The following is a 132,397-nucleotide window of genomic DNA, read 5'->3' as shown; positions in this document are numbered from 1 at the left end:
CAAAAACATGAAAGTCAGAGAAATTGTCACAGCAAAAGGAACCTAAGGAGACACAACTACTGGGTGCAATAGAGTATCCTGGCTGGGTCCTAACACCGAAAATGATGTTACCCAAAAACTAAGGAAATCCAAATAAACTACAGACTTTGGCTACTACTAACGTATCAATATGGGCTCATTGATTGTTAACAAATATACCTACTACTGCAGAATGTTAATGAGGAGAAACTGAACTTGAGGCAGGGTGAGGGGAGGATATATAGGTATATATATTCCATACTGTTTCCTTTTTTTGTGGATCTAAAACTGTTCTAAAAAATGAAATCTACTAATAAAAACAAAGACTTCCATATATTAACTCCTGTTAGGCATACTAACTCCCATAAAGACTTAAATAGGTACTATGATGAGTCCTATCTTATAGACACGAGAGTACACTAAGTTTAGGGGCACCTGGGTGGCTCAGTTGTTTGAGTGTCCAACTTCGGTTCAGGTCACGATCTCACAGTTCATGAGTTCGAGCCCTGCATTGGGCTCGCTGCTGTTAGTGGAGAGCCCGCTTCTGATTCTCCGTTCCCCCTCTCTCTCTCTGCCCCCCCCCAATAAAACTTAAAAAAAGTACACTAAGTTCGGTTTCCCTGACACCTTGAGGCTTAAGCCATATGTTTCTTCTGGATCAAAATTTATTTGATGTAGTCGTTTAAATAATGCACATTGATTAATGTATGTCATCCAGGGACCAAGCTTAGGTAATGCTATGAAAAGAGTCAAAACTGGGAAGGCAGAAAGGGCTTTGGATCTGCCTACTGAAATTCCAAGGGCGCAGCTAAGCATTGTAAAGAATGTACAATTCTAAAATGTGTTAGATTTACATGCTGACAGCACATACACTCCTCCAACAGCTAGAAACAACTGAGCTTGATGTCTAATTATCAAGAATATTATTTAATATGAAGCCACCAGATGGCACAGATTGTCAAGAACACATAAATCATACACTGTAAGTTACAAAGCTGATTTGAGAGTGGATTTGTGTCCCAAGTACTGAATAGCTAGGACTCTATCTCTGAGGCAACCCTGGCCTGCACAGAAAGAACACCTCAAATGAGAAAAGGCTCTGTGCCATTGCATTTCTTTCTAAAGATTCATTATAAACTTCTTTAACTGCTACTTTGGCTAGCAGAACCTTATCATTTCATTACCGGCCACTCTACTGACCAAAACGAAGATTGGGGCTGGTCAGATTGAAATTCCTGGCCAATGCAGTTTGACCATGAAATGTTATCAGTGCTGACTGTGATAATGAGGTACAGCCAGACAGACCTAAGCTTTATTGACACATTTGTTTACAAAGGGTTTTCCCAATGGGACTTGACTTCCTTACTCAGAACAGTAATATAAGTTGAGTCCGATTTAAATTTCCACCTGAAACAACACCCAAGGGACTACTTTGCATCTGTGATCTTATTGCTTCCCATGGTTCCTTGGGTCTCCTCACTCTGTTTATCCAGAAACAAGTCCAGCTGAGACATTAGCTCCTTCACAAAGTCTTTCTTAACCTGCTCAGTGCAGGCCATTTTCCATATATTTCCACTGCACCTTGTGGTGGTCTCAGTCAGCGGATTTATCAGAGTTCAGTACAATTCAACAAGTATTCAATGGATGCCTCTGAGGCACCGTTCTGGGCACTTGGGAACCACAGTGAACAAATCAAAGATGCCTGCCCTTGTGAGAAATCTAGCAAGCAACCAACCATAATCAATGAGTCCATTTTATAGCATGTTACGCTGCTAAGTGCTGTGGAAAAAGAAAATGTGGAGTGTGTTCAAGAGGGTGGGGCAGCCCGGACTGCAGTATTAATTCACGTGGTCAAGGGAGGCTTGCTTCAGTGAGCACACGAGCAAAGACCCGAAGGAGGTGAGGGAGTTAAGTCTGCAGATCCTGGAGGCGGTTTTCTGGAAGAGGGAAGAGATAGGGCAAAGACGCTTAGGCAGGAGCATGTCTGGTGAGATTAAGAAACAGCCAGGAGGCTAGTGAGTCTGGAGGAAGTGCCCAGAAGGGAGTAGGAGGGGAAGAGAGGGGTGAAGTGGTGAGCATCCATTGTGCAGGGCCAGGGGAGGAGGGGAACACTGCAAAGACTTCGGCTTTCACTCTGAGTGAGAGCCACAGCTACTGCTGGGTTTCAGGTAGAGGAGGGACGGAGAGCTGCCTTAGCCTTGCAAGATTTGTTCAGGCCACTGTGCTGACGACAGAACTGTAGTAGGGCCAAGACAAAAGCAGAAAAACCTGTTGGGGGTGATTATAGGTGAAAGATGATGATGCCTTAGGCTAGAGAAGCAGCAGTGGAGGAAGACAGATGGGAGCCAGGTTCTGGATTTAGAGTCTTGGTGGGGTTGGAGGGGTGTAACAAACAGAGGAGAGCCAAAAGTGACTCCAGGGATTGTGTTCTGAGCGACTCTTACAATGGGGAAGACCATGGAAGCAGCAGGTTAGGATGTGACATGCAGGAATTCAGGAAAGAATGTGAATTTGGTTGTCGCCTGAGAATGCCCTCTGGACTCTTTCTGGAAAGACAAAGCAAGTGCAAGGAGGGTCCGTGCCAGTGGTTGGTGAGAAAATCTGGGATTTGGCAGATGAGACGTTTTAGGAATGCTGCATTTCTCATTTCCAACACTTGATATCACAGAAAACATTGCGAGAAAAAAACACGGAAATCAACGTCTCTGAGTCAAAAAGTGATTTCAACGAACTAGACTCTGAACATGCGAGAGTTCCTCTTTATATGTGGCCTGAGAATGGAACATGGTTTTTAAAATCTGTCCAAATAAGTCTAAAATCTTTCGATATGTAGAAAATAATTTTGACGGTAAGAAATTATCATGTAACAGTTTAATCGGCAGTTTTTTAATTCGAGACACAAAACTACCCTTTATCTGGATGCAATGAATATGATGGTAAGAATATCTAATACTAATCACTCCCAATGGGTCAGGGACCCAGCGCTAAGGGAGATCCATGGATCTTCTCGTTCTTCCTCATAACAACCCAGGGATGTAGTTACCATCCTCAACCCTGCCCTTTGTAGAGAAAGCTCGAAATCGTGAAGAAAACTAGTATGTTTCCTGTATACCCCAAACAGTCTTTGTACTTTGCCATTTTTTTCTTGGAAAAAATCCTCGGCCTCTTATTTAATAAATCCTCACCTTTAAGAATTTTAAGAACACAATCTTTAGCACAAATCTTCCATGCCTCCCTCTCTATTCCACTCAGCTCTCTGATTCTAGTCTCTTGTGTTCTTTGTTTCCGGTGTTGAGTTTGGTTCACTCTGCTCAGGTCAATAACCAGGCACAGAAGGAGGTGCTGGACGAGAGCAATGAGTAAGACTCTGTCCCCAGCCTGGAGGCACTTAGAGTCTATCTGGTTGGGCAGATTACTGCCTGAATGGGTGATACACTTCCTACCACAAGAGGTACCACTTCACTTTCTGACAGTGAAGCCACAACTAGGACAAGCCCTCATGGAAAGAAAGAGAGGGTGTTTTTTAAGTTCCTTTGGCTTCATGCTGTGCTATGGGTAATTCCAGTAAACATTCCCGGACTGCAGCAAGCCGCTTAAGGAGTGTTTTGATCATAAGTCTTTTCACACTTTGCATCACGAAGGCCACAAGAGCAAACGCTGTCTAATCTTGGACTGACAATGACAGAGTAGGTCATATAAAAGCGAAACTAATAGTATGTCAATTACAGCTCAATTAAAAACAAAACAAAAAAAGTCCTGAAAATGATTCAGTTCTGCCTTCCTGGAACAAGTATGAGAAACTCTGACACACAAATAGAAAAGCATTCTACTGGTTCATCTCAAAACCACAGTTACAAAAACGATTTAGCAACTGTGCCATAGAATAGAAATGAGTAACATTTACAGGGTGTTAGAGAGTAACATATTAGATGATAACACCTGCAGATTCATTAGATGAAGCTACACAAGGTAATTGTACTGGGAGGCAGGGGGGTGTTGTCCATCCTGGAAGAAAATCAGTCTAGATAGGAAAACTCCATGAACCTAGAATGAGAAGCCATCCTGTCAAGAGCCAGGGCTTAGAGCACACCAAGTTCAATTCCATTTCACTGATGTTTATAACCCTCATTTGTAGTTTGAGAATAGATCACTAAGGGACTTCTCATTTTATTATTATTTTTAAATTTATTTTTGAGAGAGAGAGCACGCACAGGGGAGGAGCAGGGGGGGACGGAGGGTCCAAAGTAGGCTCACGCTGTCAGCACAGAGCCCGACTTGGGGCTCGAACCCATAAACTGTGAGATCATGGCCTGAGCAGAAATCAGATGCTTAACCAACTGAGTCACTCAGGCGCCCCTAAGGGACCTCCTAGTTTAAGAGGATCTCAGAACTGTGAAGATATTCATTCCAACCGACGGATTAGGACGAAACAAAGTTGTTTTTCTGACCTGCAAATGCACAACGCTAATGATATAAAATCCGCTTGTGCACGTGTGTCCTCCTCAAAGTTCTGTTGGCAAGAAGATATTTCCTAAAAGAAGCAACACTGTGGTTGATGCAGTGTGCAGAAACATACACTAAATCATCATTGACAAGTCCCTAAAAAAAAAAAAAAAATATGTCAAATACTGAAATATAAGAATTTAGCTGACAAGACCAGATTCCTTGCTAAGTCTGCACAGAGCAGGGACACTAGCAATCATGACATTGAAATTTTTAAGGGTTCTTATTCTCATTTGCTGCCTGGAGATGTGTATGGGTTAAAAGATTTATTCCCTCCTTCTCTATCACCCTTGCACACTCAAATAAAAATACTCTTTAAATTCCTTGTAAAAGGGGGGAGAGTGGGGAGGGATTTCAAACGTGGGTGGGAGGAGCTTTTGAAAATGGACAGCACCCCTTCCCCCCGGTATCATCTTTGGATGCTATTGGTAGAAATGTGTTGTGTGAGAAAAAGAAACTTGAGAGCCCCTCACTAAACACCAGACCACAAAGGTCAAATACCTCGATATGGTTAGTTTTAGGAGAACCACTGACTCCTCTCTCAGAAGCTAACCAGGTTTTGACAGCCTTTCACTGTGCAGAGATGCGATGCCCCTCGGGGCATGGTTTAAACCTCTATATCCTCTACCTGAGTGTAGGTAGTAACAATTCCTGTTTGGACATGAGTCGGCTGTGTTGTTTTCCAGTGTCACCAAGACAACATCCATGACTAACCCACAACTGACAGAGCCCAGAAGTGTTTTATCAAGACACATGTGAACTTCAGCGTTAAAATCGACAGAATTACTGACCACTTCATCATTTTCGCTCATATATTGAAAAGAAATGTCACTATTCTGGAGAAGAGATGTGCTCTGGTATTTCTGAGGTGCATCCTATGATAAATTGTATTTTACTTAATCACAGGGAAGCATCAAGTTTTTGAAGCCCCCAAAGACAGTTAGTATGGACGTTTTCTTTGTTTCCTGTGAATAGGCACCCGTAGCGTGAGCATAAAGCCCGAAGGAAAGAAGCAAGAACCTAACGAACTAGTTAAAAAGGCAAGAGAATCCCCATCTTTTTATATTAGTGCTAATATCTAAGGTATTTGACTGTTAACATGAGAGCAGCGCAGACAAAATGCAGAATTTGGATAGGACTGCATAAAGTAAGCTTGTTATCCTTAGAAAGTCAAATGTCTTCACCTCGGGCCTGCTGATGCTGTTTTCCCACGGTTTCTTGGAAAACACAACTGTTTTCTTTGGGTTCTTTCCAGGTGCTTTACTGAGGGGCCAAGATGGATGAGAAGGAGGTTGTCGCAAATAAGTTGTCACAGAAGAACAGGGAGAGCTGACCTCAATATGCTTCTGTTCTTTCTACATAAAATTCTCTGAGTATAATGTGGAGGGGGCAGGACAGTCAGAAGTATAGCATGGTCATTTGCTGATTGTCCTAGGGCAGCATTTCTAAATATTTTCATCCTAGAGCTTTACTTTTATCCCCTCAATCAGTGTTTCTAACACTGTGGTGAAGGACCAAATTTTCTGAATTTCCAATCCAATGCAGGTGTTTGTAAAAGAGGGTAGGAATGATTTACTAGAAGAAATTTAAAAACCAAGAATATAAGACATAACCTCCACATTTTGCATTATTGATTTCAATAGACATACACTACTCTGTTGAGTTGCTAATGTTAAAGTATTTTTTTAAGTTTATTTATGTATTTTGAGAGAGAGAAAGAGAGGGAAAGTGGGAGGGGCAGGGAGAGAGGGAGGGAGAGAGAGAATCCCAACCAGGCTCCACACTGTCGGCACAGAGCCCGTCGCGGGGCTCAATCCCACAAACTGTGAGATCACGACCTCAGCTGAAATCAAGAGTCAGTCACTCAAATTGACTGAGCCACCCAGGTGCCCTGCTAGTAACGTTTATAATAGCTTACTCTTAATTTCTTTTCTGACCTTGTGGCAGACAGGTTAACAAAAATTCCCAACTACAGTTTGAGAGGAAGCGCCCAATCCCACACAACACAAACACAGGATGCGTGCACATCAGAGGCACAAACACACAAGACACGGTTGAGGTAAACTATCCACTTAACAAGTAATTTAAATTTGTATTCCAAAAATTTCACACGAGAAAGTTTTCGAAACATTACAATTTTTCAAAGAGACTGCTTACCTCACCGCTCTGTCTTCTCGTGCCCACCCAGAGAGGCCGGCATCTAGCTGTCAAACCTGTCACAAAGCTACCAGTGCCAGTTTCCAACCCCCTCCCTCCCCCAACCTGACCTTCTGCCTGAAGCTCTCTTCCTCCTTCTCACAGATGCTGTCCTGGTATTCCCTTTGCCTCTCTCCACTGCAGGGGTTTCCTTTCGGATAGATTTTATCACCATTCAAAATATCTGCTAATCCTGCCCTGGGGTGAATTATACTTCCTTACCCCCTTGATGGCCTAGGCCTTGACTTGTGACGTTCCTCTCTATGGAAGGACTGTACATCTCCGCCATGTTAAACTCAGAAGTGACCATGTGACTTACTTTGGCCAATGGCATGTGTCGCTCCAAGGTGGAAGTGTAAGATCTACTACCTCTTTCTCTCTTTTCCGTCTGCCGCAAGACTAGCCATAATGTCCCAGATAGAGGACTCCATCAGCCTCCGCCCCACTAAGGTGACAACAGAACTACCTGATGAACACAATGGGTGAGTACAAGTTCAACTTTGTTGGAGACTTTTCCTGTTGGTTGTGACTGCGTCATAACCTAAGCTGACAGATACTCACTTGTTTCCCGGATCTTCTTTATTGGTTTACATTTGGATGATGCATATTTTCTAATAGTTTCCTAAGAAAGTGTGAAAACCTGACAAGTCTAAAAACACAATACTGTATTTGAAATACTTTTCCCTCAAGATTAGGAAAAGCATTGATACATTGTCTTCGAGCTTCCGATGATGCTGTTGAGAAGGCTGGTGCCATTCTCATTTCTAGTCCTCTGTAGGAAACTTCAGTCCCTCCCGGAGGCTTTTACTATCTCTTTTGTTTTTATAAACCGGCATTCTAAAATTGTATGGTTGCGGCGCCTGGGTGGCTCAGTCGGTTAGGCGTCCGACTTCGGCCCAGGTCGTGATCTCACAGTTCATGGTTTCCAGTCCTGAGTTTGAGCCCCATGACAGGCTCTGTGCTGACAGCTCGGAGCCTGGAGCCTGCTTCGGATTCTGTGTCTCCCTCTCTCTCTGCCCCTCCCCCACTCACACTCTGTCTCACTCTCTCAAAAATAAATAAAAACTGTTAAAGCTTTTAAAAATTGTATGGTCATGTGCTCAGACGTGGCCTTTTTGCATCTCTTTCAATCTTCATGCTCATGTTTTTCAAATTCAGGAAAGCATCTTTGATAATTTTTCCCCTTAAGATCATCTTTTACTTCTCCCCCCCCCCTTTTTTTTTTTTGAATCTAGTTTTATTGGGCGCCTGATGACTTAGTTGGTTAAGCATCTGACTCTTGATTTCGGCTCAGGTCATGATCTCACGGTTTGTGAGATTGAGCCCCACATCAGCTTGGGCTCGCACTGACACGCGGAGCCTACTTGGGATTTTCTTTCTCTCTGCCCCTCCCCTGCTAGCACTCTCTCTCTCTCTCAAAATAAATATACTTAAAAAAGAAAAAAAGAATCTAGCCTTATCAAAGCTATACATGTTCATAGTTTGAATAGTTCACAGCCTTCTCACTGAATATTTACCCTTCCCTAGAGATAGTCACTGTGAATTTTTTTAGCTAATTCTTTGGAATTGACCTCCATATCTCTACACACACACACACACACACACACACACACACACACACACACACACATTTAATTTTAGAGAGAGAGACAGAGTGCAAGCAGGGGAAAGGGGCAAAGGGAGAGAGAGAATCTTAAGCAGGTTCCACACTCAGCCTGGAGCCCAATGCGGGGCTCAAACACACAACCCTGTGATCATGACCTGAGTTGAAATCAGGAGTCAAGACACTCAACCAACTGACCCACCCCGGCGCCCCCTACACATATTTCAATTGTGGTAACTTGGTATTTCTGCTTTAGGCATTATTCACTTTGCATTATGGAAATGAGGGTTTATTTTTCTCCCTCTCTGCATGGCCACTACATACATGCTCTTTCATTATATATAACTTTAATTAGATTAATAATTAGTGGTTATATTTTTAGAGCCTTGTATTCCAGTTCTATTTGAGCTGTATAATAGGCTATAATTAATTTTCCTCCTCTTCCCAACTTTTTGTCTTTCCTGGAGTTAATAATTGCATTGTTCTTGTCACTTAGTGGTTGTCTTAAGCACATTATCACTCATTCAAAACTCTCCATCACTTTAACTCTCAGCTCAATATATCAGACATAGCAGGTTTTCTGTTTGGTTGGTTAGTTGGCTGAGTAGTTTGTTGGTTCCTCTGTTTCATGCTGAACAATTTCTTTAAATTCACTGGTGTGCCCCCAAATGGAGGTCCCTTTTCTGCATTTCTCAAGATAGGACAGAATATACTTTAGATAGTGGTTTGTTAGCTGGACTTATAACTTAAAATATTTAGCCAAATGTTCTGTAGGCCTTCCTTTGTACTCTTTTCCTGGGCTCTGTAAATGGGATGTATTAGGTATGACCTCTAATCCCTGAAACCTTCTGGATTTCTATAGGACAAATTACTTCCTTCTTATTGATATCCCCCCTGCCCCCCCCCCGCCCCCCCCCCCCATTGCGGGCACTCAGATGTCAGCTTCCATCTTCCATCTGTTACTTTTCTTCCATCTATCCCATCTTCTAAACATGTGTGGATTCTCTCAACTCCTATGGTTTCCTTTCTTGTTCTTTTCTGTCCTTAGGGAGCAGAATTAATTTAGTATTGCCAATATAACAAATCACCGCAAACTTAAGGCTCAAAACGCAACTGTATTATCTTACAGTTCTGAAGGTCTGAAGTCTAAAAGCAGTCTTAGTGGGCTAAAATCAAGGTGGTGGCAAGGCTCCGTTCCTTCTGAACACTATAGGGAAGGATCTGTTTCTTTGCCTTTTCTATCTCCTAGAGGTTTCCGTATTCCTTGGCTTGTGACCTCACCATCTATCTTCAAAACAGAACCTCTTTAAATTTTTTTTTCTCTCTCTCTGACTCAAACTCTCCCACCTTCCTTTTGCCCTTATAAGGATCTTTGTGATTACACCCATATAATCCAAACTAATCTTCCCCTTCTCAAAATCTTTTAACTTTATTACATCTGCAAAGTCTCTCTTGCCATGTAAGCTACTATATTCACAGGTTTCAGGAAGAAAGACATGAGTGTCTGGGGGTGGGGTGGCATTATTCTGTTTATACCACAAGGGTTCATACTTTTCTTATTCTGGTCCTGTGGAGTGTCAGGGAAGAGCAGAGCACAAAGCATGTGTTTAATCATCTTATTTGATCAGGAGCCCAGATAGTATGTGTCCTGGTTCAAATCTCTCAAACTTCTCTCATATCTCTGAAATAGATATAAGTAACGAGAACATAACAATAGAAATAACCAAATATCACTAAAGCCGTCAATGCATATATAAGATTAGGATAGGCTTGAGAATGTTTTCATAAACCCCGAGTGCCACTGTCTGGGAGAGAAGCTAGCAGAGTGGAAATGGAAAGGAAATGAGTAAAATGTAAAAAACAGAACCAAGGGGAGGGGAGAAAAGGTTCGTGGAGGAGGTACGTATGATAAGATTATGGAATATGGCTGTCACTCAATAATGTGGGTGCTACCTAGGGCCTAGTAGACACAGATCAGAGATGGGAATAGGAAGACAACATTATATATGAAAAAAAGAAAGCTACAGTTATAATTGGAAGCCCTAGGGGCACCTGGGTGGCTCAGTGGTTGAGCATCCAACTTGGGCTCAGGCCCTGATCTCAGGGTTGGTGAGTTCAAGCCCCGCATCAGGTGCTGTGCTGACAGCTCAGAGCCTGGAGCCTGCTTCGGATTCTGTGTCTCCCTCTCTCTCTGCCCCTACCCTGTTAGCTCTCTCTCTTTCTCTCTCTCTCAAAAATAAACATTAAGGGGCGCCTGGGTGGCGCAGTCGGTTAAGCGTCCGACTTCAGCCAGGTCACGATCTCGCGGTCTGTGAGTTCGAGCCCCACGTCAGGCTCTGGGCTGATGGCTCAGAGCCTGGAGCCTGTTTCCGATTCTGTGTCTCCCTCTCTCTCTGCCCCTCCCCCGTTCATGCTCTGTCTCTCTCTGTCCCCAAAATAAAAAAACGTTGAAAAAAAAAATAAAAAAATAAAAAAATAAATAAACATTAAAAAAAAATTAGAATTGGAAGCTCTAAATCCAAACTCCATCTTCAAATTTACAGTTTTATCTTGTTCAAGTAAACCAGCTATCTTGGATATATAGGTGAGGAAACTGAAACTCAGGGAAGTTATCTCAGCTTAAATTAGTATACCTATGTGAAAGACCCTAGTGAGACATCACATAGCAGTTGAATGATAGTTGAATCTGAGTCAGAAAGAAACACCAACTGGAAACTAGCATTATGGCATAGACAAAGATAGCATGAAAACCCAAAAGCTAAAAGGCAGATGAAAAGAAAATTATCTTTGCCATCTCAGGCTAGATGAACTTGCTTCGCCATAAGAAAACTCACCTTGATGCATGGATATAGTATTCTATATTCATTTTTATTCATTCAGCACAATTTTACTGAACCCCTCCAATGTGAAAAACATCATGCTAGGCATATTGCAATGAATAAGGCAGATGTAATCTCTACCCTCATAGAGATTATAGTGCAGCAAGGAACTAGACAATTCAATCATGACAAGTAAGTGTGATAGGCACTTTGATGGAAACAAAACCAGAGGCGCTTAAACCAGACCGGGGTGTTGGTATGGTGGGGAGAACGGTTAGGACGAACTCGCCGCTAATGATATACCCTTCCCAGCTCAGCTAAAGAGTAGGAGCCAATGAAGCAAAGAGAGAAGGGAGTGGTTTGGCAGAGTGTTTCAGGGAGCTTACTCTTTGCCTAGGAAGCATGATATCTTAGAAGCTAGTTGGCCTGATTCTTGTGGCATGGATGAAAGTCGCAATAGGCTGATGTCGGCGGCGGGGGGGGGGGGGGGGGGGCGGGAAGTGTTTGGGTTACGATGGTACTTTCAGAATGGTAAAATTACAATGAAGAAACCATAATGACTTTGCATTCCTTCCAATGCAGAGTCTCTCCCCACTGTTCCCTCTACAACCAGGCAGTGGAGCGCAGTGGTTAAGAGCAAAGCTCTCAAGCCAGACTGTCTGGGTTCACGTTCTGACCTTGCCACTTACTAGCTCTAAGACCTCAGAGACATTTCTTCACCCTTCTGTGCTTCAGCTCGCTCATCTATAAAATGTTCCTAATGTTAATATTCTCCTCATTGGGTTATTGTGAGGATTAAATTAATTCATACAGCCAAAGTGTATAGAACAGCCCTTGGCACAAAGTAAGCACTCAATAAATCTTCACTTGTTACCACTACTGACCTCAAATGCCAACCACCGGCCCTCTGGCAATTTCTAGGAGGAGAAGAGGCCATTGACTTTGTTTACATGGTATTGTGTTCAGTCACAGGAAGCTGAGAATGCAGCAGTACTGGAAGCTTACCATTTAGTCCTCAAAATAGAAATTAAAAGTAACCAGAATCTTGCTGGCCAGATCCCCCGTTCTGACTCTGGGACATGAAAAATCAGAAAGCTTCAAAGAGGTCCTCATCTCTTTCAGGTTATATAGAACCAAGACAGAGATGGCAGAGAGGGTGGCCGTGCTGAAATCAAGCCCCACAAGAAGGCAGTACCTTGGGGAACCATCATGGTTCCGGCTGCAATACGGAAACTCAATTATCTTTAGACGCATCCAGAGGTGATCAGGCCGAAGGGGATCTGTTTTGCCAACCAACGCCAGGAGATTAGTATTAGATCCTGAATTTCAACAGCACTCAGTCAAATATTTGAACACCAGCTGTATATAAGACACCGTTCTGGACGCTAAGGACACAGCAGTGAAAAAAGAGACAAAAGCCCCTGCCCCAGAGGGGTTAGATGGACAATAAACACAATCAGTGAGTTAAGTAGACAGCACACCAGAAAGTGGTAGGTGCCATGGAGAAAAATTAAGTGGCAAAGGGAGATTAGGACAGCAAAAGAAGAGAGGCGGGGTGTAGGGTAAACAATTTTTATCAGGGTTGTAAGGGAAGGCTTCACAGAAATGGGGACATGTGAGCAAAGACCTGAGGAGATAAGAAAGACGTGGAAATGTCTGGAAGGAGCATTCCAAGCAATTGCACAGTCCCTGAGGAGAGAGTGTATCCAAGATATTTGAGGAACGGCAAGGTGGCCAACATGACCAAACAGAAAAGTAAGGGGAAGAATATCAGAGAGCGAGGGCAGGGAGGTAATGGGGCTTGTAGGCTAATTGTAAGAATCATGGCTTCCACTCTGAGTGAGATGGGGACCTGTGGGAGAATTTTGGACAGTGATGGCATGGTCTGCTTCACGTTTTAAAAGGATGGCTCTGACTGCTATGTTGAGAATCGAATGAAATTAAGGATGACTGATACAAAATCATAGTCAAAGCTGACAGTGGTGGCATCAGAGAAGATGGGAAGAGGGGCCATATATTTTGAAGAAAGGGTAACAGGATTTAATGACAGGATTTGGACACGGGGTGTAAAAGTCGCTGAGTCAGCCTCTGCGATGGGAATGATGGTGTTGCCGTTAACTGAGATGGAGAAGGTTGTAGGGAGAGGTTTTTGAGGGGAGAGGAGATCTGGAGTTCAGTTTTGATATAACAGAATGGAGAGGTCCATCGAACATCCAAGTAGAGATGCTGAGGTACTTGGTTATACAAGTCTGGGTCTGAAACTAGGGAGTTGTGAGCTTACTTGTATCTAATGCAATAAGATTGAAGGAGATCACCAAGGGAGAGAGTACAAGAACAAAAGAAGTTCAAGGACAGAGTCCTGAGGCATTCCAACACTAAGAGGTCAGTGAGCAAAGGAAACTGAGAACAGTGACCAGTAGTGTAGGACAAAAACCAGAAGAACATAGTGTCCTGGAAGCCAAGTGAAGAAAGTATTACAGGGAGGGGGGAGACGGATCACCTGTGCTGAAGGCTGCTGACAGATCAAGAGAGACCAAGACTTAAAAACAGGTCACTGGATTAAGTAACATGGAGAGCAGTCGGGTGGAATGCTGGGGGGCAAGAGCTAGATGGAGTGGATTTAACAGAAAATAAGAGAAAGGAAACTGGGACAGTGAACATAGAACCCTTTCAAGGGTATTTACGGTAGAGAGAGAGGAAAAAAAGAGAAGAAAAGGAAAGAAAAAAGTGCAACAGTAGCTGGAGGAGGAAGTGAAGTTACGAGTTGTTTTGTTGTTGTTGTTGTTGTTCTTTAAGATTAATTATAGGGGCACCTCAGTCAGTTACATGTCCAACTTTGGCTCAGGTCATGAGCTCACCACTCATGAGTGTGAACCCCGCGTCGGGCTTTGTGCTGACAGCTCAGAGCCTGGAGCCTGCTTCAGATTCTCTCTCTGCCCCTCCCCGCCCTCAAAAATATATACACATTCACTTTTTTTTAAAAAAAAGATTAATTTTAAGAAGCAATGTATTAATTTACATGGAGAACTATAACTGGTAAACAGACCAGGAATAGTTGTAACAGTTCAGCACTTCCTCTTCTTTGTCGGAAAACTATCTGGAAAGTATGATGAAAATCACAAGATGACTTCGTGAGCATTGATAACTTGCACTGACTCCAACTATGAAGAGCCTCAGCATCCCTCTACACTGCAGGGGAAGAACTCGGTAGATCATAAGCCTGCATTGACTGGGCAAGGAACCTCTCCCACTTCAAGTCCCACTTCAGGTGAACATGAACCCTGCTTTGTGTAAAACATGAGCCCCACTTTGGGTGAGCCCCACTTCTCTCTCTCTCTCTCTCCCTCCTTCCCCCTCCCTGTGCCTCTCCTCAGATGTCTCTCTCTCTCTCTCTCTCTCTTTCTGCCCCTTGCTCAGTTGCGCCCTCTCTCTCTCTAAAAAAAAAAAAAAAAAAAGAAAGAAAGGAAGAAAAAAAAAGAGGTACATGTACATTTAAGGGACAAAAAAATGAATTAAATAATTAACTATTTGGTAGTGGAGATATTTGGGCCGTTCAATTTTTTTCTTTTTGCTGTTATAAAGAGGGATGTTAATGATTCCAGTTGCTTCTTGAACTAGAAATATTTGTTGATATCTATTACATTAAGATTATGAGAAAATTACCAAATAAGAAAACCTTTTATATACCTCCTCATTTAAGTGCAAAAGCAACCAAGAAAATAAATCTGAAGTGTATGAGCCATCTAATACCAACAACAGGCAAGTTGGAAATTCATTCAACAAATATATACTGAGCACCTAATTATATGTCAGGGCAGGGTTCCAGTATTTGAGATACATCGGTGAACAAAACAAAGATACTGCTTCTGAAAACTTGTATTTTAGCAGGGGAGTCAGTCAGCAATAAACATGAAAAGTAGTAAAATAGTGTACTTGAAGGCAATAAGTGCCACAGAAAAAAAGTATTAACAGGGCATGGGGATTCCAGAAAAGTGGGGTGGGAATGGGGAGTGGTTGAGGTGGGTGTCAATTTGCGATTTTAAACAGTATGGTCAAAAAAAACCACCCCAAAATGAGGTCCATATTTTATTGTATGGATATGCCCATAAATAAACAATCGGAGTAAAGGTGGACTGAGGTGGGACATACAAAGGAGTGTAAATTGCTCTTGTCCTTCTAAATAGCAACTTGACAGCCAAGGACTTGGGAATGCTTCATTATCTTTGCTCCAGTAATTTTCCATCCAGCATGAGGAAGTAACTCTATGTAAAACCTCAAGAATAAAGGCAAAAAAATAGATAGATGATAGATCGATCGATCGATCGATCATGGCTTTAGTGAGAAAGTGACATGTCAGCAGACTTGAAGGAAGTGAGGGAGTGAGCTCTCTCCATATTTGGAAAAAGAACATTTTACGCACTGGAACAGCCCAAGGCGCTAAGGCAGCAGCGTGGCTGGTGTATGGCAAGGTAAGAAGGGAACTTCTCTAGAAGCGATTGCAGTCATCCAGACAAGAGATGAGCTCTTGTAGACTTGGCTCACTTGCAGTGGAGGTAGTAAGCAGGCAGGTTTGGGATACATTTTGAAGGGACAGACAATAAATTTTCCTAAAGGAATAGATGTGGGGTATGAGAGAAAGGAAAGCACTAAGAATCTTGCCAAGATTTTTAATCTTGGCTACAAGGATAGGAAAGGCTGTCAGATATAGATGTGAGGGGGAAAATCAGTTCAGATTTGGATACATTGAGTTTGAGGTGTCTGTTAGATGTCTATAGCATCTCAGATCCCTTTGGTCTCCTTGCCTGTGGAGCCTTTGGCCTTTTTCTGTCCCCACTGCCATGGCCAACATACCTCAGGCCGTAACCACCTGACAGTGCTTTGTTTCACGTTCGGGCCCATACAAAATGGAAGTATCTGTGTTTTGGGGAGGACGGTAGCATTATCATTGCGTTGACAGAATCTTGACCAATTCCCCTGACACACTTTTTTTCCCTACTCTTTTCCCAGGAATTATATTCCCAAATAAAATAATAGCACAGAGCTTATGCCTCAGGTCTGCTTTCTAGGGGTACCCAGGCTAAGTCAACAACCAAGTGGAAGTGTGAGTAAGTACTTGTTTAGATGAGCCTGGAGTTTGGGGGAGTGATTTGGAGAGAAGGTATGATTTTGAAAGTTGTAGCATAGACCTAGTATTTGCAACCATGAGACTGGCTGGGAGCACAAAGGAGTGGACAAAAAGAAATGTCCAAAAGACGAGAGGATGAAAATTTTAGTACCTTTGAGACAGAAGCAATGTTTTGTTCAGTACTATAGCCCCAGTTTCTAAACATGACACAAAGCAGGTATTTAACAGATACTTTTAGAATAAATGCAATGGATCACCATGGCCTTGGAGTTATGTAGGAAAGCAAATTAAGTCATGAGAGGTGTTGAATTAGAATAGGCAAGGTTCATTGAACTTGAGTTTGTAGAGAAAGTGAAAATTAGGTTCAACAGTATAAATAATAGAGAAAAATAACAGGAAAAGGAAGCCGTGGTTAGAGAAAAGCTCTCAGATATAACTTTCTCCTTGAAGACTTTTATAATCATCTCATGAGACCTTCCCCTTTTCTGATCTCTATGAGGGCACTTATATGTCTTATCTATATTACATTAAGTCAAGTTATATCTATGTGCTCTTCTCTACTTTCCCCAATATAGATACTTTCCAGAGGTACAACTGAGTCGAAAATAAGGGTAGCTTCTAAGTCCCAGAGACAGAAAATGGATGCTGAAAGTTTGACATTCCTAGTTCATTTTTATGGTTCATGGAGATGGTAGGGAAGAACAGATTAAATCGCGAGACTCGATTTCAAATCTGGAGTGGATCCGAAGGTTTAGTAAAATAACTTGCACTTGGATGAATGGAGGACTGAATGTACAAAGTTAGGTGAGTACAGAGGCCAAGAGAGCAGAACTCAAGAATACACGGTTTGAGGCCTGTGGGTCTGAAGGCAGGGCACAGGCAAGGAAGGGAAGTGGGCCTTCAGTCAGAAGGCACCTACGAAGTTAGCAAAGTACGATATGAAGAGAGAGAGCCTACATGAAGGTCAGTGTGACCAGACAGGAAGAATATGCGGAAATTTCTACAAATTATAAAAAATGACCATTTTGCTGGGTGATAAAAATAGGCCATGAGGCAATAATTCCAAGAATTTGGCGTTAGGTACAGGGTAAGAAGAGCAAGAAGAGCTCAATTTTGAAAATGTATTTGACACAAGGCTGAGATCTGCAAGGAAAAGCTACTAATAGGCAACATTTTAATCAATGCTTGCTACCTGCCAAACATTGTTCCAAGTGCACATTCCCGGCAATGGGTCTCATTTAATTATCACAACACTAGGATGATGTACATGTTATGATCGTCTTTATTTTACAGATGGGAAAACTGAGGCACAAGAATGAACAATTAATTGCCCAATGTCACATAGCTAGTAAGTGGCTGAGCAAGGATCTGAACACCAAAATATTAAAAAAAAACTTTGCCCAGGACCACTCATATTCATTCTTTATTCAATAAGTATTTAACAAGCACCGCTACATTCTAGAAATGGCGCTGGTGCTAGGAGTGGGAAGGGAGGGAAAAAGCCGGTGGTAAACAAGACAGACATAATGCCTACCTTACATGGACATTAAACAAATAAGTATGTATGGTGAGTCAGAAAAGAAAGTGAGAAGTTACCGTTTGGTAGGGGGAGTGGGTAGTAAAAAGAATTCCAGAGGGTAGGGAAAAACAACTGTATACCTTGAAATGAGAGCCTACAGTAGGGGAAAAAAAGAGAGAGAGAGAGAGGGAACAGCCTAGAAAAAAATGAAAAGAATAATATGGCTGGAGTGCTGAGAGCTAGGGAGACAGCTGGGGGAGCTGGGGAGAATGAGAAGCCCAGATGGTGGAGGGTCTGGTGTTCATGATAAGGAGCTTAGACTGTGTTCAGTAAGCAAAGGGAAACTATTAAAGGAATTCAAGCAGAGTAGTGACTAGATCAGATTTATATTTTTAAAAATATTACTATGGCTATGGTATGGCAAATGGATTGGAATACCCCAAAAACAGTTCTGTAGGACCTAGATGGTAGTTATTGCAGGAACTTCAAAGAATGAAGATTGTCTATACTAGAGAATGAAAAGTGGCTACAGGAAAGGAGAGAGGCCACAAATCCAATTTTCTAAGGCAGACAAGTTTAGGGGGTTCTGATGTGTGTCAGAAGTATCTTAAGTTTCTGGCTTGAACTGAGTAGATGCCCTTTACTAATCCAAGGGCTATGGGAAGAGGATTTTGGAGGGAATATGATATACAGGTTGAGTTTGACATGGCGCAGTCATCCAAACGGAAGTGTAGCAAGGTCAGTTAGGAATATGAATCCAGAGTCCAAGAGCAAGATCTAGGCTTGAGTTATGGGCTGGACAGTCTTTGGCAGAGGGAACCTGAAGCTACTGGATGCAGATGAGACCACGGACAAAGTATACATTGGGGCTCATCTCAGCAGGATTCCAATATCTGGATAACGGAGAAGCTGGTTGTCAAAGAACAATCAGAAAAATAAGAAGAAAACTTTGCTATAAGAGCAGAAGGAAAAGCATATTTAAATGAGGGGTGTGGTCAATAGTATCAAAAACTAGAATGAGGTCTTGTAAGATGAGGACGGAAGCTTGCGTGTGACAATTCAGAGCTGCTTCAGGTGAGTGGTAGGAACAGAACCCAGACTGGAAAGGGCTGAGGAATGGAAAACGTGAGAATGTCCCCTGGGGAAGAGACAGCTGCAGTCATAGCTGGAGAAAGATTGAAGGAGAGAAACATTTTATTTATTTTTTTTTAATTTTTTTTTCAACGTTTATTTATTTTTGGGACAGAGAGAGACAGAGCATGAACAGGGGAGGGGCAGAGAGAGAGGAAGACACAGAATCGGAAACAGGCTCCAGGCTCCGAGCCATCAGCCCAGAGCCCAACGCAGGGCTCGAACTCACGGACCGCGGGGGCTCGAACTCACGGATCGCGAGATCGTGACCTGGCTGAAGTCGGACGCTTAACCGACTGCGCCACCCAGGCGCCCCTAGAAACATTTTAAATAAATGAGAGAGTTAAGCATGTTCAAGTAACAGAAAAGCCAGCAGTGAAAGAAGGGTTGAAAATAACAGAATGAAAGGGGACCCCTCTTCAGCCCAAAGTCCCCGAGAAAGCAGAAGGGGATCTAGAGCACTGGGAAGAGCAACTCTTCTTTGTAACAGGAAGCCAGTAAGGGGTGGGGGTCAGATTTGAACCCTCTCGTTCAGCTTCCGAAAGATAGAGGACAGAAGGAGAATTATAATAGACATGAGCCCTAGGAGAGGACCGCAGAGTTCAGTAAAAAGAATAAAGAGTCAGAAGCGTGGCCTTGAGCGACCTCTGAGATAGCAGTTTCGGTAGTCGAGGGAACGTTAGTCACACTGTCGGGTTTAGAGTGGGAGTGGGGTGGTGAAGAAAAGGGCACAATGGGTGTAAACCACTGAGGTGGAAAACGGCTATGAAAAGACAGCGACCAGTAAGGTTCCCCCCCCCCCAAAAAAAAAGCGGGCAGGTGGGGGAAGGGAGGTCATATTTCGGAGTGTCCAAGAGCAACCTCGATCTGGACAGGTGATTGCTCGGAGGCCCCCGAGGACCGAACAGATCATTCCCGGGCCTGGCTGCCCGGTTGCACCCTGCGAGGTGCCACAAGTCCCTGGAGCTCCAGCTACAACCCCCTCCCCCACCCCGCCCCCCGCTACCCCCCGGAGACGGAAGAGCAGGGCGGGCGGCCTCCAGGTTTCTCCGCTCACTCACGCAGAGGAGAGGCCGCCGGCCGGGCAAACCCCTCCCACCGGGCTACCACAACGCCGGGGCAGCGCAGCGACCCCGGGTCCCAGCACCGGGCCCGGCCCCCGGGCACCAGGCTTGGCGGCGTTTGCAGAGCCTCCGCCGCCCTTCCTCCCGGCTCGCCCTACTCCGGCACCGAGCCGCGTTCCAGACCCCGCGGCGCGTCGGCCACGTCCCCGCAGCGTTCGAAAGTTCCCGGGGTCGACGGCGTTTAGGGACTAGGGGCTAGGGTCCAGGGCCCACGGCCCAGGGCCCAGGCCGGCCCGCCGCAGCCGCCTTAGAGCCCGCCGCTTACCGCCGCAGGGGCTGGCCCGCGCGGGGGTTTCCACCCAGCCGTCGACACCCCTAGGGAATTCCCCACGGGGCCACATTCACACACACCTTCCTCCGGCAAATTTCCGCCGCCGGGTTTTTATCCGCCAAAACGACACGGCGGGACTCAGACCACTCCTCCCTCCCGCCCGTCCCTTCCCACCTTCGCCGCCTCCCCCCACTCCCCGCGGAACGCCTTCTCCTTGGCCGAAGGAGCCCGAAGGCCTTCGGCGAGTTCCGCCTCCAGCGCGGGGGGCGGGGCCGCTCGAGCTCCTCCGGGCCGAGCTCGGCTGTTTCCGTGCGCGGCCGCTGCGCACTCGGCACTGGGCGGCGCTGGCTGGCTCCCTGGCTGCGGCTCCTCAGTCGGCGGCGGCTGCTGCTGCCTGTGGCCCGGGCGGCTGGGAGAAGCGGAGTGTTGGTGAGTGACGCGGCGGAGGTGTAGTTTGACGCGGTGTGTTACGTGGGGGAGAGAATAAAACTCCAGCGAGATCCGGGCCGCGAACGAAAGCAGTGACGGAGGAGCTTGTACCACCGGTAAGAGGAGCAGGAGGAGGAGGCAGGAGCCGGAGAGAGCCGGGGGGACGGAGGGGGGACGGGGAGGCGCCGGACACCCGCGCTCGGGGCCTTCCCCTCGCAGGAGGGGCCGCGGTAAAGATGGAGCCTCCGCCCGAGCCCCACAACATCGCCGCCGCTCGCAGCGAACAAAGAATAATGGCGGCGGACTGGAGCCAGCGGCGGCCGGGGCGGCAGCGACTCTGCCTGCAGCCAGCGGCGGCGCTCATGGCGGGGGGCGGCGGGCGGCGGGCGGGGTGGGAGCCGGCGGCCGGGGGTGTGTGCGGGCGGCCGGCCGCGGCGAGCTGGCGCCCGCGTTCCCGCCGCCGCCGCCGGGCCGGGCCGGGCGCGGAGCCGGGAGCCGGGAGCCCGGAGCCGCCCCGGGGGAGGCCGCCCGCCGCCCGCCCGGCCCGCCGCTGCCCCCCGCGCCGCCCGGCCGCTCGCCCGGCCCCCGCCGCCCGCCTCGCCCCCGGCCCGGCCCGATCTGGCCCGGCCGTCCGCCGGGGCAGCGCCGCCGGGGTGCCCGCGGGGGGTGGAGGAGGAAGAAGGCGACAGTTGAGGGCAGAGGAGGTGAAGGTGCCTGCCTTCCCGGTAGCCTCGGTGTCTGCCATGCCCGCTTCGCGAGGGGAAGCGCTGCAACGTCTGACCTACTCTTCTCTCCACTCTCTTTGTGCAATAAAGTTCGAAACCAAAGGTTTCCTCTCGTTCTGTATTTTATTCATGCCCTTTTCCCCCGCTCCCACCCCATTGGGGACATACTGTTTTCTGTTCTTTTCTGCTTAGTTGAGATGGTGAGAGCCGTGCTTTTTAATATAATTTTTGACTCTTTTCCCTCGCTCTTTTTTTTTTTTTTTAAGGCAGTAGTCATGGAAATGCATTCTTTCGGGGAGGAAGGGGGGGGCTAAGAAAAACATATTTGTAAAACTTTTTAAAAAACTGTTGGGATCCTGTAAAAGGGAAGCTGGTGTTTGAAAACAGTTTCGGTTTTAACCCTTTTCAAAAAGGTAATAATCACTTGAGATCTATCATTCTGAAGCACTTCGTTGAAACGAATATTAGGCGATGCACTTTTGTTTTATATCTATTTTTTATATTTTGGGGGCCAACAATGCCAACCGAGTTTTGGTCCTCCGGATCTCCCACCCCCAACCAAGCTTCCCACATGTCTCTATCTAAACTTAAGTAAGAGATTAATACTAAATCTAAAAATAAGCATTTAGAAGTGTCCAGTGTTTGCTTCCCATGCAGTAAGTAACCCTTGCAGGAGACGGACAATAGTTGAAGCCACAAGGCTTGTTTTTTCTTTGCCTGTTGGTAAAAGGAACCGCAGAAAAGTCGTTGACACGTTAAAGATTAAAAGACAGTTTTTAAGGGACCTGGAATATGACCTATTTAAGTTTGTCATACCTTCCTAAGAAGTTGGAATTTCATCCTAGACTTCGTTTGCATCAGTTCTGCCTTTAAAGGTTTGGTTTAAAAGATAACTTCGGTTGCCAGCTATTGAAATCTTATTGCACTCACGGCTCATTTCCTGATTTAAAAGTAAAGCCAAAACGGTTATTTTAGGTGATACAAAAAATGAACACGTTATTTGTTTTGAAAATACTTACTGTCATAGTGTGATAGCATTGTGATGGATACTACAAGGTTTCTTGTTCAGAATAAATACTGATTGGTAATAGAAGCACTGTCTTTTGATTTTTTTTTCTGTATCCAAGTCACTTTTCCAAAACCTACTTTATCCTAGTGCAAGTCTTAAAAAAAAAAAAACCTTAGAAATTTATCATTGCTGGGAAACTTTATTAAGATGCAGTAAAGAGTTTACATAAGGATTGGGAAGATGATCTTGCTTCCAAACACTGAAGAAATTATAGTATTGATGATGCGATAGTTTGCTGTGTGTCCTGAAGATTTTCTGCAAGCCAGCATCAGTTGAGTAGACTATTTGTCCCTTACAGAGAATGTGTGACAATGACTCTTTGTGAATTTAAAAAAAAAAAAAAAAAAAAGTGTCCTGATGGATTTTTTTCCTCTCGTATCCAGAAGATCTTTTACGTTTTGTTTTATTTATAGATTGATAATCTGCAATTCTTAGCAATTCCAAGTGGAACTTTTCAAACTTTTATATTCATTAATATTTGAATGTTCACTTGGAGCATGGCCACAAGTTATACTTAATGTCACTTCCCAGGTCAGTAGAAATTACAGTTAAATATGCTTGCACCTTTTTTTTTTATTGGACACATGTATTCAGAAAGCAAATGAATCTTTGAGACAGACTGAAAAATGTTAAAAGAACACTTAAAACCAATGTTACCCCTTTTTGAATGACTTTTTTTTTTCTCACCTGAGAGCCTAAGGAAACTTAGAAACCCAATCCATAAAATGGTACCTTCCTTTTCCTGCTTTTTGACATTCATTTTCTTGATTGTATCTAATTAACAGCATTTTTCATTTTTGTAGAGAAGTAGCTTTATGTTAGCTCTCATCCTAAGACATTGGGTTTTGTTCTTTGGATGTCATATGGTCATAGTAAAGCCAAGTATGTATTCCCTACTTCACCTCATTTAAAAAATCTTTTCCTGTTTTTCCACAGTACAGAAAATTGTATCTTAATGCTTACAATGTATCGCTGAAATTTATAATTTCACTTACTCCATAAAGTAACTTGTAGAGACGGTTATAAAGACTTGTTCACAGCAGCCTGTGGCAGAGTCTTACGAACGTGTATTCCTGGATGTACAGTGTCACTTTCCTGATGGCTGCGGAGCTCAAATCTGAATTTAAGAACAGCGAATGGAAAAAAATGCAAGGATTTCTTTTTTCTTAGTCCTGTGTGAACTCATCTCTGCTACAGAATCACTTGAGGCAATAGTTCGTGGTAATTCAAATATTTGGTTAGCATTTACTGTGACAGTGTAGTTAGTGGAAAGAGCACGGGGTTTGGACTCACAGGCCTGGGTTTCATTCCTGCTGTTGCCACCGCTGTCATGTGCCCACCCTCAGGAAATTTTGTGACCTACGGAAGTGCCTTAATCTTTCTCAACCTTAGTTTCCTTACCTGTTAAATTAGAATACCGCCCAATTTATAGGGCTGTGAGATAATTATAAAGTACCTCCTTAGGGACTCAATTAATGATAGCTATTCATTTTTAAGCTTTATTTTAACTTCCTAGCTATGGACCTTCAGATTTCTCCATTCCTCAGTTTCCTTCGTCATAAATATACTCTACCTACCTCATAGAAATGGAGATAGTATATAAGTTAATACATATTAAATGTCAGGCACTTCACAAGCGCTCATCAAATATTGCCTAAAATATTAAAAATTATTCAGTAGTAGTAGTAGTAGTAATACATTTAGTCCACTGGGCCGAAAGCTACAGAGACTCCAGAGATGGATTACAGTGTTTTATCTCTATCCTCAGGAAACTTTGGGGGACATGACGACTAATAAGGCAGAATGTATGTATTTATATTTTCAATTTAATTTTTTTAGTAATTCATTCAGATAGTCCATGATTCACCATAAAGTGTAATACAGCAGGTGGTCATGTGGTACACCCTCACTCTCATTCCCATTGCTCAAGTGTTACCAATTTGTCCTTGTAGATAATTCTATCCATGTAAAGGCAAATATTGTATGTACTCCCCTCCCTGTGTTGCACATTGTTTTTCTTTTTACAAATGGTATTATATACTAAATACACTATCCTGTATCTTGCTTTCTTTCACCTAATACAGCTGAGTAATTGTTTTATTTCAGTATGTTAAGGGCTTCATTTTTTTTTTTTTTTTTTTTAATGAGACAGTTCATCGTATGGATGTGCCTGTGTTTAACTGGTTAGTGAGCTGGTTTTATTTTTGGGTCTTGTATGACCTTTTAAACTAAGGGAATCTGTCATTATGCCTTTATTTTTTTAAATGAAAGACATTTCTTTTGAATAAGAAATACCAGTTTCTGACAGGAAGTGGTTATTTGAACTGTCTTACTACCTTTTTAGCTCCAGTTTTTAAAAGTTTTAGTGAAGTGATCCAGATGTGCATGAAAAGGCAAGTAAGTTGGGTAAGAGTTAACTCACAAAGTGAGTTTAGTCTGAATGTAACTCTTTTGTTGAGATTCTTACACCCTGAACAGACTACTTCTATTATTGCACCAAAAAAGTGTCTATAGTTTTTTTCTCTAAATGAGAAAGAACACCTCAAGTACTTTTTTTTTTCTGCTTAAGCAGACTGTTCTCATGCGATATTACTACCTCCTAATGCTGATTGGAGTACGAGCTTTGTCCCTGTGGCATTTTGTTTTCACATTAACTTTTTCTTTGATGATTTTCTAGTATTTCTTAGTGTAATTATCAGTGAGTTTTATATTTTATACCTAATTAAGTAGCAATAAATATAGCTAATATATAAATAGAAAGAATGCTTGTCTATATGCTTGTTTACTTAGACTTTACTGCTTACATGATGTGTGTGTGTGTGTGTGTGTGTGTGTGTGTGTGTGTGTGTGTGTGTAAGTCCTTGGTCATCCAGTTGGACCAAGTAATACTCATTTCAGCTAGAAACAAAACAGGTTTCAGTACCTCTCTTTTTCTTTTTTTTTTTTGGCTTTTCTAGGTAGCATTTAACTATTTGGTACATTTTACATGCTGTTAGTGTATTTATCTTTAAAATACACATGCTGTAAGTATTTTAAGTTGATTAAACTTAGAAAGAAAATGATAACTAATAATCCTGCAGCAGGGACACACTTAAGGCCTTTATCTTTCAAAAAACAAGTCATTAAATGAAGCTGTTGTGGTGTATCTCATTTTTTGTATGCTCACATTGCCAGTTACTTGAGCTGAAGTTCTTAGTGTAAGAATATTGTCCTACTATTATTTTGAGGATTTACTAGTATTTCATGTTAAATACTAATATTTTGTTTTTACCTGCTCAGTTAGCAAAAGCACTAATCTTTACAGGTTTGGGGAGTTGGAGGTAGATTAGTGAAATCTGCAAAGGCAGAAAATTTTCCTTCTGGAACACATCTGTGGGCGACAGGGAATTAAATGATTTCTCACAGTATGCTGAAATCAGTAAATTGCCTTTTGTGGTAGAAGTAAAGATCATGAACTAAATGGACAAACTGATAATGTGAAAATGACTGTTTTCCGCTGCCAGTTTTACGTGCTAACTCAGTCATTAAACCATAAGAGGTGAACCCTGGTCAACTTTCTGAATGCGTAAGAAGAAAAGATGGTTTCAATCTTATTCTATACCATAATATCTGTAAATGTAGGTTTTGAGACGTGTTTGTATCTTGGATAAAGAGTAGCCATTGGATTTTCTTCACATTCAGAATGCTTCTCCCCCTTAACGTATACATACTCCTCTTTGTTTTGTTTTGCATTCTTAGCTCTGCCAGATGTGGCCTCAAAGATAAGTTATGTTATATTTTACCTAGAGTTTTACTCACCTGTTTTCTAGTTTATCAGAAAGAAGAGGGGGAAGAAGGTTAGTCATTCATATTCTGGTATGTATTCCTATAGATAAGTAGAAGACAGTATTTTACATCTCCAGTGATGAAAAATTACCTTCAATATATATTTAATCAGTTCTTGGGGCTAGCTCATGAATTTCAATTTAAAAAAAGTAGTACTTCTTGATAAACTTTTAAATGTCTGAGTTGCTTTTTCTTATGCTGGGGTAAAAGTAAAAAAGGAGTTTACCACGAATGTGATGGGCTGTCTGAACAAAGATGAAAAGCATTTATCAGTTTTCTTTCTGCTGTTGGATTAATCTAGGATCTCTGAATAATCTAACAAAGAGCAAGATTGGGAGAGTAAAAGATCTGAGGGATCATTGGTGAGTTTCCTGCCTCAAGGAAAGAAGTAAAGACTGACCTTTTGTTGTAGAAGAGAGAATTCAGTAGGAAGTTAAAATTGATAATGATGTTGGTGTAGGAGTAGAGGGTAGGTCTGAAAGTTGACTTACACCAATGGTAATAGGAAATTTCTTTCCAAAAGGTTAGTGAATCTTCTCTGAAACTGAGATTGCTTTCTTAACTTTAAGACTATATCTAATGAGCTGGTTATCTGTGTGAGTTTCTGGTTATGATTTTATGACCATATAAATGTAACTAAAAATGTTTGTAATTCAGCCAAAGCTGAATAACCATTATTTCTGAGGGTCATTATCCCTATTTGTGTAGATGGTTGGCAATAGGAGACTCAGAAATATCACTGAAGTGAAAATTATTGCTTGTTCCGAACTATTTGTATTCTTAAAGGGGTATCATTTCTTTAAAAGTTATCAGTAGCAGCTTTGTTTGCTGTGACGAATAATAATGATGCTTTGGTTTTACTTACTGTCGTTTATCAGCCTAGTCATTTATTCAGTGAACATTTATTGACCATTGACTTTAAAGTGAGTGAAATAATCATAAGAAGATTTATTCAGTTAAGTATTTTTGTAGATGTTAAATGAAGCGTCATGCTAGTTGCTGTAAACAGTAAAGCTGGAGAACCTTCAGGAACCTACAGTATAGTAGAGATGACAAAAATCATGTAAGAAAGAAGGATTTATACATGACGGAATATCAATTTTTCACTACTGTCTTGAAGGGCTATACAGTTTAGAAGAGAAAGAGTTTGGTGAGGAAAAGTTTTATGAGAAAGACAGAATTTAAACTGAATACTGAAGAACTTGGATAGGTAGCATTGAAAGGCAATGTGTTCTAGGCAGTGGTAAGGACAACCAAAATGAAGACATGGAAGTAGAATGAGGTATAAATCAAGAAATAACAACTTTGAATGAAACATTTTCATTTGAAGCACTATATTTGAGAATTATTTCTTATGAAGAATTTATTATGATGCTCGTATGAGTATAGTGTATTACTCATAATACTCCACCATATTGGGGGAATTCACGCTTAACAAACTTTTACCATTAAGGGAGGGAGTAACTCCTTCATTTTTTGCAGATGACTAAACTGAGCTCTGGAGAACTTAAATGATTTATTTGCTGGAAGAGCCTCTTCTCTGAGCAAGAAATAACAGTAAAGCATAGGCTTCATCACTTTTTTGTAGCATTGTCTTTTTCTGATGAAAGTTTTCACGTTTCTAGCTTTATTAATGGTCTAGAATTTTTGTTTCTAAAAGTACTATATAGTAGTTGCATAAATAGGTATATAAAAGTTCACTTGGAGGAAATATTCTAGCCAAGGTATTAAAAAAATATACTGTTATCTTACTAATTAGATCTACATCAGGAGAAAGACATGATTTGTTTTTTTCCATAATTTGTTGTATTTCTGTCATTTCAAACTGGAAGTTTATGGTTTTAAATCATTGTTCTTAAATATTTTTTGGAGGGAATTTATAGGCAAACTGGTCATAATGATTAGTTTATAATTGCCTAGCCCTTTTGTATATAACACATATTTCATCTGTTATTAGCTTGTAACCTCTTTGAGAGAAAGTTTCTTGTCTGTTTTAAACTGTAGTCCCCATAGTTTTTGATGGAACACTTCTTATATAATAGGCACAGAAAACGTATTTGTTTAATGAATGATTCCCTCTTGGGATGGTCACAGCTTTGAAATGCAGGATTAAAAACAGTTCCTGTAGAGTTGCACAGATTAAAGGAAGCAGACATACATGCTTTAGATAATTAAAACTTACTGAAGTTAAAGGTTTATTTTTTTAAAGCCAAGGAAATTATGCTCATTTTCCCATAGCTTAAAAAGAAGTTTTTCCACTTTGAGTTTTCATTAACCTCTGATGCCTTACTAATACTTTTTGCCTCTGAGACTTGAGAAATGGCATAAGATTGTATAAATCAAAACGACCTTGCCAGAAATCACTACCAGGTCAGTAAAAAATAAATAAGTAAAGTAAAATAAGTAAGCTTTATAAAAAGGGGCTCCTGGGTGGCTCAGTCGGTTGAGCGTCTGACTCTTGGTTTTGGCTTAGGTCATGATCTTGCGGTTCATGAGTTCAAGCCCCTCGAGCCCTGCTTGGGATATATTCTCTCTCTCTCTCTCTCTCTCTCTCTCTCTCTCTCTCCCCCTCTCTCCCCCTCCATCCCTCCCTCCCTTCCTCCCTCCCTCTTTCTCCCTCTCTCTTGTTCCCTCACTCATGCTGTGTCTCTCAAAATAAATAAATAAACTTAAAATAATACATCTACCTGAAAGATTGGACTTCATGTTGATTCTTTTAGGAGTAAAAATAAAGATACATAAAATTGACGTGAATCTTTAAGTAAAACTTTGCTGTTGTCTGTTTGTAATTTATCAGCTTTGTAGCTTAACCATGGCTAATGTTTATTTTTATTTTTTTAAGTTTTTGAGAGAGAGAGCATGAGCACGTGAGCCGGCGGGGGTGGACAGAGGATCCGAAGCAGGCTCTGTGCTGACAGCAGAGAGCCCGATGTGGGGCTCGAAATCACAAAGCCGCAATCGGCCACCCAAATGACTGAGCCACCCAGGCGCCCAACCATGGCTAATTTTTCAGTGTAGTCCAGTGTGTCCTTGGTCCCTTAGGTGCCAGGCTTTTTCTAGTGAGCAAAACATAATAAAAATGCTTAGCACGTGGCTTAATTGTTCATGCAGTTCCATTGCCAAATATACAAAGAATTCTTCACATTTTCTAATATTGGAGGCTGTGTGGTATAGCCCTGCACAGTCTTGCAGATTCCTTGCAAATCTCTCAACATGTCTAGTTCTCCATCTGTGAAGTCAGAACTAAAAGCAGGATTCCTGTCTTATGACTTCTCCTGTAACATGTGCCGTCTCACTTCAGGAAAAGTGAATTTTCACTCTTCCATGTCTAATTTGTAAATAATTCACCAAGAATAGCATTTCAAAATTTAGTTCAAAACAGAGCTGTCAAAATAATAAATGTTTAACTTTATAAACACACTTGGATATTCATTTTCCATTTGAATGTAGTGATTTTCACATAGTCTCTCAGGTTTTATTGAGTAAATGAAGTAGTAGGCTTTAAATATTTAACTTCAGAGCGTAACTTTTGTGGGTCCTTACAGTTTTAGCATTGAGCTAGTTTATGAATCAACTTAAAATGTTAAGAGTTTCACTCTTTAGTCAACACAGAAATTGCTTTTCTAAAAGTAACTGCATGTAGGAGGTGTGTAATCCTTTTATCCTTAAGTCCTTTAAAAAAAATTCAGCTCCAAAAAATCCATTTAGTGGAACTTCATATGTAGAAGTTTATATAGGCTCACTTCTTTGAAATGCTTAGGTGTAAAAAACTGTAAACATAGTATTGCATGGGAAAGGAGAATGGGAAGTAATGGGATAAAATGTTATCTAAAATAATGCACAGTCATGGTTGCTTCCTTGCTAAGCAACACTGTTTGTCTCTTGGTGACGAGATACATGAAGGCTTGTTTGAGAGCCGTAAGTAGTCTTACTTGAAGGCAAGCGAGGCAAATACATTTTGCCTATACTTAAAAAATAATGACTTTGGTTTGAGAAAACACTAAAGCTTTTCTGTTGAAAGGTACTATAGAATTAGTCCTAGGAAGGCTGTCATCGTGCAGTGAATTTCTATAAATCATGTAACATTTTTCTAATTCACCGTGGTAAGTACTTTGAGAACAGTGTCTTTCTTGTAGCTACACATTTAAAAATGACTTTAAAAATAGCATCCAAATACCGTGGTAATTATAAAACTGCAATAAATAATAAAATATAAATATTTAACTTAAAGCAGTTTCTCTGAGTTCAGTCCAATAAACAAATAAGGAGTTAATTTTATTAAATAAAATTGGAAAGACTTCCCTTTGCTGTATGCTGCCTTAGTTTTTTGGTAGTGGTGGTTGGGTTATACTGATATTTACTACTGATAAAAAGAATTTATAAAAATATATAAGCAATCTTTAGGCTTTTATTTTTGTATTAAAAATGTTTAAAATTCATTGAGTTCAAATCACACAGAATTAACTTCATGTACAACTTCTTGCCTTCCTCTAATATCTGGACTAGAGGCAGATTTATTCTCCCAATTAAGGAAGAAAGACCTTGGTAGGAGCACAGAGTAAACTGTTTCTGAAAACTGTTAGAATTTACTTAACTTGATAAAGACACCAATTTATTTTAGTTTGTCGCATTTCCCATTCATACTCTTTTTCAAAAAATGTATAATTTCATTTTGTTAGGGTGTGATTATTCTAATAAAATTTTACAGTTGAAGTTGATACCTGTTGGAGGGGGGTATATGTGTGTAGGTACGTATATACATACCTACATGCATTATGTATACACATACAGCATTTGAATATGCTGTTTTCCTCTCTGATTTTAGTGAAGATATGCTATTTTTAATACCAAACAACCATTTACTACTAGCATCAGAAACCTGAAGCATTGCTAAATTTCCAGTATTGATTGCATACATCTCCATTCCACTAGATTGAGCATATTAAAGAGTGACATGACAAGTACTTCAAAGTTAACAATCCCCAAAAAATGTACGGGGAAAAAAAAATAGAAGAAAAAACGGCAGTACAGCATAGTTATTGACTGTTGGAAAGCCGAAGTCTTGTGTAGCACCTGAACATTTCATTACTTTCTTTAGTAAATTAATCATAACACTTTAGAGAATTAATCAAGACATGCTGGAGTTGTTAAGAATGTGTTAGAATACTTTTAAATAGTCATAATATCCTAAAAACGAAATAAGAGCTACAAAACATGTAGAGAGTATTCAGTATCGTCCATAGATGTTTCTACTTATACTTCTGCAAAATATTTCTAGTAATATATTTGACTATGACAACAAAATAATCATACAGTTTTTTGTTTTTTTTTTTTTTTTTTTTTTGTTAGCGTTCATTTACTATTGAGAGAGAGACAGAGCATGAGCTTGGGAGGGGCAGAGAGAGAAGGAGACACAGAATCTGAAGCGGGCTCCAGGCTCCAAGCTGTTAGCACAGAGCCCAAAGCGGGGATGGAACTCACAAACCACAAGATCATGACCTGAGCTGAAGTGGGACGCTCAACCTACTGAACCACCCAGGCGCCCCAAAATAATCATATAGTTTTAAAATCATGTGCCCAAATGTACCTTTTACACATCAAGGAGGTTACCCTGGAGACTTTAGGGTTGTGCTTTCCTTAAATCCCTGGGCTTTGAGTTTAGGAGGCATCAGCCACTTGTTAGGGTAAGGGTGAGGTTTTTTTCTCATTTATAATTAAGGTCGTTTGCATTTTAAAAAAATCACAGCATGTAATCTTATGTTCCATTGGTTATGGCCGCGTTATTCATAAATCAAAATCCTGGATTAAATTGGTCATAGACTTAAGGAATTAAAAAGTAAACTAGATTGTGGAGGAGATGGGTTTATTTTTTATAAAGTTGAACCTGAATAGAATGTTTAGGATTGTAAGGACTGGGGCACTTCTTGAAGGTCAAAATATTTTGGGAAGCAGAACAAGGTAAAATCTGCAGCATTCATTCCTTTTGTAATGACTTTTCAGCAAAAGTGACAATATGAACTTGCTTTCTTGTTTGCTGAGCTTTGCTTAAATTGACAGAGGCACATAGATATGAACATAGGGCTGCCAGAAATCTGTCCCTGATTCAGTATAGTTCTGTAGAGGTGCTAAGTACGTGAATTAATTAATTTATTTATTTTCATTAAAACTCATTTATTACCAAATTTCAGTTTCAGGTAATTCCCATAATATTGATTCCTATGACAGTTATTTAGAAGATAATTCCTGACAAGTTCAGACAATTTGATTTAAAAAATTACCACTAATGTATACATGATATACTGGGTCTAGCTAATCTGAGTGAATTAAATGCTGCTTTATTAATGACGTTTTCACTGGTCAGCTTTTAGAATCTTGGAAATCCCTGCAACATCCTTCTCAGCTTTATTTTTTATACACTACCTCTCACCATCTGATTTATTATACATTTTACTTACCTTCTCTCCCTGCTCCCACACACTAGAATGTAAGTTCCACAAAAGGAAAGTGTTTTTAAAAATTTGTGTATTTCTTTTTCCCGAGTGATTTCACAGTGCCTGGCATGTAAGTGTTCAGGTCTGATATCCTAATAAAAGTATAACGTATATAATGTAAGTTGTGAAAATTGGAGATGTTGTTGGTTTTATTTAGTTACTTGTGGTGAATTCTCTCAGGATATATTGCTATATAGAGTAGAAGTGAAATTCACTGCAATATAGAAATTCTAAACCCAGTAACTTTAAAGAGACATCATTCTCAATTCTCATTTTGTCCTAGTAGGTGATTGCTGATAGCTTTAGAGTGACTATTCTGTTATCATTTGTCTTCTCTCCTTGCTTCTGTACAGAATCTGACCCCAGCCACTGATTCACTCATTTCTCTAAAAGCATACTATAATGTCAGCCTTGGCTCATACCATTTTTCTTACCAGAAAAGTTACCCTCCTTCCCCACATTTTTGAATTCTGTGTCCATCCTCAGTGCTGCTTTGGAGTTCCCCCACTCTCTTGACTATTGCAGAACATTTTCTTTTCCTTTAAATGTCATGGAAGCACTCATTTGACGCTTTACTGGGATGTTTTTCTAAACTACATTGTGAAGTTTTCAGTATCTACTGTCTTTACCATGTAAAGGGTACAAAGTGATACCATCTTAGATAAATTTCTTGAAGCTTTCTAAGATGGAAAGGAAAAACTTCTTTATCCTCTTTGAGAATTAAGAAAGGGGACTATAAAACTATTTAATAACTATTTAGTTGATAACTAACAATAAATGTGACCAGAGCAATGTAATGATAAAAGAGACGCTGTCCAACATTGAAAGAGAATCTTTGTTGACTAGTAGTCTGGTCTTGTAGCATTTTTTTTTTTTTTTTTTAAGTACTGCTAATTATCTCAAGTTGTATTGCATTCTCATGATTTTATAAATCAGTAAGTGGTAATAGCTCTGTACTAATCCAAGATCAAGAGGCAGGCTAGGTGACCTATTCCTAGTGAATCTGTCTTCTTTTACTGTGTAAATATTATTATATAGTAAAAGGAAATACTTCATTTATATTAAGTGGCCTGCATAATTACGTGTGTGTACATGTATCTTGTGTCATTTCTCAGGGCCAGAGCATTTAAAATTGAAAGAACTCTTTAATTCATCTTCCTTGTTTTCATAGATGAGGAAACTGAAAATCAAAAAGTTTAATTTTTCCAGTGACTGCTTGGTGACAGATCCAGCTTCCCACCAAGTGTTAGGCTCCCTTTCCCCACTACTCACAGCCGCATTGTTTATTTCTCTGAACATTGGGTGAATAATGCAAAGAACCACTTCACTTTTTATTTTTCATAATGAGAGGCAGAACTCTAGAAGACATTATAGCAAAATGGTATGTATCCTTGTGAATTGGCTTAAATATTTTTGATTCTTTTAGGCATGATACTGTTTTGAAATTTGTTATAAACTTAGGGTTTGCAAAGGATTATATTAATTTTTAGGGAAAAATCAGGAAAATCTCCAAATTTTAAATATCAGTAACCCAGAGTTTTATAATTGTGAAAGTATTGGAAGAAGAACCCCCAGACTGTCAAGCTGATACTACATTTTCAGTGATATCTGAGATCTATTCTGTTACTGATGTTCCAGGTCCAGTATTTATACAACATTCTCTCTGAGCTTATATGTACCTAATCTTTTACTTATTTCATAGCAGTATTCAGTCGTTCTTAATTTTTGTATTCCTGAAAAGCATTCATTTGTGTAATGAATTAAGAATCTCCTTTCTTCAAACGACTTTGGACACCCACATATTGGCTGTAGTCATTGATCCTGTGTCTGCCTACTGCACTTCTGGCTAGACTGCTCCTGGGATGTTAGCAAAATTGAAGATTGTACATATGATACTGTAACATCTCTTCTCTCTCCACCTGAAGATACCAACAAAAGAGAGCAAAAGTTTTCAGAGTCCAGAAAGAATGCACCAACTTCAAGTGTTAGTTTAGTCTAGTTGAGAGACTGCTATTTCAGTACCTTGATGGTAAAATAGTGTCTGATTCAGTTCAGTCAGTGAGTTTCTAATCCGAAACAAATTGTTATTACTTAAACAATTCTCACCTACACTTTGAGAAGAGCACGTTGAGAATTTTCTGATGAAAGACAGTATTTGTGCTGTTGCTTGAGATGTTGATACCTACTTAAGCTAAGAGTTATAAACATTAAGAAGGCTGTCCCCATATCTGAAAAAGATTGGTAGTCTTTCTGGATGAAAGAAATGAAAATAAAACAGTGGCAGTTTAGATGAGAGAATCCTACCTGTTGAAAACATTACACTTTTGTTTTTGTTTTTTAAGAATATTACCTAGTTGGGGAGGGAAGAAGGATGAAAGTCCCATTCTTATTTTGAATGTGTTCTTGTAGCTATAATCATTGATGTTAACTAGTGGTTTTGTTTATTATATTTTCTTTTCTGCAACAAAAAGTTATAAAGATGTTCTATACTCAAATGTCAGAAAAAAATTAAGTAGTCCTGATGTTGTATAGTGGGGGGAAAAAGATACATGATCCGTACCTTAGATTGCTTTTATTCTAATGGGGGATTGAAACTATATAGATGACAGCACCGGTTTAAAAAAAAAATGTGGCCTGGAATAAAGTTTTTTAAAAATGGTTGGTGTATACTCTGTCTACAAAGGAGGTATGATGATAAAGTTATATTTATCTTTATTCGCATTAAAATGATGACATGGGGGAGAAGACGGAGAAAAGTTTATGGATTTCTGCCCATACTTAGCTTGACTCAGTTCAGTCTTGTCCTCAAATGGATTCACTTGCATGTTATTGCGATTAGGTGGTTTTCACATGCTATTTTCTTGCTGACCAAAAGTATGGACAACATTTAGGGTACAAAAACCATTTTGTTGTTGATGTTGCCTTGTTGTTAATGTCTTTCTTAAATTTTTTAGTTTAAAAGAGCACAGACTGTAAGTATATAACTCAGTTATCACAAGTGATCGTAAAGTTACTTGATAATTTTTAAGAATAGTATTTCTGCTGTTTAGAAATATGGGGTAAGCAATTGAGGCAAGATTTAATAAAAATAGTAAATTCATATAAAAATATCTGAGATTAAAAATTTTTTTTCAACAGGTATCTCAAAATCATGATTGAAATATGGTTTTTTGGTTCATAGTTTTCAAAATGTTGTTCATGACTTCTGGAATTAAAATCTTTTAAATTGTACAAGTAATTCTGAAGTGATGCTGATGGGAAGAAAACAAAATACTAAACTATGTAAAAAGTACAAGGTGAAAGTCGTCATCCTATCCAGTTCCACTACATCTTCCTCTGTCCAGAGCTGCCGCTTACAGTTTAGTATGTAACTTCCCATACTTGTTCGATGCCTACATATGGCGTGTTTTACAACAGCGTGACTTGTTTTTTTACATAAGTGGAATTCTCCTTTACGGTGTGTTCTGTGACTTGCGCTTCCACTCAGCCTTGGAAAGCTTTATCTGTCGTTATAGTACAGACTCCTTTTTCATTGTTGTAATTTCTTTAATGGTCCTTCTGATAATGGATACTTGTTTCCAGTTTTTCAGTGTTACAAAAAACACTACAGTGAATATTCTTGAGCATGTATTTTTGTGAACTAGTCAATAATGAAGGAGTTTCTTGTTGACTAGTAGTTTCTCTGTATTCTAGATGTTACTGTGTCAATTATATATGCAGATGTTTTCTCCCTATGCACTTGTCTTAGTGTCTTTTGTCATATGAATGTTTTAAATAACTATGCAGTTAAGTCTGTTGATCTTTTCATTTGTAATCTCCTTTGTGAATTCTATATTTCTATATTATTTATACTCATTTCCACAGAGATATTTTTACTTCCTTTTTTTTAACTGTCACTTGTAAGACTTTTTCTAGAACTCTGAATGATGGCAAAATGTATTCGTATATTATACATTACGATGGCATGTAATAATCACATAAGGATCAGTCACAGTTCTGATGATCTATCAATTTCAGAGTTATAAAATAAATATAATAAATTCTGGAAAAGCATTGGGGCTTTTGTGTTATTTATGGAATCACAGTAGGTAGTCATTATTTTTAGTAAATTCATTTTTGACAGGTAATATGCCAGGCACTAAATGATAACAGTGGTACACAAGTAAGAAGTAATCTCTTTGATTGTGAATCCTTTAGACACAGTTATTACCAGAAATTTATTTCTGTTGTCAGAAATCTTTCCTCAGCATGTAGCTGCTGCTAGGGATTGTTCTCTGCTTACCTATGCTGCCAGTCCGTGCCAGATTACCCAGCAAATATACCAGCAAAGTAGGGTCCCAAAGTAAAAAAGAGCAGCCTTCATTAACTTACTCAGTTTTGTTTCCTGTATGTGTACATGTGTAGTGTGGCACACTATACATAGGGTGAGGAGTCAGAACACTAATACTTGCAGTGTCTGCGGCCTCTAATTTGGCTCTGTGGATGTTTATCCCACCTTTCTATCTCGATACCCCACAAGTTGGGCTGATTTTGTCCCAACATTTCCTGTGGAAGTAGCATATAATTTTCTGCTTCTTCCCTATAATAGGAGGGAATACCCTTATAGGAGGTACCATGAAGCCGATACATCTCATAGACCCTGTCATCAGCTCACTTCTACTCTCTACCTTCTTTCCATACCTAATTAGTACAATTTGAAAAAATTACAGTTTTACTGGTATGCTCCTCCCCTTGTTCATAGAGGAGATTCATGGAAGGGAGGAATCCCTTCTTCTTTCTAGATGGAATACTGTCCCGTTAGGAAGAAGTGACAAGTGAAAAGACAGGTGGTTGTTTTTTTTTCCTTTTTGAAGGAACTAAAACTTATACAGCTCAGCAGATTTGGATGAGTTTGACAGTATTTCAGCTAGGTTACTATTTTTTTTTGAACTAGATTTGAGTGCATTTGCTAATGTAACCAGTACATATACCTATTCATAACCTGAAATTTGCCTTTAAAGTCACAAAAGCACAAAGCACTGTAGTGCTTGTAACACTCTTCCATGTTATTGTAGGTAACTAAATGACCATGGAATCTGGAGCAGAGAACCAGCAGAGTGGAGATGCGGCTGTAACAGAAGCTGAAAACCAACAAATGACAGTTCAAGCCCAGCCACAGATTGCCACATTAGCCCAGGTATAAAATACATGGAGAGATTCCAAGTTATGTCTCTTCTAAGAGGAGTATGTTTCAGACAGGAAGATTTAGTTCTTATTATAGAGATAAGCATAGAACGAGCAGAGGTTCTTAGGGTATCAAAGTTCCTGTTTACTTAGTATTATTAGCCTAATTTTAGAAATGATATAATTAATTTAGTAACATAACAGAAAACCGTATTTTTAAACACTAGTTATCTGTTTGTAGTGACCTGATTCAGAATAATGACATTTTAATAATGGGTAGATTGTCTCTCTTAAACCAAGGAAGAAAACCTGGTAATGTTAACTATTTCGTTTTGTTTTTTTGTTTTTTGTTTTTTTTTCATATCACAGATTTATTCTGAGGCATGAGAATATAGATAATCTGAGAGGTTAAGTTTTCCATGTGCTTAAACTAAAAAATAGGATAAACAAACTGACACACAAGTAAATTTCAAGGATGATAATGGTTTTTGTTTCCTGTATCCTTTAAATATAATTCACGATTCTTTAACTTTGTCTTTGTCCTAAACATTCTATCTCTAAAGTCATATTCTCTCATCCTTATTTTTTGTTCTGGTGTATTTTTCCTCAAGTATTTTAAATAATATTAACCATTATTTGCATATAAGTGAGAAAGGTAGTTAATATAAGACATAAACCTGCTAGATAAAAGAGTGTGATACTGTCTCTTTCTGATAAAGGCTCCCAGGAGAATATAATCCTAGCAGAGGCTCTGGGATGTTGAACTTCAGCGTCCTGAAGAACTGAAAAGCCTTCCTAGGGGAGTCCCTGAGTTTGAATGGGTCTTGGAGAATAGGAGGCTAACCACAGACTAAGGGGGGGCTACTACACTGAGCCAAAGTGTGGGCCAAATACTGGAGCTCCAGCAGGACAGAGTCACAAGGAGTGGGCTGCTGTCTGTTTTCTCCTGATTACTAGGGCCCACCTCCACCCCTCAGGAGTTAAGGCAAAGCAGAATATATCTGGGGGTGAAGTAAATACTTGGATGAGGCAGGTGCAGAAACATAGGGGGAAAATCCAGGGCTTCGTCAAAACGTGGTCAAGGCAAACATGCAGAGGTGAGAGTCTGGATTTATCCAACCATTTGGCCTGGTAAAAAGAAGGTACAGTGCCAGCAGGGATCTTGGTGATGAAAACCTTCCACTTATCTGTCTCTTGGGTGGCACTATTGTGTCTGATCTGGTTGTCCTTTGAGTCTGCTATATAATGCATTCTTGGAAATTCCTTTCCCCTTACTGTCTTTCTCTTAATCGAGTTTGTGTTCTTGACATAGTAAAGCACGTTTTCTAGTGGTTTCTTAAGCAAGTTTGGGTAAAGAAGTCTTGGTAAATCCTTTTTCTTTCAAAGTTTGAAGGCATTGATCCACAATCACCAAGCAGTGTTGCTGTTTGAAAGGACTGAACCACTTTTTTTCTCTCTCTGGTATCTCTTCACAGTGCTTCACCATTTCATTATTAGGACCTTGGCTTAAATAGTTTTCATCCATTGTGCTATATATATATATATATATATTCAATGTTCCCTTTTATAGTGGAACTCATGTCTTCGATTCTGAGCAGTGTAAATTATTTGGTTGAAGATTTTTTTTCTCTAGGATCCTTGTGATCTAGATGCTACACTATAGGATTGTTTCTCTAACTCTCTTTTCCATCCTCTTTCTCTTTGTCTTTTTGCTTTGTTTTCTGGGAGATTTCTTCAGCTTCGTGTTCCAACCCATTTGTTGAATTTTTTATTTCTGCTGTCATGTTTCCAACAGTTCCTTTTGTTCTCTGAATAGTCCTTTTGTGTTTTGTTGTTGTTGTCCTTTTGTGTTTTAATAGCATCCTGTTTATGTTTCACAAAGGAAATATTTTCGTTCATTTCTGAGAATATTAATTAGGTTTTAATTTTTCTTCTCCCCATATAGATTTTTCTCTGTATAGATTTTTGCCCTTCAATTTGTTTTGGTCTCTCCATCTTTAATGTTAGAAGAAGCTTTCCTCAGATGTTTTATAATTTGTGCTTGTCTGCTCAGGTTTAAAGTAGGGGACCGCAAAACTGTACCAGAAGTTCTGGATATGTTTGGGGCCTGATGCCTGTAAGTTGTGAGCTTTCAGTGTAGGGTGATTATGGCCTTCCCAATGTCAGTATCTTTCAAGTCTTTATTCAAGCCCCTTGTGGTTGGTTAAGTTCCTCAGGGAAAGCTTTACTAATCTCTTGCTTACAGGGTAAAGGCCTGGGAGCTAAGTGAGAGAAGAAGACTGAAAGTTAGTTACCCCACCTTCAGCAGTGTCTGGTGTAATTTCCCCTATCCGGAAATTAAATCTCCATTTTTCTGTCAGCATGGGGTAGATTAATTATTCTTCCACAGGGAGTTATGGAGAGGGGATCCAATTGCTTCTCAAAGAGCCTTCAACCAGCCTTCCTTATTTTCAGCTCTCCCTTTACTCCACCTTCCAGGGTGACTTACTTAGATCCTGAACCTCTGAAGGATTTTGTGGTGCAAATCTGGCTTTCCCTGCATCTACCTCATGAGTTGGCCTTTTTTAGTACCATTCATCCATCTTTCCAGCCTCCAAAACTCTTCCTGTTGCCTCCTTTCTCATTCTTTGCTCATGTGATTATGCCTGTAAAAAGAGTCAGTTTTATGAAGTTTAATTGGAGATTAGGAAGGAGCAAAATTACATGCATATGTTTGATTTGTCATCCTCATCAGGCAGTCCTCTAGGATTGACCTAGAACAGAATGACATGATGTTTGAGCTTTAGGAAAGCTAGTTTTCTTTCTCTTCCCATTTGTATAGTTTTTGGTTTTTTTATTCTTAATTACAGAGTTTTTTTCATTTGCTCATCCATGTCCTTAACACATACGTTTCACATTTTTGTCATAGTTTCCTTTCATAAGTCTAATACCCAGTATTTTTTATTGTCATATTTAATATCAGAATATAATAAAAATTGTCAAATCCATGATTATAGTGGTCAAGGAACAGAAAAAATTTCAGCCCAACTAGTAAAGGAAGAAAGTCAATCTAAAACAATAATGAGAGGCCTCATTTTACTTTGAGAATTTAACAGAGATTTTTTAAAGTGGAAAGGAAAAAAAATAATCTTGGTTTTGACTATGAGAATGTAAATTTTTATGGATTTAACTAAAGAAGTAAAAGGATGATCATTGAATCTTTTTGTAATAGGCAAATTTGAAAACCTATATATCTAATAATGAATTTATTAAACAAAGTGTGTGATTTTATTGTGCAGCCATTATAACCACTAAAGAAAATTATTACTGGTATGGAAAGATATTTATAATGGATTCAAAAAATAAAATAGATTCCATGATAGTATGTTATAAAAACAACTATATATCTACAGCAAAAAATATTAACAGCGATTAGCTGTGGATGGTAGGAACAGAAGTGATTTTTATCTTACTTTGTCTATCTGTACTGTTTGTAAACTTGTGATGAGAGGAGCCAGTATATAGAATGATCAGGGTAGAATAGGGATTATTCATTGAGTTAGCTTGCTACGTTTATTCTATAAAATAGAGAAGATATAATAATTGCTTCAAATATCAGAAGAGCTTTTGTATGGAACTAAGAGGAGATATTCTGAGTAACTTAAGCTGTGATTCTCAAACTTAAGTGCAGGGGAAAGTGTCCTTGGGTCCACTGAGATTCTGACTGTGTAAAGAGGCATCCTGTGTAATGCTAATGGAGGCAGTCCATGGACCACATTTTGAGGACCACGTAAAACTAGATAAGATTTATGTCAGTCAGAGAGAAAATGATTAATGAGGAGGGACTTCCTAACTGTCCAAACATGGGTGCTTAATGGTTTTAATCTCTACTTTCTTGGATATCAGATCAATTCCACCATCCCCCTTTGCCCCGCCCCCAACCACCCCAGTCACCCCAAAGCTTACTTCTTGTGTTCTCTGTTTGAGTTGATGGCATAGTTTACCAATTTTTACCGAAACATGAATTATGTGGGTCATCCTTGATTTCCTCTCTCACCTCCTTCAACCAATCATTCATAAAGCCCTTTCTAGTCTGCCTCCTGAATTTTCATTAAATCACTTCTCTCATTCCCCCTCCCTACCACTAGTGCTTTACTTCTGGCTTTATCATCTCACCTTAACTACTGTATAATCTTTCTCAATCCCCTCACCTCCACTTTTTTCTTTCTCTGAAATGAACATCTTTCATACTGCCACTAAAGTGATCTATCTAAAATGCAAACCTCACCATGATACTCCAGAGTTCAAAAATTCTTCAGTGTCTTTCCCAGTCTCAGGAAAAAATGCACGTTCTTTAAGGTGACACATAGGTGGCTTTTCATGACTAGCTCATCTAGCCCCAACCTTCCTTTGTTACGGTGTTCTCTCTTCCCGGTTCCGACATTCATAAAGTAACACACTTAGGTGGTCAGTCTAGTAGTACTGACTGCTTTCCATCCCTCTCTCCCTGAAAGTCTGTCCCTGTCCCAGGGAGTCATAATATACCTAATGTATATTCTTTGTTTCAAATTCACATCCTTGCCTCCCCTCCTCTTAGGTGCCAGTGGGTAGCTCTCCTCAGTGTGTTCATTTTTCTTTTGGCAAGCCTTATTATTTCACTGGATTATACTTATTTATGTTCTTTTCCTGATGCCTTCACACATGTAGCCCCAGTTATTTTCTTCATGTTTGTAGTTTCAGTTCTGACACCACCCTTGGCACCTGGGTCCCCAATAACTGTTTAGTGAATGAACAAAAAATAATGAATCCCTGAATGTATTCAAACATAGAAACAGTAAATACCATCTAATAGACACATATGACATAAGAGCCCTTTGAACCTGGATATTGACTCATTAAAATTGCCTTTGTGCCTCAGGAGAAAATTAGTATCTCTTATATTCCCTCAATTCTGCTTTTATTCCTTCAAGAGGAAAATAAATCCTTAAAATACCAAGTATCATACCAGTTTGATTTGGGGAAGTGGGAACTTTGAGTTTATAATACGTATTCATACTTTCTCACTAATGAAAGGCATGCTTGTAGTTAGAGAAAACTATGCTGTATATTTTAAGATGTATATTTGTTCTAGACTTAGAGAAGTTTTGCCTAAGTTTGAGAGCAGGTATATTTGAGAATATGGCTTATTTAACACACAATATTCTGAAGACTTCTATATTTCTTCAAAGCTAGCATATCTCTTGACCTTGGGTAAGTTACTTAATCTCTTGAGCACTTGATGTTTTTGTCTCTAAAATGGAGATAATCCTTATTACCCAGTCTTGATTTCTTCGAAGAGCAAAAGGAGAAACTGGACATGAAAGCAGGTAGGAAAATGTAAAATGTAAAGCACCATACAATTAAAGTGTATTTAGTATTCAGAGGAAGTCTGTGTTACAAATTTTGATACTGCATTAAAATAGTTTTTTGGTTTTTTGTCATTTGGAAGGATTTGAAAGGGAGGGGGCATTTATGGTCCTTTTTTTTTTTTTTTTTTAAGAATATTAAATTTAATCATTAGTTTCTTTCACACCAGTGAAATACTTATCTAGCAAAAAGGTCATCTTTTTCCTGCTAAAAAATTGGTGCATATTGAGCATGACTACCTCGAAGGAGGTTATCTGTGATGGTAATTTTTTTCCATGTTCAACACCATAGGTATCTATGCCAGCAGCTCATGCAACATCATCTGCTCCCACCGTAACTTTAGTACAGCTGCCCAATGGGCAGACAGTTCAAGTCCATGGCGTTATTCAGGCGGCCCAGCCATCAGTTATTCAGTCTCCACAAGTCCAGACAGTTCAGGTATGTGTATAAAAAGTTCTGCATCTACTTTCGTAACTGTCGTTTATAGCCATATCTCTCTCCTTTCAGTAGTTATGAAAATAGATACATATCTAGTTCAGAGTTTATTTCATTTTACAGTAAGGAATATGCTGCGTCTGTATAGTCACTTTACGTATAGGAACATATATATATACACAAGAACAGACCTAATTAAAAGACTTTTTCTTAAGATATGGAGGAAAAAGAATTGATTGGGGAAATCATTAACTACGTGGGATAAAGTGGAAATGTTTGGGAAAGACTAACCTGATATACCTTAGTTCAGGAAAATTAAGATACAAAAATAATAACTTAGTAATTATTTTCTAAACGTGCCATTGGAAAAAACCCTTGTCAAAATTAATAACCTTACCTAAGCTATTACCTGAATTTTGAGATCATTTAAAGCATTGTAAAACCAGCTATGTCTAGGCATGTAAGTTGGAGTATATAACTTTGAAATAATTACATATTCAGAAAGATCACCTTAAGGGTCAGGGATTACACTATGCACGTTACCTAATTCTTTGGAGACCTTGTTCCTTTGGATTGAATCCATGGGGAATAAAGGCACCTAGAGCTCCGCAGGTGACTGCTGAACTGGAACCTAGAGCAGTATACATCTTTGCAGTGAGCTTATTGAAAGAAAAAAAAAAAGACTTGAACGTTCATTCAAGTAGGCCATAACCCCAGCCTCCCATTTCATATTTTTTGCTTCACAGTCTTCCTGTAAGGACTTAAAAAGACTTTTCTCCGGAACTCAGGTGAGTCCTAGGTCCTAGATTTGGAGAGAACTATTTTTAGAAAGGAAGGTGAGAAATTATTCTTTATGTCTTTTTCCTTCTATAAACATGCAGTTTAAGGTTTGCATAAAGATTTTAGAGATCTTCTAGGTCTAGGCCAAACTTGTTAACCTGCGCAGCCCTTAGTGTGTTGCTTAATTTCCTATGTATCCTTTCTTCTCTCCTCCAAATGGTAGTCCAGCATTACTTTGAGAAAGGAAGCTGTGTCTCCTGAGTTAAACAGTTTATAAATAGGGGTCATTGCTAAACTGTTCTTCCTGTAGTGAACCAGAATATAGCTTTCTAAAACTTCTATTTAGTGGTCCCAGTTCCATCCTCAGAAACTAGTTAAGCAAATTTAATTCCTTTTCTGTTGGACCACTCCCTCTCCCTTATCTCCCACACCCTTCCTACTTTACAAAAATGCCCAGACTAAACAAATGTCTGTTTTCCTTCAGCCATTTATTATATGGTATATCTCTGATTGCTCCTGACCATCCTTGCTATCTTCCTGTGGAGGAGAGCTGTTGTGTTTTCCTTGAGTATGGTAGCCAGACTGATTGATATTTGTAGAGGGAGAAGTGCCTCCTCTGCTCTGGAAGCGTTCTGTTAATGTCCTCAAAGGACATACTAGATCCAGTCAGCCATATTATACTATTGAGTCATTTAGCCACTGTTCCCTACGTCTACTTCATTCTGTTCTGGTGCTTTTGGTTTGCTTGGACACTTATATGGGGGGAAAAAATGTTTTCATGTGAAAACATCAAAGTAGGGGCGCCTGGGTGGCTCAGTCGGTTAAGCATCTGACTCTTAATTTCGGCTCAGGTCATGATCTCACAGTTGGTAAGATTGAGCCCTGCATCAGGCTCACGCTGACAGTGCAGAGCCTGTTTAGGATGATCTCACTCCCTCTCTCTGCCCCTTCCCCCACTCTCACGTGCTCTCTCACTCTCTCTCAAAATAAATAAATAAACTTAAAAAAAAATCAAGGTATATGAATTTCCATAATGAAAGACACTGGGGACCGAACTTGTTAACAAGATGGAGACAGTGTTGTCCCAGTGACAATCGAAGTATTTGGTATTTCTGTGGAATCGCACTACTGAACAGTAGTCTCCTATCTTTTGTCTCAGTTTTTATTTCATTGAATGCTACCTTACTATTTTCTATACTTCGCCATTATTAATTCCCCACTCATGTTTTCTTCTTGATAACAGTAGAAAGAACCTGACCTGCTAGTCAGAAGACAGAGATTCATCACTTTCTCTTTTTCACTTGTAATAAGAGTTTGGTGTGTTATAAAGAATACACCAAAATTACCAAATTTGTTAAAATTATAATTTTTGGTCATAATATGTGATATTTAATTATTGATTATATTTTTTAATTTTAATCTTTGTGACAGTAATAATTTGGATCTGAGGGTTGTATGGCTGTTAACTTTATAGAAATACTTATTCATCTTTTCAAGAGCACATTTTTCCGTTGAGGTGGGCTATGCTTATAATTGAAAGCCTGAATTCTATGAATAGAGAGACACAAACTTTTTTTTTTTTTACTTCTTTAAATTTTTTATTTTATTTTTTTTCTTTAAAGGAAAATAACCAGGGAGAATATATTAGACTTTAATGGCCATTTTAGCTGGTTAGCTGTGATTAGTATATTAGTAATTAGGAAGTAGTGTACATCAGAAGAGATGTTCAAACAAGGAGAGAAATGGTCCCTCAAACTTCTAGATGGGAAAATACGAGTAGTGTAGAACAGCCTTTTCAAAATCTACAAGACACATTTCTCTTGATGTGAGAGTTAGATATTAGCATCTCTTTATATTTTTTAGTCTAAAAATATTAGAAGTTATGCTGTACTCCTGTTTCATTTATGACTTGACATTAGTGCCCTACCTTTATCCTTATATATATTATCATGTCTCACAGATTATGTCAGAATCCCCCCAAAATAATGGGATTTATGCAAATGGATAGAAGTTAACAGTGGCATCTTCACTTTTCCTTTGTTAATTTTGAATGCATTTTTAATACAGTGCAGCTTAAACATGTCAGGATTTATGGATTATGTTACCTTAAATTATTAAATTCATTCCTTCACTGAATTTTTATTGATCACATGCTATGTGCCAGTCACTGTTCTAGGTGCTATGAAAGACAGCAGTGAACAAATAATACTTCTCTATTCTCATGAAGATCACATTTGAGCGAAGAGAGACAATGAGAAAATAAAATATGTCAGGTGAGGATAAGTGCTGGGAAGATGATTGAAGCAGGGGAAAGGGATAGATAATGTGGAGGGAAGGGTGTTCTCTTTTATGTAGGGTGGTCAGGGAACACAGTGAACAGAAACCAGAAGCCAGTGCAGAATGCTAACCCATGCAAATAGTAAAAGCAAGTCTGAAGGCTTAGGAGTAAGAATACGTTTTACATATCAAGGAATAGTAAAAAGATGTGCTCCAATAGAGCAAGAGGGAGAGTGGTTAGATGAAACGTGATAAAATCTTCACAATACTTTATAATATGATGGGAACAATAATAACCTTTTGTGCAACACAGGGATTCAGTGGCTCTCATGCAGCAAAGTACTTAAGAGTTATCTAGCATAAGGATGAGTTGCTGGTTTGTTTTTTATGAGACAAATGTTCCAGAGTTTCTCATCTTTTCGGTGATGGTAAGCAAGGATTTGCAAGGGATATATTACCTAATATATTTTTGAAAAAAAGAAATCCCTTTCAACTATCCTGGGATAAAGTGACGTTTTTGAAAGAAAGTCGTGCCGTGGAGAGACCATTTGGAAAGAAGTTTGGAAATGTATTCATAGTTTTTTTATTTTTTTAAACTGCAAACAATATAAATTTGTCACCTAAAAACTCACATCTATATACTTTTAGACCCTGTAAATAGAATTCTCTAAACTATTCAGGTGTCTTCTAGAGTTTCAGTAGTTGTTGCACTTATTTGTTAAAATAAATATAACATTGTAACACCTATTATTAGCATACAATAACTGAGAGCCAGGGAGATGAAAATATACTAGGTAAATCTCATCAAAAGTTTGTATAATTGATAGATGAAAATGAAAACTGATTTAGTATTTAGTAAGCCCAGCCAAAAATGCACTTACTTTTTCATGAGTTCTCTTTTTCAACAATGGCAAATGTTAAATCATGTTTTAAAAAGCCCAAGCTTAGAATCAGATGTTTGAGTCACTGTTATGAAATATTAAATGATTTCTTAAGCATATTCAATTACATTTAATAATAATTTAATTTAATAATTATTTGAAAAAGCATCTGATTTGGTTTTGGCACTGTATGTTTCATTTTAAAATTTCAAATAACTTCAAAATAGGAAGATTTTCCCCTCTTACTAATAGGAGGTGCAGGTTTTTAATAAACTAAAGAAAGTTGAGGAATACAGATCTAAAACTTTACATCTACACATGGTGGTTTGACTTTTTGAAAATGTCTCAACTTCTAAGTGGCCAAGGTTAAAGACCTATATAAGGATCTGAGGAAAGGGCTAATAAGAGAGGTGATAAGAGGTAAGGGCCAGAGGAAGGGTCTCTATCATTGGAATGTGGTAGTGGTAGTTTGGAATATAATTTTTCATATGGTTATTTTTAATAACCTATTAAATATATATTAAACTATAATTAATAGTTTTTACTTATAAAAAGGAGTTTTGACATGATTTTTATTAGTCTCAGAAATGTGGATCCAATGTGTGTTTGGGATTTTTGTTTTTGTTTTTGTTTGTTTTGGTAGATAGTCCGTAGGAATTGACTTCATAGCTCTTAAGTTCTCCCTGGATAGTATTCCCAAAGACGAAATGTTAACACTTGTTGTTATTATTTTTATTGAGTAATTCTGAACTCCCTTTACATTAAAATGGTTATAATCACTACATAGTGATAAGTTAATTTCCTTTTGACTCAATTGACAAAATCTTACAGATCAGAGGAAGGGAGGCTTTTTTCCTGCTAAGAGCAATAGAACCACTGAGTTTGGGGGGGGGGGTGTTAGGATTAAAGGTCACATGTTAAAAAGCAGCATTAATTTATTTCATTTCACAACTTCCCTTATGGGTGGTTTATACAGTATGTTTTAAAACTGTTGTTTTAATGACTTTCAACTTCGAAGAGTATGCCTAAGTCACTATCTGTCCTTACAAGAAGGTTGTAAAGATGAGGGTCATGCAAAGGAGGCAGAAAGAACAGAGGAACTGAGGTTCTGAGAAGTATTAATGAAGGTAAACATTTGTGATAGTACTGTCCACTTTGAGTTGAGTCTTGTTATTCCTGGAAATCCTGACACTCTGCTAAGGTCTTTTCATAGCTCCTCCTCTGCTGTGTATCTGAGAAAGTCTGTGCAGAGACTATGCTGAGCGGGCTAGTTACAGCAGCTACAGATTAGTGGGAGTGTTCTCTGTGCTGTAACTGTAGCATTATTACTCTGCAGAGAATCACAGACTAAATTCATCCTCTGACACAGCTTTTTATCTGTCATTTCTGGATTCGTTAAGTGTTGCCTGTTAATGTTCTTACATTTGAAAGTGTTTGGATGGGGCACATTACTTTATTGTAGATAAATTTTGTGAAAAATTACTACATTTACCTAATTTCATTTGAGAGTGAGTGCCTATTACAAAGTGCCCTGTCAAGATGAGCCCCCACTCTCCAAAACCCATAGGCCCAGACCACATACAGAGTACCTGTGGGATTTGTCAGGTTCCTCTGAATATGTTTTTTCTTGTCGCAATTGCCCTAAATTTTGACATGGAGCTGAGCCACACAGACTCTTTTGCCTTCATTAAACCGAATTCTCACTCTGATAGCATCATGCACACCTAGTTCAGGAAGGAGCAGGAGGCCCCTGCTGATGAGAAGGGAAGCTGAATGAAGCAGACTAGAGAAGCTCGGCTATATCATCTTGACAGACAGGCTTACCTACTAGGCGAGTGAACTGTAGTCTGAGAATGGTCTAAAAACACCTCTGGGTTGCTGCTTCTGACAAAACTGGTTTGAGATTGGAACCAACAGGATTTTGATGCTGGTAAGGATGTCTAAAACTGAGATGCCAACTATTGACAGTGGCTCCACTACTTCCTAGCTTTGTGACTTGGGTGAGTTACTTAACCTCTTTGTACCTTGAGTTCTTCTATCTATGAAATGGGTTTAAATACTGTACTTAGCTAGTACCTGATGTTACTGTATTAGTGAGTATTAATATAATACTTTACCATTGTGTGTTTTACCATTGTACCTGGCACATAGTAAGTTCTCAATAAATGCTAGTTGCTGTTACCATTATCATTATTATTATCCCATGTAAAATCTTTGTTCAACTTCATTACTTTTCAGTCCAGGGATACTTTCCAGAAATACACAGTTCTTTACCTTGAGTTTTTGCATAGTAAAAACTTTGAAGGTCTATATGTAGACTAAGTTGCTAGAAACAACCATCTGGGGGATCACCAATCTTATTTGTGCAGTTATAAATATAGTCACAAGTGTTTAACAGTAAAGGATAATACTTGTATGTCACTGTATAGACTTATGACCAAATATTTAGTCATTTATTCTTTTCTTCATGTCAGAAGTCTTATTTCACTTGGTAGTTTTGTTCTAACAATTGTAAGAAAACAACTGACAGTAATATTGATGCGTTCAAGATTGGTTACATGAAGTCCTGGAAGAGATGAAGCTAAATTTGTATATCACAAAAGTTTGGTTTTGACCAAAACAATCTTAGGACTAACTGACTTCTATAGGATAAGTAAAGGGGAGAAGAATGTGATTGGTGTGGTTGTCTCCCATAAAAATTGATTTTTTTCTACTGAAGCATGTGCAAGGTTTATGTACATCGTTTTACATTTGATTTTTTCTTAAAGTTCATAAAAACTTTATGGGAACTAAATTCGATTATCAAGATAAAGTTCTTCTTTGTTTTCAGATTTCAACTATTGCAGAAAGTGAAGATTCACAGGAGTCAGTGGATAGTGTAACTGATTCCCAAAAACGAAGAGAAATTCTTTCAAGGAGGCCTTCCTACAGGTATGGAATTTAATAGTTAAAAGATTCAGAATCAAAGATGTCAGGAAGCTTTAGGTAGTTGCAGATGAAAAGATGTCGGAAGACCAATTAGCTGCTCAATTCAGGACCATCTAGGTTACTTCTCTTCATCTTGAGTTACTTCTCAAGTTGAAGTTTATCATACAGAATAAGAGAACTTTTTACTCTGAACAGTCCTGGATAAACAATTTTTTTTTTCTTTTTTGCTTCTGTTTTTGTAAACCATGCCAGCTGCTGCTTTTATGTTAAAAGTTTTGGAATATTTCATAGGATTATAGCACTTCTAGTTTGTCAGTTCTGACACACTACACTATTTATCTACCTAGCATCACATTTGCAGACCATTTCTCATGCCATGGTACTTAGTAAATAACTGTTTATTAATGCAATCCTTATTGCAGCATGACACTTTGCTGATATTCCCTAATTTTAAGGACACCTTACTATAGTTTCTGTGTTCAGCTATAGAGGTTGCTTTGCCTCTATCATGGACCCAAACCATTTTTTTATATGTAGAAACTGTCTCCATGCTCAATATCTCCAGGAAGAGCAATTCCATAAATCTTTGTAAGCTTACTTGAGAGTTTAATAAATTTCAAACTTCTAATATTCTTTCTTGTTACTAGCCTAAAGGTATTTCTGTTTTTCAGTGAATGGTTAAATTTTTTTTTTCCACTTGGCTCCTATGCTAGCCCTTTTCTCAATTAAATGAGGGATCCTAAATGAATACCAATAAACTGATTTTGAGATCTTAAGAAATTTTATATTACCAAGTATGTGTTGTATGCGTTTATGCTCATTTCTTTTTCTCCTAAATACATCTAGTTTTAGATTTGAACTTCAAAATACATCCCGTGTTAGTATTTTAACACATTTGATCCTGAAGCGGATCCAACCAGGTGTTGACGAGCCACTTGGCTTCTCTGTCTATAAATTCCAGGCAAATAGTTGTAAATAAATTCTGTAGATTCTAGTTGTAGACCTTATAAAATAAGAGCTCTGTGTGGAAAGAAAATATTTTGTTGTAGCCTGTATCCTAGCAAAGATCACTTAAATACTAACACCTTAATTCGTAATCAAATAAACAATGCCTGAGATGCGCACATGCAGAGAAGGGGCTACATTCATGAGAAATACTGTATCTTTCCTTATAGTCATTGTGTACCTGTTATTTTGTTTTAAGCTTGTAAATTCTTGAAACCTAGCTTTTATGTCTTGACTCCAATGAGATCTTTAACAGAGTCCTTATGATATGCTTTTGTAAGATTGGAGAAATGGGGATTAGTTGATAATTCAAGATAAGTTTTTCTTAGAACAACCCAGCTTTGTAGTGATCAATTTATACTCAGAGGAAGTTCTTACAGCACTCTTACTTGGTCTCACCTGGTTTGGTATTTTTACCAGCAGTTCACCTGAAAAACAGAAAAGCCAGCTCATCACCTTTGCAAGTGACAGAACGTTAGGGGAGAAATACCCTAATGGGTGGGAGAACAAGTACTTTGAAGGATCATAGCTGCCTGGGGAAACAGACTGTCAGTTGTTGGTGATAATTACAGAATTTCTGAACTTGAGTTTAAAATCAAACCAGTTATTCAAGTGCAAGATTCTAGATTAAGAATTTGTTTTCAGGACACCTGGGTGGCTCAGTCAGGTCATGATCTCACGGTCATGAGATCGAGCCCTGTCTGCTTAGGATTCTCTCTCCCTCTCTTCTGCCCCTCCCTGGTGCACACTTGCACTCAAGCATGTCTCTCTCTCTCTCCCTTCCTCCCTGCTTCCTTTCCTCCTCCCTCCCTCCCTCCCTCCCTCCCTCCTCTCTGTCTCTCAAAAAAAAAAAAAATTGTTTTAGAAACGTAATTATGTTATTTAATTATCATTAACAGATACATACAGTTGCCAAAAAAAAGCCAATATAACATAAGGCTACATTGGTAAAAACCTAATGTCTAGATTAAGGGAAGGAATTAATCCCACTGCTCAGACCACATCTCGAATCTACTTTAAGAGAAAGTGAATTGTATCTCTGTGATACAAGAATGACCAAGACGGTCTGGAGCAACAATATTAGAAACTGGAAAGAGAAGACAAGAATGATTACTAGCTTCAGGCAAAAGAGAAGTAGATTTATATTATATGCAGGTCTAAAGTAGTAGCTTTGAAACTTTTATTTTTTTACTACAATCCACAATAAGAAAAAATCTTTATAGTTTTCTCTCTGTATACATACTATTATTTCAAATTCATATACACATAGGTGTATATATATACAGGTACACACATATATAGGCATCTGAAGCAAATAATACAGCACCGTATTACGTGTGATGTTCAGTTGTTTTTTGTTTTACGTTGGTTACAACATACATAACCATTTCCATGGTCCACATACGGGTTGTGACCTGAGTTTGAAAAATGCTGCTCTAAAGACCAGTACTTATTCAAAATGTGTGCGCAGAGTTTGGATGGAACGTAGAAATTTAAGATGTCAAAAATTGCATGAGTTGAGTTTTTTCCCCTCCTCTGTGATTATGTTACTCGTTTGAAATAACAATAAGGTTAATTTGCTTTTATTTGTATTCCTTTTTAGAATGTTTCCTCCATCCTTGTTGATACTATTTTTTAATATGCAAAACATGAACATGGTTCCAAAAGTCACAACTGTACAAAAACATCCACACACTTATAAGTGCCCCTTCCCAATTTTTTCTTTTTTTTACTTCTTTCTTACCCATCCTCAGTAGATTAAGTAATTTCATGAAACTCTATCTGGTTTATCCTTTCTGAGTTTTTTCTAGAATACCAGAACAAACATGTTATTTCACTTTCTTTCATATACAAAACGTATGTGCTTTACTCCTCACCTGGATGAGCTCTAGTTTATTCAGCCACTCTCCAACGTGTTGGCATATAGATAGTCTTCAGTATTTTGCAGTTACAAACAGCGCTACCATGAATAACCTTACGTGTATGTATTTTTGTACTGTAGGAAGTATATCTCAAGGGTAAGTTCCTACAAGTAAGATTGCTGTGTAAACATACTTTTGTTACATCATCACATTCATTCCATAAGGGTTGTACGCCAATTTATACTCACACCAATGAGAGTGTCTGTTTTCTCACGGGTTTTTTACTTTTTACCAATCTGAAAGTTGAGACATTTAAAGTCAGGTTTTTAATTCTTTTTTTTTTTTTTTTTTTGGCCTCAATTTTTTTAATGTTTATTTTTGAGAAGGAGAGCTTGAGCGAGTGAGGTGGGGCAGAGAGAGAGGGGAACAGAGGATCCAAAGCAGTCTCTACGCTGACAGCAGAGAGCCTGATGCAGGGCTCAAACTCATGAACCATGAGATCATGACCTGAGCCAAAGTCGGACGCTCAACCAACTGAGCCACCCAGGCACCCTGTCTAAATTTTTAAGAGTTCTTTATATATTGGGGCTATTGCTCCTTCATCTGTAATATATGTAAACATTTTTTTCTTAGTGTTGTTGATCATCTTTTGACTTTGGTTTTGGTGTTCTTTGCCCTACAAAAGGTTATTTTGTTTTGTTTTGTTTTTTGTGTGTTTTTTTTTCTGTAATCAAGTTTATTAACCTCTGCTTACACCTAGATTTTGAATGATTGCTTCCCTTTACATTCAAATTAAAGAGAAATTCATCGTTTTTTCTAGTCCTTGTATGATTTCATTTTGACACATTGATTCCTCATCCGTTTATGGTTTATTCTTGTTCTTACATTTTAAACTGCTGTCCTAAGCACTAGCAGCTTTCCACTCATTTTCCTTTCCTGTTATTTGTATTTAGCCAGTAAATGTTACTTTTATTTTAGTTAATACAGTTCTCTCTTTTTCTAGGAAAATTTTGAATGACTTGTCTTCAGATGCACCAGGAGTGCCAAGGATTGAAGAAGAGAAGTCTGAAGAGGAGACCTCAGCACCTGCCATCACCACCGTAACGGTGCCAACTCCGATTTACCAAACGAGCAGCGGACAGTACAGTGAGTAGAAGATATTTCTGCTTTGGAAAGTGAGACCAAAACACTAATGGCTGCATTCTCCTTAAAGGAATCCTGCAAGTACCAACTCTTTCCTCAGTCTTGGATGTGATCAATTACACTTCCTTTACTGTTCACTGTGCAGACTTCTGGAACAGAAGTATTTTCTTTTCTTCGGGGTTTTTGTTGGGATGACTCAAGCACTTTAGCCCTTTAGGTGGTCCTTTGTTTTGTGCAGACACCAGGAGAGTCTTGAAAGTTTTTTGAATCGCTGCTTGGAGCTCTAGATTGTAGTCCTCGTGTGATATATGATGGTCATAGAGGACATACTTTTTCAGATAAGATAACCATTCTCTGATTATGTTTAAGGATAAAAACGGTTTATTTTTATTCACTTTCCGTTCTAAAAGTAGCATTTTAAAATCGTATTTAATGTTTTGTGGTGGATGTCGACAGGCTTGGTTATAGTCTACCAACACATTCAAATCATTATTCTTTTTAATGTAAAAGGTAATATAGTGAATTATGATAGCATAAACATAAGGACTGCCAAAATTAGAGCACAGTTGGCCTTTGGGCTCAGAGAAGGCAAAGATTTCTTTTGCAAAATTATCAAAGTTTCCATTTCTGTCATGTCTCTATCTGACACTTAGGTCTCTCTCCTTATCTTTCACCCAAATCTGTTACAGAGTACTTTTGAGCTCTGCTTTTGTTTGATCAGAGGCATTTGTGTGAATGGTGTGTTTTTCTGTCTTTTCCCAGTATCTTTTGCCTCCTTAAGTGCCTCACACATAGATTTCTTCATTTTGATGTGTTCATTAAATCCAGTACTTCCTAAGGGCACCTGGGTGGCTCAGTCGGTTAAGCGTCCAACTCCTGATTTCAGCTCAGGTCATGACCTCACGGTTTGTGAGTCTGAGCCCCGCATTGGGCTTCACACTCACAGTGCGGAGACTGCTTGGGATTCTCTCGCTCTACCCCTACCACACGTGTTGTTTCTGTCTCAAAATAAAGTTGAAAAAAATCCATTGCTTGCCATTATGTAGTTTCCCCCCCTTTCTTCCTTATTGCAAATTAAATGTACTCATTGACACTCCCTTGTTGCATTAATTTTCTAATGCCCAGGGGTGGTCTGTGTCAGGAATGTGTATAAAAGTTTGAGTCCCAAATTAATAGTTTTTGTATAGTTCAGCCTTTGTTTACATAACTAATTTGCATTCCAACTGTATTAAAAACAGATTCCTAAGTAGCAGACTTTTTAGCTGTCCTGAAGCTGAAACTTTTGAAAGTGAGTAGAAGGAAAGCGTTTTTTTGACTAAGCTTCTTGTTCACACTGTGCTTACTGGAGTTCAGTCACCTTTTTTCCTTCTTGAGTTCTTTGTTGGCGGAGACAAACAGGTACCATCTATATACATGTCTGTGGGTTTTGTAACCCTTATATCCAAATAATTTGAAGTATTCAAGATGTGTGTTCTGAGACATTGATATATGACATTTACTTTTCTCTGTACTTCAACAGAAACCTGAGGGATACACCACACTCCTGTTAGTAACAGTAATTCAGTTGTGCAGGGAATCTCACTTGAACTAGAAAGCACACTCTTTAGAGAAAAGGCATATAGAATCTCAAATAGGGAAGGCAAATTCAGAAATGTAGATGTTTAATTTGGCATACCACTCTGTCCCAGCAACTGAAAATTGCTAGTTTTAGAAAGTTCATACTTTGAGATTTTTAAAATTTTATTGCATTATCCATTATTCTCTTAGAGTATACACCTATTTCCTTGATGGAATTGATTTAACATTATGTTCTTGACACATATACAACATTTATATGTTTCTTAACTTAATCCTTTTCATCTCTCCCCAGTAGTAAGAGTTTGGTATATATCTGTCCATTCTTTCTCATTTTATTTATACATAAATATGTTACCATGTACAGTATTTTTATACAAGTGAGACCTACATTACTTATGTACCATATATATAATTTCTTCAACAGCTACATTGTGTTTCACTATATAAATGTAACTTTTATTTAAACATCCCCCACCCCCCCCCCCGCCCCCACACATATACGTACACACACACATTGGTAAACATTTAGGACATTTCTATTGTTTTAAACAGTAAGACATGAACATTCTTACATATGTGATAAGGTCTCAGTGGGATAGCATCCAAAGAGTGGAATTGTTGGGGCACTTGGATGGCATAGTCAGTTAAGTGTCTAACTTAGGCTCAGATCATGATCTCCCGGTTTGAGCCCCATATTATGCTATCTCTCCCTCTCAAAAATAAATAAACATTAAAAAAAAATTTTTTTTTAAAAGAGTGCAATTGTTGAATCAAAGCACATCCTGCCCAATTTCCCTTCCCAGTGGCTGCACCAGTTTGTATTCCTTCCATACATTGGTTTTTTTTTGTTTTTTTTTTAATTTAATGCTGTTAGTAGTTTTATCCATTACTTTGTTCACTGTTCGTAGCAAAATAAAGTCTTTTTTGAGGAATTCTAAGTTAGAAACACAAGTGTCTGTCATTTGGAACTTGAATCTTTTGTTTCACTAAATACAACTATAACCTATGATGTTTTCCTCATGTTCACTTTACTCAGAATCTCAGCTGAGTTTATGTTTAATTGTATTCTTCCTCTAGATTTTCTGGTAGAATCTCTGTGGTAGAGACACATCAGTTACTTGACTTCTATCTTTTTCTTCTTGTTTTAATGAATTTAGTTTTATTGAAAGCCATCCCAAATCCTTTTGGAATAATCAAGTATATAAATAAATAGTACAGGGGCGCCTGGGTGGCGCAGTCGGTTAAGCGTCCGACTTCAGCCAGGTCACGATCTCGCGGTCCGTGAGTTCGAGCCCCGCGTCGGGCTCTGGGCTGATGGCTCGGAGCCTGGAGCCTGTTTCCGATTCTGTGTCTCCCTCTCTCTCTGCCCCTCCCCCGTTCATGCTCTGTCTCTCTCTGTCCCAAAAATAAAAAATAAACGTTGAAAAAAAAAAAATTTAAAAAAATAAATAAATAAATAGTACAGAGAAAAACATGTCTGATAGGATCAGACTTTTGTTTTCAGAGTACTTTCATATATATGACTTCATTTGATTTTTATAGTTGTAGTTAGTATGGCTAGAACCGGATATTTTTACAGAAGAGATGACAGATTCAAATAACAGTGTACTGATGGAACCTGGACTAGAACCCAGATCTGCTGATACCTAGTTTCCTACTTCTTTTCTCCCACCTTGAGTTCATTGGTATGTAGCCAAGAAGAAATTGTGGTTTGATTGTTCCCCTTCTGATTCTTTCAAGTTACCTGCCATTTTAATCTCAATACAGTTCTTACATATTCCTTTTTTTTAATTGCCTAAGAGAAGTAAAACTTACAGACTTAGCTAAAGTAGATGGATTATAAATGCCAGTATCTTAATTTCCAATAGGTATCATTTATCATTTGCTAAAGCAAATCATAGCTACTTACTGTTACTATTTCTTGACTGAACAGTAGTTAATCAATGTTGCTCATACAGATGACTCATCATATTAGTTTCTTAGAGCTGGCAGATAATTGATCCCAAATAACTCCCTTCTAACAGACAAAATAAAAAAGTAAAATGCATAAGTCAGACATGTTGACTTATTCAGTTAAAATCCATTATGCAATTTTATATGTAATACTGTGATTTTAGTCCTCTTTCTGGAAAACTTTTAAGAGGGAGAGTATCTCGAGAGGATCCAACCACCAACTTAATGCTGGTAGCTAAAGGATTGCTTTGTTCAAATAAAATAACCTACCTTTTTCTCTTAACTTTTCCATCTACTGTAGTATGAAGGTGAATTCATTTTTTTTTTAATAAAGTGAAGTATCTTTTAGTATGAGCCAAAGTTGATTACTTCATAACAGGTGAATGACAAGTGTGGTTAATTAGTGAATAATCAAAGGATCCTGTATGAGATGCTTGGATATGTAACAGAAATAGCAGTTAAATAGTTTTTCTAAATGATTGATCTTGAGCACTAATTTTTAACTTTGAGATACTCTATGATAAATGAGTCTCACAGGATGTATCAGTTTCGCTGAGTGGACGTTTGTTACAGTTTAAGCATTGCTAACTGAGTTAGAGAACAGAATGCGCTACTGAACTGCTTTATTAATTGTGTATTAAAACAGCCATTTATTGGGTGCCTATTACTGCCCATTTCTTTGCTAACTATGTGAAAATAGAGAAGAAAAATCACATTTTCTGCCTTCAAGAAATTTACTTTCTAGTGGGATAGCGAATATTAAACAATTAAAATATTGCGTAATTAAGACTAGAATAAAGGAAATATGGATCACAAAGTGGTACCTCCTCTGAACCAACCACTTCCAAAGGAATTTAACATTTTTCATTCATTTTTTTTTTAATTATTAACAGGTGTTACTATAAATTACAATATGGTTCATAGAGTGCATTTATATTCTAGCAATAGGATATGGGTCTCCTGAGCAGAAAGTTCCTTGAGTCTACCAAATCCTACCACATCCTTCTTGGCCGTGTCATTTGCTATAATAACTTCTCCTAGATCAGGTCTTACACATTATTCTACTGAATGTAGTGTGTTGTAAAAGTTTGATATGGTATTAATTAAACTGATAACCATAAAATCCATTGGGTTTTAGTTGCCATTACCCAGGGAGGAGCAATACAGCTGGCTAACAATGGTACCGATGGGGTACAGGGCCTGCAAACATTAACCATGACCAATGCAGCTGCCACTCAGCCGGGCACTACCATTCTACAGTACGCACAGACCACTGACGGACAGCAGATCTTAGTGCCCAGCAACCAAGTTGTTGTTCAAGGTAAGAGAATTCAGAATTCATAGGTGTGGTAAATTCTTTGAAAGGGTAAAAATTTTATAAACTCAGATAAAGTAAGTATGATACTGCAGAGCACTGTGAAAATGTAGTTAATTTTGTTTTCATTATAGATAATGTTCTCCATAAACTCTTCTATTTTTCCAGTTGGACCCAAATGTCATGGCATAAAAACAACTATTTTCAGTTTAAAAAATATAACCTCTTTAACACTTCCAGCATTTGGGGATAGGAGAAACAAGGGTAGGTTACAAGGAAAGATAGTGAAATCAGGAGTTAGGAAAGCTAGATTCTAGATCTAACTGCATAGTTTTGCTGTGTGATCTTGAGTAGGACTCACCTCTCTGGGCCTCATTTTTATTCATGTGTCAAATAAGAGTTTTATTAAATCACTGCTAAGAATCATCAGAGGTTCCAAGCACCTTGCTGCCTCAGTTGGTAGAGCATGCAATCTTGATCTCAGGATTGTGAGTTCAAGCCCCACATTGGGTATAGAACTTACTAAATAATCTGTTTCTCTACTTCTTACTCAAGAAATTGACATCCTAATTTCTAAGATCATCATTTTTTATTTCAAATGAAAGCAGTATGTTCTGAAATATCTTATACCAGTTTGTAAGTCTACTGGTCTATAGAGAAGAAGTAGTAGTTAAATCCTTGATGACTGTAGAAATAGCTTTTTTTGCTTTGTTTTAGTTTTTAAATTAAATAATTTATTGGTCTTAGGAATCTTTACGGATAGGAGTTGACCGTTTTTCTTTGAATCTATTTGAATATTTTAAGAGTATGATTTATGCCAGATTGAAACTTGCATGTTGAGGAAATACTTTTAAAATCTGTTTCTAAAAATATTTTTATTAATAATAATATATTTTGCCTCTGTTAGGTAGTGATCATCTCACCCCTTCACCATAGATAATAATTTTTGAATAATCCTAAAACACCCAACTAGAGAGTCATCATTTATTTAAAAGGCCCTAATGTATTTACAGAATATATTCTATTACTAAACAAATAATATTTGAAGAAGATAATATTTTGTTTATTAATGGCAGTAAAACACCTTTTCACTTTACATGCAGGTACTCAAAAATTGTAAAGCAGGATGTCAGTGAATTTGAATTCTGAACGTCAGTTTGAAGATGGTAACATGTTTAGTATATAAATCTTTTCCACTCAGACTACACATTTTAATTGAAATTAATGACTAACATGGCTAATTTTATACAGACCTTTAAATTCTCTCAGATAGTGTTAGGTTCTTTATTCTTAGGAGGGCATATTCCTAAGCTGTTTCTAGAAGCAGTTTGACAAATAATGGTTGTGTTTCTTTTCACAAGTGATAGATCATTTAGGTAGAAAAATAAACTTCGGTTTATTTAGCCATTAGCATTTACATTAAAACAAGTAATATAATTGGCATCACGTGGTACACGTTTTCATACTTACAGTTTTGTTTCAATTAGAAATTTATAATAGTTGACCATAATGCTTTATTTTCTCTTCCATTTTGCTATTTTATGAAAAATCATGGTCGTTTTTATGTCGTGGCAAGAGTCTACTTGAAATTTTTTAATATGAATTTACCAATATCAAAGGAAGACATTGAGGAGTATACTCTATCTAGGAAGATCATCCAAGCTGTGCCCTACTTACCTTTTAGACTTAAGGTTGGTAAGCATGTTAACAGAATAGAACTGCATTCCAATGAAAGATAAATACAAGACCCAGAAGACATAGGTGAAGGCCTCTTTCACCCACGTGTCTATACTAATAAATACATTAAATTGGAAATTATTTGTCAGTAATGACCCAAAGAGGGCTGATTAGTTCAATGTTTTAGTTACAATCACATTCCTTCTTTTTTTTCCCTTGCAATCCAAAATGTATGTTTAGATTGATGATTGACACAGCGTAGTTTTACCAAGTCACGGTGCTTCAGTGTCTTTACACCACGTTCACGGTTTTTCTTCTCAGCTGCCTCTGGAGATGTACAGACATACCAGATTCGCACAGCACCCACTAGCACCATTGCCCCCGGAGTTGTTATGGCATCCTCCCCAGCACTTCCTACACAGCCTGCTGAAGAAGCAGCACGAAAGAGAGAGGTTCGCCTCATGAAGAACAGGTACATACAGTGCATTTACTCAGATTGTGGGAGGTCAGGTCGTCTTCAGATTCCGCCAGATGTGTGTCTTTAAGTCTGCTGAGAATATGATCTTGGTGTTGAGCTTTTTTTCTGGTAGAATTGATGGATGTTGCTGAAACTTCTTTATTTAATAAGCAGCACTTATGAAATGGTTAATGGGATTATGGGTCAATCTTTACTCATGGTTTTCTTTTGTGTAATTTCTCCATGAGAGATTTAATACACAACTCTGCTATATTTTCACTATGCTCTAACCAACTAGCTAGGTTATTTAAATATTGTTTCTTTTCATGATAAGTCTTATTCAAGAAGATCAAGAGGTTCAAGTATGGATATTAAAATTGTTTCATTTATAGTAAGTTACTTGTAATAAAGTAAATGTATGATGGCCACTGTTTTAATGAATACCATCTTTATTGAAAATTAACAGTTTAACACCTAAAGGTTTCTTCAGAAATAGATTAATTCTAATACCTTGTTTTTAGATAAAATCTTAGAGTTAGTCTTCAACAATGAAATTGCTACGTATCAAAATCTATGAAATGTGGGTAAAGTAATTCTCATAAAGTAAATTCATAGCTGTAAGTAGTTTTGTCAATAAAAAAACAGTAAGATGTTTTTATTACATTTACTTTAGTATTTTTTATTTATTTAGCTTAGGATTTAATATGGAAATGACTTTAAGACAAAGCAAAGAGAATGAAAATAAAGGTATATATAAAGATCTAAACATTTGATATTGGCGAAAATATTCCTCTACTGTTCATTCCAAGATTTTTCAAACACTGTGATGAGATAAAAGAAATGTAGGGATTGAGTTTAGATTGTCTGGATGCAAGTCCTGGACTGCCCTTTTTGCTGTGACTTTGGAAGAATACATTAACCCTCTCAGCTGCAGTTTTCTTCTTTGTAAAACGAGATTCCACCACCTGCCCAAAGGGCTGCTCTATGGGACAAGTATCCTATTCCTCTACAGGCACTTTGTAACTGCAATGTTCAGTTGAAATTTTTTTTTAATGTTTATTTACTTACTTATTTATTTATTTATTTTGAGAGAGAGAGAGGGAGAGAATCCCAAGCAGGCTCCACACCGTCAAGCGCAGAGCCTGATGCTGGGCTCAATCTCACGAACCATAAGATCACGACCTGAGTTGAAACCAAGAGTCGACACTTAATTGACTGAGCCACTCAGGCACCCCTCGAAATATTTGTTTTTATGAAGTTTCCTGTTTCTGTTCAACCTCTTTTGTTCCTAAAATATTCTTAGCTGTTATAGAGTGTTAGTAAATGACTATGAGAAATGGCAGGGCTTTTTCTGGGATATTAGGAAAAGAGTTCAAAATATGCCAAGTGGCTTATTTTATTTGTGCTCCATCAGTCTGTGATTTTCCTTAGGAATTATAACAGAAGCATTAAAAGCTGCATTCATTTAAATATATTTTAAAATATAAATTAAACTTTGTATTTAAATCTTTTCAGTTTTAAAATGTTTGTAAAGAGATGTTTAACCCTTTCAAAAATTTGAAGTAAGTCCGATTAAGAAGTCTTTAGTAAAGGCCAGGTTGTAAAATTTAAAACAGTAGCGCTTAGTAAAGAAACCAGTTCTAATCAAGACACAGTAGAGCAATTCGATGGAAGATAAACCCTCTTGATGATAAAAACAACAGAAGGACTTCATGTTGTGTCTATGTAGTTGGGCTCTGTGGGCCAGAAATGTTTCCCCTTATATAGAAAAGACTAAGAGGCGGTGTAATCAGTGGGTAAGGAGGCAGCACCGTATAGCTTCTTGTCTGCTCTCTTGTATATAGCAGAGAGCTGCCTATGTATGAAAACTTGTTAATTTGGCTGGCAGACTAAATTTCCTTTTTTATCCACGTAATTTATGTCTCGCCCCTTCCTCTCCCAACCCCTCCCCTCCCCCCATATACATACACCCCAAGTTAGGGACAGGGCATACATAGCTGCAGTTCCTAACAACCTTTGCTGGCCTGAGATCTTCAGGGAAGCTACCTGACTTACCACAGACTCTTTAATAAAATACTTTGTCTTGGATTTAGTTTCACTATAAGGAAACTTCCCATTGACTCTGCTATGGTTCCCTTTTCCCTTTATTCCCATGTTACTGCTGCTGCTACTTTTCCAACTTCCATTCATTAGAATGTGGCTTCTGTGACCACCACACCACTCTTATGTCTTTAAAAGATACAGATTCCTTCTCACTTGGCAATCTAGTATTCTCTTTTCATTTTACCTTTATGGAATATTTGACATTTTTGTCTATCTACTTTTTCTCCTGAACTCTTCTTTGGTTTATTCACCTGGTTTTCTGACTACTTTTGAAGTTTTCCCTTGAGACGTTCATTTATACCCATGTATTTATTTCAGGTATCACCTATATGTTGCTGTCTCCTGATTCTGTATTTTGGCTTTGACCTTTTTCCTGAGGTACTTTTAATATTAGGGGCCAGTTTATGCTGGACACTGTACCTAGTTTCTTTACATATTAGTTCTACCTACAATGAGTAGAAGCTTATCTCCACTTCACAGAGGAGCTATACTTCAGAGAGAAGTTAACTGTCTTGCCAAGGTCACACCTTTTAAGAAATTGGTGCAGGGGTGCCTGGCTGGCTCAGTCAGTAAAGCATGCGACTCTTTTTCATCTTGGGGGTGTGAGTTCAAGCCCCACATTGGGTGTGGAGATTGCTTAAAAATAAAATCTTTAAAAAAAAAAAACAGAAAACTTGGTAGAGCTGAGATTTGAGCCTATTATGTCTGGCGCGAAAGCCTGTGGGCATGGTGCTTCTCGGATTCCAGCCTGCAGCTCTCTCCTGCTGTGCCTCTCAAACCAGAGCACATGCCAGTGTGCTGAGATATACGTAGCCCCAAGAAGTAAACTTGGAATGCTTTCCTCCAATGTTTAGTTCACAAAAATTTGAGCAAAATAAACATTTGTAAGGTAAGAAATTTAAAAGAAATTCACACCAGCAGTGGTATTTTGGCTTGTGTCCCCAGAATCCCCATTTTTAGTTTGCTCTGCCCATTAAGGGTACTTCGGTGGAAAAGTTAGAGGAGCGCTGTCCTGAGCATACTCCCTAGGATGAATGTCCCTTATGTACCTCAAACACAGCCTGTCTTAAATTGAACTTTGATGAGAAGAGTTGTCATTCCCCAAATTCTACACCGTCCAAGTTACCATTTACTCAAAAATGAAGATAAGTGATAAGAAGTCTAAAAGAAAGGACAGATGGTTATTATTTTACTTTTTGTTGCTGCAGTAACAATAACAAAAAACCCCAAATCTCAGTGTCTGAGAACAACAAAGCCTCTTCCTCACATTACATTTGACAGCTGCTAAGCCAGCTGCTTGGCCCTCTTCCACATGCTCCCAACTAAAGGAGAAGCACCTTTTCTGACAAAGCATGTCACTTGTGTAGCAAAGGGGAAAAGGCAATGCTTTCTAAATCATCTGCTTGCTGGGGGTGAACATGGCATCCACTTGTGTATTCTTCGCTTGGGGAGGGAGGAGTAAAAAATTATGACAGTAATACAATTCACTATCCTTGTTGTATGATTTTAGAATGCAGGAGGATTTTAATAGATTTCCTAAAGGCAGAAGTAATAAACGTAAAGGTTACATAGGTTTGACTACATGTATGAAAATATAAAACCCCTGTTTAGCCAAGCAAAAGATACAGTAGCAAAGCAAACAAACTAGGAACATTTGACAAGTCAGAAGAGAGTTAAGGATATGAATAGGCAAATTCATAGAAAATGAATTAGAAATGAGGTAAAAAAAAAATAGTTTTGGAAAAATTCCAGACAATTGAAGGGTATGCCATGTAAATTAAGGCATGTTCATTGTACACATTGTATACATTCAGCCACATACAATCAACCTTTAAGAATGAATAGAGATGGGGGGAGGGGAGCGCCTGGGTGGCTCAGTCGCTTAAGCGTCTCTTGGTTTCATGATCATGATCTCACAGTTCATGAGATCAGCCCCCGCATCCGGCTCCATGCTTCTAGCTTGGCGATTGCTTGGGGTTCTCTCTCTCTCTGCCCCTCCCCCACTCATACGCTCTCTCACGCGCGCACACTTTCTTTCAAATAAACTTAAAAAAATAAATAAATTTAAGAATATATAGATGGCATTTTTATTGAGATAGGAAGATGTTCATAGTGGAAAAAAGCAGGTTACCAGAGAGTATGTATAATCCCACTTTGTTTGGGTGGTGGGGGCGAGTTTGTTTTTATTTTTTTTTAATGTTTATTTTTGAGAGAGAGAGAGAGAGCACCAGCAGCGGAGGGGCAGAGAGAGGGAGGGAGACATAGAATCCAAAGCAGGCTCCAAGCTCCAGGCTCCAGGCTCCAAGCTGTCAGCACAGAGCCCAATGCAGGGCTTGAACTCATGAACCGTGAGATCATGACCTGAGCTGAAGTCTGACACTTAACTGACCAAGCCACCCAGGTGCCCCCTACTTTTGTTTTTATTACACATGTGAAACATGCTAATTATACAAGCACATTAGAAAACATAAGCTAAAAATTTAATCATCACTAATTGTGCCACCCAAAATGTTAACATTCTGGAGTATAATTTTTTCCCTAATATATATGTGCAAAAATAAATAATATATTTTTAACGTATAGTTCTTAATTTTTTATTTTTAAATAATTTTAGGTTACAGAAGAGTTGTGAAAGTAGTACAGAATTCTAGATACTCTTTATCCAGCTTTCTCTGATTTTAGCATATGACATAACCAGGCTTCAGTTACCAAAACTAAGAAGCTAACATCTGTCATATACTATGGGTATATGACAGCATATTATATGTTATATTAACACAGTCAATATGTTATATGGTGTAGTATACAACGTAGTGTTGTATACCATAATACTATACTATAAAACAGACTGTACACTTTATTCGGATATCCTCAGTTATTCCACTTATATCCCTTTTCTCTTCCAGAATCCAGTCCAGGGTACCTACCCACTGCATTTAGTCACCATGCCTACTCATGTCCTGCAAACTGTGACGCTTTCTCTTTTGACTTTCATGGCCTTGTCACTTTTGAAGAGTAGTGGTCAGGTTTCTTTTAGAATATCCCTCGGTTTGGGTGGGCTTATGTGACATTTTCTTACAGACTGAGGTAATGGATTTGGAGGGATAATACCACAGAGGTGTAACGTGCCTTTCTTGTCATACTGTATTGAGGTAGCGCATACCAGTATGACTTGTTAGTGGTGGTGATGTTAACTTTGATTCCTTGGTTAAAGTGGGGTCCAGGTGTCTCCTGCAGAGTTACCATTTTTCTAGTTTTACACTCTATTCCTTAGAAGCAAATCACTGAATCTAGCCCACATTCAAAGAGAGATGAAAGTCAAAAAGGAGAATATCAAAGAATTTATGGTCATAGGCAAAAAACCACCATTGTAATTGGTATATTTGAGGGGAGAGACTTGAAGGCTGTGCAGATACCTTATTTCTCTTTAAAGTTTTGCCCATTAATTTTAGTATTCACTAGTGATATTCAGATGAGGGTTTTTCTATTTCCCCTGTCCCTAATACATTTATTAACTGGAATTCTTATATAAGGAAAATCTGTCCCTTCTTCCCTACTTACTTATATGTATAAATAAATATATTGTGGATACTTACTTTATAAATTGCACTATAACTTAATACTATTTATTTGTTATGTTCAGATTATTCCAGCTTTGACTTTTGGGAGCTCTTACAAGTTGGTTTCCTTTTATCCTTTTGACATGTCCCCTTTTTTTTAAACATGTCCTTATTGTCTGACACTACAAGATTGTCCAGATTCAGCTTCTTATTTGTGTGTTCCCTGCCTTAGCCTTGGAACTAACCATTTCTTCCTAAGTTCCTTTTATTGGAAAATGGTACATAGAAATCAAGAAGAGGGCATCACCTATGCTCTTTGCTACCAGGTATCGCACTTCTGGGCCCTCTCAAAAGGTGGTGTCACTAAATATGTATGTGTACTAGCCGATGTATGCACACATCTAAATTTCTGTATTTGTATATTACTAAAATAAATATGAATTCATACTAGCTTCTCTGACTCTGATCTATAGCCACAGGGTTCATTTTAGTCTCCTCCACTTTGCTTATTTATAACTTCTTTCTCTGACCAGAAACTTGGCTTCCCATTAAGTATATTTACACACTTGTTTAAGTGTAGTATACATTTAAAATAGTTACTGAATTGCTAACTTGTACATCCATGAGAAACAGATTCACCAATTACAATACAGTATGTGCAGTTCTTTTTGTTCTTAGCCTTAAAGTACCAGTGTTTTCAAAGCTATTGAGTTGGGTCTCTTCCTTTTTTCTTTACCTTCTTCAGTGAGGTTATTATATCACACTTATAGTATGGTTAGATTTGTCATCATCTTCATTCAATTCTGGGACTGCATGTAGTTTACTTTTTATCTTCTGTTGGTTTTGACAGATGTATGGTACCAGGTTTCTACCCCCACAGTGCCTTACAGAACTGTTATACCATCCTAGAAAGAATCCCATGTAATACCCACATGCTAATCCTCTTCTACCCCCTTTCCCATACCCTCAAAACCACTGAACTATTTTCTATCCTTTGGATTTTGCTTTTTCCAGAATCTCATATAAATGGAATCATACAGTGTGTAGCCTTTAGGATCTGGCTTCTTTGACTTGGCAGAATGCATTCAAGATTCATTGATTATCTTGCGTGGATCAGTAGTTGGTTTTACCCCTGGTACTGCCTTGTATGATTTTACTGTGGTTTGTTTGTCCATTGACCTTGACGTTCATCATAGTTTCCAGTTTTGGAGCATTATGAATGAAGTTACTATAAATATATACAGGTGTTAATATGAACTTTCAGTTCACTTGAGTAAATATCTAGGAGTGGGCTGGCCAGCTGGAATGGTAAGTGTATATCTAACTTTACAAGAAACTGCCAGATTGTTTTCCAAAGTGGCTGTATCATTTGGCATTCCCACCAGCAGTGTTTGAGAGTTCTACTTGATCTCTATTCAGTGTTACGATGTATGTTTTACGTTTAGGTCTATGATCCCTATTGAGTTAACTTTTGTATAAGGTGTGAGGTGTATCAAGATTCATGTTTTGTGTGTGGACATCCATTTGTTCCAGCATCAGTTGTTAAAAAGATTATCCTTTGTTGAACTCCCGTTGTACTTTTGTCAAAAATCATCTATCTGTATTTGTGTGGGTCTGTTTCTGGCTAGCTTGTTTCATTGGTCTTTGTGTTTATGCTTTCACTGATGCCATGCTGTCTTGATTAGTGTAGTTCATAGTAAGTTTTGAATTTGATAATGTGAGTCCTCCAACTTTGCTCTTTTACAGAATTGCTTGGACTGTTCTCTTTCCTTTGCATTTTCAAAGTATGTGTCTTCCACTCTATGAATACAATTACATTTTTTAGCATATAGATCCTACATACATTTTGTTAGCTTTATAACTAAATACTTCTGGATTTTTGGTTTTGGTTTTCTTGATGGGTATAGAAGACTAGTAGGGATTTGATTCCTAATATTGAAAATCTGTGGTTTTTCTCTCTCCCTCTCTCTCTCTCTCTCTCTCTCTCTCTCTCTCTCTCTCACACACACACACACACACACACACACACACACTTACTTGGTTAGTCTGGCTAGAAATTTATAAATTATTAAAAACAGACTATGAAGATTTGACCCATGGGTCACAGGTTGCTAACTATGGTCTAACTCAAGTAAAAGACAAACCAGATTAAAAAACCAAGACCTAACTATACATTATTTATAAGAATCTCCTTTCAAATATGAAGCATAGGTAGATTGGAAGGAAAGGGGTAGAATAGGGTAGGCCATGCAAATAGCAATCTAAAGGAAGTTGGAACATTGTCAGGGATAAAGGACATTGTATAATGATAAAATTATTATCATTATAGGCCTCTAATAATAATATCATTATTATCATAGGCCTCTAATTCTACTAGAGTAGGTGTATGTTCCTAACAATTTTAACATACAGTAGGCCAGGGCTGATGACACTAAACAGAGAATGGAACAAATCTGTAATCATAGTTGAAAACTTCAGCATTCTTTTCTTCAATAATGATAGAAAATAAAGATACAACCTGAATGACATCAACCAGTTATACCTATTTGGCATTTTTATGACACTTGTTAATCTGAAAGAATAGAAATAGAGGTGCCTGGGTGGCTCAGTCAAGTCAGCATCTGACTCGATCTTGGCTCAGGTCATGGTCTCATGGTCTGTCTGTAAGTTTGAGCTCTCTGTTGGGCTCTGCACTGATGGTGGAGAGCCTGCTTGGGATTCTGTCTCTGCCCCTCTCCTACTTGCTGTCTCTTTCTCTCCCTCGAAATAAATAAATACTTTTTTTTAAAAAAAGAATAGAAATAATATAAAGTATGTGCTTGGCCCATAAAACATCTGGGAATATCCCCAATTGTGTGGAAATTAAGTATCAAACATTTCTAAATCTATAGGTCAAAAGGAAGTCTTAAAGGAAATAAATATTTTGAACTAAGTGCAAATTAAAAAACAACAAAAATTTGTGGGATACAGTTCAGTCAGGGCTTAGGGGGAAATTTGTATCCTTAAACACCTAACATTAGAAAAGAATCCTCTGTGTCAGGCAGGGGTTGGCAAACTGTACCTCATTGCCTGTTTTTATAAACTTTTATTGAGGGGCATCTGGGTAGCTTAGTAGGTTAAGTGTCCAATTCTAGATCTTGGCTCAGGTCATGATCTCACAGTTTGTGAGTTTGAGCCCTGCATCAGGCTTTGTGCTGGCGGTGCGGAGCCTGGTTGGGATTGATATTCTCTCTCTCTCTCCCTCTCTCTCTCTCTCAAATAAATTTACAAGGAAACTTAAAAAAAAGTTTTATTTGGAACACAGCCATGTTCATTCAATTACGTGTTATCCATGGCTGCTTCCGTGCTACAACAGCAGGAGTTGTGACAGAGTCCATTTGGTCCAAAAAGCCAAAAAAATGTTTGCCAACCTAACTTCTATCTTAAGAAACTAGGGGGGAAAAGAGCAAATTAAAATCCATAAAACTGAAGAGAAAACCAATAGAGGAAAATCAGCGAAACAAAAAATTGGTTGTTAAAAAAGAAAAAGTACAATTGATAAACTTCTTTGAAGACAAAAGAAAAAAATCAGGTAGTTTGGAATTACTGAAGATGCTGAAAATGGAAAGAGTAAGTGAGACAGAATAAGAGTATCATATGGAGGCAAAGAATTAGGTCAGTGAATGGAGGAGGATGTTGAGACACATTATGTGAAAGAACTTTTTTCTAAAAATATGCCTATCACATCAATTTCAGAATCTATAAGCCATCTGTTTGCATGAATGCTTAAACTCCTAAAATCCTGTTTCTCTACTGGAAGAAACATTCAGTGGTCAATTTAATCTTCACACTGTGTCAGACCAATCCACTGGGAGAGTCCTATCACTTTCTTCTGTTTTTTAAAAAATATTTAGCTAGAAATTTTTGAGAAGCTTTAAGAAGCATTCTCCGAGCTAAGGATTTCTTTAAAATTTTTATTTAAAGCTCATTTGTATTTTGTATTCTACTCCAAAATACAGTAATGCTTATTTTAACATGAAAATGCTTGCCACCCCTCTGACCCGTTAATCAAAATTGGTGCTTTAGAATGACATGCCACATTTATTCCCTGATTTTGCAAACTCCTTAATACGAACCTAACAGTCCTGTTGGAGGCATCTTGATTAGTCCTGTTTTTAAAAAATAGAGGAAGAGGGGCGCCTGGGTGGCTCAGTCGGTTAAGCGGCCGACTTCGGCTCAGGTTATGATCTCGCGGTCCGTGAGTTCGAGCCCCACATTGGGCTCTGTGCTAACAGCTCAGAGCCTGGAGCGTGTTTCAGATTCTGTGTCTCCCTCTCTCTGACCCTCCCCCGTTCATGCTCTGTCTCTCTCTGTCTCAAAAATAAATAAACGTTAAAAAAAAAAACAAAAAGATGAAGAAACAGTTCTTGCATGGGACCTATTGGAAGCTACTCAACTAGTTAGTTTCAAAGCCAGAATCTGAACCCAAGATTCCTGATTTTCAGTTTAGGATTCTTGCTAATATGTCATACTGTATCCAAATTTGTATCCAAATTTGTTTATTGTAAACCGTGCCTAACTTGAGCCTAACTTGAGCATCGTTCTGCAAGACTGTGTGTTACTTGAAATTTATTTGGTATCTTCCCGCCGCCCCCCGCAAAAAAGTATTGTATACTCACGTTCAGTTTAGGACATGCTAGTTAGAATTGCTCTTTGGAGAGAGTCTCAATTCACATTAGTATATGGAAAGGATCAGAAGTCTTAGATGAGGGGCGCCTGGGTGGCTCAGTCGGTTGGGCGTCCGACTTCAGCTCAGGTCACGATCTCTCGGTTCGTGAGTTCAAGCCCCGCGTCGGGCTCTGGGCTGATGGCTCAGAGCCTGGAGCCTGCTTCCGATTCTGTGTCTCCCTCTCTCTCTGCCCCTCCCTCATTCATGCTCTGTCTCTGTCTCAAAAATAAATAAACATTTAAAAAAAATTAAAAAAAAAAAAGTCTTAGATGAAAGAAAGCAGTTAATTTTCGTAGCCCAGTGTTCTTTTTTTTTTTTTTTTTTTTTAGAATCCTAGTCTAATCTTTCACAACACTGTAGTATACTGATTTTTGTACAACAAAGTTAGGAGATACTAACCTATAGGATCATGTTAGTTTAGCTTTTGGAAACTAGCATGTAGATATAGCATTCCTATGAGCACTTGTGGACTGTAAATTCTCAGATGATGGAGAAGGAGAAAGCAAGGAAAACAAGATGAGTCAGCCCTGGATAAAATGAGATTTGTAAATGTGTATATACATAATACATGCTTTCTCTTTGTTAGAATTTACCCCATACACAGAACATCCAGCCTGACCTCTGAATCAAGCCCACTGTGACCCTTTAGATCACTCTTGGCCTCGTAGCACTTCTCGACTTGTGATGTCCATCATGCATTTGAATGTTGGGCCATTTTTAACTTCTTTCCAAAAAAATTTTCACCAGTGGTACAGTGATGCAGTGGATCATATATTGTCTGTATCTGTCATGGATAATACATCATCAGGTGCAGCTTTTTTTACTCCAAAAGTCGGCTTGCTCCTTTTTTCTGAACCAGTAGGCTATGTGGGCATGAAGACATTAGAGTTCTCTAGAAACAGTCATTGCTAACACATATGTAGTAGCATTTAGGAAGTGCCAGCCACCATTTCATGCACTTTTTACAGATTAACTCCTTTAATCCTCATAAAACTTTTGAAGTAGGTAATATTACCTGTTTTACAGTCTGGTAACTAAAGTTAAATAATTTGCTTGTGGCCATGTAATTGGTAAGAAGTAACCACTTAAACCTAAGAACCGGACACTGAAGATAATACTGCTCCTAAGTACTGCCACTGCTGCAAATGAGTGATTAGAAATTGCTGCTTTTTTCCATTGTTTAAAGACTTAGGACCGTTCTGCTTTCAACTCTTGGTTCACTTAGTCATAAGGACCTACCTCATGCCAGTCCTAGTGACTGAGCATATAATATATGGTCCTTATTCACATAGAGTTAAAATAAGAGTTTATTTACTAGTTTAGCCTTCATAGCTTGCTAGAAAATATTTTATTCTTAGTGTTAACTTTTTTTTAGTAATTTTTTAATTGTGCTAAAAAATTTAAAATTTACCATCTTAACCATTTTTAAGTATACATACAGTTCAGTAGTGTTAAATATGTACACAGTATTGTGCAACAGATCTCCAGAACTTTTTTGCCTTGCAAAACTGAACCTCTGTTAAAAGCAGCTTCCCTCATTTTCCCCTTCTGTGAGTCCTTGGCAGTCACCACTCTACTATCTGTTTTTATGAGTTTGACTACTTTAGATACTTGAAATAAGTGGAATCCACAGTTGTCCTTTTTGTGACTGGCTTATTTTGCTGCATTATGTCCTCAAAGTTCATCCACGTTGTAGTGTGTGATGGTATGTCCTTCCTTTTAAGGCAGAATAATATTCCATTGTATGTGTACCACATTTTTTCAGTGTATCCGTCTGTTGATGAGTACTTGGGTTGCCTCTGCATGTTGACTATTATGAATAATGCTGTTATGGATGGAGGCTTGCCCATATCTCTTTAATATCCTGTCCTGTGTTCTTTGGATATATATCCAAAAGTAGGATTTTTGGATCACAAGGTAATCCTATTTTTAGTTTTTTAAGGAATCACTGTAGTGTTTTCTGTAGTGGCTGGGCAATTTTACATTCCACCAGCAGTGCACAGGGTTCAAATGTCTTCTCATCCTTGTCAACCCTCGCTGTTTTCTGTTTAAGTTTTTGTTTTTTAAATAGTAGCCATCCTAATGGATGTGAGGTGGTATCTCATTGTGGTTTTGATTTGTAAGTTGTAAAATTTCTGGATTATATCCTGGATATTAACTCCCTGTTAGATATATATATGATTTGCAAATATCTTCTCCCAATTCATAGGTTGCCTTTTCACTCTGTTGATTGTGCCCTTTCATGAACAGAATTTTTTAAGTTTGATGTGACCCAATTTGTTTATTTTTGCTTTTGTTGTCTATGCTTTTGGTGGCATAGCCAAGAAAGCGCTGCCAAATCCAGCATCTTGAAGCTTTTCTCCTGTGTTTTCTTCTAGAAGTTTTATAGTTTTAGGTCTTACATTTAGATCTTCAGTCCATTTTCAATTAGTTTTTGTACATGGCATAATTAAGGGTCCAACTTCATTCTCTTGCATGTGGATATACAGTGTTCTCAACATCATTTGTGGAAGAGACTCATGTTAGATTGTTGTTGTCTTTTTTTAATGCCCTGAAATGATGAGTTTGTGAGAATTTTCTGTTCAATTTACGATGTTTTGCACACTGACATTTAGCTTTGGTCTTTTCTTAGTTATTGATATTTATAGAATTTCAAGTTTTATAGGTATGAGGCAGATCCTGTCAATAACCAGTGATACAATTTTAAGTGATCATTCAGCCCTTTGGGTTGTTTGTGGGGTTTTCACATTCGGGGTTCTTTTTTTAAATCAAACATCTGTGGTATATTAAAATTTTACATGAGGCAATTTCCAAGTCCTTCTGTGTAGTTTTTTCAAATGCCTAATGTATATTAAAATATTTGTTGCTTTGAGCTAAATATCTAAAAGCATTCTAAGCCAAAAGAAGTGATATAGAAATAAATGTTGCATAATTTTTCCTGTCCTCCTTTGCTCCTAGGGAAGCAGCACGAGAGTGTCGTAGAAAGAAGAAAGAATATGTGAAATGTTTAGAAAACAGAGTGGCAGTGCTTGAAAACCAAAATAAGACTCTCATTGAGGAGCTAAAAGCACTTAAGGACCTTTACTGCCACAAATCAGATTAATTTGGGATTTAAATTTCACCTGTCATGGTGGAAAAGGACTGGCTTGGCCTCAAGCAGAAAGACAAAATAAACATTTTATTTTCTAAACATTTCTTTTTTTCTATGCGCAAAACTGCCTGAAAGCAACTACAGAATTTCATTCATTTGTGCTTTTGCATTAAACTGTGAATGTTCCAACACCTGCCTCCACGTCTCCCCTCAAGAAATTTTCAGCACCAGGAATCATGAAGAGACTTCTGCTTTTCATCCCCCACCCTCTTCAAGAAGTAATAATTTGTTTACTTGTAAATTGATGGGGGAAATGAGGAAAAGAAAATCTTTTTTTAAATGATTTCAAGGTTTGTGCTGAGCTCCTTGATTGCCTTAGGGACAGAATTACCCCAGCCTCTTGAGCTGAAGTAATGTGTGGGCCGCATGCATAAAGTAAGTAAGGTGCAATGAAGAAGTGTTGATTGCCAAATTGACGTGTTTTCACATTTTCATTGTGAATTATGTAAAATTGCAAAGAGATATACCCTCTAAAAAAGAGTTTTAGTGTGGTGTTGAAGAAATTAAGAATGAATTCGAAGTGCTTTCTATGTACATTCTCTTCTTCAATACTGACAACTTGTCCTTGACCTTCTGTATTAACTGTAGCTCTTCCGTAGGGCAGTTGTTGCTTCTTATTTCAGTTCTGTATGTGTTCAACATTCTTGAATACATTAAAAGAAGTAACCAACTGAATGAAAAAGCATGGTATTTGAATTTTAAATTAAACTGAAGTAAATAAAAGTACAAAGCTTGTTTTAGTTAGTACTAAATTCTTAGTAAAAAGATGCTCATTAGTAAACCAGCCCCTTGAGTTACGTAACAAGGTTTTTAAATAAATGTTTTTGTCATCGCCTTCAAAAATACTTATGTCACTCATTTACTTAAAAAGATATTTCTAATTAAACTGTTCCCATTTGCACTTACACTATACCACCAACAGGAAAGCCTTCAAGATGTTAAATAAAACAAAGTGATATCTTTGTTTATAAAATGTTGTGTTGTAGAAAAATACTGATTTTAAATCTTTTCCATATTAACATACTTTAACAGAGTATCCTTAGTGAATTTTTTAATGAAAGTGTAAGGATATAGTTATAAAAAGTACAGTATTAGATGTACACGAGAGTTATTTTCTTCAGACGTATTTGAATGACTGCTGTACTACAATATTTGGATTGTCATTCTTACAAAACTTTTTTTTTTTTTTTTTTTTTTTTTTGGTTTTCTCCTAAAAAGGATAGTTGTGCTTGAGCTTTCCAATATGCTGTATAGCCTTTGTTGTTCTGCAAAGGAGCTACCTGTTTTAACCCCTGACTATACCAGTCTGTATTTATATGTATCATACATTGTTTCCAATACTACTTCTAACTATTAACTACTCATTCACTAAGCTTGATAAATCTTTACAAAAGTTACCCTTTAAAAAAAATAGGACTAAGGTGGATTTTAAAAATTGGAAACTGACATAATGTTAGATATAATTTCTCATTTGAAAAGGTTATTCCTTTTAAGAGAAGAGTGTAGAAAATTAATGTTTTATATTTAGTCATGGGTTATTTTTAAAAGTTTGTTAATGTATTAACAAAATATACAGATGTGGGTGTTAATTGTTGGGTCCCTTTTGAAAAGTAAGGTTTTTAATTAATATTTGTAAATGGTTTATTTTTGTTTGTAACAAACCATTGTCTCTTTTCAAGGATGAACAGAGTTTATGAAGGAGCATCATTCTAAGAATTGAGTGATGTAGTCTTATATTTGGACAATTCACCAGATTCTCAAGAAGGCTTTCAAACGACTGTAAAGTTTGATGTTTATCCTGCTGAGCTAATGGGGAAAGTTGTAGCATAAAAATTATTTGTATACCAGCATAGATGTGTCATTTTCCAAAACTTCAGCAGAAACCAAGCAAAGTGACAAATCTTTTCACAAACTAGAATTCTTTCTTAATGAGTCAAAATGTTTCGAATGTCATAAACTTTATAAATGAAAATTGCCTAGTATTTAGCAAGTTGTATTCTCCAAAGTAAAATGTTTCCAAAAGTTGAGGCATTCTGTTTAGTTAGAAAAGTTGGTGGTCCTCTTAGTCCCTGATGAATCAAGGCAGTCACATCCATATTAGCTGGTTGAATTTGTAAGTTTTTACAAACACCAGGTCCTTTGTACCTTGAGGATGATTGCACTGGTTTGAAGTCAGTTACTTAATGGTGAGGTAAGAAATCTATTCTGTTGCTAAATCTGTTTTAGACCCATAAAGAGACTTGAAAATTTCAGTTTATACAGATAGAAATTAAGCATCTTTTGTGCAGACTTTTTTTTTTTTTTTAACAAGAATTGGAAAAAAGGTGTTTGTTTTTAAGCATGCAACTTTGAGAATCTTTATTAAGGAAATGACATAATTTAAAAAAAAAAATCTTGTAGCCAAGAACATATATGGCCACATTACCAGTAATAAATGTTTTTTTCTCTTCATATTGGCCAAAAGGGAATGAAAATGTCATCATAGGAATCTGTACATATGCTACTGATTTGCCTAGAAAATAGCAAGTTTGGTATCGCTTACTTTGCAAATATAGGGCCATGTGGCACTTTTATCTATAGGACAGATTAACTCTAATAAAAATGAAGTGGGAGGGGTTTATTTTTGATATATTACTCTTACAAGTTTTCAAACTTTGATAGTGTTTAGCTGAAAAGTGGTTTAGAAAGGGCTAGATCCAATGTGTCCACCTTATTAAAAAATTGATATCAGATCTAATTTTAATTTCATTCTTTTCAAACTCAAGTACCATATTGGCAACCATCATATTGTCATAGGTGCTCTGTTCGTTTAGATATTATTGGGGGGGAAATGGCATTTGTATAATATATGTGTACATATATATAAATACATACAGTATATAATCTGAAGCTCTGAGAGCTCCTAAGTCAGGAATGCTGAGTATTATAGTATATTGAGGTCAGATGAAATTTTACATCTTTGCGTGTTCTGTTGCATCCCGTTTGGTAGTTTCTTGGACTGCATTTACTCCAGCACTCATGATTGATTTTTGTCTTCTAATTTTCTTCCAAGTATTTTATTTTTACTGTTCGTTTTCTTTGGCTTGATACTTTTATGTATGTTACTAGTCACTTGAAAACTCCCCCGCCCCCAAAGTATTTGGTTTTTATGCTTTGTCTCTGGCAGCTATAACAGTGGTAAGAACATTTTGCAGATAGCTTCTAAAAGGTACCACTGATTTTTCAAAACTCATCCTGGGGGAGGAATTTGGGTGTTTTCATTTGAGCAGGGATTTTTTTCAGAAAAATGTGTTTTGATGGTAGGTCAGCAGCAGTGCTAGAATCTGAAAGCACAATACCAGTCAGGCAGGCTGTCCGATCAGAAGTCATCTGGCTGAAGTTTATCTCTGTCTCTCAGGCCTAATCCCTACTATCATTTTGACCACTTGGGGTGACATGTGGAATCATACAAAGGCTTAGGAAGAAACAACCGGTGTGTTTAAACCAGGATGCTTTTACTTACTTGAAGTGACTTCAATCTAGATTTCTTCTTTACATTTTAAAAATGTTTTTAATTTTGTGATCAGCAACAGTCAATTTATTAGCATAAATTGGTCTCTTTATTTCGAAGATCAAAAAGTCTGCTTCATTTTGCAGGATTAAATAAGGCGAATATAAAGTTATGATTTTTGAATTAAAGTGGGTTTTTAGAACAGTCATTACACACCTTTTCAGTTATTTGTAAGAGGCTTCATTTTGTTGCCTTTTTGGCTCTGAAAACTTTTAGTATGCTGTTTCCCGTTGACCTGATACAAAAGTTGTATATTTATTTGGATTATATTTGCATTATATTCTTTGTAAATGTTTGGTGTAACTTGCACTTTTAAAAAATGACCCTGTTGGGTGTTAGCAACTTGAGAAAAGTTCCCTCATCAATTGATTGTCAACTGGCTTTTTATGTCATTTTCCTCTCTTCAAATCATGTGACTTTTTTAAATGGAAAATTTCATTAAAATATTTTAGCACCTAAAGGCTAGCCTTATAAATAGCTGTGAAAGAAAAGTAACAGGAAATTAGATTTGACTAGCCCAGTTAATTAAAAGATGAGTTTGAACCCAATGGGATTCTTTTACATCATGGATAAAGATAGAAGGAAAAGCAACTGGAGTAAATTGATACTTATTTTCAATTTTAAATGAGACTGTATTCCCATTCCAACATTAGTGTTGTCTGTAGGGTGCCAAGATATCCATCAAGTTATCTAGAACAGTAAAATAGTTTTCAAGGCAGTTAATTACCATCATCATGGAGACCACATGGAATGATTTGACTGAGGTTTTTTCACTTAAAATTGGCTTTGTTACCATCAAACACCTAAATCAGACTGAGGTCCGGTGAGAAGGGAAAGCGCAATGCGCTTTGGTAAGCTGCCTGGAGGTGAAGAGTTGAGGGATACATTTGCTCACTCTGTTGTACAAAGCACAACTAGAACTTTTGTTGGATGGTTTGCCTACATCTTGAATACTTTTAATGTTGATACGTTGACTTTTTTTAAGTTGACTGCACAGTCACTGTATGTACTAGGAACTGGTTTCCTTGACTTTCTCAAATCAATGGCTAGGAGAGGCACTAATCCCTGAGGGGTTGAACATATCATGAAGCTGAGTCAGAATGGAAGAATTTCAAATAAATCAAACAGGGTGCTGAAGTTCCATCTGTCTCATATGCTTCTGATAAGTTCGTACTGATTAGTGAATGTAGCTTAAGCCTTTGTATGTGTCCTCAGGGGGGCAAACTTTAAGAGGGACCAGATAACGTTTGAGTGGAGGGATTATATTTCAGGTGTTTTAGCTTGAAATTTATTTTTTAAAAAAATAAAAATAGAAAAAAAAAATAGAACAAAGCCTGTGAAGATGATATAAACAGGCAGAGTTGTTTTAGCACAGAGAGAAAATATTGACCTGTCTGCATTCTGGTACTGTGGGTGCAGGTCCTAGCTGGGTATATAACCTGATACATTTTTAATTATTCTCACCAGCAAGTAAAAGGAAAATGAACAATCTTTGGGAAATGTCTTTGAAAAGGGGCAAATGGTAGGAAAATCAGATTTTACCTCCTTTATACAGGCATTATGTGATACTTGCCTACAGAAGTATGGGCGTTTCCAAGCTTCCAAGGAGCATCTCAGAAATTAAGAGTCAATCTGAGATAGTTGAAAAATTGGTAGGGAAGGAAGAAAATCCCTGCAAATAGTAATCTTATGTTAGTTGGCCAAGTGAAATGATCTATCTTTGTGTTTGGGAGGTTTTATTTTCTTACGTTTTTAAAATTGAATTGGTAAAATGCTTTATAGACATATTTTTATCCAGGTGCCACTCCAATTTGTGTATGTAATAAAAATTATTTATATTAAAAGTGGGAAATAATTTGTCACCATTGTTCTGTGAGTATGGATTTATGGAGGGGTGGCAAAGAGGAGTGCTAGTTAGCAGTTTTCCATGTAGAGTCGTCCCCAACTGATTTGTCCACATGTCATTTGTCCTCCCCACCCAAAAAAGGAATTATTTCTAACCTAGATGTATCACTTGAGACTTTTTAGAAACAAAATAATCAGGGAAGTTTCTAGAGAGAAAGATGGTGTTTGTTTTTGTTTTAATTTTTCCTTGAGGATTGGGGTAAAGAATACCTCCCCCCAAAACTATCAGCACAAAACAGGGTATCGATTTTTAACTCTGATGTTACTATTGGAGTTGAATATTAAGTAAATATAATGAGGGAAATACATTTCTAATAAAATTCCCTACATTCTAGAAACATCCCTGTTTTAATTTTTTTACCTAAATCTTTTTGTGCTCTATCTGTGTAAAGAGAGAAAATGTACTGAGTTATAATGCATTTTATTAACACTATGTACATAGTAGCTGCTTTGTGTTCAGAATGGTAGCAATTGCTTTGTATATTAAAGTGATCCTTGTGAATTTGTGAAATATTGTCAGAAAGTGCTTTTTCTTACTGTAATCTTTGTGGTATCAACTGTCCTAATGCCCTTTTTACACACATTTATGTGCAGTCACATAAACATGCTTTTAAAAACTCTGTAAGTCTCTTTTTTGGGGATGGGATCTCTCGATTTTGGTTTCTGCCAGTAGTGTTAAGCTGTATTTTCTGGGACTTCAGTTTATTACTTTTGTTAAATGAGCAAAGTTTATGTTAGAATATATCACAAGCTTGTGTTGCACGGCAACGGAAAACTAATTTGAGAAACCAGAACATATCTTCAGTTATTTAATTTTACTGTATTCCTCATTTTTAGCACAAGATTTCTTTGTTCAGAAAGATTGAACAGTGCCTATTTGAAGATGTGGAGATGTTACCGCCCTATTGAGAAAACCAATGGAGACATATGACCAGCTGTCTCCAGTGTCAGAAAATACATGTTTTAATTGGAAGAACAATGAGAATCGCTAACTTGTCAGGCCCCCTTGTAATTCTAAAGTTCTGTGATCATAGGAAATGGGAGGAGGTGTGGTTAATCTGCTCTTTGCTTAAAGCATAATAAAAGATTCTCTCCTGTTGATTTAATTTCTGAAAATAAGCAGTTGCATTTATTCTAAGGTACTTTTTTAAAAAATTGCCATGACGTATTTATTAAGCTTGTTACACCTGCTATTGTATTGAAGGAATTGCACACATTTTATTCTTTCTCTTCTACAAAGTGTGACCACTTAAGGTGATTGTACAAGCAGACATTTTTGAGAGTGAAAGGGTGACGTTAATAGGGACAACAGGTGTAAACCAGGATTGTGCTGAGCAAATCGGGACCTTTAGTCACCCTCCTTGTAACCCGTGTCCAGGTGCTTGAGCCTCCAATAAAAGGATAGAGTGCCTCTCTTCTCTTTATCCATACCTTTGTGGTCACTTGCTTATTTCACCAATACTTGAGCACTAAGAAGTACCTGTCCTCAAGAAGCTCTAGGACACAGCCGAAGAAACCATTCTAAGATGTTCACACAATTTTAGCTCTGGTGCTACACTCTCCTATTTGTCATCTCCACTCAGATTGCAAAACAGAACCTCTCATTTCTCCTCTAAATCCGTTCATCTCTCAGCTGGCTTTTTCCATCTTGTAAATGATGCCACTATTCCACTATGCTGCTTAAGGCAAAACCCCAGAAAATCACTGCCTTAGTGTTACCTTCCACTGTGCATTTTTCATTTCTCCACATCTTTCTTTTGCATATTGACCAAACTGGGGCTTAGGATTCTGATGAGGTCCTAACAAGTGAAGAGGAAAGGTATTTCCAGGCACTTCAATGCTATTTTTTGCTATTTTTTTTTTTAAATTGAGGTGCAATTCACATAACAACATAGACCATTTTTAAGTGAACAATTCGGTAGCACTTAGTGCCTTCTCAACGTTGTGCTAGCTACCACCAACTGCATATCTAGGTCCAAATCGTCACTCCAAAATCAAACCTTCCATCTATTAAAGAGTTACTATTTTCCCCTCCCTCTATCCCCAGGCAACCATGAATCTGCTTTCCATTTCTATAGTTACCTATTGTTTCTTACGTATAGGATCATATGTGACCTTTTGTGCCTGGCTTCTTTCACTTAGCATGTTTTTGAGGTTCCTCAAAATCATTTATCAGTACTTCATTCCTTCTTATGGCTGAATAATCCGTCATATATGCCACAGTTTATTCATTTATCCACTGATGGGCATTGGGATATTTCCGCTATTTGGCTTTTGTGAATATGCCGCTATGAACATTCACATGCAGGTATTGGAGTCCCTGCTTTCAGTTCTGAATACATACCCAGGAGTGGAATTGCTGGGCCATATGGTAGTTCTATGTTTACTTTCTAAGGAACTGCCAAATTTCTCCTGAGCTGCCGCACCACTTTACATTCCTGCCAATGATGATTGATATGTGAGCGTCCCAATTTCTCCGTGCGCTGACCAACGTTGGTTTTAATTATGCCCCTCTTTACAGGTGTGAAGAGCTAGCTCGTTGTCAATCGTATTTGCAACTCTAACGTTTAACGATGTCGCGTATCATCATGTGTCTGTGGTTATTTGGAGAATAACCAGAATGCTCAGAATGTCTGTTCAAGTCCTTTGCTCATTTTTTAATGGTGTTTTTTGTTGTTGAGTTTTATGAGTTTCTTACATATTCTGGATACCAGAGCCTCACCAGGTAGTACGATTTGTCATTATTTTCTCCCATTCTCTTAAGTTTTCGTTTCACTTTCTCCATAGTGTCCTCATTTTTTAACTTCGTTTCCTTAAGTAGTATGTACGTTTGGAAAATATGACAAATGGGGAAGCAGTAAAAAGCAGTTTCTTGTGTATCCTTTTAGAGACAATCTGTGCATATACATGCAAATGTAATGTCTATTCTCTCCTCTCTCCCCTTTTTACATAAATGGTACTTTTTCACTGAATGTGTCTTGACAGTTCTATTTCAGTTTATGTACATCTGCCTCAGTCTTTCTAACGGATGTGTGGTATCCCATTGTGTAGATGTATCATAGTTTAATAAGCACCCTCTTTTGTGAACATGTAGGTTGTTACTTTTGACTCTTCCAGATACACACAAGTTAGTATAAATATAAGCTAGTTTATCTTTAGGATACTGAGAAGTGGGAATGTTTATTAAGTATGGTTTTCATATTTGAAGGTTGCTTCCTAAGCATTAATAATTTGCTAAATTAATAAAAAGATCACGTTGGTATTTTTTTAATGTCAAGCTTTATAGTATATGTAATTTTTAGGAGTTAGAAGTGGCAGAGCCAGCCTCAACACAAGGTTTTGTAGCAGATAGGCCCCCCTTTTCACACCTCTGTTATAGGGATTTCCCCTCTACCACAGAAACAGTTCTCAGGTAGGAAACTTAATTTTTCAGCATACCATGTCTTCTAGTGTTAAGTTATAACACTTACTGGCTGTAGAAAGAAAAGCATAATATGATTGAAGATTGGAAAGAAACGTCAGAGCTAACAAATCCTCAATCTTTAAAGTCACAAAAAAAGAACGGAGTTCTGCCCTGATTTCATGCAGTTCTTGTCAGTTTCTCTTTTTCCCAGAACAAGGCTCTCCATACTCACTGCAACATGTTGCCTCGTTCTTGTTAAAGACCTTGAAAATGCTACTTTTCGGGGCATCTGGATGACTCAGGGTTAAGCCTCTGACTCTGGCTCGGGTCATGATCCCATGGTTTGTGGATTCAAGCCCCACGTCAGGCCAGCTACTATCAGCATGAGCCCAATTCAGATTCTCTGCCCCTCCCGCCCTGCTCTCCCATTTGCCCTTTCAGAAATAAATATTAAAAATTTAAATTAAAAAAAAAGAATGCTGCTTATGTCTAGGTAGAGGTTGTGGGGTAGCAGTACAATTACGACCATGTCTCTGACACAAAAATAAATCACAGGACTATTTCACCAACTATGATGTCAGGCCCCATGCTGGTATATTAAAAAGTGGTTTTTAAAATTTTTATCTTGAGAGAGAGAGAGGGTGGGCAAGAGGGGCAGAGAGGATCTCAAGCAGGCTCCACACTCAGAGTGGAGCCCAACACAGGGCTCAATCCCACAACCCTAGGGTCATGACCTGAGCTGAAATCAAGAGTCAGACACTCAACCAACTGAGCCACCCAGGTGCCCCTCTTCCTGATTTAAAAACTGCTATCTTGGGGCAGCTGGGTGGCTCAATCAGTTGAGCGTCAGGGACTTCGGCTCAGGTCATGATCGTGGCTTTGAGCCCCGCATCAGGCTCTGTACTTACAGCTCAGAGCCTGGAGCCTGCTTCGGATTCTGTGTCTCCCTCTCTCTGCCCCTCCCCTGCTCACACTCGGTCTCTCTCAAAAATAAATGAACATTAAAAAAAATAAGTAATCTGCACAGGGAATGACAGCGTACTTTATAGTGGTAGTTCTAAGAACCTGACGTCCTACATATATTTTAACATAGCATCTTGGCACCAGTATTTGATCTTAATTGTGGGAAAAGTCACTGGAGAACTAAGAGTTCTAAAACTGAGCAGTGTGAAAATCAATGCTTAGCATATAGTTGGTTTAGACTAGGTTTCTATCCTTGAGGATAAGACAGGCACACTTAGAATGCACGTTCCTGAGGTCAATCCTTTAACATAAGAGAAAGCCATCACAGCTTTCCTGACATTTATAGTGGACACTGTGGCATACTATCCAGATATAACGTCTACCCCCAGCCCCATCCCTCACCCCCACACACCCATTAAGCACTCACTTCCCCAGCTTCTGGCAATGTTGGATGATGGCTCTCAGCTGAGTTCTCTCCAGGTCTTTTCTTCATCCTAAGGGTATGCCCCTTAGATCACGTGACTAATCTATGCAGGGATATAAAACCCTGCCCTCTTGGCTTAGTATGGCCCAACTACAGGGCCGTCCTAGCTCTCGTTTCTGAGGACTCCTGACTGCCTCCCAGCCTAATTTCCCCCTATTTCCCAATCCTACTACTTTTACTACCTCAGAGATGTCGACCTTGAAATCATTCCCATTTAAACTTTCTACACCCTAATGTCCATCTCTGAGTGTATTTCCCCAGGGAACTTTGCCTGAGACAACATTTTAAACCCAAACACACACACACAAAAAAAATCATTTGATTTTTCACTTAAACACCAAATTATTCCTGTTGAATTTTTCTTGCCTTTTATTGACATCTATTAAGAAAAAAATTACCTTCAACCTTTTCTGACCCTCAATGTTTTATGAACATGCAACACCACCAATTAATGCTTCGTTCACTCGGTAGAGCACCCAGACATCTTGAAGTTTTCCATCCCCACCCAAAACCACTTTAATGTCTGTTCTGCAAAGTCAGGGATATTAAAGGAGCTGAACCCCAATTAAAATACTCATTTCGAAGAACATACCTGAGTGGGGGACCAGCCTTTCATTTCATTACAGTGTTGATACTGCAGGGCTTGTGTTTTACTTGTTTTAAAAGACCTTCCATGTTCATAGCACAGTATTGGCGTTTTACGGATTTGCTGGACTATGGATATTTCTATGTCACGTGCATTTATCAAAATTGTGTTGAACCTGTACGCCACAGAATGCTCAGAACGTTTAATTCATAATTCATCTTTATTAAAAGTAAAACGTCTAAAATATATGTAGAAAATAATGTATTGGGTATTTTCACATCCAAGGTAGTCATTAAAAGGTTAAGAGGAAGGAGGTCTTGTTTCCGATGATTTACAGAGATCTATCTCCAGTACCCTCAACCATACTGAGATTTTAATTCTTGTCATCTGAATTTGTTTAAACTGTCAAGCTTTTACATGGCTTAAAAAAAAGGGGGGGTGTGTGTGAGAGAGAGAGAGAGAGACTTCATTCATAAAGTCTGTCAAAGATAATCATAAAACAATGTAGCAGTCATTTAACCCAAATACCAGTACCCTCTAAATGGAATGCAGTTTTTCATTCAGTGAATATTTGGCCCTGAGACACTGGCTGCTGGGACGCAGCCCTGGAGGAGGCACCAGTCCTGGTCCCCAGAAGCTCCCCATCTTCTGGGGAATCCAGACATGGAATAAGCAATTACAAGCACAACGTGGAAGGAGCTTCTCGGGGAGCTCCTCCCATGAAGGGGTGAGATTTCGAACTGTTTTCAACGTCATCTTATGCATTATACGAAGGAGGGGAAAGCCTAGGAAAGAAATACAAACACAACATCTGAGAAAGGGGAGTGCCAGGGGAAAACTACAGCCATTGAAGACGACATCCCAGGCGCAGCACATGGTGGTTTCAAGACGTAACTCTACTTTTACTTTTACTTCATTTGTTTGTATGCCTAAATCGGAAATGAAGCCAAAAAGCATGAAATGAGACCTCAGGGAACTCACATCCTAATCTCAAGTAACCAAAAGTAATGCTTAAAACCTAAATGGGGCAGACAAAAGATTTCAAGAGCATCAACAGCTCAGGGAATATACATTAAGCCTCTGGCTTTATATTCAGAAAATTAGAAAACTGGGCTAAACATGTATCTCAGAATGTATTTAATAGAATTTGCATGGGTTAGCCTCACCGAAACAAGCTCACTGCTTTGAAGGCCCTTTTATACGAGCCCTTCATTGTATCACCAGTGAAAATTGTTTACCAAGAGGGGGCAGTATGGGATACAGCTATCTCATACATTCCTTTAACGCTAGTTGGACTTTTCAGAGTAAAATAGGACTATGAAGTCACAGCAGTGGGACAAAGTGCCACTTTGTTTTCAAACGGCACATGTGCTTTGTCCCTTGGGAACCTTTGGTTGGTTAGGCTTTTTGTTCAGGAGCCATTTCATCAAATGTGGTTCAATTCCCAGGCTAAGACCTTCACCGACATGCTCAATAACAACATTCCTAAAAATTACAGCCAACTAGAAGTCCTCCCTCTGGTTTCTCTTCTGTGCTTTGTAAATATGTACGTCTTTGTCAGGATCGTAGTGAACCTTAGTCACAGTAAACTGCCTCTCCAGCATCGCCAAGAAGTCGTTATCCCGTTCATAGCGAATTCGGCAAGCTAAAAGAATCACGGAGCGGTTGCTACAGAGATGTTCCAAAGTCTGAAGAAGATCTGTGAATGTTTCTTCTAAATATATGATATCAGCTCCAAGTATCAGGTCAAATTCTCCAGGTGAATAACTCCCCAAATTTTGTCCCCAAGTCAGCTCCTTAACAACAGCTTTGGGTTGGATATGGGGAGGTAAGTTGGCTTGAACATTTGATTTAAGAAATTCTAATGCTACTTTTCGATCCGTGATAGTCACATGAGCACCTAGAATGTGGGACAGAGAGAGAGAGTCATGTGCACATCAATACAACTAACAGGTAGGGGTGTCAAGTCAAGTGGGGGGTGGGGGGGGAGTGTCTCTAATATTCCACCCGAAATCCAGAAGCTCATGTCCTTCAGGGATGGCTGCAAACGATCAGAAAATGACCAGCAGCTCCTCTGCACCACTTACTGGTAAAAGTGAACTTTGGATTTGCCCCTCTGACACATCTGTTTGCTAAGTTGTGCCTCTGAAGTGCACAGCCCCCCAGCGACCCTACACTGAAGCTTCTGGATTCTGCAGGTGGAACTGGCCCACCTCCCACAGGTATCTACCACTACATTTTATTCATTAGCTTATGATCTTCGAGTCAGACCTGAAGGTAAAATGGAATCCACAAAAGAAAAATCTAGGAGCAAATGATTATAAAGACAAGATACCAAAAACAGGGAAAGGCTACTTTCTCAGGTCTAAGCTTTAAAAAGAGTCAAGGAGCGATTAATTGGCTATTAAGAAATCCCAGTCCACGTCTCCTTATGCTGTTAGGAAGCAGCCAACCTGTATGTATTTAAGTTATATATATACACACACACACACACACACACACACACACACACACACATGTATATATATACACGTAAGTTATATACATATATGTATGTATGTACACATATATATTTTGAAAAGTGGTTAAACTTAGAAATTCCTAGATTGTACTAAAGTACCGTAGGTTAAAAACGTGAGATCACGTTTACTAAATGCTGAGTTCCTGCATGCATACGGCAAAGGAGGCAGTATTTCATTAACGTTTCTCACGAGTTGTTTACCATGAACTAAATGTTTGCCGTGAACCAATACGGCTGGGAGAAGACCGAACTGTAGTCACCCTGACAGCAATGAAGCGACTAGCTAAGGCCGGCCCTGAAGTACCTCATCTGTGCTGCAGGAACCGTATGCATAATCCTGTTCAGTTCTGACTTTGTAACTTCTGAAATTTAACGTAATTTACATTCTTTCATAAGATTCTCGCTTCCGTGCCTTCTGTAGTTTGTGACCTTCGTGGGTCACGCCCCCACGGGGTTCCACACCGGATACGGCAAGCACCCCCTCAGCGGCAGCTGGTGGAATTCAATCTGACGTTTACAGTGCTCCGTGTGACCCTGACAAAGGTGCTCCGGTTGTTGGACTTTACAAGCACGCACCTACCGCGTTGACCATTCTGGCCGAGCAGCGCGCTGCCTCAACGAGAAGAACGCAGAGTCACTTCCCGTCTCCCCCGAAAGTCAAGCTCACAGACAGCCTTTTCCTGGTTTGACTTAGAAATTTATGTCTGGATTTCATAACAACGGTCTGTATTTGCTGGCAATACTGTAGTGATCTAGTCTTTTGTAGATCACCTTGGTGTTCATTTGAATACTTCTTGCACGTAGACCTTCCCGATGCCTGCCTCGGAGGGTTTCTGAGGTTCTGAGGCTACTTCTAATCTGCTAGGTGTTCCAGGAGTTTCGGTAGGACCTTGATGCGACTTGGCCACTCCTCTATCAACTGCATAAATATCCAAGTGGCTGCTGTCGACCATGGGACAAAAACCCCTACCTCAGAGCTTAGTTTCAAGTGAAGAGACAGGCAATAAGAGGTGTTTTTGAAATCAGAATGACCAGTACGTTAGTTGGAGATACTCACTCACTAGGGCAACAATAAAGCAGGAAAGAGAGACAGATGTCCAGAGGTAAGGAAAGCGGGTGGGACATTGCAGACTGAACAATAAGGGAAGGCCTCACCGAGACAGTGACTTGGGCAAAGTGCATCGCAGGAGGGGCAGTATCCCCAGCAGGCAGAAGAGCAGGTACACAGGCCCGCGGTGGGCAGGCCAGGGCAGCCAGAATGGTAGGAACGAGTGCAGGAGGGACAAAGCAGAAGATGAGGCCAAAGGAGTAATAAGCAGGAGGCAGACCACCGAGGGCCGCACACGTCAGGTTTCAGAAAGGCTTTGGCTTTTTCCGAGAGGAGAAGCTAATGGAGAGTGCTGAGCGGAAGCGCCAGTGAGGTTAGGCTTTAACAGACTTTCTAGCAGTAGGGCCAGGCCGGAAGCAAGGGGCCTTGTGACGAGGCCCCCACAGTGACCCAGGTGAAGGAGGCTGGTGGTGTGCCCCTTGCTGTAACCACGCCACGCACCCACCCCGGGGCCAGCTCCCAAATACGCCCACCCAAGAGCAGCCAACCCTGACTCTGCCGGGAAGCTCTTCCTTACCACCCACTCACGTTTCGTCTCCCAGACGTCCGTCCCTGAACACGGCAGCCCTGCCTGTGGTTTCCTTTTGGGTGTTTGTTTACGGAGAGGAGCACAGGGACGTCTTAAGTGTCTTTTAATCTATCAGTTTCCCTACAATCTTTTGTTTCCCCTTTCAGTTTGGGGAAGAAACAAATCATCTGTCCTGTAGTTTCCCACAATCTGGATTTCACCGACCGTGCCATTTTATATAGTTTAGTCTGTTCCTCTCTCCTCTGTATCTCCCGTAAATTTGACTTTTTTGAGCAAGGCTATTTCAGAGGTGGTGATATGTTCTTCATCAAGGGGTATGTAGTACCTGGTAAGCTGTACTTTTGTGACGTGAACAGGCATGAATACCCAATGCCCAGATCTTTAATTCACTACATTCCTTTTGCATTTGTTTGTTGAGAAATTTCTATAAAGGATAGTTTCTTTCGATTATAGTTTGTTACTCATTTTGTATAGGAACTGAATAGGAAAGGCAGGATAAATTTTGCTCCTCCCTCCCCTTTTATGAACTGGACTCCAAAGCAGCCTCCAGAGATGACTGATGGGGTTTATTCTGTTGTTGTATCATCAACTCACGGATTAAACATATTTGATATATTTGGATCCAGTGCCATTATCAATATTGATGTTCAAACACTGCCGGCAGACTTTTGACACAACGCCATGTCGTCCTTGTTAGCCTCCTTGCTATCTGGTGGGACAAGATATCCCAGGTCCATCTTACACATTTCCCGCTACAGAAAATACATTTCTGTTAGACATTGTCAAAACTTTTTGTTTTGGGTACCTGGGTGGCCCAGTCCTTAAGCATCTGACTTCAGCTCATGGCTCCTGAGTTCAAGTCCCACATTGGGTGAGCTTAAGCCCCACTTCGGGTGAGCTCGAGCCCTGCTTCTCTCCCTCTCTCTCTCTCCCTTTCTCTCTCTGCCCCTCACTCACTTGCACCTCTCTCTCTCTCAAAAACATTTTGTTGTTGTTTTCTGTTTTTAGATGGGAGCCAGCCAGTTTGCAGGCTTATGGGAAGGGCCAGGCAGAAAGAGGGAAGAAAACAGACAGTGTGTGCGTGGAAGGGGGGGGGGGGGGGCTGGCTGCAAGCACATCAGGAGCAAAGGCAGACACTGTGGGGCACAGCAGGGCTGGAGGCAGTGAGGGAGGTACAGAAGTTCTCTTCTGACCGCATCAGTCTCCTCAGTGAAATGAGAAGACGCGTCTCTGGCTGGGAGGGTGGATGGAGGAAGAGGGTGGGAGGACGCTAGAAGAGTAGGAGAGGAAGCACAGTAGCATCCACTGCCCCCCCCCCCACTTTCCCCTCCCCCCCTCAACATTCCTGGATCCTCAAGGTGAAGAGAGACCGGGCAGCTGTTGTGTTGCCTGCAGCCACATTCGGCTGCACAGTCACAGGCCTGGAACAAGCAGAGGACCGCCCTTCGCCTGGAGGTTAGCCTACAGGAGAAGCGGGGAAGGGCAGAGCCCCCACGACTGAAGACGGGAGGAAATGCCCCCCCCCCCGCCCCAGGGAGGTTCACAAGGTGTTCAGGCAGGTGGTGCCCTCCGAGGCAAGGCTGACTTCATGAGGACTAATGGGCAGGGACCCGGCACCACACACCCCGTGGCCTCTCACTTGGTAATGGACCGAGAACACGCAAACGCTTACCATCACTTCCCATTTGCACTTCTGTGAGCAACACCTTATTGGAACATTTGAACACGTGCTATGTACTAGAGACACAGAGACGAGCAAGAAGATGCTCGGCCTCTAGGAGCTCAGCCTCATGAGGGAGAGACCCAGAAACACAACTGTGATACACTGTGGGGAGTAAAATATGGTAACCTGGGGTTCCAGGCAAGTTTCACAAGGGAGGAATTCTCCGAGAGGGCCAGAGGTCAAAGAGAGGATTTGGAAGGAACGGAAATCTGAGCTTACACTGGAAAGACGTGGCACTAACCAGGGGAAAGGGTGAAGAAAGGGCATCCGAGGCAGAAGGGACGGACCAGAAGCAGCGTGTGAGTCCCTGGAACCGAAAACAGTGCGCGGATCTGCAAAGCGAGCCTGACAGTCTGTCAGAATGAGGTGAGAGCCTCAGGGGTGTTCGGCCGTGGGGAGGCAAAGTGGTGTTTAAGTACCGACCACCCCAGCACTTCTGCATCATGGATGGGCCACTTCAGTCTACTGGGAAGTGGCTCTGAGAAGACAAAGCAGAGGCAGAGAGGTCAGGTGGTGGGGACCTGCAGGGCCTCACGGAGGAGACAGATGCTGAGAGCTCCAGCCGGGCGGGGGCAACGCAAAGGGAGAACTGGCATCAAGAAATCCTTAGAAGATGGGTCAGTGGGGCTGGCGGGGCTGGCGGGGGGGGGGTGGGGGGGTATGGGGGTGGGGAGGCTATGGGGCGCGGGTCAAGGGGTGGGCCTGAGTGCGTACTTGGATGGCCACACTAACTCAAGAGAACAAAAGGTCGAGTTTGCAAAGGGAAGAAGAGTTCAAGTTTAAACACACATACTGTTTGAGGCGCTGAGAAACAGGCAGGTAGAGATGCCCAGCCTTCAGTGAAACATACACACAAGTGGAAAGCTCAGTGGAGATTTACACTACAAGTACAGAAAACTAAGACAACTTCTTCCTGAGCATATTTTAAGACTCTTCCCCAGACTTGGTTGAGCATCAAATCACCTCAGAAGCCTTTAAAACCCAGATTCCCAGGGGCCTGGGTGGCTCAGTCAGTTAAGTGTTTAAGGGTCCGACTTCAGCTCAGGTCACGATCTCATGGTTTGTGGGTTCGAGCCCCACATTGAGCTCTGTGCTGACAGCTCGGAGCCTGGTGCCTGCTTCACATTCTGTCTCCCTCTCTCTGTCCCTCCCTTGCTTGTGCTCTCTCTCTCAAAAATAAACACCAAAAAGAAAAAAAAATTTTTTTTAATTAAAAAAAAAAAGAAAACCACATTCCCTGACCCCACCCCAACTTACAGAACCCTATCTTTAAAATGGGATGATTTTTTCTAAGAATACTTTCCACACAGTATAAAGAGATTTTCAAACTAAGGACGAGGGTGTGAGTCAGAACAGCATTCCAATTCTAACTCCACAATCCAGGAGTGTTGTGACCTTGTGCAAGTTACCTAACCTCTGTTAAGCCTTCATTTCCCGAGGGGAAGAGAGCTCGAAGTAGACCTACCCACCAGGCAGGGGGGCACAGTGAGAAGGACAGACTAAATAGACAGAATGTGGGAACTGCCCAGTAATTAAAAGCTGTTTTTTTCTTTTAATAGGAAAATCTCATCACCCATTATTCAAGTTCTGCATAGAACTTACCGGGTTTTTTTCCCTGGCTTTTTAATAGAATCTGTCTTCTCCTTCCTCCCCATCAGAATTAGAATGGAAGCTTCCTGAGAAGACCGGAAGCCTCAGCACCTAAACCCAGGCCTGGCATATGGTGGGTGTTCCCTGAATTTGGGAATAAATGATTCGGGTTACGAAAAATGAAAATACTTTTTTAAAAAGGAGAACAATCAACCTCTGACACGTTCAAAATCACCACCTATTCTCGTTCTCGCTGCCTCCATTCTAAAGAGAGTAACTTTTTCTTACCCTCAGGTCTCACCCTAAAAAGCAATGCCTTATACTTTGCAGTCACAACAATAACGGGTGTGCAAATCACAAAGGAGTGCAGAGAGATGCGCACGACAGAACATGAAATGGGACACACATATGTGTACGTACATACATAGGTGCATACACACACATACACACACCTCTATAACCATGATTACAACTGTGATTAAATATACAAGTGGAGAGGCGCCTGGGGGGCTCAGTGGGTGGAGCGTCCGACTTCAGCTCAGGTCAGGATCTCACAGCTCGTGAGTTCGAGCCCCGCGTCGGGCTCTGTGCTGACAGCTTAGAGCCTGGATCCTGCTTCAGATCTGTGTCCCCCTCTCTCTCTGCCCCTAACCCACTCGCATTCTGTCTCTGTCTCTCTCAAAAGTAAATAAATATTAAAAAAAAAAATTAAAAAAAAAAAACAAGTGGAAGCAAAAGAATGGAAGGAAATAAACCAAAATGCTAACAGTACTTATGTTGCAGAGTCATGAATAACTAGAATGTTTTAGGCTTTTTCCCCCTTTATTCAATTTCTAGGGCTATTTTTGAAAAGAGTTACATCACTTTTGTAAGAGAAACATTACTTTTCATGATTTTCCAGTTTGCCCAACTCTTATTCCAGAACTATTTGAGTATCTACCGCATGGCAAGTGGGGTCTGGCTGGGGCCAAGGACACACAGGATGAGACACAGTCCCAAGCCTCAGGAGCTTCAGCCTGCCAGGAGAGACAGACACAAGAAACACGGGCTTGTAAGAAAGGCCGGGACAACGTGGCAAGTATACCAAGGGCTGTGGGGAGAAGAAATAAGGCAGCAGTGAATTCTGCTCCGCGGCAGGAAAGGATTGAAAAAGGGGGCGGTGAAGCTAGGCCAGGAAGCGCACCTCCCCCCAGTCACGAGAGAACACTGTGCTGTTCTGTCCCAGCCCACTCCCAAAGCCGATCGTCTTGTGGGGCGACAACTACCTAGTCCCCCACTCTGTGCTAGTCTTTAAAGAACCTCATCATCCTGTTTTACCCAACCTCACAGATCCGCATTTCTAGATCACAAACAGATATACTCAGAGGAGCAATTAACATTTATTGAGCATTTACTTTGCGCTAGTCAAGGAGCTGACTTCTGTGCATGATCTCATTGGATCCTCAATGTGGCAGGAACTGATTATTATCCCCATTTTATAGGGAAACTGAAGTGGAGAGATTAAGCAACTTGCCCAAGGTCACACAGCTAGTAAGAGTTAGAAAAGGTGTCAAAACCAAGTATAACTCTAAACCTATGCACTTTGCCAACTAGCAAGTCTCTGCACCAGCCGACGCAGCTCTGCATGAAGACCCGCTTGTCCAGAGGAAACAGAAGAAACCTCATTTCCCTTCCAGTTAACTCCTCCCACATCAGCAAACTTAGTGTCAAGGAAAGACAGTAAGTGTCTGATGCACCTGGTTTGAGTCCTCAAAGGACTCCACAAAGTGACTTAACCTCCCAGAACCCCAGTTTCACCGGCAAAATGAAAAATTTTTAAGTGTGGGGCGCCTGGGTGCATCAGTCAGTTTAAGCATCGTACTCTGGATTTCAGCTCAGGTCATGATCTCGCGGTTGTGAGATGGAACGGAGTTGGGCTCCTCGATGGGCATGGAACCTGCTTGAAATTCTCTCTCTCTCTCTCTCTCTCTCTCTCTCTCTCTCTCCCTCTCTCTCTCTGCCCCTCCCATGCTCATACGCACACTTGCTCTCTTTCTGTAAAAATAACATAACATAATAAAGTAAATAATAAAATAAAGTAAAACAAAATAAAAAAATGAAACCTAACACCCACAGGAATGCCGTAAGGCTAACCTGAGGAGAACAAAAGGCAGTGTACGAGCGAGGGCCTCATCAGTACCTGAAGGTGCCGTGGTGTTGGATGGAGACCTAGATCCATTTACACACCGTTAACTACCACGCTGCCCATGTTCCCCACCACATTTTGGAAGGCTAGATCTAAACACAGAAAAGAATACTAAAAAAAGAAATAAGTTACCGGAAAGAGGACACAATAAAGGAGGGGCTTAAGTGGGTCCTCGAGCACCTGTCCACAATGGAATGGAATTCTAGCTCCTCACCACCAAAGTGTGGTCTGAGTACCAACAGCGTCTGCATCATCATCCCCTGGGAGCTTGTTAGATATGCAGGTTCTCAGGCCTGACCCCAACCTACAGAAGCAGAAGCTGCATTTTGACAAGAGCACTGGGTGACGATGTTGAAGTGATGAATGTTATATATTGTATCTTAGAGGCTGGTCTACCCACTAGGTGGCTTGAACGGCATGAGCCAGAAGCTGAAGAAAGGAGTCAACAATAAATAACAAAATAAAAACAAAGCTTAAAAATACTGTAGGCCTAAATTAATATCTGTATACCAAACAAAAAAAAAGGACAAACCTCGATACCAATTCAGAACTGTATACCGCGAAGAGAATTTTTAAATATAAGATGTCAGTACAAACTACAGCAGGGCCGACCCTTCTCAGAAGAGACGAACCAGCAAAGTTTCCTCAGCAATGAATGAGACTATCTGTTCTACCTGCCTCGCACAGGGTTAAATCCAACAGAGTACAAGAAGGCCCCTAAAGTGTAAAAAACTATGTACATGAATACGACAATTTTCTTTGAACTGAAAACTGCCTTCTGATCATACTGTTGGCATAAAACTGAAAGGATCAGGGACCTAATTCAGACAACCCAATTGTCTCCTGAATTGCAATTCTAAATGCCCAAATAAACGTGTTTGCTTAAACAAAAAACAAACAAACAAACAACCAACCAAAGGGGGCAAAGCAGTCTTTCATGGGAAGTATAAATAACAGGATGAGAGAAAGAGCGAGAGCGAGAGAGAGAGAGAGAGAGAGAGAAGAAACGAGGCTTACTGGAGTTAAAGACACCAGCAGGTGACTCATAAGTACAGGGGACAGAACATCCAGTAAGGGAAAAACCGGTCTGGGTCTGTGTCAGGGAAGCAGCAAACACACCTGTCAATGAGCTCCACTCGCAAAGGAGGGAGCCAGCATACGGCACTCACCCAGCAGGGCAGCCACTATGCCCACCAGCCCGGTGCCGGCCCCCAGCTCCACCGCACGGCGGCCCCTCAGCTCCACAGCTCCCATCTCCAGATACGCGGAGAGAACGACGGCCTGAGTCAAAACACAGCGTTGCGTGTCAACGAGTGCCGGAGGACCCCAAGGGTTTCGGACAGGCTTTACACTGGCAGGAAGACATCACACCCTCTCTCCCACTGCAAGGTTGCAGTCCAACAACACACACAGAAACTCGGCTGCTGCTGGGAGATGACCCTAGAGCGGACGCAGCCTAGGCCCCACCGAGGTCCCTCCTGGGGACAGCAGGGGTGGATGACGCTGCCCACACAACATAGGGTGCTGCTCATTCTGGGAAGTTTCATTTCTTACTGTGTCACTTAAACTTTACAAAACGACCCTGGTGGAGCTTACATGAACAGTCTCTGTGATTTTGCTTAAAGGAATGTCCAGTTCCTAACCCCCAAGTTCAAGGCAGCAAGGCCACGATGTCACCCAAAGGAAGAGGCAGAGTGGCTCCCACCCGGGGCTCCTGGAGCTGCGTGCTTCTCTCGTGTTGTCCTGCATCACTGGGGGCCCTCACCACATATTATCAGGCATGGGAAAGGAAGTTTGGGCCAAAGTTTTGGACACCTGATGCATGAGTTAGCATTTGCATACAATTCTATAAAAGCATTGTAGGAGCGCCTGGGTGGCTCAGTCGGTTAAGCGTCCAACTTTGGCTCAGGTCATGATCTCATGGTTCGGTTCACGGGTTCACGCCCCGCATTCAGCTCTGTGCTGTCAGCACAGATCCTGTCTCCCTCTCTCTCTCTAAAATAAACATTTTTTTTAAAAAGCATTGTATGTTGTTAACATAATTTTTAAACAGAATTTGTCTTTCACAGCCACATACTAGTAGCATAAGTAACAATTCCTCTTCTTGGTGAGCATTCAAAAGGCTCACCCATTCCTCACTATTATGTGCCCTATTAGTCGTTCTGGGAATACTTTCCATGTAATCACCTTGGACTAGATTCCTAGAAGAGGCTACAATACATTGAGATGTTTACACCTGAATGTTTCTCTAGCATCCCTAACGCAATGTTAAGACCACAAAATTACATCTATCATTTATCCAACATTAAATGAGTTCCCACTGCGAGCTGCTTAAGGGCAAGTCACTGTCACAAAAGCTGACAGAACAGTGCTGTGAGAGGAAGAAGTAAAACAAAGCAACTAATAGTATAATTTTGTGACCATTACAACTACGGAAAACTTCAGGAAAACATGTGATCTTCACTTTGGGCTCTCCCACTTTTTACAGTATTCTTTGTGCAATATTTTCAAAATGAAACTTAAGTGAAAAATTAACTTAATGAGAGTCCAAAGCAGTTAGGGGCTTCCTGCCTTCCTTCCAGCTCTCCCTCCCTCTTTCCTGTTGGGTATATTACTGGCAAGTAATTTACTTTCCCTCAGCTTTCCTTTATTCACCCTCAAAATGCAATCTTTTGGGGTTGGGGGAGGGAGCAGGGAAGTAAGAGATTCCAATGGGTATAAGTATTTTTGGAGGGGCTGGGGGATGAAAATGTTTTTAAAATAGACCATGGTGATGGTTACACCTCTCAGTGAATTTACTTTTTTAAAAAAAATCACAGAATTGTATAAACAGGTGAAATGTATGGTATATAAATTATATCTCAATAAATCTGTTATTTAAAAAAAAAAAAAAAAAAGGAAGAAGAAAGCCAGTCTTAAAATCAATTGTGGTCAGAGGCCCCAGGGTCTTACTTACCGCGTCCCAAACCACCGCGGCGACTCCCAGCTGTCTCCAGTCCTGCCGGATCCGGATCGTGTGGTTCGCAAAGGAGAAGGTGGCAAGAGGTTTGTGGAATTTCTGCAAGCCCATTACCGCTGTCTCCTCGTAGGGCACCAGGGCCATGTCACCTGCATCCAGCTCTCTGCTCCCTCAAAGCTGTTGGGCAAAAGAATCTCGCGTGACGCTAGGGCCAGAAATACTCATTCTCTTTTAAATCGCTCCAAATGTTTTTTTTAAGGTCGTTTTACATGTTCAAAAGAAGAAACACAGGTGGGGGGAACCTTTGTCTAATTCTTTTTGCATGGCTCTTCCCCTTCTGGGGAGAGAAATTTAGTCCGGAATCCATGCTAAAAGGTGTCTTTGGGCACAAGAACCCAAGACCGTGCAACTCCTGCAGGATGCCCTACGCACTCTGCTGTCACCACTGGGTGAATTCCGAACCCAGCCGCGTTTGAAGCGGAGCGGCGCTGACAGCCCAGGGCCGCAGAGAACGCGGCTCTTTCTAAACTGGCCAGGCCCACGCAGACTGCAGCTACCGCCCGCTGCGGCCGGTAGGGTAGTTCCTGCTGTTTTGCTTAGGTGTTCCCTCCACCCCCTCTAAATTCAGTGCGTTCACTAGTTACCGCCGAGGACCCGAACCAGCACTTGGACTGGGTGTTAACGGTTTGATTATCCGGCTTTTTGACACCAGCTGGATATACACGGTCGACGCAGCTCCAGCTCGCCGAGACTGGAAGTGAAACACACTGGCGGATTCCGAGTCGCCGGCGGGGAGAGCGAGAGCCCGGGTCCGGGGTGGACTCGGGCGTCCGCGGCTCGGAGGCCTGCCCCGAGTCCCCCGAACCCGCCCCCCCCCGCCCCCTCCTAAGGGCCGACAGGTACGCACTCGCTTCCGGCGGGCCCCAGGGCTCCGGGAACCGGTAGAAGTGGGGGTCGGGCAGCCGGTCCACTGGGCCCTTCGGCACCCCCAGCCACGTGGGACGGGTCCTACACCGGGAGTGCAGTGACACAGCCCAGCCCGAGGCGGGCCTCGCCCCTACTTACCGCTGCGGATCCGGCCCCGCGTGGCGCGCATTGTTTGCCCCGCCCCGAGCGCGGCTGCCGCAACCACCCGCCTTAAAGGGCCCGGACCCGAGAGACCGCCGGGCGCCTGCAGCGCGGCAGGCGGCGGGGGTGGGCGGCGCGCGCCGGGGGACACGCGTTTCCGGTCCCACCTCCCCCAGACAGGTGTTTCCCGAGCGCTGGGGCGCGCGGCGTCGCAGGTGTGCTGGCCGCGCCCTGGAGGAGGACGCTGGGGGAGAGGGCATCAGGCCTCCCTCCGGTGGGTCCCCAAAGTATTCAGACCACCAAATCGGTTTCCCGGCCGCCGAGGGCAGCGTGGGCGAAGGCAGCGAGGTGTGGAGCCGCGGGTAGGTGCGCGGAGAAGGCGCGGGGTGCTCTGGCGGCCGGTGAGAGGGAGACCACCAACCTGGCGCTAAGGTCTTGCGCTGGTTCCACCTTCCTGTGAGCTCGTTCTCACCCCTGCGCAAGCGCGCGCGCACTGTGTGTGTATGTGTGCATGTGTGTATTTGCGTGGTTTGGTTTTGGTTTTTTTCTAGTTTGTGTGCTCTCCTGTTTTTCCTGTTAAAGGTGGCCAGTTAGCAGGTGTAGGAGAAAGTTTGCTCCGAAGTATACGCGGTCACCCATTTGTCCTCGCGTCACCAAAGTGAGGACCGAAGCGGCGTCATCACCGCTTGGTGGCAACAGAGTAGGAAAAGTGACAAAGCCCATGTCAACTAGAGCGCGAACTCAGAGTCCGCACGCGGCGCCTGGGCCTCCATAGTAAAACGGGCTCCGGGGGCGCAGGGAAGCCGAGGGGCGCGCGATTGACCCCACACCCGGTCCCGGGCGTTGCTGCAGTCCCAAGGCTCTAGTCTCCCTCCTTCCAGTGCCCACGTTGGTGCACCTGACGATACGACACCTGTGTTTGACGTGAAAGCCACTGACCTAGGCTGCTGGCCCTTGGAAAGCGCGGCTGGAGTGAGCACCCAAGGGTGCGACCGCGCGGGCAGCGGTGTCCTCTTCTCGGGAAAGATTTCCTTTCCTTCCAGTACTCTGACCTCCAGCCCCGTCCCCCACCCACCGCCGCTCGGTCACGGCGATTCTCAGCCCCGGCTGCACGTTAGAATGTAGGAGAGCGCTTTTCACCTCCCCCTGCCTGGACTCTGCCAAGGGAAAGTCTCAGTGTGAGGAGACCCGAGCACTGGTACTTTTAAGAGCTTCCTGCTAATTCCGCTTGAGACCCGCTCTAAGAGCCTCAGGCCAACCCTAAACCATCCCCTCGCCTCACCTCACCCCTCCCCTCCTGCAGGGGGCGTGCCGGCCTCTGTAGGCATTTCTTTAACCTTCCAACAGAAGGCTGGGGCTGCAAAGCGGACTTAAGTGAACTTCCGAGATCAGCAGTGAAGGTCTTTTACCAACTTTTTTTTTCTTTGCTCAGTTTATTTTTATTTAAAAAAATTTTCTGTAAGAGAATTTATTTTTGAAGCAGTCTTAAGTTCACAACAAAATTGGAAAGAAGGTGCAGATTTCCCATTCACTCCCAGCCCCAGCACATGCAGAGCCTCCCCCCATTATCAATATCCCCTAGCAAAGTGGGACATTTTTTACAATTCATTAACCTCCATTGACACATCACTATCACCCAAAGTCCATAGTTTATCTTAGGGTTCGTTCTTGGTATTGAGCATTTTATGAGTTTGGACAAATCTATGATGGCTTATATCCACCATTATAGCATCATGTAGAGAAGTGTCACTTCCCTAAAAAAACCCGTGCTCCACCCATTTATCTCCCTCCCTCCTCCATAACCCCTGATCTTTTTACTCAACTCCTATGATAGGTCCATACAAAAGAGTGTGATTACTGGATCTTATGGTAAAGGAATGTTGAGTTTTATAAGAAGCCACCAGACTTCCCAACTGTTCGTACCATTTTGCATTCCCACTGGCAACGAATGACAGTTCCTGGAGTTCCTGTTGCCCCACATCCTTGTCAGTATTCAGGCGTTGTCAGTGTTGTGAATTTTAGCCATTCTGGTGGGTGTGTTGTAGTTGTCGTAATTTGCAATCCCCTAACGACCTACGGTTGTGGAGCATCTTTTCATATGCTTATTTGCCACTGTGTATCTTCTTTAATGAAGTGTCTGCTAAGTCTTTGACCCACTTTTTTCTTTATCCTATCTTATTTATTTTCCAGCTCTTTTGAGATATCATTGACATATTTAAGTTGAAGGTACACAGGGTGATGATTTGATACATGTATGTACTGCAAAATGACTACAGTAAGGTTAGTTAACACATCCACCATCTCACATAGTTATAATTTTGTGCATGTGTGTGGTGAGAGCATTTAAGATTTACGGTCTTAGCAACTATCCAGTACATAATACAGTATTGTTAACTGTAATCACCATGCTGAATATTAGATGCCTAGAATTTATTCATCCTATAACTTTGTACCCTCTGAACAGCATCTCCTCGTTTCCCCCACCCCCAGCTCCTGGCAACCATCATTCCACTCTGTGTTTCTTTGAGTTTGGCTTTTTTAAAAATAGATACCACATGGGGCGCCTGGGTGGCGCAGTCGGTTAAGCGTCCGACTTCAGCCAGGTCACGATCTCGCGGTCCGTGAGTTCGAGCCCCGCGTCAGGCTCTGGGCTGATGGCTCAGAGCCTGGAGCCTGTTTCCGATTCTGTGTCTCCCTCTCTCTCTGCCCCTCCCCCGTTCATGCTCTGTCTCTCGCTGTCCCAAAAATAAATAAACGTTGAAAAAAAAAATTAAAAAAAAAAATTAAAAAAAAAATAGATACCACATATAAGTCATATTATAGAGTGTTAGTCTAGCTTCCATCACTTAGCATAGGGCCCTCAAGACCCAACCGTGTTGTTGCCAATAGCAGGATTTCCTTCCTTTTTATGGATGAATAATATTCTAATACATATGATATATATTATATGATATATATGTCACACCATACACCACATTTTCTTTATTCATTCGTCTGTCAACAGAACTAGGTTTCCATGTCTCGGACATTGTAAATGATGCTGCAATAAGTAATATTTGCAATGCTGTAAATAATGAGGGTGCAGGTATCTTTTCAAGATAGCGATTTTGTTTCCTTCAGATATAAACCCAGAAGCGGGATTACCGGATCACAGGTAGCTCTCTGCTTAACTTTTTGAGGAGCTTTCCACACTGTTCATATTGTTTTCCGTAGTGGCTGTACCAAATTGTATTCCCACCAACAGTGCACTAAGGTTTCCTTTTCTCCACATCCTCTCCAACACTTGTTATCACTTGTCTTTTTGGTAGTTGCCACTCTAACAGATGTGTGGTGATATCTCAGAATGCTTTTGATTTGCATTTCCCTGATGAGTAGTGATGCCGAGCATCTTTTCATGTACCTGTTGTTTGGCCCTTTTTTTTTTTTTAATTTTTTAATGTTTATTCATCTTTTTGAGGGGGGGGAGGGGCAGAGAGAGAGGAAGAAACAGAATCTGAAGCAGGCTCCAGGCTCTGAGCTGTTAGCACAGAGCCCCATGTGAGGCTGAACCCATGAACCATGAGATCGTGACCAGAGCTGAAGTCAGATGCTTAACTGCCTGAGCCACCCAGGCACCCTCCATTTTTAATCTGATGATTTGCTTATTGTTGAGTTTTAAGAGTTCTTTGTATATTTTGGATAACAATCTTCTATCAGATATGTCTTTTGCAAAAATTTTCTCCAAGTCTGTGGCTGGTCTTTTAATTCTCTTGACAGTGTCTTTTGCAGAGCAGAAATTTTTGTTATAATAAAGTCCACCTTACCAATTCTTACTTTCATGGATATTGCCTTTGGCATTGCATCTAAAAAGGCATCGCCAAATCCAAGGTTATCTGCATTTTCTGTTGTGTTATCTTGTAGTTTTATTGCTTTGCATTTTAATTTAGGTTTGTGGTCCATTTTCAGTTAATTTTTATGCAGGGTGCAAGGTCTGTGTCTAGACTCATGTTTTTGCATGTGGATGTCCAGTTGTTCCAGCACCATTTGTTGAAAAGACTGTCTTTTCTTCATTGTATTGTCATTTCCAAGATCTTTGTCCAAGATCAGTTGATTATATTTATGTAGGTCTGTTTGTGGGCTCTCCATTCCACTAATCTGTTGGTCTGTTCTTTCACCAGTACCTCTCTGTCTTGATTATTGCAGCTTATAGTAAGTCTGAAGTCAGGGAGGCAGTCCTCCAACTGCCTTCTCCTTCAATATTATTTTTTCTTGTCTGGGCTTCTCTCCCTCTCCTTTTCCCTCTCCTGGGGTCTCCTTTCTCTCTTACCTCCTCTACGTCTCTGTGCTGCTACTGCCTCTCAGCTTTCCTCTCTTCTCATTTTCTTCTTCTCTCTCTTTGTCCCTTTCCTGTGGGGAACCAGGATGGGGCACAAGAAAGATGGTGAAAAATGTAAATTCTGCCTCTAATACTTTAATTGGGGTGACAAGTAACTCCTAAAGCTCCCTAGACCCCAGGCTCCTTGCATATAAAGCCTGGCCCCTCCTTCCTTCCTTCTCCCTCGTCTCTGCTGTTGATTCTCAAATCACACCGAAGGCTTTACAAAACAAAACCTTCACAACCTCTCCAGCACTCCACTCACATAGGACGTTTGTCTGATTGTATTTACTTACAGTTTATCTAGAAGCTGTCGTTCACTTTTTCTCAGTACATCGAATAGCAGAAGCTGACAGAACACAGGTGTGAAAGAGATGGAAATTTCAAGCATTAGGTAGAAGTTTTGAGTGGGTGGCGTAGTTTAGCTTTCCAGTAAAGTAGATCTTGTTTTGGAGCTCTGCCTAGCCCATAATGACTCCTGGGCCCCCAGTGGCAGCATCAGCTAAGACTACAGACCACCTTTATCCATCCGGGATTCTAAGACCTGAAGACAATTCTCCTGACAGTCTTGCTGGGGATATGCAAAAAATAGATTCACTTTCTCCATGATCCAAATTTCAAAGTGCAGTTCAACCATAACAATCTGTAAATGATTGTGCTTTTTCCTAACAGCAAGGGGGAACTGGGCTTCTTTTCTGGGTCCCCTCCTGGACCCAGACAACTGAAAAGGGAACGTGTTTGGGCGTCTCCTCCAGCCTAGTGGGTTCCCTATGCACCTTTAGACTGTTGGCCTCTTCATGCCCACGCACCCCCTTGTAGGAGACAAAACTTTGGATGGGATAAAATATTAAGTACACCCAGAGGCCTAGGGTTGATAGCTTTTTATTTTTATCCCCATGATCAAATTGCCTTTTCCCGACCACCTCCCCAGAGAATAATGATGGAAGGGTGCTTATTGTATTGTCCCTTCTGTTTTTTGGAACGAGTCCATGTACTAGGTCATAGCAGAAGCAGCCACCTTGGTACAACATGATATCACCCTGGGCCAGCAGGCTGGGGACGTAGTTCTCTCCTCAGAGCGAGAGTTCAGAATGGCTATTGGACATCTGTTATTGTGATCAGCCCAGCATCCATGTCCCATTTGGCTGGTAGCAGATCCCTTCTGCTAGTGGTCAAGAGCCCGGCCTTTGTGGCCTGGGAGTCTAGGTCAAACCCCAGCTCTTGCAGCTTACAACTCTGAGGCCTTGACCAAGACGCATTCATAAGTGCCTCAATTTCCCCACCTATAAAAGGGAATAAAGTGCCGATTCAATTAGTAAACAGACATGATGCTGAGTTTCAAACAAGTTAACTTATCTAAAGTACCATACCCAACAGTCAACTTCATGTAGCATTTGCTCTTAATATGTTTGGGGTAGGGCTGACCTTGGCCCCGGCTCCAGGCCTGGGCAATGAGCATTTCCTTCCACCTGCCTGTGGGTGGTCCAGAAGCGGGCATGTGACCAAAGCTGGGCTTACCTACAGCGGTTCCTGGGACCTGCTGGGACTCTCCAAAAAGCAGAGTGTTGGCAAAGGATATAAAGTCTGGAGGTCCTGTTGGTCACCTGGTCCCAAGAGGGCTGAGCCAGCAGAGGAGGGGGAGGCTGCCTCTTACAGTGCCCTGTGAGCACCAGGATCCAGCTGGCTGGGAATTTTCAGTTATTTGAGCTGTTCAATTCCCTAATTAGCTTAAGCCAGGTTGAACTGCTTTCTTTTGTCCCCTGCAGAAGCAAAACAATCCTGACGCATTCAGTCTGGGCTGGACCCTTGAACAAAGGAGATGTAAAGTCCATCAGCATGGTGTGCGTGGAGTGTGTATGGGGTTGCAGAGAGCAGCTGGGGGCTCTCCTGTCCACAGCCTTTCCTGGCTGCACCTGGGTTCCCAGGGCCCATGGGCCACAAGTGTAACCTGATGATACATTCCCTTCTCTTGCTTAAGCTGGCTTGAGTGCCTGATGCACACAAGAGTCATGATGAGTAGTATGTTTTCTGTTGTTTGTTTTTAGAAAGTGCAAAGTAGACCAATGTAAACATTCTGTAAGATCCCGGTGTATAATTTAGCCATAGCTAGCTTACTGTCGTACTTGCCAAACAACAGATAACGATCCTAGCAGATGAACATGTGTTTGAAAGACAAAAGTCTCCTCTCCACACTCACTGTCAACAGATGACCAGAGTTAGCACAGACTTTGATAAATGTTGGTGGAATGGAAGCATGATCTCCGGAGACATCTTTCTGCCCATTCTAGGAGAAAGAGGTGGCCCCTCCCTATACCAAAAGTGCCACCTCCACCGCAGTGCAGTGCAAGAGTTGGGAGGTTGGGGGGCACCTGGGTGGCTCCAGCTTCGGCTTAGGTCATGATCTCACCATTGGTGAGTTTGAGCCCCTGTCCGGTTCTGTGTTGACAGCTCAGAGCCTGGAGCCTGCTTTGGATTCTGTGTCTCCCTCTCTCTCTGCCCTCCCCTGCTTGCTTGCGTGCGCACTCTCTCTCCTCTCTCTCTCTCTCTCTCAAAAATTAATTAATTAAAAACAAACAACACACACACACACACACACACACACACACACTGGAGTATTGGCTGCCTGCCTGAAGCCTGACTCCCCAGCCAGCACCCCGCCACCCCATGGGTCAGTGCCCTGTCTTGCTGGATGACCCTGCCACCTCTCCTTCTAGAAGCCCACTGCCATCACTCGGCCCGCACATGATCTTTATAGCTATGCATTTTAGTGGTTCTCCATTACCTACAAGTTCACTGCATCAAAATTCAAAGACCTCATTTGTTTTCCTTTATATTCTGCCTTGTTCCAGAAAATACTTAAGGCAGTATCTCTCTCTCTCTCTCTCTCTTTTTTTTTTAATATTCTCCATGATCTCACTATAAAACTAGACCTTCAAAATAGTTTTAGAACTCATACCAAATTATTAGCTCAGTTTGGTCCTGTCATCTGTTGGTTTGAAGGGGATCTCTTCTGGGGGCATCTACTCTGTGCTGGGCACAGGACTGCAGTTGAGACCTCAGTCTTAGGGTCTTGGTTCAGCTGGGCCTCCAGCCCATGAAGTCGATGTATTAGTTGCCGAGAGCTGCCATAATAAGGGACCACTAACTGGGTAACTTACAAAACACAGCCTCCCAGTTCTGGAGGCTGAGTCTGAAATCGAGGTGTAGGCCAGCCTTAGCCCCTCCAAAGGCTCTATGGGAAGAATCATCCTTGCCTCTTCCAGCTTCTTGTGGCCCGTGGTCTTCCTTGCCTCGTGGCAGCGTACCCCAGGCCTCTGCCTCCATCTTCGTGTGGCCGTCTTCGCCCTGGGGCTCTGTCTCCAACTCTCCCAGTCTTTATAAGGACACCAGTCATTGGATTTAGGGCTCACCCTAATGCAGTACGACCTCATCTTTAAGTAAATCTGCAAAGACCCCATTTCCAAATAAGGTCACATTCACAGGTCCTGGGTGTTAAGGCTTCAGCATATCTTTTGAGAGGACACCATTCAACCCATAACAGCCAAAGCAGCAAGAACAAATGAGGACAAAAATTCAACGAAAAGCATTTTTTTTTAACTCTGGATTTGACTAAAACTCACCATTTTGTAGTGGAAACTGGAATAGGATAGTGGTTGAGAATGTGGGTTATTGGGTCATAGTGTCTGAGTTGAAATCCTGCAAAGATCTGTTTCCTTCCTTTTGTGAAAGTAGAATAATAGTAATGCCCACATCATTGGACTGTTTGGAGGAGGGGGTGGTCAGTGAGCTAAAACATCAATCACCACATACAATACCTGCATGTAATCTTTTTAAAAAATTTTTTTGAGAGAGACAGAGTGTGAGTGGCGGAGGGGCAGAGAGAGAGGGAGACACAGAAGCTGAAGCAGGCTCCAGGCTCCGAGCTGTCAGCACAGAGCCCAACACGGGGCTCAAACCCACGAACTGTGAGATCATGACCTGAGCCAAAGTCAGATGCTTAGCCGACTGAGCCACGCAGGCACCCCTGCATATAGTAATCTCTTAATAAGACCATCTATTATTAACTCAGCAGTATTTGACTATTCTGGTTTACTTTTTTCCGTTTCTCATTTAGAATCTTAAAATTTCCAAAAACAAGAACACTTTAAATAAATCCACTCTGTTAATAGCCTTAAATCAAAACATTATTGTGCGCTTAGGCAGGTCTTATCTGTCATTTTGTAAATGGGCTACTGTGTGTTCCCCTTCTGTTAAAGCAACAGGGATTATAAATATCAAGTTCTTTTGACATTGGATTCTATTACAGTGAATGATCTGCTCACATGGGTAACCCTCTATGTGAAGGTAAAATGGACTATAAATATCAAGCCATTGTGGCATTGTATAGCCACTGCAGTGAACAGGAAGAGAGTGGCCACTTGATTTATTTAAACTGAAATTTGCCATAATGATAGCGGCATGAGACAACACCAAGCCATCACCCAAGTTCAAGAGCTGTCTACACAGTATGCAGTTAAAATGAATTTTGTTACCGTGAAATTTCACCTGTGGTGATTTTTTTCACTAATGTGGGCCAAGACAAATTGGTTAGACTACTAATCTCCAAAAAGTATAAGCCTTCAGGGACTGAATGTTGTGAAAGCAAATTGGACACATTTTTCTACTATTATTGAGAAAGCATGGAGTTGAGAAAAGGAACAGAAAGTTGAAGAAATTTCTTTCAATTTATTGTTAATGTTCCTCTCCGTATTTTTTAGAATGTTTGATTCTAATCCAAGCTACTCTGATGAAGGTTTTGGGTTAATCTTTTATTTAACGTAATATAGATTAGTATTATAGTTGTACTATAACCTCATTTTAAAGATAAAGGAATTGAGGGGCGCCTGGGTAATACAGTCAGTTGAGTGTCCAACTCTTGATTTTGGCTCAGGTCATGATCCCAGGGTCGTGGGATGGAGTCCGCAATGGGGTCCTCGCTGAGCAGGAAGCCTGTTTGAGATTCTCTCCCTGTCTCCCTATGCCCTTCCTCGATGTGTGAACACTCTGTCTCTAAAATAAAAAAGTAAAAAAATTTTTAAAAGAGTAGAAAGATAAATTGAGACATAGACATTTTCAAAAGACTTTTTTTTAAACATTTATTTATTTTTGAGAGACAGAGAAAGAGCGTGAGCCGGGGAGAGGCAGAGAGAGAAGGAGACACAGATCTGAAGCAGGCTTCAGGCTCCCAGCTGTCAGCACAGAGCCTGATGCGGGCTTCGAACCCACAAACTGCGAGATTATGACCTCAGCCAAAGTCAGATGTGTAACTGACTGAGCCACCCAGGTGCCCCTCAAAAGATATTTTTTAATCTGAGACTCTTAATTGCCATACACTAGAGTTTAAAGTGTTATCAAAAAACACATTGCCTTTAACTTCTAACCCAGTAGCACTTCTCAAACATTTTGGTCTCGAGATCCTTTATGCTCTTTAAAATTATTAAGGACCCCAAAGAACTTTTCTTTGTATGGGTTGTATCTACTGATATTTATCATATTAGAAATTTTAAGTTTTAAGAAATTAAAACTTAACGCAGTGGGGCTCCTGGGTGGCTCAGTCAGTTAGGCATCCGACTTCAGTTCGGGTCGTGATCTCACGGTTCGTGGGTTTGAGCCCCGTGTCGGGTTCTGTGCTGACAGCTCAGAGCCTGGAGCCTGCTTCAGCTTCTGTGTCTCCCTCTCTCTCTGCCCCTCCCCCACTCACACTCTGTCTCTCTCTCTCTCTCTCTCTCTCTCTCGCTCGCTCGCTCGCTCACTTGCTCAAAAATAAGTAACCATTACAAAAAAATTATTAAAAAAAGCCCAACACAGTAGATTATATTGTTAATTCATTTTAAGGTAACAATTTGACTTCTGTTACACATTAGCATCACAGCAATGACATCATCATGTGTAGAGCACTTCTGGAAGACTCCATAGTATACTCTTGAGAGAATGAGCAAAATACCAAACATCTTAGTATTATTATGAAAATCGTCTTGATCTTGTGGATTCTCTAGAAAGGTCTCAGGATTCCCCAGGAGCTGAAGGCCAGACTTTGAGAACCATTCATCTAAACCATTCCTACATCTGCATAGCAAAACTGTGTTTTTTGTCCAAACTACTGCTTTTAAGGAATAAATAACAAGAATACTTGTAAAACTCTGAGCTTCTAACACTAAATACATATATATATATATATATTAGATATGTTATCAATTTTCCTGTTCTCTTTAACATGGAAGCAACATAGGCAACACAAGAGTTTGTGTCTGAGGGGACTCTGGAAGCTGGTGTCCTGGTGTCCTGGGTTCTAATCCCAGGTCTGCCACTTAGCTGCATGGCCTTGAGGGAGTCATGTAGCATCTCAACCTCAGTATCCTGTCTATAAAATGAACAGGCTATTCCCATTGACCTCAGAGGCTTGCTGTGAGGATTAACTGAAATAATCTCTGTAAGGGAAGGGCTTTCCCAGCCCCCTCCCAGGTAACTTGGGGCCGTGTAGCTGGGCTGTGGCCACTAGGATGAGGGCCATGTCACGTCCCTCACCCCAGAGCCCTCTCTTGCCCATTTCATGCCCTCAGAGGCGGACAAACTGGAGGAACTGGATTTCTGAGTCCCTGGATTGTGACGTGAGCAAGAAATAAACCTTTGTTGTGGTAAACCACTGAAATTTTGGAGTTTACTCACTATTGCAATGTTTGTTGCCTGGCCTCTCTTCACTAATACACAAGGACCGGCCATGTGAGTGGAAGGAGAGGACTCTAAGGGGGTGACATTTCGATGGAAGTTTAAAAGATTAGTTGGGGTGCCTGGGTGGCTCAGTCGGTTAAGCATCCGACTTCGGCTCAGGTCATGATCTCATGGTCCATGAGTTTGAGCCCCACGTCGGGCTCTGTGCTGACAGCTCAGAGCCTGGAGCCTGTTTCAGATTCTGTGTCTCCCTCTCTCTCTCCTCCTCCTCCACTCATGCTCTGTCTCTCTCTTCCCAAAAATAAATAAATGTTAAAATAAATAAATAAATAAATAAATAAATAAATAAATAAATAAATAAATAAATAAAAGATTAGAAGTTTCAGAGAGTAGAAGATTTGAAGGAAAAGGCTCCCTAAAGGTGGGGGCAGGGAGGCATTCCCAGCCATGGAATAGAAAATGCAAAAGCCTCCCTCACCCCCACACCCTGACCCCCATCCCCGGCCAAGGGGAGAAACTTTCCAGAGACCAGCCTCAATCAAGGGGGACATGGCATGAGACCACTGTGAAGACTAAGTCCCACTGAAACCTTTGTGGTCCCCAAACCCCACTAACAGCTCGCAGCAGGTGGGAGAAACGTCTCTGCATCATCTACCCAGCCCCTCTGTGGGAGCCACAGAGCCCTGCGTGACACCGCGGGGTGAGGCTGGCTGCCCTGGATGACACTCATCTACACTCAAACAGTGACAGTCTTAAGCACATGCACGAAGCCTAAGGAATAAAGATCGGGTTGGTGTCAGTAACAGATAAGCGTATATAGTCCTGGCATTACCACATTCACCACCGTCCTTCTCAAGTTCTGTAGCTTCTCAGAGTCCAAGTTTTCATAGGGCCTCGCTGCCGCAGAGCAGAGGGGAGCCACCCAGCAGCGTGCTCTGAGGGAATGTGCAACGTAATAGCAACGTGTGGGTTTTTCATTCTGCCAGGGAAGGAACACCTGTTCACAGCCTTTTGGCCCGTGAGCCCCATGTTCTCCTTCTTCAGCACAATGGAGGCAGCAACTTGGGGAGAAGTTTTCAGTGTTGCCTCCCGGTGGGTTTCGAAAACACAGCTATGGTATTGAAAGAACTGCTGAGTAAATATCTGTTGAATGAATGAACGAACGAATGAATGTTACGATTCAGAACCAGAACCATCATACCACATTACTGCCCACCTTACTTCAAAGGTGTTTAGTTCAGATTCCACTTATTAGACACTTCTGAGTCAACGGTGCCTAAGAGTTCGTAACAGCTTTCATCTTTTACACGTGTTTTAACAGCCTGGGGTTCAGCAATACCCATGGGGTGGTGCCGTTTGGGTAAGGAACTGTTAACTTTATCTTTTGATGATTCTGGAAAGAGATGGAACCATTGGCCTTTCATTTGCCTGTGCTTGTTAATTTATGTGTAACCATCAAAGTGGATACATTTTACATGAGATCAAAAGAGGTCATCGGGGCACCTGGGTGGTTCAATCCGTTAAGCAGATGACTTTTGGCTTCCGCTCAGGTCATGATCTCACAGTTTCATGAGTTTGAGCCCCGAGTTGGGCTCTGTGCCTGCAGCTCAGAACCTGCTTGGGATTCTCTCTCTCCCCCTCTCTCTCTCTCTGCCCTCCCTCTCTCATGTAAATAACTCACAGCAGCGCCCCTCCTCAGAAGATGCAGGGCATTTGGAGTTTCCTGATGGGTATAAGGATGTTTTCCAGGTGGGATGATGGAAGTAGAGTCACGTGCACACGTGACCAGGGAGGATGGGGCCCTGAGGGTCCAGGGCAGGACGCAGGCAGCTGTCCACAACCTTCAGACAGCTTTGGCCTACAGAGGCCTTTTGTATCTCCGACATCATGGTGTTTTGTTTTTTTAGTTTTATTGTCAACATTTAAGAGTACGGAGGTATCAGGTAAAAATCAGGGTCTTGGGCTTTCTTTAAAAATTTTGAAATATCTGGCCAAAGTGGGTCCAAATGCCCAAGATAGTGATGAGCTAGAGCTGAGCCGGCCCTGCCCTCACTGGATGGTACGCTCTCTCTTCAGTTTGCCGCAATACCACCCCCCCCAGTCCCCGTTCCTTATTGCTTTGCCCTTAGCCGCCTTCATTCACTGACAATACTGTTGGGGTTTGTGAAGGGACCCCCAATAAATTGCATCTCTGCTGTTCCTTGGGTCCTAAACAAGCTGAGAAATAAGACAGTATATAAAACTGGAAGCAAAAAACGTCTCCTTTATTCACTGAGAACGAAGCAGTTGGAAGGCATGGCTTATGTCAGGCAAAACCAAGCTGACTCAGCCGGCTGCGTTCAGGGGTCGCTGGATCAGGACAGGCCTCCCACGTCATTCTTACAGCACGGAGCAGCGGCAGAGAGCTGAGGTTCTGCGTGCACGCCTGCCCCCCCAGGAGAAAAGGGACAGAACCGATCCACATGTCAGGAGTTTTGTCTTCGCAGAGCGTATCAGAGGGCAGAGAGCATGGCAGTCAGAACTGCCAGAGGAGGGAGGGAGCACTCCTCACTGACCTGGCCCTCAAAGGCACTGGGGCTGATGAAGGCTGGAGGAAGATTCCTTGTCTCGACAAGCTAAGCATAGAACTCAGGATGTGCTCCCATGCTTGTGGTGATTTTCTTCAGGGGGCCCTTAGATCAAGGTAAGTAAGTGTGGCAACCTTCAGCAACCATGGAAACAAAGTTTCTGGAAAGAAAGAAGCAGCACTCACCATCTACTGGGGTAAATCAACTGGAATGAAAGACATTGAAAACAAGAACAATAGAATAAAAAGACAAAGAACTGAAAGGGAATCCAAGATGTACTTTATGATATAGGCACTAAACTTGCAGGAAAACAAGAGAGAGCCCCAACATAGACTGGCCACCAGTAGAGTCTGGGGGCCGGTCACGGAGGCATAAGCTTGTTCATTGAGTGCTGGTAAGAGCCACACACATTCCCAACCGTGCCAAGTATGTAACGTTAACCCCTTGAGAGATGGAGAAACCGAGGCCCCAAGTGATTGATCCGATGGGGCCAGTGGAGGGATTGCAGGGCCAGTGTCAACGGCTCCAAAGCCCTTTCCCTCTCCCTGCCTGTCCTTTTGGCCAAGAGTAAGCTGCTTATCCGAGTGCAGGGGCAGGCTGAGGCCAGCGAGGTGGCCAAGGCAGGACCTTCAGAGAACTGCAGGGCTGAGTCAGAGCCCTGACAGGGCTGGGAACTGGGAACTGCAGCCTGCCCTGCTGCTGGCCCTGGCCTCTCCCTGCTGATACGCTGGCTACCTGGGGTCTGTGATGCTGTGACCTGACCTTTCCCACCCTCTGGCTGCCCACTCCCCACAGAACAGACAGGAAAAGGGCATGAAATCGGCCTCCACACACACGGTATTTGACCCTCTGCTCCATCAGCAGCAAGTTTTCCACAAAAGAGGGAGAGCTATGGGGCACGATTTTGTTGTCAGAGCTTCCTTGACTCTTGGTTTATTTGTGAGGCCGCCAGCATGCAAACCTCAGTCATACCTACACAGGGTCGTGTTCACTCAGTGGTTCTCCAAGAGATCAACTAGGGAAAATCCCTTAACAGGGAATGTTTTTAGAAGGAACATATGGGGAATCAAAAAAGGGCTAAATATAAACCTGTATTTACAGAACGGAATAAGGAGCAATGGAAAGCCGAACAGAAAGCTGGATGGAGAAGTTTTCTCCTAAAACAGGTTTTTTCAGTGGGTGTGAGTGTGCATTTTGCAGTATATGTGAATTTGTAGAACACTAGAGTTGCCTGTAATTGAACAAACAAACAAAGAACAGCTTCTGATGCCAAAAATAGTTCTGATGCCAGTCATATTATGGAAGTGCCTGAGGCCACTAACTTCATCAGAGATAAACCCCTGTGGGGGGCGCCTCAGTGGCTCAGTCAGTTGAGCATCTGACTCTTGCTTTCGGCTCAGGTCACGATCTCATGGTTCCTGGGATCAAGCCCCCAGGTCAGGCTCTGCACTGACCGAGAGGAGCCTGCCTGGTATTCTCTCTCCCTGTCTCTCTTTGCCCCTCCCCTGCTTGTGCTCTTTCTCTCAAGATATAATAAACATTAAAAAAAGAAAGAAACCCACTTGATTGTATTACAGACATAGACATGATCAAATGGAGCACAGACTTTTAAAATAGAAGTTCCAGGGGTGCCTGGGTGGCTCAGTTGGTTAAGCATCCGACTTCAGCTCAGGTCATGATCTCATAGTTGTGGGTTCGAGCCCCATGTCGGGCTCTGTGCCGACAGCTCAGAGCCTGGAGCCTGCTTCGCATTCTGTGTCTCCCTCTCTCTCTGCCCCTCCCCTGCTTGTGCTCTGTCTCTTTTTCTCTCTCAAAAATAAGTGAACATTAAAAAAAATTTTTGATAGGAGTTTCATATTAAGGGCATTTTTTAGGTAGCTAAAGCAACTCTGAGAAATGAGTTACGTCATTAATGCTGAAAGAAAAACGAAGCAAACCCTGAAGTTAGGGCACGTTGCAGGCATGAAAGAAATTTTCATGGCCCAATGAGGGTGAGGAGGGAATGAACAACTATGTATTGAGCAGCTACCACATGCTGAATGGGTGACAGGCATCCTCTTGTTTGACCTTCATGATGTTGCTAAAATGAGATGATTTCTCCCCTCCCTGGAGACTGAATAACCTCAGTATCAAAGGTTATATTGCCAGCATACGGCAGGCTTGCGATCCAAAGCTAGTTCCAATCCAGTTGTCTGGCTCCAAAGACCCTTGCCCTTTCAGATACCGCATGGCCCTTCAGGGTGGCATCAGCAGGCCCTGGGCCTGACTTTCTCATTCCTTCTCTGTACAGAGACTTCACATGTTTGCACAATAAATACTTCACTCACCTGGATCATTCTGATGCAAAATCTAACCTCAAAGGGTGGGTCCTCATGGTGCTTCTGCTTCACTTTCCTTTACTCAAATGTCAAGGCAGTCTTTGAACAAGCAGATTAGCCACTGATTGCTAGATAGCAGAGAATAAGTAGAGCGAGAAAGGCTTCTGGTAGTCCGGCTTCTCTGGACTTGGCCCTCATAGAAAGTTTGCATCAGAGGGCACAGCATTCATTTTACTGAACAGTAGTTTAAAGTGCCCGTCTAGGGGTGCCTGGGTGGCTCAGTTGGTCAAGTGTCCAACGTTGACTCAGGTCATGATCTCACAGTTCATGAGTTCGAGTCCCACGTTGGGTCCTGTGCTGACAGCTCAGAGCCTGAAGCCTGCTTCAGATTCTGTGTCTCCCTCTCTCTCTGCCCCTCCCCCACTCACGCCCTGTCTCTCTCTGTCACTCAAAAATGAATAAACGTGAAAAAAAAAAAGTGCCCATCTACAGCGCCCCATAGAAAGTGCCTACTTGTACAGCCAGCTGCTCGGCGGTAGAGGCGGTCTAGCTGCCTAAGAAATGTATAAATAGTCCACCTGCTCAGACAGGAGACAACCCACTTTCCTGCAAGTGCCCTAGAGGGCTGCATTCTAACGTGCAGAGCCCAAAAGACAGTATCACTGAGCAGCAAGAAGGAACATTGGAACTGCCAGTTCTCTATGTCTTTTTAATCTCACCCTTTAAAATTTTGAGTTTCATGTAATAGGTTTATATGTACTTAATACATGGGTATTATAATACATGCATAGATTTTGTTAGTAGATGTAAGCTGGAAAAACATGCTTGAAAATTGCCAACATAGGTGCAAAACCAAAAAATATTGGGGCCTCTCTGCCTAGAGGAAGGTGAGTATCAGAGGAGGTGGTGACAAAAGCTTGCCCCTGGATTCCTAAGATCCAAAAAATAAACTCAAATTGCCTGGGTCACGGTGCAGGGAGAGGTGAACCTGCCAGAAGCAAGGTACAATTGGACGTCTCCTTGCTTTTCTTTTTCCCACTGAGGATGATACCCTGTGAAACTGCCTGAGAAGCAGGTGGATCGTGAGTCACAGAACTGCCCTTTTGTTACCTGAGTAGCCCTGGGCTGTGGCCCCCAGGACCCTGAGAGAGACCAGCCCTCCTTCCCAAGCAATAAATTTTGCTGGTCAAAGGAGCAAATAATAAAAGACATTTAAAAAGTTCAACATCACTTGTCCTACAAGAAATGTGCATTAAAACTAGTAAGAATACCCTGTTCTTCAACCATCAACTACGTAGATTTCAACAAATCAGTAGTCGGCCAGGGTGCAGAAACAGGGAATCCCATGCACGCCCGGTGGGTACGTAAATGGGCAAAAACTTTCTGTTGGCAATTTGAAAATACTGACCAAGAGTTTGAAAAATACATAGATCTCCCTAACCATCAATTTCTCCTCTAGGCACTTTTTGAAGAAAATAATCAACTTTGTATAAATAAAGGTTTAAATACATAAAAGCTTATTTTTTTTTCTCCACTTTTTAATTCTACACACACTGGTATCTTTTTTGAGGCAGACTCTGTGCTAGATGCTGTCACACAACAAAAAAATAAAATAGGGCTCTGCTTTCCTAAAGATCATTAATGATCATTACAGTGTTATTTATAATAGGCAAAAATCAGAAACTGACAAAATGACCAAAATCAGTGTTGTTTGTTGTTTTGCAATTATGAATTCCTGTGCAACCATTAGAAACTATATCGTAGAAGACACTATAAAGTGTTCACATCAGGTGGTTTGGGGAAAAAAACAGTTATCAAAACTGTGTGTACATTGTATGTCTCATCATGGCCTTGAGTGCCCAGAGAAGGGTCACAGTTTAGCCTAGCATTTGAGACAGAGGTAATTTAGAATGAACAGACTTCTTTTTAGTGAGAAACAAAATAGAACAACAAAGCATTGGGAAATATGCCCATCATTTTTCCTATTTCATGAATGTTTTCTGAGGATGATTCAAGGAGAAACTAGCAAAGCAGGTAACAATGGCATTATGGAAGATTCTCAGAGGCAGTAAGACTATGTGAGGAACTACTGCCCAACTAAAAATAAGTATCTCATCCAATATTAAAAAGAATCTCCAGCAAAATCAATAAAAAGTACCTAAGAGAAATGGGCTTGCTCAGACATTGTTGGTACAAGGGCACCTTTATTACAAGCTTTCGAGAAGGCACTTAGCAGTATCTATCAAAACTCTTAATGTCACTGCCATAACCTAGCAATTTTATCTATAGGGATATACCTATAGGAGTATTTATACCTGCATGAAAAAAATTTAATATGGAAATGGAAATTAACCAGCACATGTATAATGGGAGTCCACAAGGAGACAGAGAAAAAAGAAGCAGCAAGAATACTTGAAATAATGGCTCACATTTCCTAAATTTGATGGAAAAGATTAATCTGCACATCCTAGAAACTCAACAGACTCTAAGTGGGATCAACCCAAAGAGATCCACACAGAAATACATCATAGACAAACTCTCTAAAGCCAAAGATGAGAGAATCTTGAAAACATCAAGAGAGAAATGACACATTATGTACAAGTGACCCTTCGTGAATTAACAACAGACTTGCTCGCCTGAAACTGGAGGCCGGTAGTCCATGGGATGACCTATTCAAAGTGCTGAAACAAAAACAACAGAATTGTACATCCAGCAAACTACCCTTCAAAAATGTACTACTGGAAGACATTCAAATACACAAATATAAACAGAATCCTGAGAAAATTTGTCACTAGTAGACCTGCCCTGCAAGAAACGGTCCAGAGAGTCCTGAGGGCTATACGCAATGACCCTGGACAGTAACTGAATCCACATGATGAGATAAAGATCTCACCCTTGACCATACTGAGTACTAGAAATATGGAGAAAAAGGCCAGACATAACAAATTTCTGGTTACCTTATCACCTTCTTACTCGTCAAGCTTTACACACTGATTTTTAAATGCGATATCCAATAAATACCCAGTTATATTGAATCAGCCTGAAGTTCCATTTGGAGAGCTGATGACCCATACTTCTTTTGACTTGGTGGCAATTGGAGCTTGGAGCTAACCGCTCCCTTTTGTATGACTTAGCACAACCTAAGAAGTAACACCAGCAATAATAACATCATCATGTTACAATGAAAGTCTAATTGGGAGTATGAACAGAAGTGCTAGTGGCCAAGGTTCCTATCTACTAGTTATGTCTTATTGGGAAACCTGACCCAAGAATCTGACAATCAAAGAGGATTATCTTTCATTTTACCATTATTTGTTCACAGTTATGCCATATGGCTCATATAACCAGAAGAAACTTGGCATCCACATCCAACTAGAATGACCGTCAATTTTCAAAACATCCTATTTTCTCTTTGCCAAGAACAAAGTGACAACTGATCTCAACGTGGAAGCACTCATCATGTAAAACAAATGACTTGAGCGGGGAGTATTTTTTAAGAAGATAGGGTTGGAAGAGCATTTTGATGTCAACAGATATCTCAAACTGTGTTCTAACAATATAATTCATAATTTTTGTGTTTGTCTCTGAATTTTCCCTTCAATTTAACAAATACTTTTTGAGCACCTGCTGTATAAAATAGAATGAGCCAAACACTAAAAGGCTACCAAGCTATATTGGTCAGGAAATGGCTCTAGCTCTATAAGAAAGAAAACATCAGATTTCAGTGGCTTAACCTAATGGAAGTTAATTTCACGCTCACTTAAGAGCTCAATGATGCTGTCCTAGGTCAGCAGGCAAGTTTCTTCCACCTGGTGATTCAGGGATTTGGGCTCCTTCTGTCTTGAGCTCCTGCCATCCCCTAGCACATCAGAATCTTTGCTTCAAATTGCCTAAGAGGTAGGAGAGTAAAGAAAGAATGCACACTTCTTAAAACACCCAGCCCACAGGCAACACCTGTCATTTCCACTGGCATTCAACTGGTAAGAACAAGTCACTTGGGCAGACCTGTATGTAGGATATTGGCCAATATGGTCCCTGGCTGGATAGTCACTTCCTTGCAACAACTTTATACTCAGGAAGGAGGGGAGAGTTCTGTTATTCCTATTGTGTAAGATATAGTTTCTATCTTCAAAGAACCTTTGTCAGAGTAGAGAAAAAAAGTCCACTGGAGAGAAATGTCATGCAGGAGGTGGCATTTGGGATGATCTTCGATTGACAGACCTGCCAGACCGTGTTGGTAAGAGGGGCATTTTGGATGGTGTGATTGTCACTAACAAAGCATGGAGGTGAGGAGGGAATGTTGGGTAACTACTTTTCCTGGAACATAGATTTGCATAGGGGAGAGATCAAGCTTAAAAGTTTTGTTAGGTCACGGTTATGTAAGGTCCTGAATGTTGGGATAAAGAGTTGGAATTCTATGCTTCCTTTATCATGATTATCATGCATTTTTAACACAAAGTTTCCAAAACAATGATAGCATTAATCACCAACAAGTAACAGTCACAGACCAGACAATACATTCACTGTGAAAGAATTTCATTTTTCAAATGGTAACACTAATGACAGCATCATATTACATTCACAGGCTGTAAAAGATTTCAGAAGTTTGCATCTGTTCCCATGTGTCTTGCTATTTGCAAAATACAATCCAAACATTTCCATTTCACCCTTGCTCCTTCACCCAGGATTATCTCACATAGTTATCTAGAGACGCTGAGGGTAGCTTTACAGGCTGGCATCACAAATCAGCAGGCACCTCCCCTCGGGTGGGGCAGAAGACCTTTCCAGGGCTGTGAGGTCTGAATACTGTTGACACAAAACGAACAAACATTTTTAGAATCTCTAAAAAGTAAGAAAGTCTTATTTGAGCCCAAGTTAGGACAGCTGCCCAGGAAACATCCTCTTTACAGGGAAGCAAGTGCTCCGGAGAATGGACAGTATTAACAGAACTCTATGCTTTTTACATCTTATGAAAACTCAAAAGATTATAGATGAACATATAAGCAGGAATCACAAGTTCTAACAGCAAGGAATGCGGGGAGTGGGAGAGCATCGGTCGATATTGTAAGGACAGGATGGTTTTCCTCTAGGGCACTCGCTGACAAAGCAAATGTGCAATATATGCTTGGTGGGCCATAAATCAGGCTTTTGGTATAAAGTTTATGTACATTCATGCTGACTTAGAAACCTAAAGTGGCTTTCCTTATATGTCAGGTCTGTAGAGAGTTTTTCTCTCGTCAGTACCAACCCCAGTCACTACATGCTCCATAAATGGGATTTCCCTTCATCTTCAACAGGCATTGTAGTTACAATGTCAGGATCAACGCTGACACATAAATCATACCGGAAATTTAACCGGTAGAGATATTTTGTCTAAAAACATTCAGATGCAAAGGGACAAGAGGGGCACATCCAACGACGTTGGGGAGCTTCAGGAAAGCAGTAACTGGACCAGAAACTGAAGTTTTTCTATAGGCTTAAATTTAGGTTTCTAACTGTAGTGTCGTGTGAATCGTGACTTTGCTGTATATCCCTGTGGCTTTAAAGTTGTCAGTGGCTTTAAAATATACACAAATGGGCCGTTTAAGAAATTCTGATTGCAGGTGGGCTCTGTCTTCATTGTGCTCACGTATCTTCCCTTTCCCTTGGAATGAGGTAGAGAAAAAGAGGCAGACAGACTACAGAGACATGCAGACTTCATCTTCTATAGCATTTGTTCTTGAAGCTCTTTGACCTATGTTGTTACCTGGTACCTATTTTGTTGACTTTCATTTAATGTAATGTGATTATTGCAAAACTTTTTTTTTTTAATGTTTTATTTATTTTTGAGAGAGAGGGAGACAGAGCATGAGCACGGGAGGGGCAGAGAGAGAGGGAGACAGAATCCACGAAGCAGGTTCCAGGCTCTGAGCTGTCAGCACAGAGCCCGACGGGGGGCTTGAGCCCGTGAACCACGAGATCGTGATCTGAGCCGAGATCGGACACCCAACCGACTGAGCCACCCAGGCACCCCTGCAAAACTGTTTTTAAGCCATTGTTACTTTGGTTGAAAATAGTCTAAATAGGGGCACCTGGGTGGCTCAGTCAATTGAGCCTCGGACTCTAGCTGAGATCCTGATCTCACGATTTGTGAGTTTGAGCCCCACATCGGGCTCCTTGCTGTCAGCACAGAGCCTGCTTCAGATCCTCTGTCCTTGCCCCCTCTGCCCTTCCCCTGCTTGTACTCTCTCTCAAAAATAAATAAACATTAAAAACATAGCCTAAATAGGCATGATAGAAGCTACAGTTTAGTTATACAGACCTCTTAATATTATATGCTTAACCTTATTTGCCTCATAAAATGAGACAATTAAAAGCAATAATTTTCACAACAATCAATATGTTAATGAGTTCACATTCATAACCATTTTTCCCATCATAAAATAAGCAAAAGATTTTTTAAAATATCTGAAGTTGGTGAGGACATTGTGAGATGAACACACTCATTCACTGATGCTATTGATTTAAATACGCGCAAACTTTCTGGAAAGCAATTTGGCAAAATGTATCAAGGGTTTAAAATGTCTATTCGGGGGTGCCTGAGTGGCTTAGCTGGTTGAGCATCCAACTTGATTTTGGCTCAGGTCATGATTCCAGGGTCATGGAATCTCTCTGTCTCTCTCTCCCTCTGCCCCTCTTCCCCACTCATGCACACTCTGTCTCTAAAATAAATAAATAAATACATACATACATACATACATACATACATCTATTCCATTTGTCTCAATTATACACACACACAGAGCAGAAAACATTCTCCATGGTGTGTGGGGGGGGGGTTGGGGGAGGACATTAATGATGGTTATCCCTTGATGATGGGATAATAGGTAGTTTTTACTTTGGAATTATATTTAAAAATTTTATCCCCACTGATAAAGTATTATTTTTATGATTATGGTAAAAATTCTTTCCATCATTTAAGAATATTTATAAAGAATTTTAATAAAATAAATATATTCAGTGAGAACAATACCATATTTTATAAAGAATATAATATCAACTTACTATATTTGTACATGTGTATACATACAAATATATAGTCATTTGTCTAACAGATACATCTATTTTCTAAGGCTGAAAACGAGGTACCAATGAGCTAAGTCTAAAGCCATGTTTATCAATAAGTGTTAGGGTTGTTGGAATATGAATTATGGATTTAAAATCTTTCTCATTTAAATTTCGGTTTCTCAGCACTGAGCTTGTACTACTTTTAAATTCAGAAAAGAACGCTTAAAAATCAAATAGAAAAATCTCTGAAGAGCATGATTATATCATTTTATTCACTGTAGTCAGGTCAGCTTCCTCATTTGTAAATTGAGGGGATTAGACTTGATGTTCTCTAAGGTATCTCTCAGGCTTAAAAGACTCTAAGGCTGTGAACCCTATAGCACATACCTAATAAATGATTATCAAAACAACGACCATGTCTATTTTAAATCTAAAACAACTCTGACCTTGAGGTTCACAATATAACAAAGAGAGCATGGCCTTAGCATTAAAAGTAACTTGGCTAGCATCCTGGCCGGGTGTCACTTCCCTCATTAGAAAAATGAGGGTAATAACTCTTCTGTCAAAGGATTGGAAAGGGGTTGAAAAGTGGCAACAAGTCTGAAGGCCTTTGCATGCTGGCTGCCTTGGAGTAGATGCTTCCTAAATGATACTTTACACAGTAATCCAAGACCTGGTCGTCTATCTGCCAGACCGCACTGGACCGTCATCAGTTTGTAGTCCCTGGATCTAAACTCCCATTTTGGACCCTGCATCAGAAGCAGAGGGTAAGCTTTGTGAGGGCTGAGCCATTTCAGCTTTGGGAAGTTGAGACAGCGGTTCGGGTGGGACCCGAATATGGCAGGCCATGTCACTGGGTCTCTGGAGTTCTCTTGTCCTGTGGGAAGAGAAGTGGGCAGCACAGGGAGTCAAAGCACAGAGGAGAAGCCTGGTTATGTGTTTGCCTCCGTGCTGGCTTGCTCACCTGCCTGCCAGACCTTCTTCCTTCTCCCCTCCCTTCCTTCAGAAAATATTGCCACTACGTGGCAGTCTCCATGGTTGGCATCAGAGTTTGAATATTAAATAAGATACTGACTCTGACCTTAGGTAGCTTATTGTCTGGTAGGAGAGACAGATAATAAAAATCGCAGACCCACCTCATCAGCCCTGCACACAGGGTAAATTGATGGTCCAGAAGTGAGAAAACACAGTGGTTGGAGGGAATAGTGCACTTCAGGACGTGGTGAGAGAAGTCCTACCCAGGACAATTCCCTCAAGGTAATTTTTCTTTCTGGCAGGGATAGATTTTGCTCCAGTAGTCAAGATGTGTTTGAGGTAGGGAGGGGAGCACCCTGTCAGGAACAACATGTGAAAAGATCAAAACACAGCTCCTCCATTAGAAGACCTCATGAAAATGAGCTCCCCACAGAGAAGCATATGAGGTACAGAGAGAAGGGAAATGAGGCTTGCAACCAGATGATGGGGGATGTAGACCAGGCTTAAGAATTAGGAATGACAACTCAACAACAAGAAAACAAAAAACCCGATTAAAGAATGGACAAGGGCCTTGAATAGACATTTCTCCAAAGAAAACATATGAATGGGCAACAAACATGAAAAGATGCTCCATTTCAAAAGTCACCAGGGGGTGACAATTAGTGAGGATAATAGAAGTGTTGGTGAGGATGTGGAAAACTTAAAATCTTTGTGCACTGTTGGCAGGAATGTAAAATAGAATAGCCACCATGGAAAACAGTATGGCAATTCCTCAAAAAATCAAAAAATGGAATTACCATATGATCCAGCAATCCCACTTCTTGGTATTTATCCACAAGAATTGAGAGCAGAATCTTGGAGAAGTATTGATACCCCTACACTCACAGCAGCATTGGTCACCATAGCCAAGAGGTAGGAACAACCCAAATGTCCGTCCATGGGTGAATGGCTAAGCAACATGTGGCAAACATGTACAATGGAATATTATTCAGCCTTAAAGAGGAAGGAAATTCTGACACAGGCTACCACATGGATGAATGTTGAGGACACTGTGCTAAGTAGAATATACCAGTAACAAGAGCACAGATACCGCATGACCCCATTTATGTGAGATATCTAAAGTTGTCAGGCTCATAGAAATAGAATGGTGGTTGCCAGGGACTATGGGGAGACAGAAGGAGGGAGTTATTGTTTCATGGGTACAGTTTCGATTTTGCAAGGTGAAAAAGTTCTAGAGATCTATCATCACACAACAATGTGAATATAGTTAACACTTAAGTATTGTACACCGAAAAATGACTAAGATGGCAAAGTTCGTGTTATGTGTTTTTTACCACAATAAAAAAGAGAGAATTGGAAACAGTCTCTTGAAGGCAGTGGACCATTCCCTGGAGCATTTTAAAGCTGGGAGACACATGGCCACACTTGCATTTTCCATAGTAGCCTCTGGGGAAAGCGTTTTCCAGATCAGTGATAGAACAGACTGGAGCCTGGGGAGACCAGCTGGAGGGACTTTGAGGGTCCAGACATGGGCTGATGAGAGTGTGACAAGCTCAGAAAGAAACAGGAAGGAGATGTGGCAGTACGAAGGAATGCAGGTATGGCTGGGAATACTATCATAATTCCGCCTGCGCAATTCTGGGCATTGTCCAACTTGGTGTGTTAGTATATTGCCCAAAGAGATCGTGAGGACTTCCTGTCAGGAATCACGTTAACTGCTTGTGGTGGTGGTTCTCTATGATTCTGAGACAGGGTCCTCTCCCCACTATAATTCCCTCTCTTCCTTTTTTCTCTTTTTTCTGTTTTGTTTTTTTTTTAACAGTAGCACCGATTCCCTAGTACATCATCTTTCATATTCAAAGTTGCAACTCTCCTAAAGCCAGCTAAAGAGAGTCTTAATTCAGGAAATATCTCTAGAAATTCGGTAACTTTCCATTTATTTCTCTTCTATCTGATTCTAGGGAATTTTCCAGTGATTATATCATCCTCCAGAAATGCATCCTGGGTGAAAGCTTTTTGAATCTCCACATTTGAGAAAAACCATTGTAGTGAATGTTTCCCTTCATACCAATGCGTTAACATGTGATTTCTGAGACTGGGTGTGTCCCAGTCAGTGGGCGTCTTGAAGGATGAGGCCACCCTCAAAGTCAGGTGCTGGGGGTCAGGATACTTTCCAGTGAGGGACTCTGTCAGGCATACCATGTTCTCAGCACAATTCATATTTTGCCTCAACAAAATAGCATAGTTCTTTATGTTGTTGGCTTTTGGAATTACTTATGAAATGTGGACATCACTGAATACCAAAGGCCAAGAATAATTTCTTCTAAATTAATCATGAGTGACCTTGGTAAAATAACATTGCTTGTTAAAATCATATTTAATATTACAATTTACAAATTATCAAATTTCTTGTTTTTGTCCTTTGATATTTCATTTATTTCTTCCAAGCTTAGGTAAATTACAGTTCCTCTAAAGACATCATAACTACTAGTTTCTGTTTTCTGCTACTTTGCTATGACTTGATTTATATGTTTAACTGTCAAATCTATCTAAAGTGGGTTTTTTGGTGTAATGTAAATTAAATCATTTTTCAATATTGCTAGCACCAAGAAGTAAATCCAAAGGGAGTTTTCCTTCTCTAGAAAGCAGATCAGATCATTTGCATGTTTTGTAAAATGCTTAGCACAGTATAAATTTAACCCATGGGGAAAAAATGTTTTCACTCCACATCTCCCTTGGAAAATATTTGAAGTACAGCAGTCATATACCTAATTTTCTTTGAAGGAAATTTTGGGTAGAATCCAGGAAAACTACCCTTTGTAAAACAGATGAATGTTTCATCTGAAAACTTGGTCCACTTAAAAAAATTAACTGCCAAGCATGTTTAAGTGTCTGTGTTAGTTACTGTGGTACAAATTATATTCAATAGAAGTTTCATGCTGAGAAAAACCATGAAGTACAGAAGATGAATGCCTTCACTGTGATTATTCTCTTCAGGAGCTAGAAAATAACTACTTAGAAAGATTATGCATGAGGGTAATTGCCGTTTAATGGAGAAAAACTGAGGAAAATAATTATAAGAGTGCAGAAGATATTTCTTAACCATCTGTCATTTAAAAATAAGAAGAAGAAGAAAAAAAGAAAACAGTACACTTTCCAGAAAGACTTGGATGTGATGCCAAAAGGCAATACTGTGATGCTACACACACAAAAGGACTTCCTGCGAAGAATTCTGGGATTAACTACATGTAGATGACTTCTAGAGCCATTGCCAATATGTGTTTTACTATTGCAGTCAGTCACCTTTATTTGGCATTTCTACGTAGCCAAGGTGGGAGAACACACGCAACTAAGATGTCAGTAATTGGAAGGAGATGCCAATAGAAAGACATTTCCTCCTACCGGGAAAATAAAAGTAGGGCCAATGGAGAAAGGCAACCTTTGAATTTCTTATTTTGTTTAATGCGTTGGAGAAATTTTCATAACCTAATAAAGGTCTATATTTATGGGGCTAGAAAGGCTTTATTCAGATAATATTTTATTGATGTTCTCTTCTGTTGAAGCTGGGATTCTTAAGTATATTCTTAAGATATTAGCCCCTGCCACATGCCTGTCATTTCTTCTCCCCTGCCTCAGAGGAGCTGACGCTCTGGGGGCAGAGGAAGGAGCGATTCCGTGAATTATTCAGCATGACTGGTTTGCTGTTGTTCAATAATATAGGATTTAATAACCAGACAAGACAACAATACAAGAGATGTTGTGAGGCAGTATGTGATTAAGGGTGCAGCTGGAAGTAATCTCTCTCTCTCCTCTGAATTTCCAGAGCACTTTATCTATGCCTCTTATGGCACTTGCCCTTTTCTCACTGATATTACTGTTACTTTCTTTTGCCCATACTGGAGAGTGAACAACTGGAGGGCAAGCTCCAGGTCTGACTCATCTCTGATCCCCCTGACAGAGCCTACACCTGCCTAGTGTTGCTGCAAGTAGACATTTGTTATTTGAATCAAACAAGGAACACAGAGAATAAGTTATGAGCGTGAAGGGGATGAAGTGAGATGCGTGGGTTTGTGTGAAGATTCTCATGTTGGACAAAAATAGATTTAAAACAATAAATGCTGGAAGCAAACATTGTTTTTAACCTCTGTAGCATCCATTCATCCTTTTCGTGTTGAGAACACATTGATTTTCTTCTGAGGAACCACAGCTCTGCTATTGTATGTCCTTGGTTGGACTGTGATCAAGGGGGCCTACCCTTCCTTGGCCTGGATAATCACACTCTCATGGAGATAGAACTCAGACAGAACAAGGACAAAAATTGCCAGTGACTCATCCCAGTGGTAACCTATCCACTAGGATAATGGAGATTGGCCATTCGGCTGCCATTTCTTGGCAGATTAAAGATGGCCACTCATTCTATATCAGCCTTCTCATCAGGAGGCAGAGTCTATGTTCCCTTCCTTCAATCTGGGCAATATGTCCCTTCCCTGATAGGATAAATGGAAGTGACCATGTCAGTTTCAGTGCCTAGGTCTTCACAGATTGGCAGCTTCTGCTTCTTGTCTCTTGGAAGGTGCACTCTTGGAGCTCTGAACCACCATTTAAGTCCAGCTACCTGGAGGCCGCCATGCTGTGAGGAAGCTGAAGCTAACCACCTGGAGAGATCCTGTGGAGAAACATGCCCAAACAGCACCCAGCTCTCCTAGCCATCCTGGCCCAAGTGACTAACCTGTGAGTGAAGAATCCTTCCCATGACTCTACTCTCAGAAGCCATCTGACTATAACTGCATGAGTGACCCCAAGAAGAACTCCCCAGATGAGTCCATCAAACCCCAAACCATGAGAGATAACAATAAATTGTTGTTTTAATCCACTAAGTTTTGAGGTGATTTGTTACACAGCAAGATAACTAGAACACATCTAGACCCTGCTTTTCAGAATACTGTTGTTCAACTTTCCCTCAAATGCTTCAAAAGAGTCGTCTTCTCCTCTGTTAGAATTATAGTACTGCCTTGTGTTCCTGTAACACGGTCTGATGTTCATAAGCATGCTGATGTGCATCATCTCATCTGTTCTGTACCTCAATTTCTTACCAAATGAGGCTACAAGGTACTTTCATTATAGGGTAGATATGAGGACAAAATGAATACCTGTAAAGCACTTCAAACATTGTCTAGGACATGGAGCACCTGGGAGGCTCAGTCAGCTGAGCATCCGACTCTTGATTTCAGCTCAGGTCATGATCCCAGGGTCTTGGGATTGAGCCCTGGATCGGGCTCCATGCTGAGCGTGGAGCCCGCTTAAGATTCTCTCTCACCAGGGGCACCTGGGTGGCTCAGTCGGTTAAACATTTGACTTTGGTTAAGCGTTCTGACAGTTCGCGAGTTCGAGCCCCATGTTGGGCTCTGTGCTGACAGGTCAGAGCCTGGAGCCTGCTTCGGATTCTGTGTCTCCCTCCCTCTCTGCCCCTCCCCTGCTCACTCCCTGTCTCTCTCTCTCTCAAAAATAAACTAACATTAAAAAAAATTTTTAAGTCTCTCTCTCTCTCTCCACACACACACCCCTCTGCCCCTCTCCTCTGCTCATGCACTCTGTCTCTAAAATTAAAAAAAAAAGGGGGGAAGGGGGCGCCTGGGTGGCTCAGTCGGTAAGAGTCCTACTCTTGATTTCGGCTCAGGTCATGATCTCATGGTTTCACGCATTCGAGCCTTGCGTAGGGCTCTCTGCAGTGTGCAGTCAGTGCGCAGAGCCGACTTGGGATTCTCCCCCCCACCCTTTCCCTCTCGCACTCTGTCTCTCTCAAAGTAAATAAACTTAAAAAAAAAAAAATGGCCTAGCACAAAGTAAATACTTAATGAATATAGCTTTTGTTATTTTTAAAATGTACTAATCCATATAATAACCCCATGATTTGCAAGGGACTGTTCAGCTTAAACAGGTCAAGTGAGAAACTGCAAACTGGCCATTCACTATTGGCCTGCTCAGTTGAAACAAATATTTGAATTAGTTTCAGCCATTTACAAACCTGATAGACTATCTAGAATCCTGTTCTTTTGTAAAAAAAAAAAAAAAAATGGGACAGTCTCTTAGCCTGGGCTAAGGAGCTGGGCCTGCGTTCCTGCAAGGCGCCTAGTGGCTCTTGCTGACCAGTGAGTTCCCACTTTCCGTGGGGCCCGTGCTGTCTGCTTCACCATTGCCCCCTCACTCCCTACACTGGTTTGAGTTTGTAACTCAAGGAAGACAGCAAAGACAGGAAAGAAGAAAGGAAGGAAGAGAGGGAGAGAGGAAGGCTGATTTCAGCCACTGGACGTGTTCTTTCGGACTATAGCTACATTGGCAAACATTGTAATAATCAAAACATGCTTTATTTGGTAGGAGGATCAAATACACCTTTATGAAACGAGAACCTATTTCAATCATTAAGACAAAACAAAAGTTTGATTCGGAAAGTGTTTTCATTCAAATGCTTGCAAAATATAATTTCTTGCCTGGGAGATGCCGTCTCTCTTTAGAGAAAACCATGGGGAAAATGTCCAAGAATGTCGCGAAGACAGGCCAAAATATTTTGACTTGAAAAGAAAAGATGCTTTTTGTGGAAAATTTTTGTTTAAATTACTTAGTTCTCTTTTGTAATCTCACTTTTCTGTGTGGTCTCAGTATTACATTTATACCCCCAGAGTTTTTAGAAAAGGAATCTATGTGGAGGGACTCTGTACTCTTGCAGTAATTAAAATCCTTTTAGGATCCTTTGACTTGCTGCTTTGTTCTAAATTACGGGAACGATTTAACTTTCACATTTCATCACGTGGGAGCCTGTATAGCCTGAGTTTCAAGATTCCCTGTCTTCCACCTGAACACATGTGCAAATCCGTCTCCCCTCTCCCATCCCAGTTCAGAAGCAGGGCGATTACGTCCATTGCAAATGGAGGGTTGAGGCCATGGCTGTCACCTGCAGCCAGCTGAGGACCTGAGTCCAAGCCAGGGCCTCAACGTGTTCTACTAACAGGAGAAAACCGTGATCCCGAAGAAGGAGTCTTTGTTTTGCTAAGGTCCTGGTAGGCGCCTCACAAGGGGAGAAAGTCCACAGTTTATATTTAACAATCTGCCAATCAGTCACGACCTGGGAAAAATGCAGGAACATTAAAGCAGCCCATGTAAAGTTTATTATTAAAGTAATATCAACACAAAGAACAAGAGGAAAATAAGAATAATAGAAAAAAGATGACCCATCATCCAAAAAAATAACCAGGTCTAACATTTTGATGTCGTCACTCTTACAAATATTAATAATCATAACGAATGGTTTTGAATTCTGTCTTTTCACTTGACGTGCTGTTGTGAGCGTGTTCTCTGTTATTGCCTAACCTTAGTAGGCAAGATTGTAATGGCTACAAAATATTTCTAGAGGATATGTCATAATTGATGGGATTGTTTTCCTGATATTTGTGTATTTAATTTGTTACTAATTCTTATAAATAACATGGCTCTGAGTATCATTGTACATAAAGATTTTAATATATTTTGGACCATCTCCATGTGCCAGATTTTCAGAAATGGAATTACAGAGTCAAAACACATGGGAAATTTTGTAGCTCTTGTTGTGTATTATTAAATTATTTTCCAAAATGTTTTAACCAAATTAGATTCCCACCTCAAGCGAATGACAGGGAATGTACTATCACCTCCTTACCAACAGTAGGTATCATCAGTTTTTTAAATCACAAATTGGTTAGCACAGCACTTCACAATTTTAATTTTTACTTCTTTGACTCTACTCAGAAAGAATGTCTTTCCATTTAAGTACTTGTTTTTCTTCACGTTCAATATTAGTCCATGTCTTTTGTGCACTTGAATATAAACCCTTTAGAGTTTTTTCTTATCTTTTTGTGGGCTCTTTATATAAAGTGGTATTAACTTGCTGTTGTATTTGTTGGAAACATACCTTTCTAGTGGTTTGAATTTTTAAAAATATTTTATTCATATGTTGCAAACGTAAAGAAGCCTCTAGAGAATAATAGAGCAAGCACTCATGAACCTACACCCAACTTAATCAAATAATATTTTGCTGCAACTTCAGAAACGTCTCAAGAATGAAAAATTACAAATTACCCATTTTTGTAATCTATATGATATTTTTTTGAAATTTGTTGGAGCCTTCCTCTGTGTATATTGCCAGTTTTTATAACCGCTTCATGTGCTTGCGAAAAGAAGAAACCGTCTCTGTTTTTACCCTTCCAGGTTCTCCGTATCCCTACTAGATCAAGATTGCTAGCTTTACTTTCTAAATATTCTTTATCCTTGCCCAAAATTTTTGTCTTCTTGATCTAGTAGTTTCTGAACAAGGCGTTGAACATTTCCCACCATGATTTTAGATTTGTAACTGTCTCCTACCATTCTGTCAGTTCCTGCTTCCCATATGTAGTAACTATGTTGTTGAGCCCATACCATTCATGATGGCACATGGCTTTCCCCCTTGGTCCTGGTGTGGCATCCCAGCTTACCTAAGGGTTTGCTTCATATTCTATTTTGTCTGAGACTGTAACTGCTGCACGGGCTTTTACAAACAGTATTTCCCCTTTTTCTCTCTTTGTCTTTAATCTCTCCGCTCTCTTTCCCATTCTCTTTGTTTTCTTTCAAATTTCATG

General features: G+C 40.5%; 2 protein-coding genes across 10 annotated transcripts; one reads left to right on the top strand and one right to left on the bottom strand.

Moving 5' to 3' along the window:
* Positions 1–20,768: 20,768 nt before the first annotated feature.
* On the top strand, positions 20,769–81,284 carry CREB1 (cAMP responsive element binding protein 1). Of its 6 annotated transcripts, none has more exons than XR_006963070.1 (10): positions 20,769–20,854; positions 37,903–38,024; positions 43,688–43,834; positions 44,578–44,619; positions 50,600–50,700; positions 54,568–54,710; positions 59,377–59,559; positions 61,552–61,702; positions 75,017–75,427; positions 76,889–81,284. XR_006963070.1 is itself a non-coding variant. In XM_047085946.1 (9 exons), exons 2-9 carry the CDS (start codon positions 37,911–37,913, stop codon positions 75,159–75,161), a joined length of 1,026 nt encoding a protein of 341 aa, XP_046941902.1. In that variant the 5' UTR covers positions 20,769–20,854; positions 37,903–37,910; the 3' UTR covers positions 75,162–81,284. The 6 variants fall into 6 exon arrangements, 4 of the variants coding, with proteins under 4 accessions (XP_046941902.1, XP_046941904.1, XP_046941903.1 ...); XR_006963069.1 differs by having other exon boundaries at positions 75,017–75,584; XM_047085946.1 differs by having other exon boundaries at positions 75,017–81,284.
* Positions 81,285–86,386: 5,102 nt separating this feature from the next.
* Positions 86,387–100,244, bottom strand: METTL21A (methyltransferase 21A, HSPA lysine). Of its 4 annotated transcripts, none has more exons than XM_047084751.1 (4): positions 100,205–100,244; positions 98,713–98,892; positions 96,926–97,037; positions 86,387–88,000 (listed from the first exon to the last, which is right to left on the bottom strand). In XM_047084751.1, exons 2-4 carry the CDS (start codon positions 98,857–98,859, stop codon positions 87,603–87,605), a joined length of 657 nt encoding a protein of 218 aa, XP_046940707.1. In that variant the 5' UTR covers positions 98,860–98,892; positions 100,205–100,244; the 3' UTR covers positions 86,387–87,602. The 4 variants fall into 4 exon arrangements, with proteins under 4 accessions (XP_046940707.1, XP_046940705.1, XP_046940704.1 ...); XM_047084749.1 differs by lacking the exon at positions 100,205–100,244 and adding an exon at positions 99,781–99,857; XM_047084748.1 differs by lacking the exon at positions 100,205–100,244 and adding an exon at positions 99,623–99,762.
* Positions 100,245–132,397: the final 32,153 nt, after the last annotated feature.

Source organism: Lynx rufus, unplaced genomic scaffold (genome assembly GCF_022079265.1).
Source record: "Lynx rufus isolate CCGP_SWC_20201006 ecotype Redwood Valley unplaced genomic scaffold, mLynRuf1.p SCAF_2, whole genome shotgun sequence".
Lineage (NCBI taxonomy): Eukaryota > Metazoa > Chordata > Mammalia > Carnivora > Felidae > Lynx > Lynx rufus.
This window is presented reverse-complemented; position numbering and strand designations above follow the sequence as displayed.

Excerpts from the sequence above, each read along its gene's own strand:
- METTL21A (XM_047084751.1), bottom strand. The coding sequence starts at position 98,859 with ATGGCCCTGGTGCCCTACGAGGAGACAGCGGTAATGGGCTTGCAGAAA. Across the intron at positions 97,038-98,712 it reads CCGCGGTGGTTTGGGACGCG|GCCGTCGTTCTCTCCGCGTA; the intron begins GTAAGTAAGACC and ends GTTTTGACTCAG. Across the intron at positions 88,001-96,925 it reads CATAGTGGCTGCCCTGCTGG|GTGCTCATGTGACTATCACG; the intron begins GTGAGTGCCGTA and ends CCCACATTCTAG.
- CREB1 (XM_047085946.1), top strand. The coding sequence starts at position 37,911 with ATGACCATGGAATCTGGAGCAGAGAACCAGCAGAGTGGAGATGCGGCT. Across the intron at positions 44,620-50,599 it reads GACTTTTCTCCGGAACTCAG|ATTTCAACTATTGCAGAAAG; the intron begins GTGAGTCCTAGG and ends CTTTGTTTTCAG. Across the intron at positions 50,701-54,567 it reads TCAAGGAGGCCTTCCTACAG|GAAAATTTTGAATGACTTGT; the intron begins GTATGGAATTTA and ends CTCTTTTTCTAG.